General features: G+C 45.3%; 3 protein-coding genes and 1 long non-coding RNA gene across 4 annotated transcripts in view; 3 read left to right on the forward strand and 1 right to left on the reverse strand.

Moving 5' to 3' along the window:
• The first annotated feature begins 17,319 nt into the window (after window positions 1-17,319).
• On the forward strand, window positions 17,320-24,291 carry LOC137528141 (uncharacterized). Its single transcript, XR_011023284.1, has 3 exons — window positions 17,320-17,509; window positions 19,771-19,847; window positions 24,211-24,291. It is a non-coding gene; the product is annotated as an uncharacterized lncRNA (long non-coding RNA).
• Window positions 24,292-25,886: 1,595 nt separating this feature from the next.
• LOC137528142 (uncharacterized) lies at window positions 25,887-52,315 on the forward strand. Its single transcript, XM_068249416.1, has 7 exons — window positions 25,887-25,964; window positions 39,334-39,435; window positions 43,238-43,546; window positions 47,537-47,675; window positions 49,968-49,999; window positions 51,681-51,754; window positions 51,846-52,315. Exons 2-7 carry the CDS (start codon window positions 39,384-39,386, stop codon window positions 51,939-51,941), a joined length of 702 nt encoding a protein of 233 aa, XP_068105517.1. The 5' UTR covers window positions 25,887-25,964; window positions 39,334-39,383; the 3' UTR covers window positions 51,942-52,315.
• Window positions 52,316-55,647: 3,332 nt separating this feature from the next.
• LOC137528795 (N(G),N(G)-dimethylarginine dimethylaminohydrolase 1-like) lies at window positions 55,648-108,050 on the reverse strand. The gene is made up of 7 exons (XM_068250389.1): window positions 107,937-108,050; window positions 87,930-88,416; window positions 84,589-84,688; window positions 80,823-80,896; window positions 70,564-70,683; window positions 65,731-65,874; window positions 55,648-62,451 (listed from the first exon to the last, which is right to left on the reverse strand). The coding sequence occupies exons 2-7, from the start codon at window positions 88,191-88,193 to the stop codon at window positions 62,335-62,337; spliced, it is 819 nt and encodes a 272-aa protein (XP_068106490.1). The 5' UTR covers window positions 88,194-88,416; window positions 107,937-108,050; the 3' UTR covers window positions 55,648-62,334.
• Window positions 108,051-143,980: 35,930 nt separating this feature from the next.
• Window positions 143,981-144,179, forward strand: part of LOC137528143 (CCN family member 3-like) — a 9,966-nt gene continuing 9,767 nt past the window's right edge. Inside the window, exon 1 of the mRNA XM_068249417.1 lies at window positions 143,981-144,084. Within this exon, the coding sequence (XP_068105518.1) occupies window positions 144,019-144,084 (66 nt within the window). The 5' untranslated portion in view covers window positions 143,981-144,018. The remainder of the gene's footprint in view (window positions 144,085-144,179) is intronic.

Consider the following 144,179-nt stretch of genomic DNA (forward strand, 5'->3'; position numbering starts at 1 on the left):
ACAGGGGGTGATTGATGGGTGATAGGTGATTGGCAGGTGATTGACATGTGATCAGTGGGTTATTACAGGGAAGAACAGATGTAATTAATGCACTGGCGAATTGATAAGGGGGGTCTGAGGGCAATCTGAGCGTGTGGGCAGGTGATTGGGTGCCCACAAGGGGCAGATTAGGGTCTGATCTGATAGGTAACAGTGACAGGTGGTGATAGGGGGTGATTGATGGGTGATTGATGGGTAATTAGTGGGTGTTTAGAGAAGAGAACAGATGTAAACAATACACTTGGGAGGTGATCTGACGGCGGGTTTGCGGGCGATCTAATGGTGTGGGTAGGTGATCAGATTGCCCGCAAGGGGCAGGTTAGGGGCTGATTGTTGGGTGGCAGTGACAGCGGGTGATTGATGGGTGATTGATGGGTGATTGACGGGTGATTGACAGGTGATTGACAGGTGATCAGGGGGGATAGATGCATACAGTACACAGGGGGGGGAATTCAATTTTTTAAAAAAATGACGCGAACGCTCCCCCAGCATGCCGAAAGGACGCAACGCCCTTGGGCGTATTGCGGTCCTTTCGGCGTCCACTTTGCCGCCGCCCATTGGCTGTGGGCGGTCGGCAAGTGGTTAATATTCAGGAAAGTGGGTGGAGCCTACAACAGCCAATAAAAATTCACCTATTAATTTTCAAGGGGAATATTTACATTGCTGCCATTCTTACACTCTTAATGGCAGAGGCCTCAAATGTGCTACAGTCAGTCACTGGGTCGGGCCACAAACAGCCAATCAGATTTGTTTAATTTCAGTGGGAAAATGCAACTTATTGATGTCAAGGATCCCAAAGCTCATAAACGTGGTCATTGTGTGACTGTATGGCAAGGTTAGAAATAGTGGGCGGAGCCAAAAACAACTCACTTTTTACATGAGAAAATATAAACTGCAGCCATTCTTACACTGTTAATGGCAGGGTTCTCAAACTTGACACAGTTGGTCACTGGGTAACTGGCATTAAAATTCAGAAAAGTGGGTGGAGCCTACAACAGCAAATCAAAATGCACCTATTGACTTTCAAGGGGAATATTGAAACTGCTGCCATTCTTACACTCTTAATGGCAGAGGCCTCAAACCTCGGTCATTAAGTGACTAGGGTTCAAATTCACTAAAGGGGTGGAGCCATAAACAGCCAATCAGATTTCTTTGCTGGATAAACTGCTTCCATTCACACAATTTTGATGCCAGGAACCCGAAAGCTTACAAACTTGGTCATTGAGTGACTGTGTGTCAAGGTTACAAAAAGTGGATGGAGTCAAAAACAGATTTCCCTTGGAAAATGTAAACTGCATCCCTTCTCACTGTTAATGGCAGGGTTCTCAACTTTGCACAGTTGGTCACTGGTTGACTGGGATTAATATTCATAAAAGTGGGTGGAGCCTAAAAAAGCTAATCAAAATTCACCTGTTGATTTTCAAGTGGAATATTAAAATTGCTGCCATTCTTGCACTGTTAATGGCATACGCCTCAAACCTGGTACAGTTGGTCATCGGGTCACTGGGGTTTAAATTTAGAAAAGGGGTGGAGCCGCAAACAGCCAATCAGATGTGTTTCATTTCACTGGGAAAATACAAATTATTGATACCAAAGACCCCAAAACTCACAAATTTGGTCAGATGGTCACTGGGTGACTGAGAATAAGATTTAAGGAAGTGGGTGGAGCCTATAATAGCCAGTCAAAATTCACCTTTGGATTTTCAAGGGGAATATTTAAATTGCTGCCATTTTTACACTGTTAATAGCAGATGCCTCAAACCTGCTATAGTTGGTCATTGGGTGACTGGGGTTCAAATGCTGGAGAGGGGTGAAGCCACAAACAGCCAATCTGATTTATTTAATTTCTATGGAAATATACAAATTATTGATGCCAAAGACCCCAAAGCTCACAAACGTGGTCATTGAGTTTTTCTGTTTAAGGGTTAGAAAAAGTGTGCTGAACCAACACCAGCCAAATACATACCTGGGCAACGCCGGGCAATCAGCTAGTATTTCAATAAATGTTAGACAGTTTTATGCTATGTGAGGCATTTTCTTTGAGGTTACTATGATCTGGAATCTTGTGGCTTAAGGACTAAGTCCATATGGGCTTGATGTATGATCCTAACATATGAGTTGTGGGCGGGCCCAAAGTGTACCAAAGCGCTACGAGTCCTGAGTGGAGGTCTTACAGTCCAGTGAGTGTCAGCTCACAGGGTGCGATGGTGGTGCTATTTGAGATCATCTAATGTGAAATCATTTCAAGTGGAAATCTTTAGTGGACTATTGTCATCAGAAAACCACAGAGTACACTGGGGGGCTCTTATGATAAACTGCGACCATATTGGACCTCACGTTTATTGTTGTGTATATGAGATACCTTCTAGGAGGATTGATGCAAAATTGTATGTGCCCAACTCCCTTTAGAACACAACCCTGACATAATATGAGAAATCCCAGTGTGACTAAAACACACGCAAGGTGCGCAATACAGTACCACGTAATGCATAGATTTCTATTGTACTGTAACAAGGTCTTATAGGGGTCATTACTAGGAAAACAAAGCTTATCACCGTAGCAGAGGACTAATAGCATTTACGTTGAAAAGCCTCCCCCGCATAAAGTTATATGATAAAAAGTCAGTCCGGCTCGTTCCTTGTGATACTGAGACATTCTGGAGGTGACGGCGTGGGCCAAGGACTGAAGCATGGACCGCAGGCTGGCAAGCTTCCTCCTGCTGACTTTATTGGCACTGGGTAAGATACAATGGCATTGCATTAAAAAAAAACTATAGCCTAAAGGACCACTTTCATGGAAATTTAAAAAATTCTCCTTATTTTAGTTCTTTTTATGAATGTGCTCATTATTCTGAATGTAATGCTTTTTTACAGTAACCCCTATTATAGTGTGCTCCCTGTCATACACGCAACCCCCACGATGGGGAAAAAATGCCAAGGAACCCCTGCAGAGTACAGAACGAACCTTGGGGTGCCAAGGAATCCCTGGTTGAGAAAGCCTGCAACAGGCAGTAAAAATCTAACAGATCTGACAGGTTTTGGACTATCATATGTCCACAAGGGGGATTTTCAGTGTTTTCTTTAGTCTTTTTAAAAGCATTCCATGGAAAAAAAGACCTTTACCATGGTGCTGGAAAGCCAGTCTCCTCCAGTGTATACGATTCTGACAGTTGCAGTGTTGCACTGCTATCCAGGGAGTGCTTTTTAAAATGAAGGAATTCCTGAGATTCCCCCGTGAGATGGATTTGTCCAAAATCTGTCAGATCTCTCACATTTCTACTGCATACTGTAAGTGACAGGAATATAGGAAAAAAAGTAATTTATAGTGCATTTTACTCTGGGAAGAATGCATGACTAAAACCCGTGTATTTTAAATTTTACAAATTTTAGCTATAGTGGTGCTTTAAGGAACAATTTATTTTAATTTATACTAGGGTTAGGGTACTTTCATACTGCATCTGTTATGTTGCACCACAGCGGACAATATAATCGCACTGCAAGGTGTTACATTCATATTGTAATGGTACGTTCACATCTGCATGTCGGTAGCGTGGTGAGACAGTTACCGTCTGAATAACACGCAGCAGGCTGTGCATCTACCGGAAGACTTGCACATTTACAGTTTAAGTGAAGCACACTTCTATGTACTGTATGCCTAACTGTATGCGTCGCATTCCATTCATAACTCGCAATGCGACTTTTCATCATTTTAAGATCCTGGTTTTCAGGATGCGCAATGCAACGTGCATCGTGTGAAAGTAACCTTTTTGTGAACCTCCGGACTAAACATCTACTCAGCAGAACTGAAAAGGCTTGGTGTTTCTTTAACCGGTTGCCAACCGCGTCACACCAATGGGCGTGGCCACAGCGGCAGCCCCAGAACCGCCTAACGCCGATTGGCGTAAAGTCCTGGGGCTTACAATTGAAGGAGATCGCGCGCAGGCTGTGCGCGCATCTCCTGCTTGGTGGGCGGAGTGTAGCTCTGCCTTCAGTCTCCGAGCGGCGATCGCCGCTCAGGAGACTGTAACGCTTAATTGCACTGTACAGCGCTGCGATCTGCAGCAGTGCTGTACTTGGGACAGCCGTGTGACCTGGCTGTCCCCCTGGGGAAAAGAGAGCGATCGCCTCTCATTGGTTGAAGCCTATGACAGCCGATCGCCATTATTGGCTGCCTAGGGGGTGGGAGGGACGTAGGGGGAAAAAAATACACACATTTAATAAAAAAAAATAAAAATAACAAAACTTTATATAAAAACAAAACAAACACTGCAGGGGCGATCAGACCCCACCAATAGAGAGCTCTGTTGGTGGGGACAAAAGGAGGGGGGAATCACTTATGTGCTGTGTTGGCCTTAAAGCTGCAGCGACCAATTTTTAACAAAATAGCTTGGTCACTAGGGGGGTTTAAGCCCATGGTCCTCAAGAGGTTAACAGTTTCACAGCATCAGAACTTTGTTTTTCTTACCCAAGCCTCATTTTTAGCTGTATTTTTAGCTAAGCTCCACCCATCCAAGAAAACTGCCCAGGCTTTTTTTACCTGATGCTGTGCAAAGCATGATGGGCTTTCCTATGTTGTTGTTCATGTTGCTTAGCAAATGGGTGGGGTGATCAACACACAGGACAGTTGGAACTGTGTCTCATGCTCCCTGTCACCTCCTTTCAACCAAAGAGATGGCTGCCCTTGTGAAATCAAACATTTGCCTGTTCTTTTAAAACAGGGTGGGTAAGAGATTATATGGTATTACCAATCTATTTTAATCAACATAACTAATGTAACTTAAAGCGGAATATAACCCTGCATTTCAACTTTGCTCTAAAATATTATTTACAGCATATTATATGCAAAAAGCATTTTTTTTTACTAGACCAGCATTGGAAGGGTTAAACACAGAGGTTTAAAGTACCGTGGAGAGATATGCAGAAGTTCAGATAGATACATTCTATTTAGTTGAATGTATATATTGATAAATGACACACACTTTTTGGCTGTCCTCCAAGCTCCTTCTCAGTGAGAGTGAGTCACATTCAACACTTAGATACATTTATGTAAACAAAATGTATCTATTTCAGCTTCAGATGCGTCTGCAGAAATCTCCAGGAACTTTAAAGCCCTGTGTAACCCTTCCAATGCTGGTCTAGTAAAAACAAAAATGCTGGTTGCATATAATATACTGTAAATAATGTTTTAGAGCAAAGTTGAAATGCAGGGTTATATTCCGCTTTAATGACGGTATGTTTGTTTAGGCTGAAGTTCCTCTTTAACCACTTCCCGACCGCCGTATAGACAAATGGTGGCCGGGAAGTGCACCCCGCAAGGAGCGCCGTATAGACAAATGGCGGCGGTCCTTGTAGGGGCATGGGCGGAGCGATCGCGTCATCCGTGACGCGATCCTCCGCCTCCGCCTGTCGCCACTCACCCGGCCATACGGAAGCGCCGGCGGGATGTTAACCCGACGATCGCTGCATACAAAGTGTATAATACACTTTATAATGTTTACAAAGTGTATTATACAGGCTGCCTCCTGCCCTGGTGGTCCCAGTGTCCGAGGGACCACCAGGGCAGGCTGCAGCCACCCTATGTCGCACCCAAGCACACTGATTTCTCCCCCCCCCTGCCCTAGATCGCCCACAGCACCCCTCAGACCCCCCCTGCCCACCCCCCAGACCCCTGTTTGCACCCAATCACCCCCCTAATCACCCATCAATCACTCTCTGTCACTATCTGTCAACGCTATTTTTTTTTTACCCCCCCCCCCCCCGCTGCCCCCTGCTCCCTCCTGATCACCCCCCCACCCCTCAGATTCTCCCCAGACCCCCCCCCCCTGTGTACTGTATGCATCTATCCCCCCTGATCACCTGTCAATCACCTGTCAATCACCCATCAATCACCCCCTGTCACTGCCACCCATCAATCAGCCTCTAACCTGCCCCTTGCGGGCAATCTGATCACCCACCCACACCGATAGATCGCCCGCAGATCCGACATCAGATCACCACCCAAGCGCAGTGTTTACATCTATTCTCTCCTCTAAACACCCACTAATTACCCATCAATCACCCATCAATCACCCCCTATCACCACCTGTCACTGTTACACATCAGATCAGACCCTAATCTGCCCCTTGCGGGCACCCAATCACCCGCCTACACGCTCAGATTGCCCTCAGACCCCCCCTTATCAATTCGCCAGGGCATTATTTACATCTGTCCTTCCCTGTAATAACCCACTGATCACCTGTCAATCACCTGTCAATCACCCATCAATCACCCCCTGTCACTGCCACCCATCAATCACCCCCTGTCACTGCCACCCATCAATCAGCCCCTAACCTGCCCCTTGCGGGCAATCTGATCACCCACCCACACCAATAGATCGCCCGCAGATCCGACATCAGATCAGCACCCAAGCGCAGTGTTTACATCTATTCTCTCCTCTAAACACCCACTAATTACCCATCATTTACCCATCAATCACCCCCTATCACCACCTGTCACTGTTACCCATCAGATCAGACCCTAATCTGCCCCTTGCGGGCACCCAATCACCCGCCTACACGCTCAGATTGCCCTCAGACCCCCCCCCTTATCAATTCGCCAGTGCAATATTTACATCTGTGCTTCCCTGTAATAACCCACTGATCACCTGTCAATCACCCATCAATCACCCCCTGTCACTGCCACCCATCAATCACCCCCTGTTACTGCCACCCATCAATCAGCCACTAACCTGCCCCTTGCGGGCAATCTGATCACCCACCCACACCAATAGATCGCCCGCAGATCCGACATCAGATCACCACCCAAGCGCAGTGTTTACATCTATTGTCTCCTCTAAACACCCACTAATTACCCATCAATCACCCCCTATCACCACCTGTCACTGTTACCCATCAGATCAGACCCTAATCTGCCCCTTGTGGGCACCCAATCACCCGCCTACATGCTCAGATTGCCCTCAGACCCCCCCTTATCAATTCGCCAGGGCATTATTTACATCTGTCCTTCCCTGTAATAAACCACTGATCACCCTTCAATCACCCCCTGTCACTGCCACCCATCAATCACCCCCTGTCACTGCCACTCATCAATCAGCCCCTAACCTGCCCCTTGCGGGCAATCTGATCACCCACCCACACCAATAGTTCGCCCGCAGATCCGACGTCAGATCACCTCCCAAGTGCAGTGTTTATATCTGTTATCTACCCTAAACACCCACTAATTACCCATCAATCACCCCCTGTCACTGCTACCTATCAGATTAGACCCCTATCTGCCCCTAGGGCACTCAATCACCCGCCCACACCCTCAGAATGCCCTCATGACCCAGCCCTGATCACCTCGCCAGTGCATTGCTTGCATCTATTCCCCCCTCTAATCACACCTTGAGACACCCATCAATCACCTCCTGTCACCCCCTAGCACACCTACCCATCAGATCAGGCCCCAATTTGCCCCGTGTGGGCTCCTGATCACTCTGCCAAACCCTCAGATCCCCCTCAGACCCCCTTCCAATCACCTCCCCAGTGCATTGATTGCATCTATTTTCCCCTCTAACCACCCCCTGAGACACCCATCAATCACCTCCTGTCACCCCCTAGCACTCCTATCCATCAGATCAGGCCCAATACAACCTGTCATCTAAAAGGCCACCCTGCTTATGACCGGTTCCACAAAATTCGCCCCCTCATAGACCACCTGTCATCAAAATTTTCAGATGCTTATACCCCTGAACAGTCATTTTGAGACATTTGGTTTCCAGACTACTCACAGTTTTGGGCCCGTAAAATGCCAGGGCGGTATAGAAACCCCACAAACTGACCCCATTTTAGAAAAAAAGACACCCCAATGTATTCTGTTAGGTGTATGACGAGTTCATAGAAGATTTTATTTTTTGTCAAAAGTTAGCGGAAATTGATTTTTATTGTTTTTTTTTCACAAAGTGTCATTTTTCACTAACTTGTGACAAAAAATAAAATCTTCTATGAACTCGCCATACACCTAACGGAATACCTTGGGGTGTCTTCTTTCTAAAATGGGGTCACTTGTGGGGTTCCTATACTGCCCTGGCATTTTAGGGGCCCTAAACCGTGAGGAGTAGTCTAGAAAACAAATGCCTCAAAATGACCTGTGATTAGGACGTTGGGCCCCTTAGCGCACCTAGGCTGCAAAAAAGTGTCACACATGTGGTATCGCCGTACTCAGGAGAAGTAGTATAATGTGTTTTGGGGTGTATTTTTACACATACCCATGCTGGGTGGGAGAAATCTCTCTGTAAATGGACAATTGTGTGTAAAAAAAATCAAACAATTGTCATTTACAGAGATATTTCTCCCACCCAGCATGGGTATGTGTAAAAATACACCCCAAAACAAATTATACTACTTCTCCTGAGTACGGCGGTACCACATATGTGGCACTTTTTTGCACCCTAAGTACGCTAAGGGGCCCAAAGTCCAATGAGTACCTTTAGGATTTCACAGGTCATTTTGCGACATTGTTGGTTTCAAGACTACTCCTCACGGTTTAGGGCCCCTAAAATGCCAGGGCAGTATAGGAACCCCACAAATGACCCCATTCTAGAAAGAAGACACCCAAAGGTATTCCGTTAGGAGTGTGGTGAGTTCATAGAAGATTTTATTTTTTGTCACAAGTTAGCGGAAAATGACACTTTGTGAAAAAAAACAATTAAAATCAATTTCCGCTAACTTGTGACAAAAAAATAAAAACTTCTATGAACTCACCGTACTCCTAACGGAATACCTTGGGGTGTCTTCTTTCTAAAATGGGGTCATTAGTGGGGTTCCTATACTGCCCTGGCATTTTAGGGGCCCTAAACCGTGAGGAGTAGTCTTGAAACAAAAATGACCTGTGAAATCCTAAAGGTACTCATTGGACTTTGGGCCCCTTAGCGCAGTTAGGGTGCAAAAAAGTGCCACACATGTGGTATCGCCGTACTCGGGAGAAGTAGTATAATGTGTTTTGGGGTGTATTTTTACACATACCCATGCTGGGTGGGAGAAATACCTCTGTAAATGACAATCTTGATTTTTTTACACACAATTGTCCATTTACAGAGTTATTTCTCCCACCCAGCATGGGTATGTGTAAAAATACACCCCAAAACACATTGTACTACTTCTCCCGAGTACGGCGATACCACATGTGTGGCACTTTTTTGCACCCTAACTGCGCTAATGGGCCCAAAGTCCAATGAGTACCTTTAGGATTTCACAGGTCATTTTGAGAAATTTTGTTTCAAGACTACTCCTCACGGTTTAGGGCCCCTAAAATGCCAGGACAGTATAGAAACCCCACAAATGACTCCATTTTAGAAAGAAGACACCCCAAGGTATTCTGTTAGTAGTACGGTGAGTTCATAGAAGATTTTATTTTTTGTCACAAGTTAGCGGAAATTGATTTTTATTGGTTTTTTTCACAAAGTGTCATTTTCCGCTAACTTGTGACAAAAAATAAAATCTTCTATGAACTCACCGTACTACTAACGGAATACCTTGGGGTGTCTTCTTTCTAAAATTGGGTCATTTGTGGGGTTCCTATACTGTCCTGGCATTTTAGGGGCCCTAAACCGTGAGGAGTAGTCTTGAAACGAAATTTCTCAAAATGACCTGTGAAATCCTAAAGGTACTCATTGGACTTTGGGCCCCTTAGCGCAGTTAGGGTGCAAAAAAGTGCCACACATGTGGTATCGCCGTACTCGGGAGAAGTAGTACAATGTGTTTTGGGGTGTATTTTTACACATACCCATGCTGGGTGGGAGAAATAACTCTGTAAATGGACAATTGTGTGTAAAAAAAATCAAAAGATTGTCATTTACAGAGGTATTTCTCCCACCCAGCATGGGTATGTGTAAACATACACCCCAAAACACAACATACTACTTCTCCTGAGTACGGCAATACCACATGTGTGGCACTTTTTTGCAGCCTAACTGCGCTAAGGGGCCCAATGTACAATGAGCACCTTTAGGCTTTACAGGGGTGCTTACAAATTAGCACCCCCCAAAATGTGAGGACAGTAAACACCCCACAAATGACCCCATTTTGGAAAGTAGACACTTCAAGGTATTCAGAGAGGGGCATGGTGAGTCCGTGGCAGATTTCATTTTTTTTTTTGTCGCTAGTTAGAAGAAATGGAAACTTTTTTTTTTTTTTTTTTGTCACAAAGTGTCATTTTCCGCTTACTTGTGAAAAAAATTAATAGCTTCTATGAACTCACTATGCCTCTCAGTAAATACTTTGGGATGTCTTATTTCCAAAATGGGGTCATTTTGGGGGTATTTATACTATCCTGGAATTCTAGCCCCTCATGAAACATGTCAGGTGGTCAGAAAAGTCATAGATGCTTGAAAATGGGAAAATTCACTTTTTGCACCATAGTTTGTAAACGCTATAACTTTTACCCAAACCAATAAATATACACTGAATGGGGTTTTTTTTAATCAAAAACATGTTTGTCCACATTTTTCGCGCTGCATGTATACAGAAATTTTACTTTATTTGAAAGATATCAGCACAGAAAGTTAAAAAAATCATTTTTTTGCCAAAATTCATGTCTTTTTTGATGAATATAATAAAAAGTAAAAATCGCAGGAGCAATCAAATAGCACCAAAAGAAAGCTTTATTAGTGACAAGAAAAGGAGCCAAAATTCCACAATTTAGGTGGTAGGTTGTATGAGCGAGCAATAAACCGTGAAAGCTGCAGTGGTCTGAATGGAAAAAAGTGGCTGGTCCTTAAAGAGTAACTGTTAGCCCCCAAATTGAAATTTAAAACACTATTGCAATGTTTTATTTATTATATAAGTGAGCCTAAAAGCCAATGTAGAAGTTAAAAATCAATCTAATTTTGTTACTATGTAACCTTTTCCCCCAGCTCCGGACGCAAGCCGCATATCAGATACTGTAGCATGCAGAGCATGCCTATGTCTGGCCGACCCCCCTCTCCCCCCCAGGACCAGGTGCCAATATATTCTCCCCACCGCAGCTGACCGCTCTGACACGGAGAGAGAGCGGCAGCACTTCCAGAGCAGCACCGCAGAGCAGCCGCCGCCGAGTCACATGTGAGAGAATCACATGTGAGAGAGATGCACGGCGCCGGCTGCTCTGCGGTGCTGCTCTGGAAGTGCTGCCGCTCTCTCTCCCTGTCAGAGCGGTCAGCTGTTTGTGGTGCGAATAGATCGGCTTCTACATTGGCTTTTTGGCTCACTTATATAATAAATAAAACATTGCAATAGTGTTTTAAATTTCAATTTGGGGGCTAACAGTTACTCTTTAAGTGGTAGAAAGCCCTAGGTCCTCAAGTGGTTAATGTACAGAATTTAGAAAAAGGTCCAGGTTTTCAGTGTAATAACTGTCAAGTAAAATGGATTCAAGCAAAGGGACTAAACCACTGACAGCTCAGTTTATTGATGCTGAAATGTATATAAGCTGTGTCAGCATACAGGAAGAGTCTGAAGAAGGCTTATCAGCCAAAAGTTAACTTTTTTTTTCTTTTATGTTAGCCAATAATCATCTTGATTCAAAGCCTTCTATGCTCACTACAAAACTATGTAACTTTATGTCTTAAAACAATTAAAAACAAACCAGAAGTGAAAATAAAATTATGATATAATGATTAGTATGTGTAGTAGAGCTAAGAAATAGATCATTAGTAGCAAAGATACGAGTCTCCTATTGTTTCCAGTACAGGAAGAAAATCGCTAGTGTAATTGCAAACATTAGCGATTTTTGAAGTGATTTTGCTAAGCGATTTCAGGCATTTGCCTAGTGATTTTAGGAGCGTTTTGGTGTACAGATTTTTTTAAAAAAAATTGACACTTTGACCTGAAAGTGACCTGCTTTTGCTAAAAAACGCTTCGAAAATCACTCTGTTCTAGCGTTATTTAGAGCGATTTTCCACTTGTCCTATACTTAACATCGAGGGCCCTTTCACACTGGGGCGGTGCGTCAAATTGCGCACTATCGATTGACATGTTTTTTTCAATTGAGATAGGAAATGTTTGGGAAGTGCTGCTAAGTGTTGGTGTATACTTCTGAATCCTTATCTCTCTGTTTACTGTTATCTAATCCCTTTCACACTTTTCTGAGGGCAGTTTGCTGAAATTCTGATGGCAGACTCAGCCATGAGGGAAGGGGGGATTCCCTTCACAGTGCATTATTCACTTTATGGGCTTGATTTACAAATGTTCACGTTTGCGCGCGATCACGAATTTAAAGGTTTCACGCACAAACGCGAATTTTTACGCTAAATAGTTATTGTTTTCACGTGAAAACGATAACGATTTTGCGCACAAAATTCTATTCGCGCGAAAACGGCCGTGCTAACAATTAGCACTCTTTTGTGAATCAAGCCCTATATGTGCAGAGAGCTCAGTCAGAGACAGGCAGAGATTTCTCTGACAGAGAGCAGAGGAAATGTATCTTATGTGCAACATAAACATCTGTAATTGTGTGTGTGTAACCTGATATAGAAAAACAAAAGCCTGTCAGTTAATCTGTTTCAATATAAACTGTTCTTAGCATGTCAGGTTTCAAAGATTCTTACAGATTCAAATGAGACATTCCAAACGTAGCTAAAATCTACACACAATGAATTACAGCTTTTGCCTCTGATATTTAACATGAAAAGTAGGAAAATGGTTACACAGCTACTTAGACATTATTTGCACATTGTCATTTTAGAACACATGGTTTGATAGAGTTCCTTTAACATCAAGGGCCCTTTCACAGAGGCGCTACTTGGGTTCCTGACAAATTACTGTCTGTACCCCTATTTATATTGCCTGATGAAGGGGGCTATGCCTGCGAAACATGTTTTTTGGGGAGTATACAATAAAGTTATTTGTGTGAACTGACAGCCATTGTGTCTGCTTCTTGGAGGTAAGTCCACTGCTGCCTCCAAAGCATTTTTAAAGTTTTTAGATCTTTTTATCCTGCTGGCCCCTCTGTTCTACTAGCAATTATATTGTGTTCACCCCTGGTGGAGGGGTGACCTACCCCTTTCTTTCTGATCTACAGAGACCGACTTCTTAAAGTGATCCTTAAGCCAACTGAAAAAAATTAGATTTAATCACCTGGGGCTTCCCTCAACCCCCAGCAGCCGATCGGTGCCCTCGCAGCTCCGCTCCGATGTCCCAGGACCCGCCGGCGACGACTTCCGGTTTTGCCATCACCGGCCGACAGGCATGAGAACGCGAGTGATTGTTCGCGTTCCCATGCCTGTCGGCCGGTGACGGCCAAACCGGAAGTGTTCGCCGGCGGGTCCTGGGACATCGGAGCGGAGCTGCGAGGGCACCGATCGGCTCCTGGGGGCTGAGGGAAGCCCCAGGTGAGTAAATCTCATTTTTTTCAGTTGGCTTAAGGATCACTTTAATCCTGAGTGGGGACAGGTCTAATCTCCTCACCTGCATGTACTGTGGTTGCCTGGAAGGTAACCCTGGTTTGTGAGTATGTAATTCTCACGCATTAACTTTTCCACGTACTTCAATACATACTACACTATATTGGGCTCTCGGTGTCCTCTGCTTTACTTATGTGCAACATAAACATCTGTAATTGTGTGTGTGAAACCTGATATATGAAAACAAAAGACTGTCAGGTAATCTGTTTCAATATTTCACTGTTCTTAGCATGTCAGGTTGCATAGATTCTTACAGATTCATACCTCTGCAAATGAATTACAGTTTTTGCCTCTGATATTTAACATGAAAAGTAGGAAAATGATTACACAGCTTCTTAGACATTATTTGATCATTGTAATTTTAGAACACTTGGTTTGATAGAGTTCCTTTAACTTTTATTAATGTTAAGCACTATTAGCTAGTGCTAAAACGCTGCATCCTGGTGGCAAAACGAGGGGTTTATACCCCCCAAATCCCCTGTGCAAAATCCACGACTTTCTTGGTCGTGGATTTTGCTGCCCATGGAGGCAGAGCTTTGAGCTGCAGCTCTGCCTCTATTCGCGTCAATTTGCCTGCGGATCTCCGCCTCTCCCCTGCCCCTCTCAGTGAAGGAAGATTGAGAGGGGCAGGGAGAGGTGTTAATCAGCGGGGATTGACGCGCGAAGAGGCAGAGCTACAGCCCTAGGCTCTGCCTCATTCAGGAAGTTCTCCCTGCAGTTAGCACTGGGGATTTAGGGGTTTAAACCCCTCGTTTTGCCGCAGGGATGTGGCATTTTTGAACTAGCAATAGTGCTTAACATTAATAAAAGTTAAAAGCATTGATTTTATTTGGCTTCAGAGTCTCTTTAAGGACCACCATGACGAACAACTATAAAATTTAAAATGCAAATGCAAACATGTATATTTGCAGCAGTAGAGTATTGCAAATTTGCCAACTGTACCTTTTTTGGAGGGACAGTCCCGCTTTGGGAACCAAATCCCTCTGTCCCTCTTTCTCCCTCGTATGTCCCTTTTTCAGGACTTGTATACAGATCTATGTAAATATATGTATTTTTCCACTGCAAAAAAAAAATTTGTTTTATCGGCTCCAAACTTTATTTCCACCCTTTAAATTGATATATTTCTTAATTTCAAATGTTAATATGATAGAAAGTAGTGAAGACAGAAAGGACAAGTGTGGTTTAAAGTTCAAAATGACATCTTTCAGGCCTCGTTCACACTAGAGGCATTTTTGGCCAAATTTAAGTGCTGACTTTTTAAAAAAACGCCCTGAAAGCGGCTACACCATGCTTCTCTATGGGAAGAGTTCACATCTGAGTGGTTCATTCCTGATCCCCTTTAGAGAAGCGGTGCATGGGCCATTTTTGAGGCGATTTTGCCTCAATGGAAGGTATAGGAAACACGCAAACGCTCACAAAAACGCTTTGTGCAGCGATTGCGTTCGCATTTTTAAGGATAAATACATTGTATTTATTCTTTTCCGGATCAAAGAGTTCACTTTCTGACTGATGTCAGGAAGTGAAAAAACGCAATCGCTAGGCAAAACTGCTTAGAAAAGTAGCCCAGAAAAAAAAAACATCACGCAGGTAATCGCTGGGAACCAAAAAAAAAAAAAAACGCTTAAAAAATCGGCAGACGGATACTCAAACGGAACGCAATGTGAACAAGGCCTCACTTATGAATTTTGGCACGAAGGCTGGCTGGTGGAGCCCATTTGGGTGATCAAAATCAATGGTTGTATGGTGAGCTTTAGATATTGTTTGCCTAACTCAGGTGATAAAATTAGCTACTCGGCTAGTTGGCAGGCATGCTTTAATCTTTACTTGCTCTTTACAAGCTGCTCCTGTGGGGACGGATCCCAGACAACTCATTCCAGCCCCCAGCCTCTGTCTCATGACTCTGCATGACATCCCACTGCAGAGATTTGTATGAGTGTCTAACTGAATGACAGAGCAAGGTGATGCTATAGTGAGATCTGTAACAATGCCTGAGCAGGGTGGCATGATCTAACTACACAGTAGACAGCTGTGAGGCACTGAAGGAGTTGTCGTTTTCTGAGCCTCCCCCCTACAATAGATCTTCCAATACTTTGGGAACTATTCTGAGCACCAGTCAGCTGAGAGAGGATGTCATGGCTAATGTTAACTAAACCATTACACTTTGTTGATCCCCATAGCCCACTCTCTCCCACAATGCTTTCTAGGATGAGCCGGGACCCATGCTGTCACTTACCATCCCTCCCATTGTTCACTATAGAAGAGATTGTGATAAAGCCTTCCACACACCAGCCATCCTGCAATACAGCCAAGCATCTTGGAAGTATGTGGACTCAACATTCCTACAGTACTGGCCAGGCCCGGATTTACATCACAGGAGCCTATAGGCATAGACGTCCTGGCACCCTAGACTTCCCTTTCATGAACCTACAAACCCCCACGGAACCGCACTGCAAGTGTCCTGGCTTGCCCAGCTGTCACTTCTCCCTTGCTTCCCTTGCCCGTCATAGGTAGATACAGGTGTCCCTTATTATTAGGTAGTTCGAGGAACTTCAGTATTAAGTAGCTAGAGGTGCCCCTGACTGAAGGGAGATCTCGTCAGTGGAATGCTGAGAGGTAAGTAACCACTAATTTACACTCTCATCAGAACTCTGCATATGGAAGGAGGGAGGCAGTTGGGAAGGGGAGTGAGCCACCTTTCCATCATCAGGCGTCTGTAGGCACATGCCTACAGTGCCTTATGGTAGATCTAGCCCTGGTACTGGCTAATGCATGGAGGCTCGGCTCGAGGCTGGTAGGGTGGTGTTCTGCCAGTCGTTCATTCAGGCTTTGAATATAGTGCGCACATGAAGGGTGGGGTGAGGGTTGTAAAATGTATGTATTGCAGGAAATTTTTGTTCCTGAAAATGAACTTTGAGGCTTGCTTCTATAGATGTGTTGCGTTGAGTTGTGTCATACTTGCATTGCAGCATTTTTTTTTATTTTTTTTTTTTATGGGATGCAATACAACTCAACACAACTCATGGCAACGCATCTAAGTGTGAATCCAGCCTAAATCTTTCAATGAGAGATTTAAAAGTACAACTCTCCTTGTACAGTAAAATATGAAATAATGGCTCTTTTTACCTTTTCCCAGCAGTAACATCTGCAGACCCTAAAGCACCATCAGAACAAGAGTTAGCGGCAACCGAGAAGACAACAAGAGCCAATGAGCCATCCCTCAAGTATAAGTACACAGCACTGACTGTTACTGTCTGGATACCAACCCAACTGAACAAAAACACTGGAACGCTTACAAGTTCTTTGGCAACGTCAGAAAACTCAACAATGTTTTTAATATCAACCCAACGGTATGGAAAAGAAACGCCATGCACCAACCCCTCCTGCACAGAAGAACCAGAGCTGGCCGTGAGTGTCTACCAAGGAGAAGAGCTTATCAGCTCCTCCAACGTCACAGATGAAAATTTCTTCCTGACGATAGCTTCCAATTCTAGCAAGATTACCGTATCTCACTATACGACTGCAGGGGTACCAAACAAGGCATCAGTGACTGTACATGTCATAGGTCGTATGAATTCTTTAGCATATGTTATAAGTACTCTTACAATGATCAAATTTCAGATTGAAGTTGAGCAAATCTTGATTCCCACCACCCCAAGTGTTGCGACCACTGCCACCCGGGTTAGTACCACAGCCAAAAAAACTGTAACCACTGCCACCAGCATTGCCACTACAACAGCCAAAAAACTTAGAACCTCTGCCACCAGTATTGCCACTACAAAAGCCAAAAAACTTGAAACTACTGCCACCAGTATTGCCACTACAAAAGCCAAAAAACTTGAAACTACTGCCACCAGCATTGCCACCACAACAGCCAAAAAACGTGTAACCTCTGCCACCAGGATTGCAAGTACTAGAGGCAAAAAACTTGGAACCCCTGCCTCTAGTGTTGCTCCTGCTACAACCAAGAAAAATATGACCACCACCACACCTTTTGTTGCCAGTACAACAACCAAAACAACAACAACAACAACCACGAATAAAGCAGCCACAATGAGTAAGTTGAAAACTGTTCCTGATCTAAGGCAGAAAATATATGTGTAACCTTAGAGAAATCTTACAGGCTGCAACTTAGTGTTCTTTTACTCCACATTGTTGCATTTGTAAAAAAAAAAATCATATTTGCTTGCTTTATCTGTGGTATAGGGATTCCCATAGCAGCTGGATACGTATACTGGGGCCCCATTTCTGGTTACCTAATGCTGGGGGCTCCTCTGGCTACCTATACTGGGGGCTTACTTCTGGTTGCCTATACAAATGGGATCTCTGACTACCTATACTGGGGAGCTACCTATACTGGAAGCCCCTCTGGCAACCCAAACTGAGGCATGCTACCTATACTCGGGGACAACCTTTGACTACCTATACCTCAGAGATGCTACCCAATACTGGGGGCCCTTTTGGCTATCCATATTGGGGGGCACAACTGGCTACCTAATACTGGTGGCCCCTCTGACTACCTAGCTGCCCATATCGGCTACCTGGGGCTTCCTAATAATGGGGGGTACTTCTGGTTACTTATACCTGGGGGCTACTTGGGGCTGAATAATACTGTGGACGGGGCACTTCTGGCTACCAAGCTGAAAGGCTGCTAAAACTGGTGTGTGCTGGGAGAAACGTGCCTTCTAATTTTTTTTTTTTTTGGGGGGGGGGGAGGGGGGGGGGGAGCAACTGTTGGGCCAATGATTTCTAGCTACATTCATGTGCTGTGTATTCTTCCATGCCCATATGCTTTTCCGTGTATTTCCAGGTAGGGGTGTGTGTGTGTTTGTGTATGGGGCAAGCATTATTGGCTACAAAAATCATTTAGCAGCAAATTTAGAAAACACAATTCAACACATAAGCCTGTATTTAAAAAATGCATACAAATGTATATAATGTGAAAGAGCCCATACTGTGCCTCCAAGCTTACTCCCAGAACTCACATACCTTCAGTAGGCCTCCGCACCCCCCTCCGCCCTGTTAGGAGGCACTCTGTGCCAATTTATTCTTACCTTGAGCCAATGTTTTTTTGACCTGAGGAAGCTGATATATGCCCGCGAAACATGTTGTCCAATGTTTAATACATTTTTGTATCTTATATTAGTCTTGGGGTACGTTTTTCTTGCCTTTTAAACTGTTTAATCATTTTACATATCTTTTGGGCGTCTCCTTCCCAGATTTCGGTCCAGAAGGTTAAACAATACTGCCAGACACCCGCATGCTTGATTTATTATACGTGTGTGCCATGCCACTGGCATAATTATCAATTAATTGAATTGGTCACAACAAATTGTGTCATCGCTGCACACATTGTGCCACTGATGAAATGGTCGCATCATTCCATTACTGTCAATCAAATCATAATAATAAGTGCACATCAGGATTTTAATTATGCTTCTGCAGTTTTACATTTTGATGGATATTCAATTCATCAAAACTAGAGATGTCGGCGAATGGTTCACGAACCGTTCGCCGGCAAACCTCTCACACTGACTCCTTCCGGGTTGCTATGACCTGTAGTAGTACGGCTGCGCTGGCCTGGCGGTGCGAGTTCTTGATTGCGCGCCTGTTGACGGGCACTTTCTGCGTATGTGCGTGATGTCACTTATGACATCACGCTCATGCGCAGAGAGTGTGCACCGCCGGCCCAGCCAGCTGTACTACTACGGGTCATAGCGACCCGGAAGTCGTACAGCCCCATAGAGATTCTTCCAATCAAAAATCCTCAAATTCCAGTGTCCAATTGGGCATTTTGTCTTGTATACTTCTTAAAAAGTAACTATACATACAAGTTTAAATTGGAGTATCCATCTAATCCCATCGCTAACATTTATGCATGATCGAGAACTGTACTTACGGTTGTAAGTACAGTTATCCTTTAAGCCTTCTATATCCCAGTTCAGGCATGGGCAAACTTGGCCCTCCAGCTGTTAAGGAACTACAAGTCCAACAATGCATTGCAGGAGTCTGACAGCCACAGTCATGACTCAAAGGCAAATGCATTGTAGGACTTGTAGTTCAGTAGCAGCTGGAGGGCCGAGTTTGCCCATACCTGTCCTAGTTTCTACCTTGCTGGCCAAGAACCACTAGTATATAAATAGAGCACAGTGCTTACTACTGTAACTGGACCAGAGAGTGCACGCTTCCCACACTTTGTTGACTCCTGCAGGACCACACCCTCCTCTTAGAGCATCATCAACACATACATTTACTTCAGCATTAGTAGGACTGTACAAATCTAAGAACTAACAACTTTTTTGTATGATTTCTCTCTAGCTTGTGAAGCATTGTGGGGAATATTTTTGCTGGCTGTGATCCAAACCCTTCTCAGCTGATTGTCCAGCGTCAGATCTGTAAGTTCTACAAGGTGACATTTTGAGGAAAGGGTTTATATACGTACTGAATATTTTGATTATAGGATATATTATCAGGGTGGGTTGTGTTTACTGTATAACCTAGATCAGAATCAGAAGGGGTCTCAAACTCAATTTATCTGGGGGCCGCAGGAGGCAAAGTCAGGATGAGGCTGGGCCGCATAAGGAATTTCACAAGCGCGGCGCATCGCCGCCTCTGCCCGCCCCTCCTACTCTTCCTTCACAGAGAGGGGCGGGGAGAGGCGGCGATCCGTGTGGCGATTGACGTCAGGAGGGGCAGAGCTGAAGTTGAAAGCTCTGCCCCTTCCAGGAAATGCTGGCGGATTGCCCCCCGGGCGATTTGGGGGCTCTGCAGCCCTCGTTTAGCGGCGGGGATGCGGTGGATTACTTGGGAGCACTGAATCGAACTACATGGAAGCTTTTGCAGGCGAGGGCCACAAAATATTGTATCGAGGGCCGCAAATGGCCCGCGGACCCGCGAGTTTGAGACCCCTGATCTACAGATAACTTAATCTCAAAGACAGTTGTAATTATTAAAGAGTACCTCAGATAAAATCTAAAAAAAAAATGACATACAACTTAATTTGTTTGCCGGGGGGTCTCAGGCTTAAAGGACAACTGTAATGAGAAGGATATGGAGGCTGTCGTATTTATTACCTTTTAAACAATACCCGTTTCCTGGATATCCTGCTGATCCTCTGCCTCTAATGATTTTAGCCATGGACCCTGAACAAGCATGCAGCAGATCAGGTGTTTCTGACATTATTGTCAGATCTGACTGAATTATCTGCATGCTTGTTTCTGGTGTTATTCAGACACTACTGCAGCCAAATAGATCAGCAGCACTGACAGGCAACAGGTATTGTTTAATAGGAAATAAATATGGCAGCCTCCACATGCCTCTTGCTATAGTTGACCTTTAAATATATACATCATCTAACATGTTCAGGTTACAGGAGGTGATGCTCAACACTCCCTATCCTCCCTCGGCAGTGCAGTTGCAGCCATGTTTACAAAAGACTGCCGAAGCTCTTCAGAGCCTCAGTGGAAAATTAAAAAAAAGATTGCCAATGATGCAATATTGAGGGGACGGAACAATCACCTGGAGGAATGACGCCAGAACAGGAAAGTGTTTAACCTTGACCCCCCCCCCCCCCCCCCCCCCCCCCCCATACATCATTCATCATGACAAGCTCTGCCTTTTTTTTTACCAGAGGTACTCTTTAAGTGCAGTTGGACAAATTACCCATTCCCTTTAAAGGACAACTGAACTGAGAGGTATATGAAGGCTGCCATATTTATTTCATATTAAGCAATACCAGTTGCCTGGCTATCCTGCTGATCCTCTGCCTAAAATACTTTTAGCCATAGACCCTGAACAAGGATGCAGCAACAAGTGTTTCTGACATTATTGTCAGATCTGACAAGATTAGCTGCATGCTTGTTTCTGGTGTTATTCAGACATTACTACTTGTACAGCCAAATAGATAAGCAGGGCTGCCAGGCAACTGGTATTGCTTAAAAGGAAATAAATATGGCATCCTCCAAATTCTTCTCACTTCAGTTGCCTTCCTTTTTCCCCACAAAGGCCCTCAGTATGTGCTCCTACTGTGTTTCCTCCAAAATAAGACAGGGTGTTACTTTCATTTTTGCTCCAAAATATGCATTAGGGCTTATTTTCAGGGGATGTTTTATTTTTTCATGGACAATCTACTTTTATTCTTGATGTAAAATATAGTTCAAGTTCATTTATTGAAATACAGTCATGTCATCACATTGTAGATCATTATAACTGTCCAAACTCTGAATCCCATTCACAGCGTTCACAATGGTGGTTTGTGGTGTGGCATAACGGCAGCATTGGCATTACTGTGCCTTTTCGGCCAGAATATGCACAGCTGATGTCCCTGCGGATCGCGTCGCATCAGGTTCCCGAAAAAAGTTGGTAAGAAGCCTTAAAGTAAACCTGAGACTGGGCTTATTCCAGCCCCTTGTAGTCCGTCAGCTACCTCGGCGTCCTCCCGCTCCTATCCGATAAGCTTCTGCAGCTAAGTCCATAATCCCCAGGGCTACTGCGCATGTGCTGCTCCAGGCCACGCGCCTCCTCGATTGCAAACCTTTGGCCATGGGATCGCGGCGGGGCAAGTGTGCGGCTGGGCCACGCAAGCATGACTGAGCGCGAATGAACAAATATACCGGGACAGCCAGCGTAGGATCGGAAGGGCCCAGGAAGACGGCGAGGGAGCCCACAGCCTGGAGGGGGGGCTGGAGGAAAACCCAGGTAAGTATAAATGCTTTCATTTTATTCATCTCAGGTGTCCTTCAAAGAAAATCCAAAGGATTGGTTCGCACACCAGCTTCTCAATGAGCAAAGCGTAGTTGAGTTGAGTGCACTTTTCTGAAGAAGGGGACCCTATGTGGCCCCGAAACAATTGTCATGTATAATGTTTAACACATCATGGAAAAATAAACGACGCTTTTCTCTTTGAGAAGCTGGTGTGCGGACCAATCCTTTGGACTTTCTGGACAGATACAGGGTGGTGCCTTGGTTCTGCACCCGGATTTATACAGCAAGGTGTGCCACTCCTTACCTTTGTAGGTTTCCTTCAAAGGTATCCTGTGGTGGACACAAGTACTGTATGTCAATGCACTACTATATCTTGAAAAAGAAGGGTTTAGTAAAAGAACTGTTGCCGTTTTTAATTCTGTGATTTTTTTTTCTCCTCCTAATCCGGCCAGCTGAAAACCGTGTTGAAGTTTGACCAAAGCATAGTCAGATCTGCAGCTCTGCCTAGTCTCTCTGCTAACTCCCTCCTCACACAACTCCTTTGTGATGAGTCATACTGTCTGCTCTGGGAGTGGAGTATCCTGCTGTCCTCAGGCTTGCTGAACACACAATGCAACTGTCTTGTGTCTTCACATAAAAAGCAGACGGCATGAGAAGGATGGAGAGAGTTAGCCGGTAGACTTGCCAATGTGGAATATACAGGATCTTCTCAAAAAATTAGCATATTGTGATAAAGTTCATTATTTTCTGTAATGCACTGATAAACATTAGACTTTCATATATTTTAGATTCAAATACACACAACTGAAGTAGTTCAAGCCTTTTATTGTTTTAATATTGATGATTTTGGCATACAGCTCATGAAAATTCAAATGTCCTATCTCAAAAAATTAGCATATTTCATTCGACCAATAAAAGAAAAGTGTTTTTAAAACAAAAAAAAGTTAACCTTTAAATAATTATGTTCAGTTATGCACTCAATACTTGGTCAGGAATCCTTTTGCAGAAATGACTGCTTCAATGCGGCGTGGCATGGAGGCAATCAGCCTGTGGCACTGCTCAGGTGTTATGGAGGCCCAGGATGCTTCGATAGCGGCCTTAAGCTCATCCAGAGTGTTGGGTCTTGCGTCTCTCAACTTTCTCTTCACAATATCCCACAGATTCTCTATGGGGTTCAGGTCAGGAGAGTTGGCAGGCCAATTGAGCACAGTAATACCATGGTCAGTAAACCATTTACCAGTGGTTTTGGCACTGTGAGCAGATGCCAGGTCGTGCTGAAAAATGAAATCTTCATCTCCATACAGCTTTGAGATAGGAAATTTGGGTTTTCATGAGCTGTATGCCAAAATCATCAATATTAAAACAATTAAAGCCTTGAACTACTTCAGTTGTGTGTATTTGAATCTAAAATATATAAAAGTCTAATGTTTATCAGTACATTACAGAAAATAATGAACTTTATCAAAATATGCAAATTTTTTGAGAAGATCCTGTATATCATAATTCTCAAAGCATGTTTTTGATAACCTGGCTGGCTGGGTTTGTAAAACTGAGTCCCTTGGCAAGTGTCAGATGCAGCTTGGTTAAGTTAAATAGTAGCCTGTGAACTGTCCAAGCTCCTCCCCCATCCCATCACTTAAATGAAGTAGTCAGGGAGGAAGTTAAAAGGGCACAGATGAACATTGCAGAGAGAGCAAGGGTTAGGAGAGATACAAGTTGATTTGATAAAGACACTACAGAAATTATAGGAAGAGATACATGCAGTGCTGGCCACAAAGAGTGCAGTGGGAGGAGCTGGGCTGGGTCAGGTGGTCTGCTCTTTTCTGGGGAAGAAAGTACCATTCTCCTTGCAATAAAGAGCTACTGGATGGAGCCTGCAAGAAGTCACACAGTCAGAAACTTTAAGTACACAAATTGTAAAAAGAACAGATGTGTCGTGTGCAAAACTTTGTGCAAGTTTACCATAATAGGCATAGAATTCTTGATCACAATATATATATATAAGTTCTAGCCAGGGCAGCACATGAAAATACTCTCTCCTTTTTCTATTTACAGATCGTTCACAAGAACTGGTGATGACAGCAACTTGCTATACTGTGAACCAACCCAACAGGCCTCCGGCTGGTCCTCTCCTCCTACAGCTGTAAACATTGCTCAATGTTCTCAATAAAGATAAAATATTCTGATATCTTGTGTTCTTTCCTTTCTTATGACAATACATTGTATTATTGACATTTGGTTGATGAGATATAGATTGGGCGGTGTATATTTTTTTTTTAATTGTAATCTTTTGTTCAGGGCTGGGCCAAGGCAGAGGCGAAAGAGGCTCCAGCCTCAGGGCGCAATGTAGGAGGGGGCACACAACTCACTCAGCTATCATTCTTTTATTGTACAATTTGGGTAAAGAGGCACCCCAGTGTGAATAAAATTGGATTAAAACAAGATAAAATCGAAAAAAATTAGGTGGCTTACCTTTTGCTTACCCTTGAGAGGCTCCCGTTGCTGTTCGGCTATTTGCAATTGGCACTGTTATTGTCCTGAGGAAGCGGGCTTAGACCCATGAAATGCATTGCCTGTGCTAAATAAATCTTTGTTTATACAAAGATCTCATCATTGAGGTAAGCTACCTCATTTTTTTTTAATTTTATCTAGTTTTTAATCCAATTTTATTCACACTGGGGCGCCTCTTTACCCAAATTGTGCTTTACATACCCCCCAAAACACACTGTTGAGGGTTTAGACAGAGCACACATGGTTTAAACCATAGCGATAATCTGTCACTTTTACCAAGGAGAGCGACCACACCCTGGCCCGGCTGGACCACCCCGAGTGGAGTCGGGTTTGTTGTCTCCACCTGCTTCTTGTGGTCTGTTGCCCCTCTGCAACCCGCCTTTGTGAGTAGTACAATTACCTTACAAGTTGATATCCTGTATATGAAAACATATTGCGCTATTGGACTTCCATTTTTTTGTCTCCTGTGTCTTTTTTTTTCTCTAGGGTGCTGAGACACCCCTACTACCACCAAGACAGAGCAAACCTGTGACAAACGTAGGGGACAAATTTAGATACTTACCTTAGTAGACAGAAGCCTCTGAATCTTAATGACCCTGTGATCACTTAGAGCCGATTGGCTCACGGGGTCAGTAGCCAATGAAATCGGCTCCTCGTCGGCTCACAGAGCTCTGCTGTCAGAGACGGCAGAGCGAGTGGTGTGCAGTGACGGGAGAGTGGCGTGATCGGCAGTGGCGGCGGTAGAAGCGAAAGCAGTGGGCGCGTATGGAGCGGTCATTGAAATCTACACCTTAGCAGAGACAACAGGTCCCAAACAGGGTATAGATTTCAATCTGCTATGTCCGGAAGCAGTTAAACAATACTGAATCAGTATTTACCCACCAGTACTACTGTAAAATGATGAACAAAGTAATTTGCAACTTACTTTTATATCAAAATACAAAACACTTTATTTAGCAATTACACAACACAAGACGTAAAAAAATAAATAAAAAGTTCTTACGGATCACTACATTATGTATTGTGTAACCAGGAAAACTGCTTTAAAAATATCCAAAATTATTTCCCCTGCTTTACAATGCTTCCATCTACACACACCAGATAGCCACCTCTGGAAATAGAGCCTCTAGAAGTGTGTGTGTCACTGATAAAGCTGCAGCTCAGTTACCTCTTCCTGTTGCTGAAATATCCAACAGGAAGAACAAGGGGAACAGAGCTACAGAAACAGTGAGAAGAGGAGACGACTGATGGCCAGAGAGGCATCCTGTTGACCTTGTGATCTAACGATACCATGACAGGTAAATGGGATTAAATCATATAGGCAAAGGTGGGAGGAGCTACAGAGGAACAGGTGAAAGGAATGGAAAAACAAATATCAGAATGAAGGAGTTCATATAAATAGAAGGTGGCAGCACACTGGCTTAAAGTGATACTTAAGTGAAAACAAAGTGAAGAGAAACAATTGCATCTTTCCTCCTACCACTAAAAATGGCTTTCCAGTTAGTCACAATCCCCAAAGGCTGAGGGAATTGGACGTACGCTGCTGTGCAAAAAAAAAAAAAAAAAGTAGTTCCTGGAACTCTACAGGTATTAAAGTAATGAAAAAAGGTAAGTACTAGAAAAACATGTGAAATCAGACCCTGCTTCAAATTCAATAGAAAACTTTATTCAAAAATAGTGGACAACACTGTATTGACACCAAGTGCCGCTTTAAAACCATAAAAACCCTCACTGCAGATGATAATCGCACAGCCGGCTGGGCTCACACGTACAGCAGACTTATCACACCAAACACAACTGGGATCCCGCCACACACCTGCTAAACAGTAGAAGCTGATTGCTTGATGAAGCAAACTGAGCGCAAGCAAAGTCCCAGAGCTAACTCTCCGCGAAAGCACATAAAAGTCACAAAGGGCAAAAGCTTTAACACAGATCCGCAGAGCTTAATGCATATGCACATGCAGTTAGTATAAACGGACTGCCTCACTGAGGCTCTCACCACGCAGTAGACCAGTTCATAGCCATCACTTGTCCAGTTGCTATAGGATAAAGCATTGCTTAAACGGATAGCTTCCCCTACTGAAAACAGTTCACATGCCCAGGACAGTGGATTGAGTCCCTCTGATGTCTACTGTTTAGCAGGTGTGTGGCGGGATCCCAGGTGTGTTTGGTGTGATAAGTCTGCTGTACGTGTGAGCATCATCTGCAGTGAGTGTTTTAATGGTTTTAAAGTGGCACTTAGTGTCAATTCCGTGTTGTCCACTATTTTTGAATAAAGTTTTCTATTGAATTTGAAGCAGGGTCTGATTTCACATGTTTTTCTAGTACGCTGCTGTGCATGAATACATACAAAGAGTGGCCACTGGCCAGGCTCGTGGACCGCGGACCCTGGGTTGGGCACCCCGGCTTTAAAGGACAGCTGAAGTGAGAGTGATATGTAGGCTGCCATATTTATTCCCTTTTAAGTAATACCTTGTGCCTGGCTGGTCCTGCTGATCCTCTGTCTCTAATTATTTCAGCCAGAGACCCTGAACAAGCATGCAGCAGATCAGGTGTTTCTACCAATATTGTCAGAACTGACAAGATTAGCTTCATGCTTGTTTCTGGTGTTATTCAGACACTACTGCAGCCAAATAGATCAGCAGGGCTGCCAGGCAACTGGTATTGTTGAAAAGGAAATAAATATGGCCGCCTCCATATTCTTCTCACTTCAGTTATCCTTTGAAGGGAACCTAAACTGAAAAGGATATGGATGTTTCCTTTTAAACAATAGCAGTTGCCTGGCAGTCACCGGTGTAACAATAGGGGATGCAACCCCTGCCCTCTAGGGGACTTTTTGGGGGCAGGAGGGGTCGCAACAGTGGACGGCGGCAGGCTGAATACACACCTCCATCGCGCCGGAGATTCCCATCAGTAAATACTTCATGTTACTTCCTGTGTAAACATAAAGTAGCATGAAGCTCTAAGGCCTAGTGCACACCGGAACGTTTCCGCTGCTGTTTGCGATCTGCATGCGGGAGCGGATACCGCTAGGGTAATGTATTTCAATGGGCTGGTGCACACCAGAGCGGGAGGCGTTTTACAGAAACGCATACTCCCGGGCTGCTGCAGATTTTGGATTGCGGATGCGTTTCTGCCTCAATGTTAAGTATAGGAAAACCGCAAACCGCTCTGAAAAACGGCACTTCAGAGCGGTTTGCCAGGCGTTTGTTACAGTAGCTGTTCAGTTACAGCTTTACTGTAACAATACATGAAATCTACTACACCAAAAACGCTTCCCAAAACCGCAAAATGCTAGCTGAAACGCTACAGAAAAAGAAGAAAAAGCGTTTCAAAATCTGCTAGCATTTTGCGGATCTGCTAGCGGGTTTTGGTGTGCACCAGGCCTTAGAGATCGGAGACCTCCGGCGCGATGGAGGTATGTATTCAGCCTGCCACCACCCGCTGCCACTAATGATTCCAGGAGGGGGGAGCTTATGTTGCAACCTCTCCTGCCCCCAAAAAGGGGGGTGGATTTTTTTCTTGCAATGGGCCCGGGGATTTCTAGTTACGTCCCTGCTGGCAGTCCTGCTGATCTCTTTGACTGCAGTAGTGGCTGAATCACAGACCTGAAAACAAGCATGCAGCTAATCCAGTCTGTCTTCAGTCAGAGCACCTGATCTGCATGCTTGTTCAGGGGCTGCGGCTGAAAGTATTAGAGACAGGATCAGCAGGACAGTCAGACAACTGGTATTTTAATTGTGAAAAGAGGAACAGAGAATGTCTGGCACTGTAGCTTTAATGCAAAACAGCAGGTGTACAATGGATATTGCATACAACACACACAGAGACAGTGTCCGTGGGGATGGTGGTACTTATCGTGCTCTGCTGAAGGTGGAGAGGCGACTGTGGGCGCCAGTGGGTGCACGGCCTTACAGCCGTTTCGCAATGGGGTGAGCCCTGCCTCCTCGGAGGAGGCAGGGCTCACCCCATTGCGAAACGGCTGTAAGGCGGTGCACCCACTGGCGCCCACAGTCGCCTCTCCACCTTCAGCAGAGCACGATAAGTACCACCATCCCCACGGACACTGTCCCTGTGTGTGTTGTATGCAATATCCATTGTACACCTGCTGTTTTGCATTAAAGCTACAGTGCCAGACATTCTCTGTTCCTCTTTTCACAATTAATGGTCACAAAGCTTGAACTTTTCCTGTCGTGAGCACGTAGCTTTTGCTGAAGTTTCTGCACTGCCCTTCAGCGGGACATTCCCCATCTGTAGTTTGTACTGAGTGCCTACCTACCCTCTTCTAAGTCAACTGGTATTTTAAAAGGAAAAATCCATATCCTTCTCAGTTTAGGTTTCCTTTAAGGTGAAAACAAGTCACAGGCTTAAGTGGTTAATGTAGTGCTCCCAATGCCTGTGCAATTTTAAACTGGCCTGACATGTTAAACTAATCACAGGCCATCTGGAGTCAAACAGCGTGGAGCTCTGCCATCTGAATAATACCAGCCAAGAAGGGGATTCTGCTGAAGACTCTGCCATCCAGGGCCAGGCCGAGGAAAAGGCAAGAGAGGCTTCAGCCTCAGGGCGCAGTGTAGGAGGGGGTGCACTACCCACTCAGCTATCATTCCCCTATTGTGTTTGAAGCAGAGAGAAATAAGAAAAGGGAATACATGACAGTGACTGCAAGCCAGATACCTAGAGATGAAGGCAGGCTCGGACTGATCCACCGAACCACCGATGGTCCCATCGGTGGGCCCCGACTGCCCCGCCTTCTGGGGGCCCCAGAGCTAAGAGGGAGGGGGGCACAGCTTAGAAGGGGGGAAATTGGGCACAGAGCGGCAGGGAGGGGAAGCCTCTCCCCACTCCCTCACCTAGGGGCCCCCCTTCCGCGCACCCCCCTCCCCCAGAAATGCAGCCAGCAGCGAGCGGAGAATAGCTACAGAGCTTCAGATGATGCTATCTCCGCTCCGCATGCCGCTGCCCTGCTGGTCTCTGTCTCCTGTAGTGACGCTGTCCAATCACGCTCTCGCAGTACTTCCTGCAAGAGCGTGATTGGACAGCGTCACTACAGGAGACAGAGACCTGCAGGGCGGCAGCAGCATGCGAAGGAGCGGAGCGGAGATAGCATCATCTGAAGCTCGGTAAGCTATTCTCCGCTTGCTGCTAGCTGCACTTCTGGAGGAGGGGGGTGCGCGGAAGGGGGTGCCCTTATGTGAGGGAGGGGGGGAGGAGGCTTCCCCACTGATCTGTGCCCACTGACCCCCCCTTCCAAGCTGGGGGGGGACTTGCATTTTGTGGGGGTATCTGCCACCAACCCGATTGCATTGTGTGGGGGTATCTGCCGCCAACCCGATTGCATTTTGTGGGGGTATCTGCCGCCAACCCGATTGCATTTTGTGGGGGTATCTGCCGCCAACCCGATTGCATTGTGTGGGGGTATCTGCCGCCAACCCGATTGCATTGTGTGGGGGTATCTGCCGCCAACCCGATTGCATTGTGTGGGGGTATCTGCCGCCAACCCGATTGCATTGTGTGGGGGCATCTGCCGCCAACCCGATTGCATTGTGTGGGGGCATCTGCCGCCAACCCGATTGCATTGTGTGGGGACATCTGCCGCCAACCCGATTGCATTGTGTGGGGACATCTGCCGCCAACCCGATTGCATTGTGTGGGGGTATCTGCCGCCAACCCGATTGCATTGTGTGGGGGTATCTGCAGCCAACCTGATTGCATTGTGTGGGGGTATCTGCAGCCAACCTGTTTGCATTGTGTGGGGGTATCTGCAGCCAACCTAGTGCTGGGCCGAAATTACGCATTAGCATAATTACGCATCGTAATTCACTACAAATGCACCGTAAGCGTTACGTGTAAGGTTACGGTATTACACGTAATTAATTACGCGTAGACCGTAAGTTACGTTATTACGTGTAACAAATTACGCGTAAGACCGTAAACTCCTATTGAAATTACACAGTCTGCCGTAATCGCGTAATATTACGCTCCCGTACAATATAAAAAAGCAGCCGACTTTAAGGGTTAATAACAAAGCCCCCTTAAATGCTAGGAGCCTCAAATTTGGAGAATATATTAAGGAGATCAGAAGGAATAAGAGGAAAAACAATTTTTTCAAAAAGACCTTATAGTTTTTCAGAAAATCGATTTTAAAGTTTCAAAGGAAAAAAGTATACATTTAAAAACCCGCTGACTTTAACGGTTAATAGCAAAGCCTGCTTAAAATTTAGGAACACCAAATTCCCAGGGTATATTAAGGGGATCAGTGGGGATAAGAGGAACATTTTTTTTTTCAAAAAGACCTTATAGTTTTTGAGAAAATCGATTTTTAACCCATTCAGGTTCCGTCGTTTTCACGTGAGAAATGTTCACCTCCCATTCATTAGCCTATAACTTTATCACTACTTATCACAATGCACTGATCTATATCTTGTTTTTTCCGCCACCAATTAGGCTTTCTTTGGGGGGTACATTTTGCTAAGAGCCACTTTACTGTAAATGTATTTTAACAGGAAGAATAAGAAAAAAATGGAAAAATTCATTATTTCCCAGTTTCAGCCATTATAGTTTTAAAATAATACATACCTCCATAATTAAAACTCGCGTATTGTATTTGTCCATATGTCACGGTTATTACACCGTTAAAATTATGTCCCTATCACAATGTATGGCGACAATATTTTATTTGGAAATAAAGGTGCATTTTTTCCATTTTGCATCTATCACTATTTACAAGTTTAAAATAAAAAAAATATAGGAATATTTCATCTTTACATTGATATTTAAAAAGTTTAGACCCTTAGGTAAATATTTACATGTTTTTTTTTTTATACTAAACATTTTATTTGGGTACTTTTGGGAGGGTGGGAGGTAAACAATAGATTTATAATGTAAATGTGTGTTAATTTTTTTTTTTTTTTTTCAGGTGTAGTATTACTTTTTGGCCACAAGATGGCGGCCATGAGTTTGTTTACATGACGTCACTCTAAGCACGCGCTTAGAGTGACGTCATGTAAACAAACTCATGGCCGGACGGCCAGAAAAAGCTCAGCTTCCGAGAGAAGCTGTCGCTTTTTCAGCGGGGGAGAGGAATCAATGATTGGGCTCCATAGCCCGATACATTGATTCCTTGGCTACCGAATCCGCGGCCGGGAGTGCGCGTGCACGATCGGCCGCGGGGGCGCGCGGTAGCGCGCATGGTTCCTGGACGTAGAAACTACGTCCAGGAACCAAAATAGGTTAAGTTTCAAGGGGAAAAATGTCTTTTAAATGCGGAAAATGTCAGGTTTTTTTTGCACAGGTAAGTCCCGCTGGTGGACAGCGGGAGCCGGCGGGGACTTAGCATCCTGCAAGGACGCGCAAGTGTATGCGGCGGCTGAGCGGCGAGTGACGTGGGGTGCGGTGTAGTTACAACGTAACAAAGTTGTTACATTGTAATAACTTTGTTACATTGTAACTGATAGAACATTTCCGAGGCTATTGCGAGGGATCATTTATTTAAAGGGACAGTTAAGTATTAATGGTTAATTAAGAATATTAAAGGAGTTTTTTCGTGGTTATGTTTTTTGTTCAAGTAAAATACTTTTTCTAAGTGTTTGTGTGTTTATTTACTTTTAACTCTTAAAGGAAATGGGTAAGGGGTAGGCATCTGGGGGACCCCTTTTTAAAGGGGACTCCCAGATGCCACCATGAAACCCCCCCCCCCCCCCCCCCCAGGAAATCGCGTCCTCCACCTCCACCGCCCATCGGAGGTGGAGAAGAGCCCCTTGTCCTTGGATTGGACAAGGGCTCAAAAGGGGAGGGGAAAGCTTGGCTGCCCCTCCCCTTCCGAGACCCCCCAATCCATGGACCATGTGGGCTGGTATAGTCAGGGTGCGGAGCCCCACGCGGCCGGTTCTCCGCATTCTGGCTATACCAGCCTGCATGGGGGACAAGGGGTTAAAGAGGTCTGGGAGGGGGGACCCCACGTCGTTTTTTTTAATAATTCCCACACTCAGAACGAAGTAAGTAAAACTCTTTCCACTTGGGGGAATCTATGAAAATACACTATTGTTACCTGTGCAAAAAAACTGACATTTTCCGCATTTGAAAGACATTTTTTCCCTTGAAACTTAAAAATCGATTTTCTCAAAAACTATAAGGTCTTTTTGAAAAAAAAAAAAAAATTTTCCTCTTATTCCCACTGATCCCCTTAATATACCCTGGGAATTTGGTGTTCCTAAATTTTAAGCAGGCTTTGCTATTAACCGTTAAAGTTGGCGGGTTTTTAAATGTATACATTTTTCCTTTGAAACGTTAAAATCGATTTTCTGAAAAACTATAAGGTCTTTTTGAAAAAAAAAAAATTTCCTCTTATTCCTTCTGATCTCCTTAATATATTCTCCAAATTTGAGGCTCTTAGCAATTAAGGGGGCTTTGCTATTAACCCTTAAAGTCGGCGGCTACCTAACATTGATCCATGCGTCAACTTTTCCGCTTGGGAGCATGGCCTTACGCATTAATTGCTATTAGGAAATTACGCGTAAGAACATACCGTAACAACCTGCATTACGGTATTCTTACGTGTAATTGCGCAAGGACCATGCGTAATTACAGACATGAAACGTAGATAAATGTCTATGTCGTAACCGTAATTCCGTAAAATTACGCGTAATGATCCGTAAGCGTAGTTTTTTCCATTACGCCCAGCACTAAGCCAACCTGATTGCATTTTGTGGGGGTATCTGCAGCCAACCTGATTGCATTTTGTGGGGGTATCTGCCGCCAACCTGATTGCATTTTGTGGGGACATCTGCCGTCAACCTAATTGCATTTTGTGGGGGCATCTGTCGGCAACCTGATTGCATTTTGTGGGGGCATCTGCTGCCATTTGACTATTTTATGAATTATCATGAGCAGGGGCTTAACTAGAAATCACTGGGCCCCCCTGCGAATATTTGGATGCCCCCCCCCCCCCCCCCATAGGTGCCAAATAATCGTAATGGGGCAGCGTTTCACTGTAAATTAATTGTAAAGTGGGCAGCATTTTACCAGACAATCGTAATGTGGGCCAGAAAATCATAATGTGGGCAGAGTTCACCAGAAAATCGTAATGTGGGCACCAGTCACCAGAAAATTGTAACGTGGACAGCATTCACCAGACAATCGTAATGTGGGCAGCGTTCACCAGAAAATCATAATGTGGGCAGAGTTCACCAGAAAATCGTAATGTGGGCACCAGTCACCAGAAAATCGTAACGTGAGCAGCAGTCTCCAGAAAATTGTAACGTGGACAGCATTCACCAGACAGTCGTAATGTGGGCAGCGTTCACCAGAATATCGTAATGTGGGACAGAAAATCGTAATGTGGGCAGAGTTCACCAGAAAATCGCAATGTGGGCAGCAGTCACCAGAAAATCGCCATGTGGGCAGCAGTCACCAGAAAATCGCCATGTGGGCAGCAGTCACCAGAATATCGTAATGTGGGCAGCAGTCACCAGAAAATCCTAATGTGGGCAGCAGTCAGTCACCAGAATATCATAATGTGGGCAGCACACACCAGAAAATCCTAATGTGGGCAGCAGTCACCAGAAAATCCTTATGTGGGCAGCAGTCACCAGAAAATCGCAATGTGGGCAGCAGTCACCAGAAAATCGCAATGTGGGCAGCAGTCACCAGAAAATCGCAATGTGGGCAGCAGTCACCAGAAAATCCTAATGTGGGCAGCATACACCAGAAAATCGTAATGTGGGCAGCAGACACCAGAAAATCGCAATGTGGGCAGCAGACACCTGAAAATCGTAATGTGGGCAGCAGTCACCAGAAAATCCTAATGTGGGCAGCATACACCAGAAAATCGTAATGTGGGCAGCAGACACCAGAAAATCGCAATGTGGGCAGCAGACACCTGAAAATCGTAATGTGGGCAGCAGACACCAGAAAATCATAATATGGGCAGCAGACACCTGAAAATCATAATGTGGGCAGCAGACACCTGAAAATCGTAATGTGGGCAGCAGACACCTGAAAATCGTAATGTGGGCAGCAGACACCTGAAAATCGTAATGTGGGCAGCAGGCACCTGAAAATTGTAATGTGGGCAGCAGACACCTGAAAATCGCAATGTGGGCAGCAGACACCTGAAAATCGTAATGTGGGCAGCAGACACCAGAAAATCGCAATGTGGGCAGCAGTGACCAGAAAATCGTAATGTGGGCAGCAGACAGCAGAAAATCCTAATGTGGGCAGCAGTCACCAGAAAATCCTTATGTGGGCAGCAGTCACCAGAAAATCGCAATGTGGGCAGCAGTCACCAGAAAATCGCAATGTGGGCAGCAGTCACCAGAAAATCGCAATGTGGGCAGCAGTCACCAGAAAATCCTAATGTGGGCAGCATACACCAGAAAATCGTAATGTGGGCAGCAGACACCAGAAAATCGCAATGTGGGCAGCAGACACCTGAAAATCGTAATGTGGGCAGCAGTCACCAGAAAATCCTAATGTGGGCAGCATACACCAGAAAATCGTAATGTGGGCAGCAGACACCAGAAAATCGCAATGTGGGCAGCAGACACCTGAAAATCGTAATGTGGGCAGCAGACACCAGAAAATCATAATATGGGCAGCAGACACCTGAAAATCATAATGTGGGCAGCAGACACCTGAAAATCGTAATGTGGGCAGCAGACACCTGAAAATCGTAATGTGGGCAGCAGACACCTGAAAATCGTAATGTGGGCAGCAGGCACCTGAAAATCGTAATGTGGGCAGCAGACACCTGAAAATCGTAATGTGGGCAGCAGGCACCTGAAAATCGTAATGTGGGCAGCAGACACCTGAAAATCGCAATGTGGGCAGCAGACACCTGAAAATCGTAATGTGGGCAGCAGACACCAGAAAATCGCAATGTGGGCAGCAGTGACCAGAAAATCGTAATGTGGGCAGCAGACACCAGAAAATCCTAATGTGGGCAGCAGTCACCAGAAAATCGCAATGTGGGCAGCAGTGACCAGAAAATCGTAATGTGGGCAGCAGACACCAGAAAATCGCAATGTGGGCAGCAGACACCTGAAAATCGCAATGTGGGCAGCAGACACCTGAAAATCGTAATGTGGGCAGCAGACACCTGAAAATCACAATGTGGGCAGCAGACACCTGAAAATCGTAATGTGGGCAGCAGACACCTGAAAATCGTAATGTGGGCAGCAGACACCTGAAAATCGCAATGTGGGCAGCAGTGACCAGAAAATCGTAATGTGGGCAGCAGACACCTGAAAATCGCAATGTGGGCAGCAGACACCAGAAAATCGTAATGTGGGCAGCAGACACCAGAAAATCGCAATGTGGGCAGCAGACACCAGAAAATCATAATGTGGGCAGCAGACACCAGAAAATCGTAATGTGGGCAGCAGGCACCTGAAAATCGTAATGTGGGCAGCAGACACCAGAAAATCATAATATGGGCAGCAGACACCTGAAAATCGTAATGTGGGCAGCAGACACCTGAAAATCGTAATGTGGGCAGCAGACACCTGAAAATCCCCCTGCAGAATTTCAGAGCGCCCCCCCCCCCCCCGGGGCTCGCTCGTGGCCGGTTTTTGGGGGCTGGAGGGGTGGCAGCATGAGGGGAAAGCTTTGCCCACAGTCGGCGGGGAGAGGGGAAGTTCCCCCCTCTCCCTCACCTCAGGGCTCTCCCCTCTGCGCCCCCCTCCAGCTAGTGAATGTGTGTGGGCAGCGGGCAGCAGCGGCGGCGGGATACATACCTTCTTCCTTGCGTTCCATCGCCGCCTTCTCGCTCTAGCGGCTGACGTCACTTCCGGCGGAAGTGACGTCAGCCGCTAGAGCGAGAAGGCGGCGATGGAACGCAAGGAAGAAGGTATGTATCCCGCCGCCGCTGCTGCCCGCTGCCCACACACATTCACTAGCTGGAGGGGGGCGCAGAGGGGAGAGCCCCGAGGTGAGGGAGAGGGGGGGAACTTCCCCTCTCCCCGCCGACTGTGGGCAAGGCTTTCCCCTCATGCTGCCACCCCTCCAGCCCCCAAAAAACGGCCCCGAGCGGGCCCCAGGGGGGGGGGGCCGGGCCCCCCCGCGGACGCAGGCGCTGCAGGGCCTATTGTTACGCCCCTGATCATGAGGCATTTAACTACTTGAATATTTTATCTAAAATGTATCTGGTCAAACCTAATCTCTGTGAATAACACCGCTACTTATTTTGTGTTTTGTATTAATTTTTTTTTAAGTCTGCCCATGACTCATCATGACCACGCCAATGTTTCAGTGCGTGGTGACACCCATTTAGTTTCGATGTGCGCGCCGCATTTAGACATATCCCTATTGGAGACTGTCCTCAGAATTGCTCAAAATCTATTCCCTACCATAAAGTCATGCAAAATTTTATAGAGTACATGTGTATGTGAGCCCAAAATGGGGGGGGCGGGCCCCAGGCTGAAACTTCCTTGGTGGGCCCTTGGTGTCCCAGTCCGGCCCTGGATGAAGGTGTTGGGGGCCCTGGGGCACCTCTTAGTCTAATAGCAATCAGTGTGTGACAGCTGGAGTGGGAGGGATGGAGGGGCACACTTTGATGTCTCAGCCTTGGGTGCTGGAGGACCTTGTCCCAGCTCTACTGCCATCCCACGTCTGTGCTTGGGGAGGTGGGGGGTAACAACCCCACACATGTAGTGGTAGGTTCTGACAGGGGCTTATACGATTTCTAAGGGGCTCATTTTAACCACTTTACCCCAAAGTGGTTTTTACCATAACGGACAGCAGCGATTTTCACCTTTCACTGCTCATCCCTTTCATTTGCCAATAGCTTAATCACTACTTATCACAATGAAATTACTGTATCCATCTTGTTTTTTTCACCACCAATTTTGGGATTGATATTTGTTTTCAGTAATTACTTTATTTTCTATGCATTTTAAAAGGGAAAAACAAGGAAAAAATGAACCATTTCTCCAATTTCATCCCATATGGTTTTAATATAAACACTGCTACTGTACATAACACCCATACATTTTATCTGCCTACTTGTCCTAGTTATCACAAGATTTGAATTATGTCCCTAGTACAAAGTATGGTGACAATATATTATTTGGAAATAAAGGTGTATTTTTCTATGGAGTTTTTTTTCCCCCACTATTTTCACATGCACGCTTGCGGGAACGCACGTGCACACTCGCGGGAACGCACGTGCACACGCACATAGGCAGCAGCACTGTTTGAATTATAAAAACGTGCTGGAGCCGTTAAGAGGCTCTAGCAGGATGTTTTTATAAGCCCACTTGTCATTAAGTGGTTAATATTAAAGGATACCCGAGGTAACATATGACATGATAAGATAGAAATGTGTATGTACAGTGCCTGGTGCACAAATAACTATGCTGAGTTCCTTTTTTTTTCTCTGCCTGAAAGAGTTAATCATCAAGTATATAAGTGTCAGTTACTGTCTGAGTCAGGACTGGGTCATACTACAACTATAAAACACTATATAACACTTTCCTAGCAGAAAATGACTTCTGAGAGCAGGAAAGAGATAAAATGGGTCTATAGTTCATAGATTTTAGCTTTGGCATATTTTAAAGAGAATCTGTATCGTTAAAATCGCACAAAAGTAAACATACCAGTGCGTTAGGGGACATCTCCTATTACCCTCTGTCACAATTTCGCCGCTCCTCGCCGCATTAAAAGTGGTTAAAAACAGTTTTAAAAAGTTTGTTTATAAACAAACAAAATGGCCACCAAAACAGGAAGTAGGTTGATGTACAGTATGTCCACACATAGAAAATACATCCATACACAAGCAGGCTGTATACAGCCTTACTTCTGAATCTCAAGAGATCATTTGTGTGTTTCTTTCCCCCTGCAGCTATCTTCCACTGAAGTGTCAGGCTGTTTCTTCCTGCAGAGTGCAGACCGCTGTGCCTGTATGTAATTCCTCAGTATGTTAAAGCCCAGCCAGCTCAGAGGAGGATTTATCCAGCTTGTAAAAGATAATAGAACAGAGAGAAGCTGCACTAATCTAAATATCACACAGGCAGTGTGCAGAGAGGGGCCTGGATGGGGGAGTTCATAGCAGAACCACAACACTGAAGAACTTGGCAGCCTTCCAGACACAGGCCTGACAAGTCTGACAAGAGAGAGATAAGTTGATTTATTACAGAGATGGTGATAGTAGAACGTGCTGCAGTAAGCCAGAACACATTAGAATAGCTTTTTGAACTTGTAGGATGATAAAAAACAGGATGCAATTTTTGTTACGGAGTCTCTTTAATGAATGCGTCATTGAGCAAAAACAATAAACCAGTAAAAACTTAAAAAGTAGATTTACATATAAAACAAAACTGTGGAATATCTGACTCATTTTTAGGACAAGGGGGATAGATACAATTGTTTATTTCATTAGTATATTTTCACCTCGCGTGTCCTTTAAGGGGACCCCCAGATGTCTGTGCCATCCCAGGTAAAGGGGTCTTTTTTCTGTTTCTGCATTGGAAGGAGGGAAGGTAAGAAGCCGAGGCTCCCTTAGCCCTGGGCCCTCTACAGCTGCAGGGGCTGCTGACTTGTAGCTATGACTCTGCTGGGAAAGGCAGGTACATAATAAGTGCATATAAACTGTGCCTGCACTAACTTCATTTAAAAAAAAAAAAGGAAGAAGGAAAAAAAAAAAAAAAGTATAAATGGATCTCATTGCAGGAAGAACCACCCAAAGAACACCAGGAAAGGCAGTCAAAGGACATTAGGAAATGATGAAGATCTGGGTGACATTAATTCTGCTGACACTCTGTGGTATTGAAGGTAACACTGAGTATATAGGATTGTGGTTTGTGTTACATGCAAGGGCAGCAGGAAAAACAACTGTAAATAACATCACTGTATACAGTATCTCACTAATATTACAAGTGTAAAAGTTTCGATGTTTGTTAATCACGCAACAATGGCTGAACGGATTTGAAGGTAATTTGACACACACACAGTGTGTGTATTACCTGGAATAACATATAGGATACTTTTTATCCCCATAACCAAAAAGTGGGCGGACCTGCAGTCATTCTTACACGGTTAATGGCAGGGTTCTTAAACTTTCCACAGTAGGTCACTGGGTGACTGGGATTAATATTCAGAAAAGTGGGTGGAGCCTAAAAAGCCAATCAAAATTCACCTATTGATTTTCAAGGGTTATATTTAATTGCTGCCATTCTTGCACTGTTAATGGCACAAGCCTCAAACCTGCTACAGTTTGTCATTGGGTGACTGGGGTTAAAATCCAGAAAAGGGGGTGGAGCCACAAACAGACAATCTGATTTGTTTGATTTCAACGCAAATTATTGATGCCAAAGACTGCAAAGCTCACAAACTTGGTCATTGAGTAATTGTGTGTTAGAGTTAGGAAAGTGGGCGCAGCCAACACCAGCCAAATACATACCCGGGCAACCACAGGTCATCAGTGGGCGGAGACAAATACAAATTTCACTGGGAAAATGTAAACTGCAGCTATTTTTAAGGTGGCCACTAACGATACAATCTTTCATCCAAGCTTACCATTTCTATGTAATATAAGGTAACTGCCTAAATTATCCATACAATATATTCACTCAGTTTACCCTTATACTACATAGATTTTGTCAAATTGGATGAAAAAGATTGTATCGTTAGTGGCTACCTTGACACTGTTAATGGCAGGGTTCTCAAACTTTGCAGAGTTGACCATTGGGTGACTGAGATTAATATTCAGAAAAGTGGGTGGAGTCTACAAAAGCCAATCTAAATTCAACATTTGCTTGTTCAGGGTCTATGGCTGAAAATATTAGAGGCAGAGGATCAGCAGGATAGCCAGGCAATGGGTATTGCTTAAAAGAAAAAAAAATATGGCAGCCTCCATATCCTTCTCACTTCAGTTGACCTTTAACCATGAACCTTATTAACATACTTCTAAATCTACAAATTATTTTCTCCCTAAAGGTGGCCACACCATACAATTTTTTAAATTTCTATTCAATTGAATTGCTGTAAAATCGGATCATTTAATTGTATGGTGTATGGCCACCTTAAAGGATACCCGAGGTGTCATGTGACATGATGAGATAGACATGGGTATGTATAGTGACTAGCACACAAATAACTAGGCTGTATTCCTTTTTTTTCTTTCTCTGCCTGAAAAAGTTAAACATCAGGTACTTAAGTGGCTGACTCAGTCCTGACTCAGACAGGAAGTGACTACAGTGTGACCCTCACTGATAAGAAATTCCAGCTATAAAACACTTTCCTAGCAGAAAATGGCTCCTGAGAGCAAGAAAGAGATCAAAAGGTAAATTTCTTATCAGTCAGGACTGAGTCAGCCACTTACATACCTGATATTTAACTCTTTCAGGCAGAGAAAGAAAAAAAGGAACACAGCATAGTTATTTGTGTGCTAGGCACTGTACATACCCATGTCTATCTCATCATGTCACATGTCACCTCGGGTATCCTTTAAGAGTTCTTATTCACAATACTTTATGGTTTGTTTGTTTTTGCCCCACTTTAACAACATATGGTGCATAGACTTCAGTGCTAACATTCACATATTTCAGTGTTGCAACATTCACACATCTGTCGAACGTTCAAAATACCTGTCTACAGGTGCTCATTATTTTTCAGAAAAAATGATTGGTATAGGGAGCACTAAGGCTAGTTACAAAATTACAAAATTTATTGGTTAAATTAGAGAAAGCTGCAAACAACAATCTTCATTCACACATTCCCCCTTAAAAACAAATCCTGGCCATGAATCTAATGAGGTAACCCACAGTTCCACCAGGAGTGCACTCCTATCAAAAAAAGCAAAACTGACATGTCAAATGGGTATTCTTCGGGCCCCAATAGCAGCTGGCCAGGTAAGTAGGCAAATCCTGGAAGCAAGCAAAAAGGAAGAAAAGGTTGTTCTGCACCAGCCTCTGTTAATGCTCATCCCGTGTGCTGTACATTGAGGTAGCACGCCTCTATGCTATTGGCATATACGCCCTCATTACAGACACACATTAACTGATGTCTAACCTCCACTCCATGTGCATAGAGCTTTTGCTGAAGCCCCAAAGAAAATGCACGTGACCCCAGGATGGCTAGGATGCGTGCATCTTTTGGCCAGAGGAACCAAGCCTCTATTGTGCGATGTAGCCTTGTTTCTGGAGTCGGCTGTTAGATCCAATGATGTGGCCAAGTCCGTGTTAGTACATGCAACAGGAGGAGGAAGAGTGGCGGAGGCACGGGGAACGCTGGTGCGGTGCTGGTGCGAGCATGCTTCCGGGTTACGCCCCTTCACGTGACGGGTTTCGTCACTATCCCGTGACTTCCTCAGACGTGACGTCACCAGCGTGGCTGCGCGCTTATATAGCCATGGCAACCGCGCTGGGGCTGGGATGGAAGGGAGTCTAAAATCCAACCGCTGATGTGCTTCATCTATGGTAATTTCAATGTGGAGCCAGGAGATGCACAGCGCAAAAAAGGTAAACAAACTGTCACAAAACCGCTTTCAAATTCAAGTCTCTGTTTAAGCCCTGCAGAAACAGGCTGCCACAATCAAATATAAATTTAGATTCCTTGCGTAAAAGCTGCCTATCATAGTCACCCCGACGGACACTAATATTCAGTTTAAAGATCCCCATAAATCGAAGTCCAGAGACATTGCCATTGTGTACAGTTCTAAAATGCTGAGCCAGGGGATTAAGCCTTTTTTTTATCAATTGTGGTGCTTTTTCTATTTGAGATATGTTCCCCAATACGCACATTAAGAGGTCTATATGTTTTCCCAATATATATCAGATCACAAGGACATCTGATCTGGTAAACTACTTTCGTAGAGGAACAGGTAATATAATCATTAATTGCAAAAGATTTTAATCGATCATGGTTAAAGAAACGATTACCTAATTGAACATGCCTACACACATCACAGTCCAGACACTTATGCATACCTCTATTAGATTTCTTTTTGGGGGACTTATTCCAACCAAACTCACTGGAGACCAACATGTCACTCAGATTGGTACATCTTTTGGCAGCCATATGTGGGTAGTCACCCACAATCCCTGCCACTGCTGGATCCCTTTGTAAGAGATGCCAGTATTTTTGCAAAATTTGTCTGATCTCACCAAAGTGAGCTCCATAGGTCGTAACGATGCGGGAAACCTCCAGTGGTTTGGGTACCCCACTAGTGGGGGGGCCATGCCCCTCTTTTCGTCTTTTAGCTAATAGGTCACTTCTATCACGGGCCAACGCCCTGTGGTATGCAGTTATAATCACACGATTGGGGTACCCCCTTGCCAGGAGCCTACCCCTCAAATCCCCGGCCTCCTTTTTAAAATCAACTAAAGTATTGCAGTTTCTCCGTAATCGGAGAAACTGTCCTGTGGGAACCGCCCACTTTTGAGCCGGGAGATGGGAGCTGGCAGCCGATAGGAGGGTATTCCCAGCCGTGGGCTTCCTGTACGTGCGGGTAACCAGGGAGTTTCCCTCCTTTCTAATAGAGAGATCTAGGAAGGAGATCTCATTGGGGTCACTAGTATATGTTAGGAAGATATTTCTGTTGTTGGTGTTCATTATTTTTCCCATCTCCCCACAGGCTGCAGCGTGACCCCCAGCCTCTCCCTCTCATTACACACAAGACCCCCAGAGCTAAAGGCCAGTACCCTAATATGCAAGCTGTGCCCGGGCCAGACGCTCCACCCCATATATACATTCTCCTTTTATCTGAATGGGGAATTTCAGTATCCCGTCAGAAAGAAGAACACCAAAGCTCTCTTCTCTTTGCAAGACATGAAGAATATCAGTGGACACTGGATGTGTAAAGTGGAGGAATATCCTCATCTTGTCGCTCTTTACTACCTAGGACCCCGGAAACCTGCCCCACCAGCCACAGAGCAAGATGCAGGTAAGTGCTGTGCCACCAAACATGTGATCAACCTGTCCTCTGTCTGCAGGGTGACACAGACAGCAGATACTGTCTGCAAGACGAAGGCCCAGTGCACACCAAAACCCTCTAGCAGATCTGCAAAACGCAGGAGGTTTTTGAAGCAGATTTTCAGAGCAATTCTAGGCATGTTTAGGGCCCATTCACACTTGCTAATCGCAAAACGCTAGCGATTTTGCTAGAGTTTGCTCTGGCGTTTTCTGGCGATCAACGGCAAAAACACCATTCACACCTGGCGATTTTTTTTAGCGATCGCGTTTTGCACTTCTATAGCACTAAAACGCGATTCCTGGGAAATCGCCTGAAAATGGTGCAGGCTACGCTTTTGCGTTTAGCATTTTTGAGCGACTTGCGGCGATTACCGCAAATTGCCCAAGTAAGAACAGCCCCATAGGGTTTCATTGCACTAGAACTTTTAAAAAGCGCTAGCGTTTGAGCGTTTTGCCAAAATCGCGGCAAAACGCTCAAGTGTGAATGGGCCCTGTAGCAGAATTCATATATTGTTACAGTAAAAGCTGTTACTGAACAGCTTCTGTAACAAAAACGCCTGGAAAACCGCTCTGATCTAGCGTTTTTCAGAGCACTTTTTTCCACTTTCCTATACATTGAGGCAGAAACGCCTCAGAAATCTAAAAAAAGCCCCCGAGTTTGCATTTGTGGAAAAAACGAGCCACTCTGGTGTGCACCAGCCCATTCACTTTCATTAGCCAAGTGGTTTTTCCCCTGCAAGCGTTTTAAAAAACGCTCCAGACCCGCTCTGGTGTGCACCAGCCCTAAGGCCCCTTTCACACTGGTGCGGTGGTGCATTGGCCTGTTTTTACCGCAGTCCAACGCTACGCCAGAAAAAGTCTACGGGGCCTTTCACACTAACCCAATGCAGCGTGACGTAATCACCGCAACCCTGACGCGAGCGCATACTTACGTTACCAGTCAACTTGTGGGGCAACGTGTGTTAGATTGGAAATCATGTAAGTCTATGGTGACGCGTATATTGTATTAAAAAGTTTGCGCGGCAGCGTTGCTGTTTGCCGTTGCTTTTCTCAGTACACTTTTGTGCAATTCATTTCTTTGGCCACAGGAAGTGAGCGCTAGAGAGCCTCACTTCCTGCTTGGCCTACTGCCCGATGGGGGATTACTGCATATTAATTCGGAAATCCCCAAAAGTTATTTTTGTCATTGCGGTGTGATGCAACACTCGCATCGCACCGCAAAGAAAACGCAGTTTAGTAGTGTGAAACCAGCCTGAAGGTGTAAAGTGTTACTTAAATTGGAACTTTAGCAAAAAAGAGGGGGGGGGGAATAAATAAATCAATACGTTGCAATGTGAGAAGTTAAAAAAAAATAGAAGAAAGATCAAGAAATGATTGAAATTCACCATGTAATTTGTTTGATATTGTTTGATCCACAATCAGCCTAATCACCTTTACTACTGGCAAACATGAAAAAAAAAAGTCATTTTTTTCACATGGCAAAAATCAAAAATCAGACAGCACCAACTGTCATTATCTCTAACCACACCCCTAACAATGCGATAGGCTAAAGGCTGTTTTTGTTATATAGATATACATATGCACAGAGGGAGATACCGGTTGCTTGGCAGTTGGAAACAGCTGTTATTTCCCACAATGCAACAAAACTCCCACAATGCGAGGTCCTGACATATAGATTTCTTGTGGGAAAAGGGGGGGGGGGGGGGGGGGGTATCAGCTACTGATTGGGACAAAGATCAATCTTTGGTTATGCTTTGTTCACATCTAAAATCGAAATAGATGACGGCCGCGTTTTGGGATTTTGTGAGGTTTTTTCCCCCCTCCTGGCGGTTACCTGAGCGCTACGATTTTTTGTAAAGCACTTTTCAAGGCGCTTTTGCAGAGCCATTTGTTTTTTCACTTCCTGACGCAAGTCAGGAAATTAACACTTTGACCCGGAAATTAATAAATACAATGTATTTATTCTTAAAGGGACTCCGAGCTCATCTAAAAAATAAAAGTTGTACTCACCCGGGGCTTTTTCCAGCCCAGTGCTGGTCGGGAGGTCCCACGTCGGCGTCCTGGCTCCTCTCCTACTCCCCGCTCCAGAATGGCTGACCGGCCGCAGCCCGGGCGACACTTTAATCGCGCATGCGCAGTACTTTCACGCCGGCCGCCGTGATGACGCGAGGCGGCCGGCGTGTGACGTCAGCCGCGTCATGCGCGGAAGGAGCAGCCCGACACTCGGCCGAGTGTCGCCCGGGCTGCGGCCGGTCAGATATTCCGGAGCGGGGAGTAGGAGAGGAGCCAGGACGCCGTCGTGGGACCTCCCGACCAGCACTGGGCTGGAAAAAGCCCCGGGTGAGTACAACTTTTATTTTTTAGATGAGCTCGGAGTCCCTTTAAAAGCGCGAATGCCGCATAGCGCGATTTTGTAAGCGTTTTGCGCTTTTCCTATACCTTCCATTGGAGCAAAATCGCCCTAAAAATGGTACAGGCAGCGCTTTGGTCTGCGGAAAACAGACGAAATGCACGTATATGAACTATCCCATAAGGATTCACTGCACTAGCGATTTTAGGGTGTTTTTAAAATCGCCGGCACTCAAAAAAAACAAAACCAAAAAAAAAAACCAACCGCAAAACGCCCTAGATGTGAACGATCCCTTACAGTTTCTCTTTAAGCCTTAAAAAATAAACAGTTTAATTTCCCTGGGGCTTCTTGCAGCCCCTGCAGTCATCCTGTGCCTGCTCCATCCTTTCGCAACCCTCCGGCAAGCAGTGGCGGCCCCCTGAAAGCTGGCTGGTTGTGGCGAGTCGGAGGCTACTGCGCATGCACTGACCCAAGCCACACGCTCCCTGTTGCTGGGAACGTACTGTCCATGTGCAGTAGGAGTTTACCCGTACTGCACATGCACAGAATGCTGCAATGCGTAGGAATGGGACAAGGAAGTGTGTGGCCAGCTTTCAGGGGGTCAGCGCTACTAGCTGGCGGGTCTCAGAAGGATGCCGCGGGGACAAGTTGACTGCAGGGGGAATGCAAGAAGCCCCAGGTAAGTTAAACTTTTTTTTTAACTTTAGGATTTCCTTTAAAGCGGTATTGTCACCATAAAAATCAAATTTCAACAGCAACTGGTCTGAGTGTATTAAGTGATAAAGATGCTAATCCTGCATTCAAAACTTTCAAAACTTTTTCTGCTGTTATGGTTTGTAGTTATCACATACTTTAGGAGCACTGGCCCTAGTGCCAAACAGTGCCAAAGAGTTGAATGCTGGGAGTTCTTTTTATCTATAATATATTCCTCATCTTCCATTTATTTCCCTGCCTAGCTGCTTATCAGAAAAACCCTCCGATTACTTGTGTTTACAAGCAAGGCTGAGGTGACTCAGTGATTGGTTGTGTAAATAAAAAAGACAGTGCAGTTGTTAGTATACACCTCAGTGGGAGTGTCTGAAGACTCTGGGAGGAGGGCAGCTAATGAATACATAATGAGCAAAAGAAGGGAGATGGGAAAACAAGAGTCAGGGAGGATATGAGGTCATTGTTAGCTTGGCAAGATGGCAACTGCCTAGAATAGGATTTTCTGCTTTTCCTTTATAAAATTCACAGGAATCATTACGTGGATAGCACAATACATCTGTTATGTAAGTAGAAGTAGTATTTATCTACTTATGAGTTTTTTATTTCTAAGTTAGCATGAGTGTTGCTTGTTCTTTAAGAAAAAGCTACAATTATGCACTTCAACCTTCAGGCTGATAGAACTGAGCTACCACCAGACTAGGAAAATTCTGCATAATAAACAGCCTAGGCTAAGAGTCACTGGGATGGAGGCACTGCATACAGATCTAGAGTGGTATATAGATACAGTATAGTGTTTCTGATGCTGAAATCAGGATATTTAACCTAAAAGTGGGTATCCTGAATAATTCATGCATTCTACTATATGTCATCATGGTTTCTATACAGTTTGTTTTTATTTTACAGGACAAACAGAAACATCCACCCCATCATCTGCAGACACATTGATGCTCATCGTTGGTTTTATAACAGTGGCCGTCTTACTGATCATCGTGTGTATTGTGACATCAGTCGCCTTAGGCTGGCATCTGGCAAGACATTGCAGGTAGCCGCTCCCGGTCACAGTGTGCACAGGAACTTTACATTTCACTCACCACTAGGGGTAGCCACAAGCTCCTAATCATTTCAACAGTCATGTACGTTTATTGCAAATGATATACAGCTCAGAATTGGGCAAATCAAATTCAGCAGAAATGTCATCTGATTGTCACTATCCCAAGCTTGATAGAAAGCAGTCACTCATTAACCTGACTGGCGTTCTGATTCACTCGGCCCTGGGCACGTTTTTTGCAACAAAAATTTTTTTAATCTATCATGTAGCTAGCCGAGCGCTAGCTACATGATTCCCCCTCCCTGCGGCGTCCCTCCCACCCCTCCGGCGCAATCACCCATCCGGAAATCCCGTTCTGAACGGGATTTCCAGGAGGGCTATCTCCGTCGCCATGGTGACGATAGTCGTGACGTCATCGCGTCACAGAGAGTCCCGATCCACCCCTCAGCGCTGCCTGGCACTGATTGGCCAGGCAGCGCACGGGGTCTGGGGGAGGAGGCTGCATCGCGGCGGATTGGCGGCCGGCGATCAGGCACAACACGCAGCAAGCAAAGTGCTTGCTGCATGTTTTAAAAAAAAAAATTATTCAAATCGGCCCAGCGGGGCCTGAGCGGCGACCTCCAGCGCCTAGCTCGTCCTGAACGCCAGGGAGGTTAACCACTTCAGGACCCCCCCCCCCCCAAAAAAAAACAGGTTATTTTTAACAAAAAATGGCCACTGCAGCTTTAAGGCCAAGCTGCAGGGCCGCACAACTCAGCACACAAGTGATTCTCTCTCTCCCCCCCCCCCCCCCCCGCCCCTCCCCTTTTCTCCCCACCAACCTCTTTGTTGGTGGAAGCAGGTGTTTGTTTATCAAATAATTCTTTATTTTCATGATATTTTTTACTATTTTTTTTCCCCTTCCCCACTCCCTCCCTCCCTCCTCCTGCCAGCCAATCAGCGCGATCGGCTGTGATAGGCTTCAGCGAACCCGAGGTGAAAATAAACTGATGAGATAATCCATTATATTTATCCTCTTACTCCTAAAAATTATTATTTTTTTAGATATCCAATGGTTTTATTTTATATATAAACATTTACAAAATAGATTGGAATGTTTTGTTGTCTCTGCACAGTGGCAGCCTATTCCTTAAGTGACTCAATAGATGTACAGAGGCGCCAAAAGAGTAAAAGTGCATAAAATGGTTAAAATATTTTGGTGGCGGTGGTGGACCAACCACTCAAAAAAGGACTTGAAACTGTCGCTTGAGGTACAAACAGTTTATTCACATACTCCACGAACAATATTGCAACGCGTTTCACGGGCAAAATCCCGCTTCATCAGGCATTCAAACACGGGAGTAATACACCAGCGTAGGTCCGCTATATGCTTGGCACCTCTGTCTTCACCCAGAATAAACAAGGAAGGCCGCAATGAGCAGCCTTCCTTGTTTTGCTTACATCGTCGCCATAGCGACGAGCGGAGTGACGTCATCGACGTCAGCCGACGTCCTGACGTCAGCCGCCTCCGATCCAGCCCTTAGCGTTGGGCGGAACTTTTTGTTCCGGCTACGCTGGGCTCAGGCGGCTGGGGGGGACCCTCTTTCGCCGCTGCTCGCGGCGGATCGCCGCAGAGCGGCGGCAATCAGGCAGCACACGCAGCTGGCAAAGTGCCGGCTGCGTGTGCTGCTTTTTATTTGAGCCAAATCGGCCCAGCAGGGCCTGAGCGGCAGGCTCCGGCGGTACTGGACAAGCTGAGCTCGTCCAGACCGCCCAGCAGGTTAACTGTGCGTGTCCGCTGCTTCACCCTTGTGCACTGCAATCCCTAGGGGCACCTATGCCTGGCTTCCTAAACTGTGGGGCACCTATATCTGGCTACCTATACTGAGGGTCCCTATACCTGGCTACCTATACTGGGGACACCTATACCTGGCTACCTATACTGGGGGCACCTATAGCGGTCTACCTATATTGGGGCACCTATGCCTGGCTACCTATATTGGGGCACCTATGCCTGGCTACCTATACTGGGGTCACCTATAGCTGGCTACCTATATTGGGGCACCTATGCCTGGCTACCTATACTGGGGTCACCTATAGCTGGCTACCTATATTGGAGGCAACTATGTCTGGCTGCCTATATTGGTAGGCACATAGAGGAAAGCATGGTAAGAAAAGGCTCTTACTCCCCTACCCACTCCATTTTAGGTTTGTTAGACATCTGGTATCCTATGTTATTGCCATAGAAAGATTAACAATACATTTTTTAAACTACAACGGTGGATTTTTCTTTCTTCTTCTGTTTAGGGAAACTGTGTCGGTACATCAACCAGCCAGAGGTAAGAGTCTAAAGCGAACGTAATAAATAAAATTGCTTTTTTTTTTTTACAATCTTTCTTTATGTAGTCAGTGGTTGACTATTGTGAAATCTTTCCTCTCCCCGAATTACATTAAGAAATTTATCAGAGGCAACATCTTTAGCTTTTCTGATGCTGAAAACAGGATAACTAAAGTAAACATTTCAGTGCTCCTCCCATTCCTTCACTAATAACTTTTTATCACACCGAAGTGATCTTCAGGTTGGGGGGGTTCCCACAATTAGGCTTTCTGTGGGTAGTAATGTTTGTTAAAGAAAAAAAAATGTCCCAGTTTTCAGCTATGATAGTTTTGAAATATTAAAATGTGTGGGTTTTATCCACAGTTGCACTGATTTGTCCAGGCTATTACAATGTTTAAATTATGTCCCTAGTACATGTTTCTTTTTCCATTTGCAAACCGCAAGGACACTAGCAACAAAACGTAAATTGCCGTAAGATTCCAATTAGTGTGATGTGATTCTGGTCCTAGCACAAAGGCCAGGAAAGCTGGATTTTTGTGTGTTTTTGCTAAGGGGGTAAAAAGATAGGAACCATCCAAGAACATCCTATAACAAAACAAGGTTCTTTTCTATTTTTTTACAATTTCCCTTCTAACAAAATAAGTCACAACTGCACCATGAAGAACACTCGCAACAACCACATCAAAACTCATAGCAAAAACAGTGTACATAAAAAAAAAAAACACCCTGGGTACATCATAGTGCACTTCTCGTCACAATTTGCAGTGGAAAAGAGGCCTCAAAGAATAGAGCCTCAGGCCCAGTGCACACCAAAAACCTCTAGCAGATCTGAAAGACGCTAGCTGTTTTTGAAGCAGATTTCAGACCGATTCTAGGCATACAGAGAGGTTTTCTAAACATGCCTAGCGGTTTTTGCAGCGTTTTTGTGTAGCAGATTTCATATATTGTTGCAGTAAAGTTGTTACTGAACAGCTTCTGTAACAAAAACGCCTGGAAAACTGCTCTGATCTAGCGTTTTTCTGAGCAGTTTTCCACTTTCCTATACTTTAACATTGAAGCAGAAATGCCTCATAAATCTAAAAAATGCTGCAGCCCGGGAGTTTGCGCTTGTGGAAAAAAACGAACCGCTCTGGTGTGCACCATCTTATTCACTTTCATTAGCCAAGCGGTTCTCCCCCTGCAAGAGTTTTAAAAAAGGTTCCAGAACCACTCTGGTGTGCACCAGCCCTCACACAGAGATGCCAAGTCTAGCTGCATAAGGCCTAATCTCTAGTCAAGAAATCGTCAGCACTAATAGCAGCTTCGGTGGAGTTATCTGTTTAAGATAAATGCACTGCTTTTACCTCTGTCAGCAGAACTCCTTGTGCTGTAAATTCTCAGAATGCTTTGATCTCTCTCTACTAGCAGAAAATATAGAAACAAAGCAGAAGTCCTCTGATATTGTGTCACACTGCCTCAAAGTGACAAGTGGTCATGAATACACATTACAGCAATACTAATTAGAAGCATGGAAATAGAACAAATGAATAAAAAAATGTGCCAACATCAATTGGCCTCGAGCACTTGCAAGCCTCTAAATAAATTAGCTGTAAAAGGGTTAAAGAATGACGCATTACCATCTGTAGAGCTGCTGCTTTCAGCCATTTCCTTAAATTATAAAATGTCTACTTTTCATTTTGCAGAAAGACACAGATCAGACATCTACCCCCTGACAGGGAACAGAGGGTCAGACCCACCTAACGTACATCAGGATATGGTAGGTTTACAAGAGATGTGGCTCTGCCTTGTGGTATTAAAGCAACCTTTACATGAACTATGGATATTAATAATGTTCTGTTATTTGCAAGGATGAAGAAGTGTCCTACGCAGAGCTGGATATTCCTCGGAAACCGCTGTCTCAAAAACATGCAACGCATTCTACCATCTATACTACAATCATGTGACCATTCTACTATCTATACTACAATCATGTGACCATTCTACCATCTATATCATGTGCCCATTCTTCGCTGTCTCAAAAACATGCAACGCATTCTACCATCTATACTACAATCATGTGACCATTCTACTATCTATACTGCTCTCATGTGCTCATTTTACCATCATATTATTAAATCTACTATCAAGTGATGATCCAGCAGTCTACAGTCAAAAAGTATGGAAACCCCTCTCAGCCTGCATGATGATTTACTATCAACAAAAATTAGATAACAGTGGTAGGTCTTTTCCTAGGAACATCTGTGTACCATTGTGTTTTCTGAACCAAGATTTTTAGTGAAGCATTAAGCTGTATGAAATAAAATTTTATGTTAAACTGTTGTGCAAAAATGTGTGTACCCTTGTAATTTTGCTGATTTAAAAGCATGTAACTGCTCAATACTGATTATGTGGTACACCAAATCGTTTGGATTTGTTTGTTAAGCCTTAAAGAGAGACTGAAGCGAGTGAGCTAGGGTTTAATTCGTGTAAAGCACCTTACATAGTGCTAAAATGCAGCTATCCCGCGGCAAAACGAGGGGTCTTTACCCCCCAAATCCCCTCTTCTAGGTCCTGGGAGCGCTTCCTGCTGAAGGCAGAGCTATGAGATGCAGCTCTGCCTCTCAGCGTGTCAATCCCCAGGGATCGCCGCCTCTCCCCGCCCCTCTCTTCCTTCACAGAGAGGGGCGGGCGAGATGCGGAGATCCACCGGCAGATTGACGCGCATGGAGGCAGAGCTGCAGCTCATAGCTCTGCCTCCATGAGCAGCAAAATCCATGACCAAGAAATTAGTGGATTTTGCAGTGGGAATTTGGGGGGTAAAGACCCCTCGTTTTGCCGCGGGATAGCGGCGTTATGGCATTATGTAAGGTGCTTTACACAAATCAAATCCTAGCTCACTCGCTTCAGAGTCTTAAACTCCATAGACAGGTGTGTCCAGCCATAAGAAAAAGTATTTAAAGTGTCCAATTGCGAGTTGTGCTTCTTTTAAGCCTCCTCTGAAGAGTGACAGCCTAGGATCCTCAAAGCAGCTCTCCAAAGATCTGAAAACAAAGACTGTTCAGTATCATACTTTAGGGGAAAGCTGCAGAAAGCTATTTTAGAGACTTCAAATTTCAACATTAATGTAATCAGGAAATGGAAGGCCAGAGGCACTGTTGTAGTTAAAATATACCTGAAATGGAATATACACACCTCTACACCCACATACCATTACATACACACACACACATACAAACTGGGATTCCTCCAGGCAGATTGCTTCCTTGCGGTCCCCTCCTAGGCTGCCTCAATCTTCTAGGCAGCCCGGTAAATCCGCGAGTCAGGGCGAGTTGGTGCATGCGTGTGCTCACTCCCATTGTGCTCCCATCGCCAGGTGGGGCACACATGGCCAGGTGCTGGGCCGTGCATCCGCAGTATGCCCCGACTGAGGGAATTTACAAGCCAGCTAGCGAAGTATCGAGGCGGCCCGGGAGGACAGCAAGGGAACGAACAGCCTGAAGGGGGCTAAAGTAAGCCCCAGGCATGTATAATTCTCTCCCCCCCCCCCCCCCCCAATCTTAGGTTCCCTTTAAAATCAGGTCTGGCAGGATTATGAGACGGATTACAGACAACCCATTGATCACCTCCAAAGACCTGAAAACATCCTGCTGCGGATGGCGCATCTGCACATTGTTCTACATTTCAGCCTAACTCACACAAAGAACAGCTGTATAGCAGGGTGATGAGAAATAAGTCCTTACTTACTGTCAAATGTGTTGGTGGTACCATTACGCTGTAAGCTGTATTAGCGGGTTCAGGGATTGGATCTCTGGCTAAAGATGAGGGTCTGATGAATTCAACCCAAGACCAACACAATTTGAAGGATAATATTCATGTATCAGTCACAAAGCTTTAAAGCAGGGGTCTCAAACTCAATTTACCTGGGGGGCCGCAGGAGGCAAAGTCAGGATGAGGCTGGGCCGCATAAGGGATTTCACAATCGCGGCGCATCACCGCCTCTGCCCGCCCCTCTCACTCTTTCTTCACAGAGGGGCGGGGAGAGGCGGAGTTCCGTGCGGCGATTGACGTCAGGAGAGGCAGAGCTGAAGCTGAAAGCTCTGCCCCTTCCAGGAAATGCTGGCGGATTGCCCCCCAGGCGATTTGGGGGCTCTGCAGCCCTCGTTTAGCGGCGGGGATGCGGGGGATTACTTGGGAGCACTGAAGCAAACTATAAGGAAGCTTTTGCCGGCGAGGGCCACAAAATATAGTATAGAGGGCCGCAAATGGCCCGCGGGCCGCGAGTTTGAGACCCCTGCTTTAAAGGGATACTGTAGGGGGGGGGTCGGGGGGAAATGAGTTGAACTTACCCGTGACTTCTATTGTTCCCCCGCAGACATCCTGTGCCCACGCAGCCACTCCCCAATGCTCCGGCCCCGCCTCCAGGTCACTTCTGGAATTTCTGACTTTAAAGTCTGAAAACCACTGTGCCTGCGTTGCCGTGTTTTCGTTCCCGCTGATGTCACCAGGAGCATACTGCGCAGGCACAGATCATACTGGGCCTGTGCAGTACGCTCCTGGTGACGTCAGCGGGAGCTAGGACACGGCAACGCAGGCGCAGTGGTTTTCAGACTTTAAAGTCTGAATTTCCAGAAGTGAACTGGAGGCGGGGCCCGGAGCATCGGTGAGTGGCTGCGCGGGCACAGGATGTCTGCAGGGGACCATTGGAAGCCCCGGGTAAGTTCAACTCATTTCCCCCCGACCCCCCTACAGTATTCATTTAAGTGTACTCAAGACTAGAGAGAACAAAAATGTATACATACATGGGGCTTCTTCCAGCCCCCTCCAGGCTGATCGCTTGCTTGTCATCCTCTTCCGCCTCCTGGATCCTCAAACTCGCCCCAAAGTCCTTCAGGAGTCACAATAGTTGAGTACAGGTGCAGAACGCTCCCGGCCACAGAAGCGCGTGGCCAGGCCACGCATGCACAGCGCGGCGTGGACCGGAGGACTTCCTGTGGCCAATTTGAGAAGATCCAGGATGCAGAGAAAGGCGATGAGGGAGCGATCTGCATGGAAGGGCTGTAGGAAACTCCAGGTATGTATAATACTTTTTTTCCCCTCCATTTCAGGTTCTCCTTAAAGCGGAATATAACCCTGCATTTCAACTTTGCTCTAAAACATTATTTACAGTATATTATATGCAACCAGCATTTTTTTTTTTACTAGACCAGCATTGGAAGGGTTACACATGGCTTTAAAGTCCCTAGAGATTTCTGCAACCGAATCCGAACTTGAGTTAGATACTTTTTGTTTACAAATATGTGTTTATTATGACTCATCTCTCTCACTGAGAAGGAGCTTGGAGGACAGCCAAAGAGATGTATCTATTGATAAACAGTTACACACTAACTAAATAGAATGTAACCATCTGAATGTCTGCACGGAACTTAAAACCTCTGTGTTTAACCCTTCCAATGCTGGTCTAGTAAAAAAAAAAATGCTTTTTGCATATAATATGCTGTAAATAATGTTTTAGAGCAAAGTTGAAATGCAGGGTTATATTCCGCTTTAAGTTACGCTGGGGTTGGATATTAGAATAAGCCAATAACCACCCAACATGGTTAAAATCTACAAAGGCATTCATGCAGCATTGTTCTTAGTGTTGTATCCTATAAGTAAATAAAATACAACCACTCAACTAGCTTAAAGCATTTTATTTATAAAGTCAGAGGGTAATAAAACAAATTTCCAGCATTTAATAGATGAGAGAGCTAAACGAATCGTTTACAAACAACTTGCACACCAATCTTCTCAATTTCTGGTCGGTCTTGCCAACATCAGTGCTGTGTAAGCCTGAACTGGACATAAAAACGAACGATTTTATAATATTGGTTTGTGTATAATGTTATCTAAACAATGAGGAACCCTTTTTTACTGGGATCAAGCGCAGGACAGTACCATCTTCCCCCTCAGGCGAGACGCATGCGAAGTACAGTGGACCCGATCAGGCTCGGCTATTTACACCAGAGCCGGGGGGGGGGGGGGGGGGGGGGGGGTGGGGGGGTGGAAGTTGGTAATGGGCTGGGTCGCAAAAGGTAAATATTGCCAGCTGCTGCTGTCCGGGGTCCCAGCGATGGACCTGTGCTGCTCAGGAGGATGGGGGAAGCCTCATTAGAATCCAGAGACTTTCCCCTCCAGAGCCAAGTAACCCCCAGGGGCTTTTTCCCCTTATAGGTTCTCTATAATATACTCTTTGGGCCCATTCCTCTTTTTAGGGCCCATTCTCACTACGGTGATTAGCGGGCGATTCCCGCTAATCGCCGAAGGGCTAGGGCTTTTTAAAGCGCTAGTGCTATTCTAACTATGGTAGTGATCTCACAGCTGCGATTGGCGCCAAACGCGTTAAATGCAGCATTTTGCTGCGAGTCTGGAGTGATCACGGTACAGGGCTTAATAAAGCGCTGATCACAATCGCTCTGAAATGCGGAAATGTAAGCAGTGATTTTACAACTCTAATCACGGTAAAATCACCCACGTAAAACAGTTTTGCTATTTATAGTGTGAATGGGCCCTTACAGCTGTGAAGGAGGAAGCATCGGAGAGCTGGAACGCGACAGAAAGCAGCGGAAGCCAATTGGAAAGCAGTGGGCAGAGGTGGAGACAAGGGCAAGTTAACCCCCTGCTATGGCTCACCCATGTAAAGATTTAGGTTCCGAAAGGTTTCGTGGGTCTGCAACCACTTCCTAAGGCCAAAGTGCCAGAGCTGTATAAGAGCCAGGTACGGAGCGCACCTCTAGAGGCTCTGATACAACTCTGGCACTTTATATGGCCTGAGGAAGTTGGCACAGACCCATGAAACGTGTTGCCTGGGCTTATTAAAATTCATATTTAGATGAACTTTACGTTATTGAATTAAGCCACCTATTTTTCTATTTGTAGCCGTTTTTAACTTCGTTTTATTTAGTTCTGGGCACCTCTTACTCCCTTTGTGCAATTAATGATAAAGCAAATTCATCATGAGCCCCAACTGATTTAGCTTTTAATACTAAACAACAGTTGAAGTCAAACTATACCAAAACCTGCCTGTTGGCAATCGCAACAGTCACAGCGTGTTGCGTACTATTAATTACCCAGAAATTGTTCAGATTGCCATGTAAGTAGTAAGCGTAAGGGATGCTCGATGTTAACCTTGGAGAGTGACAATGGTGTTGAAAGAGGTTCTTGGTTGAACGAAGACAGATTAACAAAACCATGTTGAAAATTAATGAGATATTAAACAGCATCAAAAGCCCATGTGGCAAAAATGGCTGCTGAGGTATTGCCGACAGCAAGTATTCTGAACAATCGAGATTGCTACATTCAAATTAAGGCAACAAAGGAGGAGTTCGAAAATAAGGGATAACAATGAACCAGCTCTATGAATGAAAAGTCTGACCCAACTGTGGACAACAAAACTGGAAAGCTTGGCTTCAGACAATGTTGGCCCACTGGATTTGGAATTGTTCCCATTTAGTCAAACCAGTCCCAGGCAGGCCTTCCTCAGATGTTTTTGTGAAAAAGTGACAATGGTCTAACAGTAACCAATTTCAAAGGATTTGACACCGGGCCCAAAGGTTTATTTCTACTTTAGGTTGCCCCAAGTATAATTATTCTTGAGATGGAAGATGTCCTTGAACCTTTGGGTTTTCTACTAGTTCCACCATCAGAGATGGTAAAGCTTAGCTGAAGATCCAACTAATATTGCACCCGATGAGGTCACTTATTGAAGCTTAGCTGAAAGTCCAACTAATATACCATCTGTGATGTCACGAAGCTTAGCTGAAGGCCCCACTAACACATCTGTGATGTCACTCAGTGAAGATCAGCTGAAGCCCTTACCTACACCAAGTCTTTAGGGTAGTAGGACTCCTTTAAGAGCATGGTGTAGATAACAGTCAGCCCAATTTAAAAGTTTTCATTTACAAACAAGTACTAATCCTGGCAGCCAAGGTGTTTATCTAGAGCAGGCATGGGCAAACTCGGCCCTCCAGCTGTTACGGAACTACAAGTCCCACAATGAATTTGCCTTTATGAGTCATGACTGTGGCTGTCAGACTCCTGCAATGCATTGTAGGACTTGTAGTTCCGTAACAGCTGGAGAGCCAAGTTTGCCCATGCCTGATCTAGAGCAAGAGGCAAGCAGTTATTGGTTCTGCCTATTTTAATAATTGTGCATGTTGTTCCATTGGGATGTTCATAATAAGAGATGGATAGAATGGTTTAAAGGTAATTTTATAAGTGCTAGAGGTAGAGACGGGGTGAGGTAGAGAAAAGAAAAGGAGGCATTAAAAAGGTGAAGTAGTCAAACGTTCATGAAGACAAGGAAGCCATTTTGCGAGCTACAGCAACATTAAATCTGTTGTCCCATCAGGGTTTGGTAATGTTGGGGTAGAGCGGCTGAGGTCATCACTCAGATAGCCACCTTGTCATGATGGATATGTGCCTTTAGTAGACACCTTGAAGACCAACTCCAATCACATTTTTGTTTCAAGAAGGCCACTGGTGGTCAGAGCTACCACTGCCTTCAGGTGTGAAGATCCCACTGCCGAGTCTTCTCCTGAAGTATCTGCCTGCATGCCCTCCACCAGACCTCATCAAAAGCTGTCCACCCAAACACCGAGTCTCCCAAATACTAGCCTGGACAGTACAGTGGATAATACAATGAGAAGGGTCAATGCCATGAGTTGCTTCATATAAAACAAAGAAAAGTTATGGTGACCCTGCAGTGCCCAATAAGTATGAGGAGCTAGGATGGGCTTCCAATGCCTAATCACCAATATATTTGTTTTGCCTGAAGAAGAGGCTTTGTCAGAAGTCAATCTCTTATTGGCCTGAGGAAGAAGGGTCCTCCCACGAAACACATTGGGCATGATTCACAAAGCTTTCTTCATCTTATCTAGGTTACATTTTTAAGCTCCCAAAGAGCAAAAACAATCTAAATTAAGGTGAGAAAAGTAATGAAATGAAGTTAATCTGGACCAACTTTTAGTGATTATTTTTGTTGTAAATGTGCTGAAAGGTTATTTTTATCAATGAAGTGATAAATGAGCCATTTATGAGATGTTTTGTGAATAGAGCTCATTGTCTTAACTGCAATAAAAGCCTAACTAGTTGATGTACAACTGGCTTGGTCACTTGGAAAGGTAAGCCAACCTCTTCCTCTCACGTTTTTAATGTATTTTATTTTTTGGGGCACCTCTACCCACCAAGTCACAGTTTACAGTTTTGTTGGAAGGTCTAGGCTCTCTCCCTACATCAAAGGAGTCTTCTACTTACCTGGAGAGCGACCACAAGGGGTGGACAACCCAACCAGAGTGGAAGCTAGATTCTTCCATCTACTTTGAAATTGGTTGCAGTCATTAGCAACCAGAAAATGAAATGAAATGTACAGCATCTAAACATTTTGAAGGTGTACGAATCACACTTCATACTATTGGCTCCTGGTATGTTCTATTTTGGCTTACTGGAATCTGATTACCTACCAAACCTCACCGTGATAACTAATATTTTATAGCAAAGCATACAAATAAAAGTGTAAGGGGTAGGGATTAGATATTCTAAAGAAAACATACAATATTTTTAAAATTGGGAGATTTCACAAGAGCCAGAAGTAACAGACTAGTATTTTTGCAATTGAAAAACAAACCCTTGTTTATAGGTCACTGTCTAACAAACCTCTCTGGAGCATACCATTTGTCTCCAGAATAGGAGTACAAGGACCTACAGACCAAGCCCCACTGCCCTCCACCAGAACAGCTCTATGCAATGGAAATTCCCAGTTATATGGTGTTGGTACATTACTAGGGATGGTCAATGATGTGCAGAAAAGTTGAGCTGAAGCAGAATTGTGCACTTTTTTAAAGCAAATTTACACAGCTTGAAAAATGGACCAATCGATGAGCCATCCTTGGCTTCAATTGGTCCAATTTCAAGTTGCATAATTTATCGACTTGGAATTATTTGCATCTCATTGACCCTACCTATACACTACATCCCTTAGGACATTTCCATATAAACTTGCTCTAATCATGGTGAATTGGAAACCTCGGGTTTAGCTTTGATGTATAGGCTAAAAAGTTACAAGGCCCCATATCCGGCTTTTCTGTACAGGAGCCGTACATCTATCGATTTTGCAGCCTGATCAACCATACCATATGATCATTTTATCAAATCTGAAGAAAACCGGCACGGCAAGAAGCATGTCGGATCAACGAACCAACAGCCAGCATAGTCAATCGGACACGTTGCGGTAACGGTGTAATATTGTGATGACCTGCGAATAAGACAGGCACCCAGCCACCGTCCCACCAAATGTGTACGTGCCTCCCCTCCCCCCTGGTGCCCATGCATGTAAATCTCACCTGCTACGACTGTCCATCTGCTACCGGTCTCGTTCGTGGCATTTTCCAAGCGCTGCCAGGCATGTGTGATGTTTCACACACCCCATGCTACACACCGCCACCATGTGGGGGCTGCGTGCGACGGCAGTGTTCATGGGGAAGCAACAGACGAGACAGACTGGAGCAGGTGAAATTTTAATACACAGGCCCCGGACGGCAGGCATATTAACAACATTTGTGGGACAGTGGTCAGGCAGTGGAGGTGGAGTCACAAGGCCGATTCCCAAGAGATTTCATGCTAAAAGTGAATGGGAATCAGCCTGCGGTGTGTGGGCAGCCTACAGATCTCTCTGTGATCAAACCGAGATCTGTCTCTTGGTTGATCTACCCATACATTATTAGTAGGGATCAATAAAATGAAAATATTTCCGAATTCATGCAGGATTATGTAAATTTTTATGCAAATATATACAGCTTGAAAATGGACCAATCAAGTCCCACCCAGGTTTAGATTGATTGGTCCATTTTGAAGCTGCAATAATTGATTATACTTAAAGCGGATCCGAGATGAAAAACTAACTAACAAGTAACTTTTCTATATATCTTATCTAAAGTTTAGATCATTTAAACAGCAAATCTAGTGCCCAACAGTATAGGATTATTTCTTCCTGTGATACAATGAGAGCAGCCATGTTCTGTTTGTGATCATTACACATAGGCAAGCTGATCTGCATCTCCAGCCCTCAGCCTGTGAAAACTTCACTCCCTTCTCCTCCTCCCCTCTGCCTCTGAAATCTCTGGCTAGTAACCTCCTCCTCCTGGCCAGACTGAGCTCCCATAAGCCCTTGCTACCTGGGACTCAGTGCCAAGGCACTGGAGAAGCTGTGGGTGAGGCTTGTTTAGTTTATATATAGGGAATTAGAGTATTAAAAAAAAAATAAAAAAAGTATTTGGCTTGAGGAATGCCCTATAAAAACTATATGAAAGGAACAATTATGCAATGAGTAAAAGTTTATCTCGGATCCACTTTAATCACTAGCTGTATGGGCACCTTGACTTTTCAAGAGCCTGTAGAAGCAGAATAAGAAGAAATAATAAATGCAATTTCCATGTAGATTTCTGCCCTGTATTACTAGATCAACATTGCTGGACAGTCGTGCTTCAAACAGACAAAGGGAAATGTGAGGGAAAAAGACAAAGGATGTTATAGCACCAGAAAGCATAGCAGTCAAGCATCAATATTCGTTCCCCTTAAATATAGAACGTATGGTAAATGGCGAGGACCAGACAGATGTAAATGACAAAATATTGCATTTTCTAGGTACATTTCAGCACCCTCTAGTGGCCATTTTGTACATGACAGCAACAGTCAAACAGGAATTAGGACAAACTTCTGAAAAATAAGCTAACTTTCTGTGAACCACAGCTCAGTCTATCCCTCCACGAACGGCAACTATCTGGCTACTAGTCTGCCGCGAGGTTACTTACAAAACGACTACATTTTTTTTTAACTGCAGGTTGTTTACAGCACTTGGTAACGGACTGTTATCCCACCGTAACAGAGATCTGCACTATTTTCCACCTACGATATGGAAGAGAAAAAGAAAGTCCAGACTACTATTGAAGTCTACTGGCAGCCTCAGACAGGTCCTACAGAGATGGAAATACACACTATTAGAAGCATCCTACACATAAAGGAAGGACTCTGTGCCATAAGAACCAATCAGACTTTCAGGCTTGCTTTACTAGAAAAAAGAACGGCAACTGCAATCTGATTGGTTGCTACGGAAAGCCCATTCATTTTTCAAGGCCTCGGTTTTAGAATACCTATGTGCTACACGTTGGTGTGTATTGGATTATAGACGATGTAGGCAGTCCTGCAGGTTGAAGTGAATGCCGTAGAAAGATATGTGAAGAGAGAGGAGAGGCAGCCTCCAAGCCAATGATCTTGTGTCAGCCTGGCTGATCCACCACAATCAGGCGCAGTGGGAGGGGCCAGACGTCAGATCTCCACCTTATTGTTTATGAATATGGTGCAAGCGGTTAGACATCCTCCAAGTTTAGCTACCTCCGTGCAGGATGCTGGGACCAGGGTGTAATCCGTCAGCTTCTGAAAGACCTGGAGAGAGACCAACAAGGCTCATAATAATGGTGGTCAGCTTTTAAGTAGAAATATAATGAAAAACAAAAAAAAATGTGCATTAGCTTCCTGTGCGGTTAAAGATGAGCTGTCAGCCATACTATCTCAGAAAAAAAAAAACACCACATATATAAGTGGATAAATACTTGCTCTACTTACATAATGTACGTATTGCACTGCCCACATTTTGATTTTAGTGATTTTTCTATAGTAAAAAAAATTGAAAATCCTTAGGATTTTCCATTTTGACTGTATCTTGAAGCCAATCCTGACATCATTTCCTCCCTTACTCTGTATCATTGCCCGCCCTCCTCCCTGTCTTCAGACACTCCCACCCAGCTTTGCAGTAGAAAGTGCATTGTCTCAGCATGAGAAATATTGGCCAGAGAGGAACAGAGGTGTGAGAGGTGGAAAACAGGAGGGAAAGAGGCTTCAGCCAATCAGGCTGCATTAGTTAAGTGAGGGGAAGTAAAGAAGAAAAATCATCTTTTTATTAGACATTTAACTTTAGCAATGTCAGCACTGCTAAAACGCTGCATTCCTGCAGCAAAACGCTGTCATTGAAACCCCAAATACCGGGGCAAAATGCCATGGCTTTCAAAGTCGTGGATTTTGATGCATGGAGAGGCAGAGCTTACAGCTGTAGCTCTGCCTCCATTAGCGTCAATCCCCGACTCTCCCAGGCCCCTCTCAGTGAAAGAAGACAGAGGGGCGGGGAGAGGCGGCGATCGGCGGGTATTGAGGAGAGTAGAGGCAGAGCTACAGCACAAAGATCTGCCTCCACAAGGAAGCGTTCCCCGTATTTTGCCCCGGGGGTTTAAAGTGAACCTCCGCACTAAAAATCTAGTCAGCAGAACTGAAAAGGCTTGGTGTTTCTTTAACAGTTTCACAGCATCAGAAGTTTTTCTTACCAAAGCATCATTTTTATCTGCATTTTTAGCATTTCTGCATTTAAAGGAAAAAAGACCGGGCTTTTTTTCCCTGATGCAGTGCAGAGCATGATGGGATTTCCCATGTTATTCACATTGCCTAGCAACTGGGAGGGGTGCTCAGGACACAGGACAGTTGGAACTGTGTCTCATGCTCCCTGTCACCTCCTTTCAACCAAAAAGATGGCTGCCGTCATGAAATCAAACATTTGTCTGTTCTTTTAAAACAGTGTGGATAAGATATTATATTACCTATTTTAATTAACATAACTAATGTAACTTAACCTCCTTGCAGGTTATCCCGAGCTCAGCTCGGGGTAACCTGCGTAGAAGGATTTCTAAGGCCCCGCTGGGCCGATTTTCACAATTTTACTAGCTGCGTGCAGTTTCTGATCGCCGCCGCTCGCCGCCCCACCCCCCCTCCAGACCCCTTGCGCAACCTGGCCAATCAGTGCCAGGCAGCGCTGAGGGGTGGATCGGGATTCCCTCTGACGTCCATGACGTTGGTGACGTCATCCCGCCCGGTTGCCATGGCGACCGGGGAGGCCCAGCAGGACATCCCATTCTGAACTGAGTGGATAGGGGGATGCCGCTTGTCAGCGGCTATCATGTAGCAAGCCCTCGGCTCGCTACATGAGAGGGCTCGCTACATGATTTAAAAAGAAAAAAAAAATTTTTTTAAAAGTGCTGCGCTGCCCCCTTGCCGCCAGAATTGAAACGGCAAGGGGGTTAATGACAGTATGTTTGTTAAGGCTGGAGTTCCTCTTTAATGATAATTGTTTTGCTGCGGGAGTGCTGCGTTTTAGCACTTCTGATATTGCTAAAGATAAAGGCCTAATAATGTGATTTTTTTTAAAAAGGCTTTAGACTTAAGTTAGAAGTATATGAAGGCTTCCATATTTATTGCCTTTTAACCACTTAATGGTTTTAGTACAGTATATCTACTCCCCTAAAAACTTCATCTAAGCCTCAGGGGAGGAAATATACGTACTCTGTCAAAATCGCCTCTTTGCGCTCTCCTGCTCGCCCATGCGTGCGATCCTGTGCTTGTTATCACCACCACCCGTTAGCCCGGAAATCAATGAATGGTAACGCAGTTCCCATTCATTGTTATAGGTCCCCGTGTCAAGGATCGCAGCATCAATGTGATGCCTGTGGTCATTTGTAAACACTGTAATTACCCTTACACTCATTGCTTCCTGTTTTGCTTACTAAAAGCACACGCAGTAAGCTAATGATTGAGGACTTTTTGTGGCCAAACATTAAAATAATTGGGTGTAGGTGTAATTTTACTAAGGAGAGCTACACATAATTTATAAATAACCCCTTACCTCCAACACTCTCCCATTAAAAAAAAAATCGTTACCTTAGGGACTAAACTTTTTTTAATATGTATGTCAAGAGGGTATATTACTATTATTTTTAAAATTATGGGCTTGTAAATAGTGATGGACGCAAAACTGAGAAAATATACCTTTATTTACAAATAAAATATTGGCACCATACATTGTGATAGGGACATAATTTAAACAGTGTAATAACCGGGACAAATGGGCAAATAAAATGTGGGTTTTAATTATGGTAGCATATATTATTTTAAAACTATAATGGCCAAAAAATTTTAAATTTTTTTCTTAATATTCCCATTAAAATGCATTTCGATAAAATAATTCTTAGCATAATGTACCACCCAAAGAAAGCCTACATGGTGGCGGAAAAAACAAGATAGATCATTTTGTTGTGATAGGTAGTGATAAAGTTATTGGCGAAAGAATGGGAGGAGCGCTGAAATGTGAAAATTGCTCGGATGCATAAGGTGAAAATACGCTGAAGGCTGAAGTGGTTAAGCAATACCATTTGCCTGGCTGTCCTGCTGATCCTCTGCCTCTAATACGTTCAGCCATAGACCCTTAACAAGCATGCAGCAGATCAGGTTTCTGACATGATTATCAGATCTGACAAGATTAGCAGCATGCTCGTTTCTGGTGTGATTCAGACAGTACTGCAGCCAAATAGATCAGCAGGGTTGCCAGGAAACTGGTATGGTTTAAAAGGAAATAAATATGGCAGCCTCCATATCCCTCTCCCTTTAGTTGTCTTTTAAGGCCAAAAGAGAGGGACCCTATTAACTTTTCAGCAGGTTTGTGGGATGGGGTAGGAAACCTATGCAAACTTCAGAAGAAAATACAAACTCCATAAAAATAGCGTCCTGATCCCAGATATCAACCAGAGACCTGCTGGGTGAGAGCGCTATCCACTACTCGCAAAGGATTCTGGGAGTTTCTCAGAAGAGACGAGACATTTTGCAGAGAATCGGAGTACAGCTCACCTGAGCACTGTTTGGGAATTCTTCTGCACTTCGATGTATTAATACATTGGTTTTGGGGCCCACTCGGGCATAGATGCAGTTGGCAGCAGCATCATCAGGCACAGTTACGGTCTCATAGTGATGATCTGTCAGTTGCTCCATCGTCTGAGACATAAAAAGCACAACTAAAGTCAAAGGAGAGCAACACAGCATACAGTTACAGTACCAAAGCTTAGCATCCTACCATCCCACAGTTCTGTTCAATGTATCCATAAAAGCCTGGTGATCATGCCCATTATATTTATTGTCCCGCTCCCCAGGGAGCTTTCTAGCAGGCTGGCTCTGCCCCTTAGTGAACTCCAGAATAAAGTTACATCGAGCTGACATGGTTGTCAGCAATCTCTGGGCTTCATTCTGCAATGCAAGTTTCTCTAACGAAGGGAACGTTTTTTTCACACGCTTTTAGAACCTAAAACCGGGAGAAAGATCTGCAGCAGCCCTGCACTTACCTCCCTGGGATCCAGTGCTGCAATTCTCCCTCCGTCTTCCGGGTGGCACTGTAACCCTATAGTGAGATCGCCGGCTGTCACGATGAAGAACTGTGCCCTCACCCGAGTGATACAGAGCCTACGAGGACTGGAAGAAGAATGGCTGCCAGCGTCTGGATCCCAGAGGTGAGTTGAAATGCCCCCTGCTCTGCACAAACCTCCTGGTGGCTACCCTGACAGCTGTAAATCTATCAGTGTATGGCCATTACTCTACTTAAAACGGTTTGTTATCAGTTCGCTACAGTGAAAGGTATTTTTGCCTTCTAATGACGTTAGAACCGTATTACACAGTTTCACTTTTTATGGTGTTTAATGTTTTAGCGCAAACATTTTGAGTTTCATCTCACTTTAAGCACTGAAGCGAGAATAAAAGTATGAAGCACAGGGTCAAGGTAACCGCTCCACTGTGCTGTGATAGACCATGCTGGATCACAGGCAGCCAGGCCCAGCCAATAGAGAGCAAAAAGGACCCGCAACAATGTCTTCACGAATAAACTTTATTTTGGACCTATCCTATTACAGCCAGAACCTAATAGCTGACATGTTTCGTACTGAGGTCCTTAATCATAGCTGAGCTGTGGACCTCAGTCCGAAACATGTCAGCTATTAGGTTCTGGCTTTATTAGGATAGGTCCTAAATAAAGATTATTCGTGAAGACATCGTTGCGGATCCTTTTTGCCCGAGAATAAAAGTATGATGTAATGAATTGTATGTGTAGCACGGATAATTAATAAAACATTAGTAGCAAACCACACTGCATTTTAAGCTGTAAAACAGAGCAGAGCTAATGACCCTTTGAACTTTCCTGCAGTAAGGGCTTGTTCACACTACAAGAGCTTCTTAAGCGCTAGTGATTTTGAAAAGCTCTTGCTAATGCAATGCTATGGGAGATTTTTACAAAATCACATCACACCAGTGTGAACACACATAGGATAATATTAGCAAGAGCTTTTAAAATCTCAAACAGTCTCTCACGGTTTCTTGGCTGATTAAGCCATTTAAAACACAGGACTGAGTTCGACCAAGTTAGTTGAAATAGCTGAAGCTCTCTTGTACTACACATACAATTCATTATCTCGAGTTTTTTTTTCCAGATTTGCTTTAACCACTTTACCACAAGTGTTTTTTTTCCCTTCTGTACCAGAGCAATTTTCACATGCTCCTCCCATTAATTGCCCAAAAACTTTAGCGCTACTTATCACACCGAAATGATCTATATATTATTTTTTTGCGGGACAAGCTAGTCTTTCTTTGGGCAGTACTTTTTGCTAAGAATTATTTTATTTTGTTTGCATTTTACAGGGAAGAAAAAAAAATTGAAAACAAACATTTCTCAGCTTTCAGCCATTACAGTTTTAAAATAAAAAAGTGCTGCAATAGATAAAACGGACAGGTTTTATTTGCCCCAGTTATTACTGCGTTTAAATTGTGTTTCTAGTACAATGTACGGAAATAAGATTTTGTACAATGTATGGAAACATTCTATACATTGTACTAGGAACTCAATTTAAAACGCAGTAATAACTGGGACAAATGGGCAAATAAAACCTGTCCATTTTATCGATTGCAGCACATTTTATTTTAAAACTATAATGGCGGAAAGCTGAGAAATGTTTATTTTAAATTTTTTCTCTTCCCAGTAAGATGCAAATAAAAAATAAATATTATAACTATGGGGTAGGAGTGACAGGGGTAAAAAAATATATATATTTTTTCTATGTAATTGTGTATAGTGGTGTATTTGGGTGTAGTTTACTTTATAGTTTAAGTTATATACTTTAAGATTGCACTACACGGTTCCCGATTACTGTAAACAGTAAAAGAGAAGTAGTGCTTGCATCTGTTTATTTTCAGTTTCGAATGAGAGGCTGCGTCTTACTGCTGCAAGCTCTCATTCATCACAGGCATGGTGATCGGGTTTGGGAACCGCTATTTCCCATTCCCCAATCATGTAAGGACGGCATTGCAGTGAAAGCAAACAGGAGCAATGCAGCAATCATGAATGGTGGCAGTAAGTAAACAGTGCATAAATATACACCCCTGATCTGCAAGTGAAGTACACACGGGCGTATGTATACGTACCGGCGGTACAGAAGTGGTTAAAGTGTACCAGAGCCAAAGCTTGGTACAAATTGAGATATTTCCCTAAAGAGAGGGAAACTTCCTGATCCTATTGAGGCTTCTCCTCTGTGCTGATGTCCCCTGCAGTGGTGGGCCGAAATTTCGCATTGAAGTTCGCAATTTTGCATCGTAATTGTAATGCGAAATTTCAGAGAATAGCATAATAAATTTAGTACAATAGTAATATTTCGTCATTTCACAATTTTTGCGTCATTTTGTGCCCCATACATGCTATTGCTACCAAAATTGCTACATATGTTAAAGGAATACTATCGATACCCAAGTGTTCTAAAATGACAATGTACAAATAATGTCTAAGCAGCTGTGTAAACATTTTCCTACTTTTCATGTTAAATATCAGAGACAAAAGCTGTAATTTATTGAGAGTAGGATTTAGCTACATTGGGACAAATCAATTGCAGAAGGGGTGTCTGCTTCAATGCACAGCTTGTGTTGCATATCAGACTACAGAGTGTTTTTCTCTGAAAGCAAAAACAGTATCAAAAGCTGTGACAATTAGAAATATTAAGTTACATTTCCTCTGCTCTCTTTACACACTTCAGTCAGAAACACAGGACACAGGAGCTGCAGCTGTTGGGAGCTCTCTCTCTCACATAGTTACACACAGGGTTAACTGATCAAGTTTGAGCTGAATTTCCCCTCTCCTCATGGCTCATTCTGCCGTCAGTTTTGGAGTTGTTATAATTTAAGTATTATATGTAGGCCTCAGTTATTTGAACTGAGTTAGTTGAAAGGCTTGATTTGCACAGGGTCTCTAAGCATAATTTATCAGAGATATTATGAAGACTTTTACCAGAAGCAGATTGTCCTCGTACGAAGGACAGGGACACTATCTGTTCAAATGTACAGACTTTCAGACTGCAAAGGGGAAAACAGAGGCCAATATTTAATAAACAGAACATTCCTGTATGTAGGGAAAAGGGATCATAGAATATTAATTGAGTAGGTGTGTATCATGACATCACAAGGGATCTGAACCAATCATACATGGTTCAGATGATGACAGTTAACTCTTTCCTGGTCAGTATTAAGGTTCATGATTTGCCAACGATTGGCACTCTTACTTTCACGCTCTCTATCTACTGACTGAAACCCTAATTACTTTCCTTTATTTATGTAATCTGATATAATGTATGCTGTACATAGGTAGTCTAGATGTAACGTAGCATAGACATAAGATGACCTGATTACCTTCAGCAGGAAGGTAATCACGAAGCTGTAACGCAACGCAAGAATCTGCTTTGCTAGGATGTAACGAACTGTATCTGTATATCTGTTTACTGAACAAACAACTTGGAACTTGTAAGCCTACAGAAGTTCTATCTCCTATGCGGTTTGCTGTGACGAGAGCCGTGTTTGCAGCTCTTATGCTGAATACACACGGTTCGTTCCCGTATCAAATGCGCCGCTCGATTCCCGACGAATCGATTATTCCCAAACATTTCCGAGCGCATTTCAGTGATTTTTAGGTCGATTGCCATGTAAAGTATGGCAAATCGACCTAACAATCCATCGAACCGCGAATCGGACATGTCGGAAATAAACGAATCGAGGGTAATCGAGCGGCGCATCGACGGGAATCGAGTGCGGGAACGAACCGTGTGTATCCAGCATTACTAAAGAGTTGCTGGTGCCGGAAGAAAGGTAATTTCTAACAGGCATCAGTAAAGTTTGAAAGTATTTTGATAACAGTAAACAAAGAGGTTGCCAGTGAAATGTATACACCAGTACTTAGCAGCACTTCCCAAACAATTCCTATATCAATTGAAAAAAATATGTAGATCGATAGTGTTCCTTTAAGGAGCATAGTGGGTACAAGTTTAAAAAAAAAATTCAAAAAGAACCTTGATGAATGGCTATGCGAAATCAATTGAATTTACAAATCGTAATTATGTATAGATGTAATTGCAAAAATTTACACAAAATTTTGCGTTATCTGATCACCACTAGTCCCGTCGCTGAGCGCGGCCCCCCAGAAGATTAGCGACTAGGCATTATCGCCAATCATATCGGGGCCACGCAGACGCAGCTCCTTGCAACATTCCGGTGATATGTGACAGTGGAGACTTGGAGGAACAGTATAGCACAATCAATGTGCTGTAATGCTACAATCTACATTCCAAAAACATGGCGGTTCCCTGGTATACAGTGACATTCTCTTACCTTCAGTGCCTTCCTTGCCGTGTCGCTGCTTCCAATGATCAGAGTATCTGGCCCACCCATACTACAGAAACTTTTCAAATGGTAATCTTCAGAAATTTTAACAGTAGAAACGGCATAATCCTGAAGGAAAAATACAGCAACAATTCAATATACAGTATAAAAACATCACCAAGTACGAGCATCATGTTAAAGTGAACTCGAGGTGAAAATATACGGATGAGATACCTGTATATTCTGGCATATAAGACGTTTTAACCCTTAAAAATGTTCTAAAAAGTCAGGGGTCGTCTTATACGCCGAGTGTCATTGATGCCGGGCGATACGCCTTATCCTGTTACCGCCTCTCAGATCTCGCTGCTGAGGACTGTAGTGAATCGGCGCAGGCGCACATGTGCAAGATCTGAGAGGCAGTGAAGGAGGTAACTAGGACACAAGGGTGGCCCAGAAGGGTGAAAGAGACATGTTTTATGGGCACAGCGCAATCGAATAGATCCGCTCTGATAAACAGGGAAAGCAGACCATTCCCCTTAGAGGTAGATTTGACCAATACAACCAGTCAATCACCTGCATGCTGTTATACACTGGGTACCACATACAGTAGAGCACCAGTATCTGTTCATACATAGCACCAGAATATGATTTTTTTTACATTTTTATTTGGTGTGAGTTGGAAGAGGGGTAGTCTTATTCAGCGAGTATATCCCAAACTCTTTATTTTAACAGGAAACGTTAGGGGGTCATCTTATACACCTAGTCTTATATGCTGGAATATACGGTAATTATAATTTATCCTCCTACTCCTAAAAATGACTAAATTTATATTAAAAGGAATACTATCAATACCCAAGTGTTCTAAAATGACAATGTACAAATAATGTATTAGTAGGCGCGTAAACCTCTTCCTACTTTTCATGTTAAATATCAGAGGCAAAAGCTGTAAATTGCGTGCATGAAAAAGGGCGCCGTGAAAAATAGGGCCCAGCTGGATAACAAAATGGCGCTGGTGGATAACGAAATCTGATAACGATACAAATAGTTGTCAAATTTGGTTAACGATAAATACCGTTGTAAAAACAGACAGGAAATAATAACGAAAATATATTAAAGTTAAATATCGTTATGTAATTCAACAACACCGCTCAACTCAACCCTACTCTCACACAGAACCCTCCCCTGGTGTTGCCTAAAACTAACCACCCCCCTGGTAGCACCTAACCCTAACCACCCCCCTGGTGGTCCTAACCCTAACCACCCCCCTGGTGGTCTTAACCCTAACCACCCCCCTGGTGGTGCCTAACCCTAACCACCCCCCTGGTGGTGCCTAACCCTAACCACCCCCCTGGTGGTGCCTAACCCTAACCACCCCCCGGGTGGTGCCTAACCCTAACCACCCCCCGGGTGGTGCCTAACCCTAACCACCCCCCGGGTGGTGCCTAACCCTAACCACCCCCCGGGTGGTGCCTAACCCTAACCACCCCCCGGGTGGTGCCTAACCCTAACCACCCCCCGGGTGGTGCCTAACCCTAACCACCCCCCGGGTGGTGCCTAACCCTAACCACCCCCCGGGTGGTGCCTAACCCTAACCACCCCCCGGGTGGTGCCTAACCCTAACCACCCCCCGGGTGGTGCCTAACCCTAACCACCCCCCGGGTGGTGCCTAACCCTAACCACCCCCCGGGTGGTGCCTAACCCTAACCACCCCCCGGGTGGTGCCTAACCCTAACCACCCCCCTGGTGGTGCCTAACCCTCACCACCCCCCTGGTGGTGCCTAACCCTCACCACCCCCCTGGTGGTGCCTAACCCTCACCACCCCCCTGGTGGTGCCTAACCCTCACCACCACCCCAAGTGTTGCTTAACCCTAACCACCCCCCCCCCCGGTGGTGCCTAACCCTAACCCCCCCCACCTGGTGTTTCCTAAAACTAACTGCCGCTTGGGTGGTGCCTAACCCTAACCATTCCCCTGGTGGTGCCTATCTATAACCACTCCCTCTGCAGAAACACCCATTTACTCATACAAACAATAAGATCTTTGATAACGTAAAATATGTACATACAAACAAAATAATATGATAACTATAACGTTGCAAGCTTCTAAAACTATAACATACTTCAAAAACTTAAAGGTTGTTAACTATATTTATCGCGGTGCCCTTTTTTCTGCTTTTTTCTCCATATTAACGATAATTGCATTAGAGTCTATGGCGGCACCCTTTTTGTCCACCCTCAGCCAGCGCCCATTTTTCCTGCGACCCTGTAATTCATTATGCGTAGATTTTAGCTATGTTTGGAATGTCTTATTTGCAAAGGTATGAATCTCTGCAGTCAGACATGCTAAGAACCGTGTAATATTGAAGCAGTTATATTAAAAGCATGTCAGGTATCAGGTCCTACACACAAAATTACAAATGTTTATGTAGCACATAAGATACATTTGCTCTGCTCTATGTGAGAGAAAGCTCTGCCTGTCTCTGACTGAGCTCTCTGCACACACAGAGTTAACAGATGCAGAGTGCAATTCCCCCTCCCCTCAGTCTGCCTTCAGAAAAATTGAAAGTAATAAGATAACAGTAAACAAACATAATATATAAGAATTCAAATGTATTCACAAGTACTTCGCAGCACTTCCCAAACATTTCCAATCTCAGTTTGAAAAAAAAAAACAAAAAAAAAAAAACATGTTAATCGATCATGTTCCTTTAAACATTTACAAAAGTAGGTTGAATGTTTTACAGTCTTTAATCAGTGGCAGCCTATTAAGTGCACCAGAGTTAGAACAAGGTCAATAGTTCATGTATTTTATCTCTCTCTGTCGCCCCTCAGAAGTTGTTATCTGCCAGGAAAACTTATATGGCTGTAATGTGCTTATCAGTGAGGTTTAGTATATTGCCGACAAGGTACCGACAAGACAGAAGCTGTCAATTCCATGCTTAGACATTAACTCTTTCAGGCAGCAAAATAACACAAGTGAAACAACCTGGTTGCACTGTACATACACGTTTATCTCATGTCACCTATCGCCTCGGGTATTCTTTAACCACTTCAGCCTTCAGTCGTTTTTCACCTTATGCATCTGAGCAATTTTCACCTCCCATTCATTCACCAATAACTTTATCACTACTTATTCACAATGAATTGATCTATATCTTGGGTTTTTTTCCGCCACCAATTAGTCTTTCTTTGGGTGGTACATTTTGCTAAGAGTTTTCAGCCATTATAGCTTTAACACAATACATGCTACCATAATTAAAACTCACATTTGCCCATTTGTCCCGGTTATTATACCATATAAATTATGTCCCCATCACAATGTAGGGCGCCAATATTTTATTTGGAAATAAAGGTGCATTTTTGCAGTTTTGCACATATCACTATTTACAAGCTTATAATTTAAAAAAATAGTAAAATACCATCTTGACATGCATATTAAAAAAAGTTCAGACCCTTCGGTAAGTATAGGTTTTGAATTTTTTATTGTATTTTTTTTTTTAAATATAGTTACAAATTTTATTTGGGCATTTTGGGAATTTGGAAGGTAAACCGTTAATTTTAAATGTAATTTATTGTGTACTTAAAAAAAATGTAGATGTAGTTTTACTATTTGGCCACAAGATGGCCTCAGTCAATTTTTTTTCTTCCTGTAAGCGAACGATCACACTTACAGGAAGTGAAGGGAGGGTGTGAAAATTCTTTAGAAGGATCGCAGCCTCTCATAGAAGAAGAAGTCGGTCTTTCTAACGAGGGCTTAGATTAATGGATGGGAACTGTGTTCCCATTTATTGATCTCCAGGCTAACTGGCGGCGGCATGGGAGCGTGTGGGCGCATGATCGCCCGCGGGAGTTCACAGCAGCCGCCTTTTGAACGTAGCATATACGTCCAAAAGGCTTAAATGGTAAAAGCAAATGTGAAGCCACCTGAAAAAAAAAAAAGTTATGATACTCACCCATGGAGAGGAAAGGCTTTGGATGTCGGTGCCTTCCCAGTCCTCTCTTTGTGCCCTTGTTCCACCATTGTGCCTCCATAAAAGTCCACGCCTTTAGGACTCCCCCCTGAAGACTCTGGAAGCACCCACGTCCTATAGTGTCTCTAAAAGATGGGCGCATCCGTCAGGATCCACTCGTCTTCAGAAGTACTCCGGGACACAAGTGCTTTCCTGAAACCTTCTGAGGAAGTTTCCTGAAACCTTCTGAGGAACTCACGAATGGGCAGACTTTCACGGGGGGACCTAAGTGAACTGAAGGCACAGAGAAGAGCAGAAAGGCTCCATGGGTTCCAAAGCCTTCCCTCTCCATAGGCAAGTATAACTTTTTTTTCAGGTTGGCTTTAGTTTTACTTTAAAGCATACATGTCAAACTCCGGCCCACGGGCCAAATCTGGCCCTCAGAGACATTCAATTTGGCCCTCAAGTGGTTTCCCAACTTTGCATTATGTTTGGCCCACTCTAGACCACCAGGGAAGCTATATTGGAGATAAAGCCCTAGATCCCCAGGGAAGCCATATCTATGATGGAGGTAGGGGGAAAGCCCTAAACACTAGGGAACTGTTTAGGGGAGGGTGGGGGCCTCTAGACACCGGGTACCTGTATAGGAATTGAAGGTGTGGGCATTAGACATCTGGGAACTTTTTAGGTCCCAGTGTACAATTTTGTTCCATTTTGTATTTGAGTTTGACACCCCTGCTTTAAAGGGAACCAGAAATGGAGGCTGACATGTTTATTTCCCTTTAAATCATGCACATTTCCTGGTTGTCCTGCTGATCCTATGCCTCTAATAGTGCAATTTAAAGTGAACCTCCAGACTAAAAATCGACTCAGCAGCACTGAAAAGGCTTGGCGTTTCTTTAACAGTTTCACAGAATCAGAACTTTGTTTCTCTTATACAAGACTCATTTTTAGCTGCACAGAAGAAAACTGCCCGGGCAGATTTCCCCTTATGCTGTGCAAAGCATGATGGGATTTCTGATGTTGTTCTCGTTCTGCTGTTTTGGTGCAATTTTTTTTTTTTACATTTTGAATTTCACATTTGAAGCCTAGTGTGTGCAGCTGGGAGGGGTTATCAGGACACAGGACAGTTGGAACTGTGTCTCATGCTCCCTGTCACCTCCTTTCAACCAAAAAGATGGCTGCCCCCATGACAAAGATGGCAGCCCCCATGAATCACAAACATTTGCCTGTTCTTTTAAAACCGGGTGGGTAAAAGATTATATTACCTATCTATTCTAATTAACATAACTAATGTAACTTAATAACAGTATGTTTGTTTAGGCTGAAGTTCCCCTTTAAGCCACATACCTTGAATAAGCATGCAGAACAGATGCATCTGACCAATCTGAAGACTGGCTGCATGTTTGTTTCAGGTGTGTGATTCAGACCCCACAGACCAGAAAGATCAGCAGGACTGTCAGACAACTGGTATTGTTTCAAAATATAATAAATATGGCAGCCTCCATAGGTCTCTCACCTTTTTAAGGTTCCTTTAAAATACTTTGGTATTTAATTTAAACCCAATTCAAGCAAAAAATAAATAAAATAAAAATGTAATCTAGTTTTGGACAGTGTGGCATTTGAAATGTGTGCTTTAAATGGTGGGGAGAGGGTGTGAGTTGCATCTGAGGAGGAATGATACATCTAGACAGTATTATATTGCTGCCACCAGGGCCGTTTTTAGGTGTAGAACACAAGGCAGATGCCTGGGATGGCAACTGCTAAGGGGAGCTCCACAGAGCAGTTTTCAACACATTGGCTATTATTCATAAAAGCATGTGCAATTAAAAAAAATCTGGTCGTGAGAATACCGGTATTTTAGACTTTTGTGTGCCAATTCATAAACATTCTTACAGCTGCAATAGAAATGCAGGGATTTACCGAACTAAACACTCGGTATGAGAAGATTAGCTGGTAAAGAGGAGTTGATGCATTAATGAGTAGCTGGCCGAGTTGTTACATTGCTGTTCTCAGAGACAACATCACAATAAAAGAGGCATCCCCAACCTCTTTAGATGTGCATGTTTTGTTATACTATACTGTTTTGTTATACTGCCTCTGTTTGCCCTGAATCTGTGCTGAATCTATTAGTCTTTCTAAACAATCTATTTAATTGCCACAGCTTAGAAGAACTTCATCAGAAAGCCTGCATGTGTAAAGTTTCTTGAAGTAACATCTGAAAACAAGTACCCAAGAGGTTAAAAAAAAAACAGCATGTGGTATTCAGGGAAGCCTTGTTTGTTCATATTGCTCTGCTGGTGGCTTTTACACAGTCCCTCACTCCCTTATCACCTCTTCAAAGCAAACTGTGTTTGCCCTGTCATTACCACCTGCTCTAATCTTAATGAATTGACATTTAGGGCTGGTGCACACCAAAACCCGCTAGCAGATCCGCAAAACGCTAGCAGATTTTTAAACGCTTTTTTTTATTTTTATGAGTCGGTTTGCTAGCGTTTTGCGGATTGTTGCTGCGGTTTTCAGTATAGTAGATTTCATATATTGTTACAGTAAAGCGGTTACTGAACAGCTTCTGTAACAAGAACGCCTGCAAAACCGCTCTGAACAGGCGTTTTTCAGAGCGGTTTGCGTTTTTCCTATACTTAACATTGGGGCAGAAACGCATCCGAAATCCAAAAAATGCCTCACCCAGGCATTTTTCGTTTCTGCAAAACGCCTGCCGCTCTGGTGTGCACCACCCCATTGAGATACATTGACCAAGCAGATCCGCAGCCGCAAGCGGTTCTGAAAACGCCCAAAAAGCCGCTCGGTGTGCACCAGCCCTTACTGATGTGCTGGAGGTGTTCACACAAGGCAGTAATTTACCTCACTGCTCGGGAATTTCAGCTTTTCATGAGGTAACAGCCTTTATGAATGGACATTTTGCTAGGTGCACGGTAAAGTCAGCTGTTTTCAGCATCACCACACGGGGTAATGCTTAATGAATCAAGGCCATTGTGCATTATGGAATTATTGTAGACATTTGCTAGTTCCATTAAAGGGAAGGTTCAGGGAGGGTGGGTAAAAAATAAAAATCAATTTCCACTTACCTGGGGCTTCCTCCAGCCCGTGGCAGGCAGGAGGAACCTTCCCCTTTAACCACTTTGCATTCAGACCTGGTTTCCCCCTTATGGACCAGAGCAGTTTTGACATTTTAGCTAGGTCCCCATTTAATCAGCAACAACATTATCCCTACTTATGACAAACAAACAAAATATATATCTTTTTTTCAAGACAAACTAGGTTTTCATTGCATGGCATTTTTTCCCTCGAAAATTTTGTTTTCTATGCATTTTAATAGGAAATAAAGAGGAAAAAAAACAACATTTCTCAGTTTTACTAATTCCAGTTTAAAAATAAAAAGAGCTACTGTAGATAAAAGCACACATTTTGTTCGGCTATTTAGCCCCAATCACACCTAAAACTGTTCTGCGGGAGTGATTTTTCCGCGATTAACGCAGAAAAATCACTGGACACTGCAGCGTTTTGAGAGCGATAGAGATTAGCGGTGCTATGCATGCGAATCGCCGAGGAAAAAAACTGCATGTCACGCGTTTGCGGTTAACGCTAACCGCAAACATGGCAGTGAGAAAACTGCCATAGGCTTACACGGGCTAGCGTTTTTTAAAAATCGCTAGCGTTTTGCGCTGAGCGGGAATTGCGCGATTCCTGCTCAAGTGTGAACGAGCCCTTTCTGCTCTTTATCACAAAACTTAGATTAGGTTACTGTCACAATTTATGGTGAGGATATTTGATTCAGAAATAATGCTATGGTGTGCATTTTTCACTAGGAACTGAGAAATTAAAAGTATTTTTAATGGTAAAAAAATCAATCTCTACAAGACTTATATCTACGTCCTCGTGGCTTAGATGAAGTCACAGACGACGTAGATACACTATAGTGGTGGATAAAGTGGTTAAGAATGGGACAGATGGTAATTTTAAAGAGTAACTGTCAGGCTGTAAAAGCTAATTTAAACCTCTGTTCTCCTGTGTTCAACAGTTTAGAAGGAAGCCAAAAAGGCAATACTGAAGTTAAAAATCTCTCTACTTTTGATGTGTGCTGAACAGCAAGGATGTTAGACCCAAGCTCTTAAAGAGACACTGAAGCGAAAAAAAAATGATATTATGATTTGTATGTGTAGCACAGCTAAGAAATAAAACATTAAGATCAGATACATCAGTGTAATTGTTTCCAGTACAGGAAGAGTTGAGAAACTCCAGTTGTTATCTCTATGCAAACAAGCCATTAAGCTCTCTGACAGTTTGTCATGGAGAGGGCTGTTATCTGACTTTTATTATCTCAACTGTTCCTGGACTATTTACTTTTCCTCTGCTAGAGGAGAGGTCATTACTTCACAGACTGCTCTGAAAGACTAAAGGTGGCCATACACTGGTCGATTTGCCATCAGATTCGACCAACAGATAGATCCCTCTCTGATCGAATCTGATCAGAGAGGGATCGTATGGCTGCCTTTACTGCAAACAGATTGTGAACCGATTTCAGCCTGAAACCGTTCACAATCTGTTGTGGTGGTGCTGCTGCCCCCGCCCGCCCGCATACATTACCTGCTCCGCCGGCGCGACTCCAGTCCCCCGGTCACCGCTGCTCTGTCTGCGCTCTGGTCTCCAGGTCCGGCATGCCTCACTTCTTCTAGCCCGGCAGGAAGTTTAAACAGTAGAGGGCGCTCTACTGTTTAAACTTCCTGCCGGGCTAGAAGAAGTGAGGCATGCCGGACCTGGAGACCAGAGCGCAGACAGAGCAGCGGTGACCGGGAGACTGCAGTCGCGCCGGCGGAGCAGGTAATGTATGCGGGCTCTATTGCGTCGGTCGTCGGGCACTCGAACGCCGCTAGCGATGCGCTCTTTACCCGCGGGCGATCGACGGTTATTTTCCGCACGGCACGATCGACGGGATCGGACGAAATGGATCGAAATTCGGCGTGTAGCGTGAACGATTGGCAGCAGATTCGATCCCAGTGATCGAATCTGCTGTCGAAACGGGCGCAAATCGGGCCAGTGTATGGCCTGCTTTATTTTGAATGCTGAGTGTTGTGTAATCTGCACATATTATAGAATGATGCAGTGTTAGAAAAAACACTATATACCTGAAAATAAAAGTATGAGAATATTTTCTTTGCTGCTAATCTTCTAGTAATTATTCATAGTACACAACCAATTCATTATATCATTTTTTTCGCTTCAGTGTCTCTTTAAGAGGCCAAGAGGCCGCATACCATACTGCAAAGCATTCTGGGGCTGCTTTTTCCCACCTTGGGTCCTCCCCTCTGCTGCTAGTGAGAAGTTACAGGCTCATGTTACAACAGTGTGTAACGCAGTCCAGCTCACAGCACTGAAAAATCACAGGGCAGAGTATACTGCACCAGTCCGCTATTGTTCCTAGCCACATGGCTAATTAATATTCACTGCACAGTAGTGTTGTCTTTTTTCTGAGTCCAATCATCAGGAAGCAGGGAGGACATGACGACACATTTGGCTTCATAGGAGACAGACAAACATGGAACCTGCCATGAGCTGTCAGGAGCATCATTCTCTGCAAATACTATATAAAAATTCTGTGAAATCCAAACGTGGACAGTGAAGTGCATATGTAATGTAAGCATAGGCAAACGCAGGGGGGAGGGGGGGGGGGGGATTACAGCTGCCCAGAATCCCCCCTCAGACCAGGGCCGGTGCAGTGTCCAGGGACAGGGACAAGGAGACACCAGCATATCTGCAGGCCTCCTGCAGCTCATAGCACTGCCCCCTTTCTTTCCCTGCTACAGATGACTTTGGATGGAGCCGCAGCATGTGTTCAGAGCATGGAGCAGGGGAACTTGAGTCAGGTATGAGCACAGCCCTGTTCCCTGCTGTGAGAATACTTCACTTTCCCCTTCATTAGCAATGTTTGCTGTCATTATTATATGTATCCAAAATGCTGATTGATCCCATTGTCGGTTGGTCAATTGCATTATGTGTACCCAGCATGATGTCCTACCATATTATTATACTGTATTGCGCGTGGCTGAGGGACACCTTTCAGGAATCCCCCGCTTGAAAATCCTGGGTTTGCCCCTGGTAAGTACAGCCAATCTTTAGCTACTGATATATGTGTTTTTTTTCCTCTGAGACCTTATACCTAACCGCTACTCTAACTATGACTTGATTGTGCCCCTTCCAAGTTTCCAGTCCTTGGAACTGCCACACAACACCTCCAGTGAAGTCCTGGTTTAGACCTGTGGGAGGTCCAGTCACATGATAGAATATTAAATGGAAATACCTGGTACGTGTTTGCCAATATTTCTGCTCCTCTCATATTTGTCCATGGGGTCAAGCCAACAAAGATTTCCGTTCCTAGAACACAACATGGCAGGTAAGAATCGGACAATGAGGGAAGCTATGGTATTGAGTACATTCTACAGAAGACTATTCAGCAGAACACCACAAATACAGCATGCAGAACTGAAGGCACAATCTAACCAGGTATCTAAAGACCAGTTTCCTCCTCTCAAGCAACAGTCAAAGTTGTAAGCTTATAATCACATGCCGCGTCCAACCACCACGAAGGAGGAGCCAAGATGTTATCTGCAGTGACACTCACTTTTCATTGGCAGGATAGAATAGCCATGGCCCCTTAGTTGGTCCTGAAGTAGTGGTGTAGAAGAATGACTGAACGGAATTCAAGTACACATACAGCTCTCGATCTGCCACCAGATTGACCATCAGATAGATCCCTCCCTGATCGAAACTGATCACAGAGAGATCTATTGCCTGCCCGCACACTGCAGACAGATATCCACCATTGCCATCTGCCAGGGCACCCCTCCCATGTAATATGTGTGTGTACGGTGAGTGTTGTGTACTGTGTGTGTGGTGTGTGTGTGTGGTGTGTGTGTGGGGTGTGTGTGTGGGGTGTGTGTGTGGGGTGTGTGTGTGGGGTGTGTGTGTGGGGTGTGTGTGTGGGGTGTGTGTGTGGGGTGTGTGTGTGGGGTGTGTGTGTGGGGTGTGTGTGTGGGGTGTGGGGGGGGGGGGGGGAGGGGGGAGGGAGTAGTGTGTGTGGGGGGAGTGGTGTGTGTGGTGTTAGTGTAGGTGGGTGGTTTGTGTCTACATGTGGCAGAGTCACGTAATACAGGGGCTGGGCGGGAATGGAGAAAGACCCCACACACTGGAGGAGAGGAGTTGTGCCAGCATTACAGGTGAGCCTGCAACACTCACCACGGGCCCGGTAGATACACATACACTTGGGGGGGAGACCAGCCAGGGGTCTGTTGGTTTTTGGGAATTAAACGCTGTTAACGCTACCAATCGAGCCCTCGTGACTTACATTTTCCAGCATTTTTCTCAGCTGGAAATTGATTAAAATGATCAGTCCTGTCAGGACAGTGATATCTGCCAGCTTTGCAGATCAGTTCAACCCCACCTCCAACCTCCTCCCTCTCAGCCACTGACCTATCAAACTACTTTATCAACAAAATTCCAACCATCCGAAGGGATATTTCCTCCACTCCATCGACCCCCTCTTTCTCACCACATCCTACTCCTGCCTCTCCAGCCTTCCCCCCTTACCTACTTCACTCCTGTGACTATGGAGGAAGTCAAGCAAGTGCTGGCAACTTCACCTGACACTTCCTGCCCCCTTGATCCGGTCCCATCTGATTCTCTCCGCCCACATTTTCCTGATCTGGCCCCTGTCCTCACCCATGTCTTCAACCTCTTCACCAGCATCTTCCCCTCCATATTCAAACATGTGGTTCCCCAGCTGAAGAAAACCTTCACTTGACCCTGCACTGCCCTCACCAAAGTGGTCAATGACCTTGCCCTTTGCCAAAGCCGAAGGTAAATACTCCATCCTGCTCCTCCTGGACCTCTCCTCGGCATTTGACACTGTCGACCACTCCCTCATTCTCCACTCCCTGCAGTCAATGTGCATTCAGGACCTAGCCTTAGCCTGGATCTCCTATCTCTCCAACCGCTCCTTCACAACATTCTTCAATGGCTCCTCATCTACTCCTACACCCCCTCAGTTGGTGTTCCTCAGGGTTCTGTCCTAGGACCACTACTGTTCTCTCTCTACACTGCCTCAATTGGCAAAATCATCTCCTCCATGGGCTTCAATTACCAATTGTATGCCAATGAAACCCAGATATACCTCCACACCCCAGATCTCTCCTCCTCCGTCATGGGCAAAGTCTCCACCTGCCTCACATCCATTTTCTCCTGGATAGACGCCAGGTTCCTGAAGCTTAATCTGGACAAGACTGAGCTGATATTCCCACACCGCACAGCTGCACCCCTCCCAGATTTACACATCACTATCGAAAATACTACAATCCGCCCTACCTCCCAAGCCTGCTGTCTAGGTATTACCCTGGACTCTACACTTTCCTTTACACCCCACATCCAAAGTATTGCCTGATCCTGGAACATCTCCAGGATACGCTCCAACCTGTCCCCCGACACCACTAAACTCCTCATCCATGCTCTTATCGCCGGCAATTCTCTTTTGTCTGGTCTCCCCTCTAACCGTATTGCCCCACTTCAATCAGTAATGAATGCGGCAGCCAGACTGATGCATTCTTCTCATCGCAGCGCCTCTATGACTCCGCTCTGTAAAGCCCTACACTAGCTTCCCATCAGCTTTTTAGGATCAATTTCATAATCCTGTGCTTGGCCTACAAATCAGTGCACAAGACCTGCCCGACCTACATCTCTGATCTGGCTTACAGGCACATACCAGCCCGCCCCCTCCGATCCTCCAATGACCTGCGACTAGTTGCACCACGCATATCTCACTCCCATGCATGATTGCAGGACTTCACTAGGGCTGCCCCCATTCTTTGGAACTCACTCCCACCAGCCATCAGACTCGCCCCCACCTTTAATACCTTCAAACAAGCCCTCACCTTTTCATGCTCACATACCCCCCCTACACCAGCACTAGAATACTTTCTGTTGGACACCCTCTCAACAGATGCACCCATTATCTCCACCCCTACCCTTTAGATTGTAAGCCTCTGGCAGGGCCCTCCTCTCTTGTTCCCAGCTTGATTATGCAAGCTTACTGTCAACGCCCCTCTTGTGGACTACAATAGTCCATTTTGACCTATGACACTGTACTGTTATGATCTTGTTTTTGTTGTTAGTTTCCTGTATGGCCTACTTTGTATGTTAACCCATTTATCTATTGTGCAGCGTTGCGTAGGTTGGCGCAGCTTTGATTCCTGGGAGTCTAGTTGAAAGGGACACTGAATTACTGGATCCAACTGCCTATGGGTGGAGAAGTCTGCGTCCTATAGGCATACTTGATAGGTGTTTTTGCAACTATGTACAGGCCAGACACATCCAGGCAACCAGAGCCAACGAGCTGCTCTTCACATCCATATGGATTCTTTGAGATCACCAAGGAGATGCTAATCATTATGACTTGCATGAAAATTTACTGGAGACTGCATGCGTGTTAAAATAAGGGCTGGGGAGTCGGTACAAAAATCATCAGACTCCAACTCAGACTTCCTCAGTTTATGAAACCACGACTCCACCTCCAGGTAACAAAAATTGCTCATACTGCACAACTCTTGCAAAGCAATGGAGTGGGTTCCCAAAACAATCTGACTCAGTTTACATAACAGACTCAAGGTACTCAAAAATTGCCCAGACTCCGACTCCACAGCCCTGTTTAAAATTGGGCAAAACTGAAAATAAATTGCATATAACTAGCATCTCATATTCAGGAACTGACAGTAGTCTTCCAAGACCTAGCACAGGCCTTGGGGTTCCACGCCTCTCCATTTCTCCCTCCCATCATGTACAGCGCATGTACAATAAGCAACTCCCCCAATCACACTCTCCAGGCCGATATCCATGGCAATGGTGGCGTCATGTGACCTGCCGTCAATTTGTACCAGTGGGTCACATGATCCCGCCATGGAGATTGCCGCTTGAAAGTGCATTTGGGTGAGTTTTCTCCGGAGGGAGGGGGACAAAGCCTGATCCCTCTAGAATGCGGCACAATCAAACCTAGCACAACCTCTCAGCCATTCACCCACCTGTAAAGAGGATGTCACTGGCATCTATTGTGGCTTCTTCATCTGTCACTTCACAAACTCTGAACTTCAGCTCTTCAAGCAACTTGTGCAGGCCTTCTGTCTAAGAGGAGAGACAAAGAGGCATCGAGTGAGGAGCAACCCGAGGAGAGGAGGACCACATTGCAAGGGATGGAGACCGTGTGGGCAGTAGTGATGGTCATGTCTAGAAATGTGTGTTTACAGTAACCAGGGAGATGCAATAAAGAACCAGGCCTCAATCAATAACTGTCATACCAATCTTCATTTCTTTTTGCGGCAGAATACACATCAAACACCAGCATGACGTTGTGAGCCAATTTGACCTTTCCCAAATGCCTTTGAGAAAGGGGGCATCAGGGGCACCTGAGAAAGGGCGAATCACCCCGAAATGCTGTGTCAGTGCTTGTATTTCCAGTCACAGAAATAAATGAAGATTGATATAATATAGCTATTCGTTGGCTGAGCCCTGATTCTTTGTCGCCTCTTCCTGGATTGTTTGGGGAGTGGTGGTCTCATTGCTTCCAGTGACACCGTACTATGTGGTGGGTCTGTATGGTTATCTATATACAATCCCCTAATTCTGGATACACACGATGCATTTTTTCGGTCAATTCTACGTCCGACTGATTCCACTATCTTTTCTAATCTATGTCCATTCACTTCTATAAGAAAGCGATCAGAAAAACGATCGAAAATCAGATCGGACACATTGGAAATTATCTATCGAACCATCTAACACAAAATTGTATGGAGTGTACCCAGCATAAAGGATTATTAGGAACGCCTGTGCAATTTCTCATTAATGCAATTATCTAATCAACCAATCACATAGTTGCTTCAATGCATTTAGGGGCGTGGTCCTGGTCAAGACAATCTCCTGAACTCCAAACTGAATGTCAGAATGGGAAAGAAAGGTGATTTAAGCAATTTTGAGCGTGGCATGGTTGTGGGTGCCAGATGGGCCGGTCTGAGTATTTCACAGTCTGCTCAGTGACTGGGATTTTCACACACAACCATTTCTAGGGTTTACAAAGAATGGTGCGAAAAGGGAAGAACATCTAGTATGCAGCAGTCCTGTGGGTGAAAATGCCTTGTTGATGCTAGAAGTCAGAGGAGAATGGGCCGACTGATTCAAGCTGATAGAAGGGCAATATTGACTGAAATAACCACTCTTTACAACAGAGCTATGTAGCAAAGCATTTCTGAACCACAACACGCACAACCTTGAGGCGGATGGGCTACAACCGCAGAAGACCCTTCCGGGTACCACTCATCTCCACTGCAAATAGGAAAAAAAGAGGATACAACTTGCAAGAGCTCACCAAAATTGGACAGTTGAAGACTGGAAAAATGTTGCCAGGTCTGAAGAGTCTCGATAAGAGAATTTGGCATAAACAGAATGAGAACATGCATCCATAATGCCTTGTTACCACTGTGCAGGCTGCTGGCGGTGGTGTAACGGTGTGGGGGATGTTTTCTTGGCACACTTTAGACCCTTTAGTGCCAATTGGGCATCGTTTAAATGCCACGGGCTACCTGAGCATTGTTTGACCATGTCCATCTCTTCATGACCATCATGTACCAATCCTCTGATAATGCACATTGTCACAAAGCCCGAATCATTTCAAATTGGTTTCTTGTACATGACAATGAGTTAACTGTACTAAAATGGCCCCCACAGTCACCAGATCTCAACCCAATAGAGCATCTTTGGGATTTGATGGAATGGGGAGCTTTGTGCCCTGGATGTGCATCCCACAAATCTCCATCAACTGCAAGATGCTATCCTATCAACACGGGCCAACATTACTAAAGAATGCTTTCAGCACCTTGTTTGAATCAATGCCATGTAGAATTCGTTCTGAACATGAAAGGGGTCAAACACCGTATTAGTATGGTGTTCCTAATAATCCTTTAGGTGAGTGTACAGTTCACTGTAACTCCAACGAACTATCAATGTACCTTCCTCTTCATCATTCTCAATACTAAGGTCTCACATCTCTCTCTATACTAAACACCTAGGCTGGCCATAATGGTCAAATAAGACCCCCGTTCACCACTAGGGATGGCCCTGCTTAGAAGAACTCATGGAGAAGCATGTGATCAGTTTGATCAGCTGATACATTTGTAAGGTCCTGATTTGCTGGTCCTGATCAAGTGTTAAACCAGGAAGTCATCCCTGAAATTTAGGACCTTACAAATCTATGCTTCTCCATTAGTTCTAATCAGGGCCATCCCTATTCACCACTGAAAGGTAATCCACAGTGTGTAGCAAGCACCCAAGGGGGGGGGGGGGGGGGTTGGGATATAAGATGTGCTATGACTCCCAGTATCTCTGCACACTCAGATACTCCAATAATTCTTTCAAAGTCAAGTCAGCACCTCCGTAGGTAATCAAAACTCTTATTGTATCAAAAATAGCATGATATTTGCTGTAACAGCGACAGCCCCGTTGTTTCGCTGAGACATGCCTTTCTCAACATCTACAGTTGAATTATACAGCTGAAAGGTACACGTTCTCTCCACTCATGCACCCTCGTTGTGCGCAGTCCCCACGGCTGTGTACAGGAGCCATTCTGCACATGCGCAAATACAACTGTTTCTAAACCACACATACCCAAAACAAACCTATCCAAAGTACCCTTCTACTACATAGATGTGGTAAGATTGTACAATCAAGATTTTATTATTAGTGGGCACCTTCACACAGTAAAGTGAATTCTGGAAGCCTTTAAAGAGAACCTGAGGTGGATTATTAAAAATCTCAATAGGACCCAGAGGCATGTCATGTGCATAATGACATGCCTCTGTGTCGTTATATCGCCTCCGCCGCTGTCCCCCCCTAAAAAGATTGCCAGGCTAGCGACAATCTGCTTGTCGCCAGCCTGCTTTGTTTACATGAGGTTTGTCAATCAGCCTCCTCTGCATCGCCGCCTCTATACAAACTCTCCCCGCCTCTACTAGCTTCCTCCAATCGGAAGCAAAGCCGCGACAGAGGAGTACTTCCTGGGTTGCGGGTTGGCTTCCGATTAGAGGAGGCTAGTAGAGGCGGAGAGAGTTTGTAAAGAGGTGGAGGCTAGTAGAGGCGGGGAGAGTTTGTATAGAGGCGGCGATGCGGAGGAGGCTGATTGACAAGCCTCATGTAAACAAAGCAGGCTAGCAACAAGCAGATTGGCGGCGATATAACGGCGATATATTGGAGGCGATATAACGACACAGAGGCATGTCATTATGCACATGACATGCCTCTGGGTCCTATTAAGATTGAATAATCCCCTTCGGGTACTCTTTAAAAGGGCAGAAACAGACAAACCTGGACTCACCTCTTTTCTCCTGGCTGGACACCAGGGCCGTGTGATCCGAGCTGTATCCGCTATCACTACTGCCATGTCACCGATCAGTTGTCCTCTAGGCAGGTCCTCATTAGGTGGCAGCTCCATCACTTGAAGGCCCAGTTTCTGTCTCAAGATACCACAGAACACTCCACTCTCCCGCTGCGCCCTCGCCAGGTCGATTTTGCCATCCACTTCCTGCGCCAGAGAGCAGGGGACCCCTCTCACCACTGCATGGGTATACCTGCCAGTCATTTTACGCAGCCCTCACAGAGGGGTGACAGTACAACAGAGGAGAACGTGAGGCAGATATGACAGGCGGCTGGGAGGTGTGCTTCTGCTGCCTTGTTACGGTTTGTGTCACAGACTGGCTGTCAGCGTGCTTCACTCTACTCCCCCCCCAAAGCTCCCCTTCAGTTCCCGGGACCCCTGCTTGGATGGATTCCTCTCTCTCCAGCTTCCTTCCTGACTTCACATCCTGCAAGAGAAGGAATGACAAGTATCCTCAGAACATACATATTCAATGTAAACATGCAGAAATGTCAAACAGCTCCAAGCAAACTAGCTGTTCATTATAACCTGCAGCGTCAATGTCGCCTGTTCTCACTTCGACTACCAGTGGCAAGAAAGTTGCTGGTCTACCACAGGACATACCTTAAAGTGGACCCGAGGTGAGAGTTATATTGAGGCTTCCATGCTTATTTCCTAAACAATACCAGCTGCCTGGCAGCCCTGCTAATCTATTTGGCTGCAGTAGTGTCTGAATCACACCAGAAACCAGCATGCAGCTAACCTTGTCAGTTCTGACACTGTCAAAAACACCTGATCTGTTGCATGATTGTTCAGGGTCTATGGCTAAAAGTATTAGAGGCAGAAGATCAGCAGGACAGCCAGGCAACTAGTATTGATGTTGGCGCTATATAAATAAAATAATAATAATAATAATAATAATAATAATAATAATAATAATAATAATAATAATAATAATAATAATAATAATTGCTTAAAAGGAAATATGGCCACCTACTAGGCCTGAAAGATAAATCCAATTTAAACCGAAATCGCAATCACCAAGATCACAATTTTGGAATCGTCAAAGTCGCAATTATAGCGATCACGTCATTTCCACATGGGGGAAGTTTGAAGAAGAAGAAGTGGCTTCAAACTTCCCCAAAGTCCCGGCGTGCGCGGGACTTTGACATACAGGAAGTATTCCGTGCATTAGAGCCTGCAGGAGGCAAAGTGGATAGACGGGCATTGCTGGACTCGTTCTTGAAGCTATGTACAGAACTGATGCGGCTTGGGGGACAGAGGAGGCACAGAGAGAGACAGAGTGAGCACGGAGAGAGACACAGGAGACACAGAGGGGGCACAAAGACACAGAGAAACAGAGTGGGCACAGAGACACAAAGTGGACAAGAGAGACCCAGAGGAGGCATACAGAGGCAAAGGGGGCACAAAGGCAGTGGGACAGAGGGGGAACAAACCTTGATTTCAAGGAACTCGTGAATCGAAATCAATTTCAGACAGAAATCGTTCAATTCAATTTTTTCCTAAAATCGTGCAGGCTTTCCACCTACCGGTACTTATTACACTCACTTCAGGTGTCCTTTAAACATTGCATCCTGAGAGAGGGGAAGATGCAGCAGAGGCTAACAAGGCTACAGCACCACACAGTGGCATTTTTATAACATACAAAAGATAAACCAAATGCCTGTACCCAGACTATGAGCAGTGCAATCCAGCAAACTTTTGTTAGTGGTTAGGTCTCTTACAGAAGGGCACATCAACTACTGAACAATCTGCATGCAAAATGTTTTTGGAAGCTAACGTCCTCCATTTGCTGCATCTGTTTTGAATGCAAGTTGTGTAATCTGCCCTGTTTTGGGCTCTGCACATCTATGTGGCTGGCCAGCTCGGGTGCAGCCTGCATTTGGAAGTGCTGCCAATTTCTCCTGTTGTACAATCTAGCAAGCCATTTATTGCTCCCTGATCAATGGGGTAAGTGTGTTGGTTTTACCGCCTTCCACCATGCAATTCCAACTCCACAGAAATCCATTCAAAAGTTAACTTCTTGCCGACCGCTCCACGCCGATTGTCGTCAAGTCCTGGGGCGTGGTTTTGCAGAAGATCACGCACGCCGTTGCGGGCATCTCCGCATTAATGACATAGCTCCGCTCCACCATCAGTCTCCCAGCGGTGATCACCGCAAGGAGACTGTTAGATGGCTCCATACAGCCGTGTGTCGATGTAGTCCCGCTGGGCGGCAAATAAGCGCTCCGATCGTGCTGAATGGCTGGCGGGGGGAGGGAGGGTTAAAAAAAAAAAAAATAGGGAAATTTATTGTTAAATAAAAGAAATAAATATTTGTAAATAAAAAAAAAAAATAGACATTGGGGGAGCGATCACAGCCCACCAACAGAAAGCTCTGTTGGTGGGCAGAAAAGGGAGGAAATCACTTGTGTGCTGAGTTGTACAGCTCTGCAGCTAGCCCTTAAACTAATTTGTAAAAAAAATGGCCTGTCACTAGGGGATTTAAGCCTGCGGTCCTTAAAGTGGTTAAAGTGGATCCGAGGTGAACTTTTACACATTTCATAATTGTGTTCCTTTCCTATTGTTTATAGGGCATTCCTCAAGCCAAATACTTTTTTGTTTTAATACTCTAATTCCCTATAAACTAAAAAAGCCACGCCCACAGGTTTTCAGAAAGCCAAGCTAGTAGCAAGGGCTCATGGGAGCTCAGTCTGGGCAGGAGGAGGGGGAGGTGTTACTAGCCAGAGATTTCAGAGGCAGAGGGGAGGAGGGGATTAGGCTGATAGCTCAAGATACAGATAAGTCTGCCTCTGTGTAATGTTTACAAACAACATGGCTGCTGTCATTGTATCACAGGAATAAATCATTTTCTATTAAAACTGTTTGCAGCTAGATTTGCTGTGTAAACCAACTAAACTTTACATAAGATATATAGACAAGTTACTTGTTATAGTTAGTTTTTAATCTCGGATCCGCTTTAAACTGCTTCTAATAAAAATTAAAAAAAACACTATGCTGCCAATACAGCCTCTCCCCCGCCCCCCAATCTGTACCTATGCTGATAATCAGCACAGCCTCACAGTTTAACCATATCAGTTACTTGATTTTGCTTTTGTCAGCTCCACAAACAACAGTTTGTTGGCATACACCACTGCAGTATTCCAGCTATAGACTAGGCCCCAAATGTGGACATATAGAGAGCTGTTCTCATATTAAACATCCAGATGTGCAGAAATCATCTGACACAACATGATCCTAAAAGCCAATATAGTCCCCAGAGATGGAACAGTAGACATTCCTGAAAGCACATTGGACAGTGTCCATTTAACTCAATGATTTCAAATATTTTGGCAGGAGACGTACTCTAAGCCGTTCCCAAACTCCGAATCTCCTTTCTGGGCCGTGAATCATTTTTTCTCTGGAAACTGGTGTATTTTGAATCCATCTGTTGAGTCTACTATTGGATCATCACCGTGTCATTATATCCACCACTCTTTTACTTCTCATGGTTTTCAATCAAAATTATACTTGTGATTAAAGCACACTTGAAGTTAGAGGGATATGGAGGCTGTCATATTGGTATCCATGCATGGAGTGGTTAGGAGGAGGTCATTGAAGCAGAGTGGGCAACCTGGTCTGCTAACTAGGCCAGAGATATAGGTTGGGCAGTGGCTGGACAGGAGACCTGGCTTCAAATCTCTGCTCTTCCTGTTCAGTAAGACAGCACATTTTTCAGTAAGGAATCCTTGGGCTAGACTCCCTAAGGGCTTTTCCTAAGCAGTTGATATTTTAAAAGCTCTTGCTAATGTATTGCTATGTGTGTTCTCACTTGAGCAATGCAATTTTATAAAAATCCCCCATAGCATTGCATTGGCAAGAGCTTTTAAAAATCACTAGTGCTTATAGAGGAGCTGCAGGGGGCTGGTAGAAGCCCCAGGTGAGTAAAACTGTTTTTTCCTCCCTAACTTAAGTATCCCTTTAAAGTGTACCCAAGCCGAAGCAAGGGTAAACAAAATTAAATGCTTACCTAAAGCAAGGAAAGACTGAATTCTACTGAGGCTTCCCTCGGTTGTCTATTGTCCCCAGTCACTGAGTGCTTCCCCCCCCCCCCCCCCCATAAAAAAAATTAACAAAGCATAGCCGATAATCCTATAGGGGCCGCGTGGTTCCTCCTCCCCACACATGGCCGTGCAGTAGATGCTCGAGCCTGCTGCACATGGGCAGTAGCACGGAGCTGTGGGCTCCATGCTACTATACATGTGTGGGCTCGCTCGAGCTTCTCATGCGTGGCCATGAATGCGGAAGAGGAGCCACGTAGCCAAGATGTGGAGAGATGGGGGGGGGGGTCGCACTCAGCAACGGGGGCTTCTGACAACAGAGGGAAGCCTCAATAGGACCCTAAGGCTTCCCTCTGTTCATGGTAAGTATGTTTTTGAACTTGAGCGTCAGCTTGGGTTCGCTTTAAAAAGCTCTTGCAATGTGAACCAGCCCATACACTGCTACTGCCCATAGAGCGCACCATAGTGGGTGCAACTAAAACGCTTTGAGCCCGCCAGAAGGAAAAGGCACAATGTTATTTGTCTTGTCTTTGTAGGCCGGCCAGGCATAGGATCTGGAAGCTGATACACTGCAAATGGCCTGGCTGTCCTGCTGTTTGAGTGGCTGCGTGCCTGCTGAATAGGTTCATACAGCCATGTTCCTGTCCGTGTACAAACACACCCACACTGAGGCCAAACTCCTGCATGGACAGGCGAAGTAATGAGTGTAGGACACTGGGAAAAAACACAGACAACGGGAGCCCAAATGGTGCAGTACGTCACAGGTTGATAAGTACTTTAGAAATTACTAAGTGGGAATACTCACAAAGGTGAGTTGCATGAGTGGCAACATGGACAGCAGCATGGCCATGCGAACATATTCAGCAAGCCCAGGGCCGGTTGTAGACTTTTTGCTGCCGAGGCAAACTAGTGAAGATGCCCCGGATTGAAATGATTGCACAACACTCGACAATTTGCACCACACGTTATAGCTGCGATGAGCCCCCAAAAATAGGTAGATGGCCAGTTATAGGAGCCTCCAGTGTTGGTAGCTAGGTCCAGTTGCCCCCAGTATAGGTTGGTCAGGCACTCTCACTCTTCACTTCCTGTTTCTGCCTGGTACTGCATTGGAAACTGCAAACTGGAGCAGGAGGATGGACCTAATCCAGAGGCTTCCTTCAACCAAGGTATCTTAACTTTCTCCAAATTTGCCTTCAGGATACGCTAAGGGCATTTTACGAATCCAAACTGTTTTACAGTAGAAAACTACCTGTAAAAAGGACGCACGGTCCGTGCACAATAAGCCATGAACATGACATAACAGGTGTGGCATCAGACAAGTAAATGAGTGATACTGAAAAGCAGTCATCAGTCTGCACAGATATTCTGGCAGCACCTCAAATATTTGGCCTATGCATGTGTCAGAAAGGTCAGTGCCAATGAATGGAGGCTGGCATTCCCTGCCCCCCACACTGATCAGCGACTGGAGAGGACTAGGGAGGTGGTCAGAGCTGCCAGGGAGACAGTGCCAGGGAAAGGATTACCGTTTCTGCAAGTGTGTCAAAGCTGCACATATAAATGGGAACTGTAGTACTGACAATAATGAATAAAATTGCTTTTTTACAATATTCGTTTAGGGCTCTTACACAGCGGGACGTTGCGTTGCAGGGGACGTTAAGGTCGCATAACGTTCCAACGCAACACAAGGTGGTGCTAAAAGGTGGACGCTACATAGAGCCGCGTTATGCGGCTCTTTGTGCGCCGTTTTCGTTTGATAGAACCGGCAATGGTTCATGTGAATCATTGCTAGCAGGCAGAGAATGGTTCATGTGAATCATTGCTAGCAGGCAGAGAATGGTTCATGTGAATCATTGCTAGCAGGCAGAGAATGATTCATGTGAATCATTGCTAGCAGGCAGAGAATGATTCATGTGAATCATTGCTAGCAGGCAGAGAATGATTCATGTGAATCATTGCTAGCAGGCAGAGAATGATTCATATGAATCATTGCTAGCAGGCAGAGAACCGAGAATGATTCATATGACTCATTGCTAGCAGGCAAAGAAACCGAGAATGATTCATATGACTCATTGCTAGCAGGCAGAGAACCGAGAATGATTCATGTGAATCATTGCTAGCAGGCAGAGAATGATTCATGTGAATCATTGCTAGCAGGCAGAGAACCGAGAATGATTCATGTGAATCATTGCTAGCAGGCAGAGAATGATTCATGTGAATCATTGCTAGCAGGCAGGGAATGATTCATGTGAATCATTGCTAGCAGGCAGAGAATGATTCATGTGAATCATTGCAAGCAGGCAGAGAATGATTCATATGAATCATTGCTAGCAGGCAGAGAACCGAGAATGATTCATATGAATCATTGCTAGCAGGCAGAGAACCGAGAATGATTCATGTGAATCATTGCTAGCAGGCAGAGAACCGAGAATGATTCATATGAATCATTGCTAGCAGGCAGAGAACCGAGAATGATTCATATGAATCATTGCTAGCAGGCAGAGAACCGAGAATGATTCATATGAATCATTGCTAGCAGGAAGAGAATCGGCGTTGCAGTGCAGTGAATATTAATTAGCCAGGTGGCTAGGCAAAATAGCTGACTCTCCCCTCCTCCTCTCCTGCACACAAAAAACAAAACATTACTGAGCATGTGCAAACAGTCAAACGCAGCTAAAACCGCGTATAACGCACAGCATGCTGCACTTTCAGAGAACGTGCAGCGTTACAATATAACGCAACGTGGGCACTGTGAACAGCCCATTGATTTTTCATTACTGTGAGTTGGGCTGCGCTACAGGCTGCTCTAACATGCGCCTGTAACGTCTAACTGTGAAAGCAGCCTTATAGATTATTTAATCACTGTTGGTGACATATTTAGTCCTGCCAAGCGGTCTGTACTGAATGTTCGTTACTGAGAGTTCTATGCACAGAGAGAGATATTGCTTGCCAGTTAGAAACAGCTGATATTTCCCACAATGCACCAAGGTTCACAGACAGCAAACTGTCAGGAGCATGGTCATGACATCACACAGTGGGAGGGGTTTCACCACAATTTCAGCAGCACAGAATACCCTGATGATCTATTTGAAAAAAAAAGAGGTAAAGATTTCTCATGGGAAAGGGGGTATCAGCTACTGATTGGAATAGAGTTCAATTATTGGTTACAGTTCCTCTATAACCACTTTCACCTTCAGTGTTTTTTCACCTTATGCATCCTAGCAATGTTCACCTCCCATTCATTCACCAATAACTTTATCACTACTTATCACAATGAACTGATCTATATCTTGTTTTTTCCACCATCAATTAGGTTTTCTTTGGGTGATACATTTTGCTAAGAATGATTTTTTCTAAATGCATTTAAATGGAAATAAGAAAAAAAAAGGAAAACATTCATCATTTCTCAGTTTTCGGCCATTATAGCTTTAAAATAATACATGCTACCATAATTAAAACCTACATTTTATTTGCCCATTTGTCACGGTTATTACACCATTTAAATTATGTCCCTATCACAATGTATGGCGCCAATATCTTATTTAGAAATAAAGGTGCATTTTTTCAGTTTTGCGTCCATCACTATTTACAAGCTTGTAATTAAAAAATATAATAGCAATATACCCTCTTGATTAAAAAAGTTCAGCCCCTTAGGTAACCGTTTTGTTTTCGTTTGTTTTTTATTGTATTTTTTATCAAAAAATGTATTTGGGTATTTTTTGGAGAGCGTGGGAGGTAAACAGTTAATTTATAAATGTAATTGTATGTCTGTATTAAAATATTGTATGTAGACGTAGTTTTACTATTTGACCACAAGACGGCCTCAGATTTTTTTTCATCCTGTAAGCGAGCAATCACACTTACAGGAAGTGAAAGGAGGACATGATTTTTTTAAAACTTTTTTTTTTTACTTCAGAAAGATTGCGGCTTCTCATAGAAGCTGTCAGTCTAACGGAGACTTATGCTGCGTACACACTTGCGATAACTATCGTTTGCAAGAAACGATAGTTACCAGACGAACGATATTGGAAAGATTGGAATGCAACGATGGGATGCAGCGATCATCATACACATTTTAACGATCGTTCTCGCAGAAAAGAACGACCAGAAGGATATGTTGCGTACATATTTATATACAATAAAAAACCACTGACATGGAGTTACAATAGATACAAATATATGATTGTTAACTTGAGCACAAAGTTTAATTGAAATGAGCAATGTAACAATCTTTACGGCCGTGCTACAAAGGAAGTACTGAAGCTGGGCAGAATTCAACGCAGGCGCATTGGCCCTTGTAACGATCGTTCTCGGCCGATGTCTGTACACACTATAGTTTTGTAACGATTGTCGGTAGATACGATCCGTCAGGTTGGATATTTCCATCTTCCCGATGTCGTTCTTTTGTCGTTCGTGTTAATGATCGTTTGGTAAAGTTCTTTCCCCAATTGTCGGCGGAACGATCGTTAATCAGCTGTTTCAAACGACCGTAGTAGCCAGTGTGTACGCAGCATTAGATCAATAATTGGGAACTGTGTTTTGATCCAACCCATTCAAAAACATTAGTCAAGTGCTTTTCAAAGCGCTGGCGTTTTTAAGAGTGCTCTTGGTGTGCACCAGTCCTGAATCACACACCTGAAACAAGCATGCAGCTAATCTTGTCAGATTTGTCACAAACATGATCTGCATGCTTGTTCAAAGTCTATGGCTAAAAATATTAGGAGGCAGAAGATCAGCAGGACAGCCAAGAAACTGGTATTGTTTAAATAACTATGTCTGCCTCCATATCCCTCTCGGTTCAGCAATCAGGTGCGCTTTAACTACTAGCCAGCCGCGTCACGCCAATGGGCGTGGCCGCAGCGGCAGCCCCAGGATGCCTAACGCCAATCGGCGTAAAGTCCTGGGGCTCAGTTTTGCAGGAGATCTTGCACAGGCAGCACGGGCATCTCCTGCTTGGTGGTGGAGCTCCACCTTCAGTCTCCAAGCGGCGATCGCCGCTCGGGAGACTGTTAGACGATGAAACTGCCGTCTATTTAGCCGTACAGCGCTGCGATCTACAGCAGCGCTGTACTGGGGACAGCCGTGTGACACGGCTGTCCCCCTGTGGAACACAGGAGCGATCCGCTGTGATAGGCTGGCTGGGGGAGGGAGCGAAAGTGAATTAAAGAACACTGTTTTTAATTAAAAAAAAAAAAAACCCACACAAATGTTTATTATAAAATAAACAAACATGCTATGGGCGATCAGACCCCACCAACAGAGATCTCTGTTGGTGGGGCAAAAGGGTGTGGGGGGGGGGGGGGGGGGAATCACTTGTTTGCTGTACTGTGCGGCCCTGCAGCTAGGCCTTAAAACTGCAGTGGCCTATTTTACAAAAAAAGGTCTGGTCTTTGGGGGGTTTAACACTTATGGTGTTGTACACAGTTGAAAGATAAATGAAAGATATCAGACCAATTTTACCCCCTTCCATGTAGTATGAGAGCCACACCTACACAGTCTATTCTATGGAGCTGAACTCCCCATCAGACAGAAATCTTTGCAAGATGCTGCACACAGATGCTGTACACAATTAAAAAGATCTGTCCCTGCAAAAGATCTGTCCCTGCAAAAGATCTGTCCCTGCAAAAGATCTGTCCCTGCAAAAGATCTGTCCCTGCAAAAGATCTGTCCCTGCAAAAGATCTGTCCCTGCAAAAGATCTGTCCCTGCAAAAGATCTGTCCCTGCAAAAGATCTGTCCCTGCAAAAGATCTGTCCCTGCAAAAGATCTTTTGCAGGAACAGATCTTTTGAATGTGTACAGCATCTTTGTGTGCAGCATCTTGCAAATATTTCTATCTGATGGGGAGTTCAGCTCCATAGAATAGACTGTGTAGGTATGGCTCTCATACTACATGGAAGGGGGTAAAATTGGTCTGATATCTTTCATTTATCTTTCAAGTGTGTATGTAGCATAAGGCTCTGGATCCTAATAAGGGCCTGTACACACTGAAAAACGCAAGCAAAATCGCAAGCGCATGCGTTTTTAAAATCGCAAGTGCATGTAGTTTTAAAAACGCATCGTATGCGTTTTTGATGCGTTTTTCTTGTAATTGCTGATTGGCTAAAGAATCCTTTGTTTTTTTTCTAGTTTACATTTCAACAGGAATCAGGAAATTTCAGAGTCTTCTGGGATACTGACTTTTGAAAAACGCAGGCAAAAACGCAAGCGCGTTTTTAATGTGTTTTTCAAGCGCTGCACTTAAAAAAGCGCAGCAAGCACTGCGATTGCGTTTTTCTAAAAACGCATCGCACCAGTGTGTACAAGTCATCACGATTTTCATTCTTTTTCAAAAGACCTTGCGATTTCAAAAACGCATGCGTTTTTAAAAACGCAGCGCAAGCGCAGCAGTGTGTACAGGCCCTTGGCCTTCCCCCTCCTCTCGCGGTACCCGACCCGTTCCAGCACAGGATCCCCGTAGCATGCTGCCATCTCTGCCACCGAAGGAAGGCTTCAGGGAGTCTTCAGGAGCAAAGTCCTGCCGAAGACAAGCCACTCCATACTGCGCACGCGTGAGCGCCCTCTATCGGGTAATCATGCGTGCGCAGTATGCAGCTGCCTTTCTTCGGGATGACTCAGCTCCCGAAGACTTCTGAAATCCCCCATGGCGGGGGATTCCGAGGGAGCGCTACACGGAGGGCACCGGGGAAGTGGACCCAGAGCCTTCTCTCTCTCCTTAGGCAAGAATCTGGCTTTTCTTTTTAGCATTCAGTTCCCATTTCCGTTAATGGAAGTTATGGAATAAATTCTAGTGATAGGGTACATTCTCTAGATCTGTGTAAGAAAGTGGAGTCACTCTAGAACACATCTGTTGCACTGGGGATTACTTTCACAAATGGAATGAGCAGCTAGACGGACGGCAGTAATGAGCTGATGATTGACAGACGTGAAGCAGCCAAAAGCCACACAGCATCTACAACAGATGGCATTCTGGGAGGCCTGGATGTGTCACCATACAAGCACAGCGTTGCCAAATGCTCCCAATTAGCTGCATGTAGTATCAGCAGAAAGGAGCTTGTGGACGGGAGGTTGGACTGCTCCACAAACGAGGCCTTCATGCACAATTTACTGCACATGCTGGCCGTGATATTGCATACATGTGACACGAGGAAACTGGGACAGTGTGCAGTCAAGCAAGTTAAGCCAAACATGCGTACAGGGCAATCTGTAACGCTGGGTGTTTCAAGTCCTACCCCCATAGAGCCACATTATTCCTCGCCAGGCACCGATGAGGATCGACCAATCCAAAAGTCTGAATGCAATTTGGAATAGTTTGGCCTCTGGATATTAAGAAGCTGACACATCATTGCATTCCAGGAGTTCTGGAGGTGTGGCTAGCTTACAGGGACAACAAGGGATAATTTGAATATTCAGCAGTGATGCATTGTGGGAGACATCATATGGTCACTCCAACCTGAAATATCACAAATTCCCTCAGTTTTAAAGCGGTATGGTCACCATAAAAATCAAATTTCAACAGCAACTGGTCTGAGTGTATTAAGTGATAAAGATGCTAATCCTGCTTTCAAAACTTTTTTTCTGCTGTTATGGTTTGGAGTTATTACATACTATAGGAGCACTGGCCCTAGTGCCAAACAGTGCCAAAAAGTTGAATGCTGGGAATTCTTTTGAATGCTGGGAGTTCTTTTTATCTATAATATATTCCTCCTCTTCCATTTATTTCCCTGCCTAGCTGATCACTTGTGTTTACAAGCAAGGCTGAGGTGACTCAGTGATTGGATGTGTAATTAAAAAAAAAAAAAAAGACTCTGGGAGGAGGGCAGCTAATGAATACATAATGAGCAAGAGAAGGGAGGGGGGAAAACAAGAGTCAGGGAGGATATGATGTCAGCATTAGCTTGGCAAGATGGCCACTGCCTAGAATAGGATTTTCTGCTTTTCCTTTAATAAAGTTCACAGGAATCATTACGTGGATAGCACAATACATCTGTTATGTAAGTAGAAGTAGTATTTATCTACTTGTATATGTAGTTTTTATTTCTAGGTTAGCATGGGTGTTGCTTGTTCTTTAAGAAGGCAAACTTTTGTTTTGCTTAACATTTTAGTAAGAGGGCTTTTTGGTCCATTGTAGCGCCTTACACACTCCTGGGAGTTCTGGTTCACCATGAGCCACATTAATCCATGCCATGCACTGAGGAGGATAAACCAATCCAATACAGTCTGTATGCATGTTGGATTACTGTGGCTCTGTAATATTAACAAGCTGACACATTGCATTCCTGCGGATCTGGAGGTGTGTTTAGCTTTCAGAGGCAATAAAGGGATGATTTGCATATTCAGTAGTGCTGCATCATGGTAGAGATCATATGCTCACTCCAGCCTGAATTATCGCAAATACCTTCTGTTGTAAGAAGGCAAATTTCTTATTTGGTATTGGGATTACTGTGAGTGATGAATCATCAGCATCTGCTTACATGCGATTAAGTTGTCCAGGCTTTCTAACACTCAGACAGTAAATAATGAGGAGGCAGGAAGCTCCGGACACTCCCAGTCTGAGTCACACCATTTGAGATGATTCAAACGGCAATTTTGAAGGACACTATTTAGGCAACACATCGTCTGTTTCTAAAATGAACGGGGCACTTGTGCTGATGTGAATGTGCACCCATATCACTTTGCAGCGCAACGCACTACGGGGATTCAGACACGTGCTACAAAAAACTCCAGCATGCATTTTTTTTCGTGTGCGGGAAAAAGGCCACGATTCGCTGCTGGCGGAAATAGGCCCTTAAAGAGAGTCTGAAGCGAATTTTTTTTGCTAGGTTTACCTTTTAATTAGCTTCAGAACTCAGCCGCAAACTGCGGCATCCCGGCTGAAAAACTAGGGCTGCAGCCCCCCAAATCCCTGGGGTGAATCTGGCTGGTGCTTCCTGAAGAGGCAGAGCTCTCTACTGTAGCTCTGCCTCTTCTGATGTCAATCGCGGCGGATCGCCACCTCTCCCCGCCCCTCTCACTCTTCCTTTACAGAGAAGGGCGGGGGAGAGGCAGAGATCCGTGCGGCGATTGACATCAGTAGAGGCAGAGCTACAGCAGATAGCTATGTCTCAGCGTAGCAAAATCCACGACCATGTTGGATTTGGGGGGTTTGCAGCACTCATTTTTTCAGCGGGGATGCGACGGTTTACGGCTAATGAGACTTCTGAAGCGAATTAATAGGTAAATATAGCAAAAGAATTTCACTTCAGAGTCCCTTTAAAGTACAGGTCCGAGGGGAATAATAATAATAAAAGAAAAAAATCTACTTACCTGGGGCTTCCCTCCAGCCCATGGCAGCCATCCTGAGCCCTCGCCGCAGCTCCGCTCACCGCCGGTGTCCCGGGGTTCCCGCCATTGCAGATGCAGACCTCACCAGGTCGGCATCTTCTACACCTGCGCAGAACATTCCCAGCCACGGGAGCGTGACCACAAGCTCAGCGGCCATGCCCTCGCTCAGATGCAGAAGATGCCGACCTGCAACGGAGTGGACCCCTGGCCACCGGCTTGTAGCGGAGCTGCTGGCGAGGGCACAGGACGGCTGCCAGGGGCTGGAGGGAGCCTGGGGTAAGTAGATTTCTTTTCCCTCTGATGTGTCCTTTAATTGTGTTCACAGTGATCAGTTGCGCTGCAGAATAATTCTGCATGTCAACTCAATGCGCATGCAATCCTATGGGGCTGTTCACAGTACTGTGTTGTAACAGATTGTGTTATTCCGACTTGCTGCATGCAGGCTTTGTAGAAGGCCCCTTTCAAACTTGCATTGCTAGTTTGCATGGCATTATCCTGTTTTGCCACAGGGTAATGCCACCACAATGCAAGGCAAGTGTCGGAAGTTCCCAATCGGCCGCCGACCCACCACAAAGCCAGCAGCGCGTTACTGTCAGACTTCCACGGTGATGAAGTCATGCAAGTCAATGGGCCACACAGGGATTTTACATTTCCTGGTGGGAGCACTGCGGCGCGGAACATGAATACGTCGGGGTAACCCGGGAATCCCAGTGATGTACTTTCTGTCCAGCAGAGAGTACGTCACTGGGCGAGGGGTGGTGCTATGCATATGACCCTGTCGGCGCACTCTGCTGCAGGGTCATATGACGTTTGTTGCGTTGCAATGGGGCGGAGCACAACGCCATGCCAGGTGTAAAACAGGCCTTAAAGAGAAAATCTGACCAAGAGTTTAACTTTATCCCAATCAGTAGCTGATACCCCCTTTTACATAAGAAATCATTCCTTTTCACAAACAGACCATCAGGGGACGCTGTACGACTGATATTGTGTTGAAACCCCTCCCACAAGAAACTGAGGACTGTGGTACTCCTGGCAGTTTCTGGTCTGTGACCCTTGTTGCATTGTGGGAAATAGCTGTTTACAGCTGTTTCCAACTGCCAAAAAAGCATGCAGCAGCTACATCACCTGCCAACAGTAAAAATGTCACCATGTAATAAATGTCAGAATGTAAATCAGGGATTTAAAAGATTTTACAATGGGCAAACACTGACTAAAGAATGTACACATAATTGTAAAAATGAAGCACTTTTTTATTACATTATTTTCACTGGAGTTCCTCTTTAAGGTCTCTGTCCAGTCTCTGCTGCAGTTCATACTCATAACACATGAGTTATGCAACGGACCACTGTGAATCTAACCTCAATGAATTCTTACCTCTGATCTTTTCTACTGACATTATTCAGGCTAGAAGGATGGGAAAGTGTCCATACAAAAGATATGCACCAGACGTAGTTCTGTTATTTCTTTGAAAGGATGTCATTTGTATTTATAAAGACAGAAAATCACCAGGTATGACCACCATGTTTACAATTAGATTTATCTGAGGGCACTTTTGAGGACAGACTTGACTTCCACTTTACAAAGACCCACAGAGGTAGTTATCACTAACATAAGCGATCTTCACAGGAAATTGGTTCATTGCCATAAAGGAAGTCAATGGGCCGTGTGTAACAGCCTTTAAAAGCCTGGCCACTGGGAAACTAAATCTGTTAATTACTACCTTAAAGTGAACCTGAGATGGTTCACTAGTCCCTATTTATACTTACCTGGTGCTTCCTCCGCCTTATAGCAATCCTGAAGAGATTTACTCTTTACTTTATATATAAAAAAAATTAACTAAAAAAAAAGCAGCTGGGGAAAGGGGGGGGGGGGGGGTGTTACCTCTGGATGCTATAGAGCCTCCCTGTTCCTTTCAATGTCCCTTCGTTACAGCGCTGCTAGCAGTCTTTGACCAATGGGTCTGTGCTGCCATGGGACGCTTCAGGAGCCCGAGTGCCCCTAAAGATGGGCGGCTTCGTACTGCACTTGCATGAGCGGCTGCTCCTGTGCATGCGAAATACTGAGAAATATTTTTTACATTTGAAAGCCTCATTGCCACTTGAAAGTGTACCTGAGATGGTACACTGGCCCTTATTGTACTTACATGGGGATTCCTGCAGCCCCATGAGTAGCAGGCTTCCCTTGCCGTCCTCTTCAGTCCCTCCATTCTGGTGCTACGACTCCCAGTAATCCGGTCAGTCACTGCCAGCCGTGGGCTTCTGCCCATGCGTGGCTCAACCACGCCCGTGCCTATCCTGTGGAGCATTGTGCACTGCGCAATGCTACTTCGGAGGAACAGAACGCTCTGGGTCGTGCGGCCGAGCCGGAGGGGCATAGTGGCAGAATGGAGGGACCAAAGAGGACGACGAGGGAAGCCACGCTGCTAATGGGGCTGGAGGAAGCCCCAGGTAAGTATAAATAGGGACTAGTGAACCATCTCAGGATTGCTTTAAGGCCTGGTCACACGTTGCTAAGCTAATTCAAGCAAGTGCATCAGTTTGTGATGTGCAGACATCAGACAATCAGTGCAATAGGCACAATTGTGCATGGCCTCACACTGCGTTGCATAGCACTGTATTCTGAACCCCCACTGCCTAACTTAAAGGGAACCTTAAAGTCATTGGGAACCGCTTAAAATAAAAACCAGATACCTAAGGAGAGGGAAGGATCTGGGTCCTAATGAGCACCTCCCTCTCCTCTCCCGTAGCCTTGGTGCAGAGCCGGCTCCCCCATTTAAATCCCCCATCACAGGGGACTTCGGAAGTCTTCGGGAACCCGAGTCCTCCCGAAAACAGGCGGCTCCATACTGCGCACGCGCGAGTGCATGAGAGAGGGTGCTTGCACAGTATGGAGCGGTCCGTCTTTGTGAGGACTCGGCTCCTGAAGACTCCCTTCGGCAGCAGGGAGAGCAGCATTAGACTAATTTAGTCAAATACTGCTATGGGAGATCCTGCGCTGGAATGAGGGCACCGGGACAGGAGAGGGGAGGCTCATTAGGACCCAGCGCCTTCCCTCTCCTTAGGTAAGTATCTGGCTTCTATTTTAAGCAGCAGTTCCCAATAATTAAAGGGAAGGTTCAGGGAGGGGATTAAAAAAATAAAAATAAATTTCCACTTACCTGGGGCTTCCTCCAGCCCGTGGCAGGCAGGAGGTGCCCTTGCCGCCGCTCCGCAGGCTCCCGGGGGTCTCCGGTGCCCGACCCGACCAGCTGCCAGGTCGGGCTCTTCTGCGCTCCATTTCCTGGGACTTCTGCGTCCCACGCCGGCGCGCTGACGTCATCGGACGTCCACCGGGCTGTACTGCGCATGCGCAGAACTACTGCGCATGCGCAGTACAGCCCGGCGGACGTCCGATGACGTCAGCGCGCCGGCGTGGGACGCAGAAGTCCCAGGAAATGGAGCGCAGAAGAGCCCGACCTGGCAGCCGGCCTGGCCAGGTCGGGCACCGGAGACCACCGGGAGCGGCGGCGAGGGCACCTCCTGCCTGCCACGGGCTGGAGGAAGCCCCAGGTAAGTGGAAATTTATTTTTATTTTTTTAATCCCCTCCCTGAACCTTTCCTTTAATAGAGGGATATGGATGTTTTTGAGTAATTCCAGAAACACCTGATCTGCTGCATGCTTGTTCAGGGTTTATGGCTAAAAGTATTAGAGGCAGAGGTTCAGCAGGACAGCCAGGCAACTGGTATTGCTTAAAAGGAAATAAATATGGCAGCCTCCATATCCTCACTTCAGTTGCCCTTTAAGCAATACCAGTTGCCTGGCTGTCCTGATGATCCCAAGCCTTCTTTACTTTTAACCATGGCCCCTGAACAAGCATGCAGCAGATCAGGTATTTCGGACATTGTCAGATCTGACAAGATTAGCTACATGCTTGGTTATGGTGTGTGATGCAGACACTAGTGCAGCCACATGGATCAGCAGGGCTGCCAGGCAACTAGCATGGTTTAAAAGGAAATAAATATGGCAGCCTCCATATTCCTCTTACTTCAGTTGTCCATTAAAGAGAAACTCCAACCAAGAATTGAACTTTATCCCAATCAGTAGCTGATACCCCCTTTACATGAGAAATAGAATGATTTTCACAAACAGACCATCAGGGGGCGCTGTGTGACTAATTTTGTGCTGAAACCCCTCCTACAAGAGGCTCTGAATACCGCGGTACTCCTGGCAAACTGCCACAATGTAACAATGTTCACAGACAGGAAATGGCTGATTACAGCTGTCTAACAGCTATAAACAGCTAAATAACCTGCCCACAGTAACAATATCACCATGTAATAAATGTCAGAATGTGAATCTGGGAGAGGAAAGATTTTACAATGAGCAAACACTGACTAAATCATGTATACATAATTATTGTAAAAATGAAGCACTTTTTTTATTAAATTATTTTCACTGGAGTTCCTCTTTAAGTCCTTGAAACAGGTTTAAAAGACCATTGCCAGTCACAGCATGCTCACTATCAAAGTACTACAAATCTCACATGGTTGTTGCACAAATTTAAAAACGAACCTGAGTGAAGAAGCGTCTCTGGTACATTACTTGCCTGGGGCTTCCATAAAGGGAAGGTTCAGGGAGGGTGGGTAAAAAATAATCAAATTCCACTTACCTGGGGCTTCCTCCAGCCCGTGGCAGGCAGGAGGTGCCCTCGCCGCCGCTCCGCAGGCTCCCGGTGGTCTCCGGTGGCCGACCCGACCTGGCCAGGCCGGCTGCCAGGTCGGGCTCTTCTGCGCTCCAAGGCCCGGAACTTCTGCGTCCCACGCCGGCGCTCTGACGTCATCGGACGTCCTCCGGGCTCTACTGCGCAGGCGCAGAACTACTGCGCCTGCGCAGTAGAGCCCGGAGGACGTCCGATGACGTCAGAGCGCCGGCGTGGGATGCAGAAGTTACTGGCCTTGGAGCGCAGAAGAGCCCGACCTGGCAGCCGGCCTGGCCAGGTCGGCCACCGGGAGCCTGCGGAGCGGCGGCGAGGGCACCTCCTGCCTGCCACGGGCTGGAGGAAGCCCCAGGTAAGTGGAATTTGATTTTTATTTTTTACCCACCCTCCCTGAACCTTTCCTTTAAGCCCCCTTGAGGCCACTCCTCCCTCGCAGTCTCCCTGGGTGGCTCCTGTCGCTTGCAATTCAGCCGAACTGAAAGTTTGGCTGAGTCGTGCATCATGCATACATGGCCAGGCACGCTCCCCTGTAGCGTTCCCATCCTTGGGAGCATTCTGTACCTGCGCAGTAGTACTACACAAGCGCAGAACACTCCCAGCCATGGAAGCACAATGAGGGAGTGAACACTGCCGGCTCACAAATGCGCGACTGCCAGGCTCCCGGGCCGTTCTGCGGGTGACAGGAGCCACGCAGAGACGGCGAGGGACGAGCGACCTCAAGGGGGCTTAAAGGGACCCTGAGCAGTGCCAGAAATTAAAAGATTACACTTACCTGGGGCTTTTTCCAGCCCACCGTAGGCGGCAAGGTCCCCGGCATCCTCCTGGCTCCTCTCCGTGTGCCTACGCCGGTCCCCGTTACCGGCGACCCCCGGGCCAGGTGTCGTGCCGGTGTCACACCGGTTCTTCCTGGCTCCTGACACTCGTCACCGCGGCGGCCGGCATGACAGGTCTGTGTATGCGCGGTTCAGCGGTAGAAAACTGTGCATGCGTAGACCTGTCACACCGGCGTGATGACGACAAGTGTCAGGAGCCAGGAAGAACCGGCCCATGTGTCGCCGGTAACGGGGGCCGGCAGAGGCACACAGAGGAGCCAGGACGATGTCGGGGTACCTTGCCACCTACGGTGAGCTGGAAAAAGCGCCAGGTAAGTGTAATCTTTTAATTTTCGGCACTGCTCAGGGTCCCTTTAATGAAGCCCCAGGTAAGTATGGTACCTGACACTCATTCATGTCTCAGGTACACTTTATCTCTTTAATACCTTCTTGGACAGTAACTGTCCATATCAGGACATTATTCCTGGCATCTGCTGCTATTGAAGTGCAGCCAGGACATGCTGTGACTTGTAGTACGAGAAAAGCCAGAGAAGTATGTTGGCGCTTTATAAGTACAATAAATAAGTAAGTGAGGGCAGGGCATGCTGGGATTTTTAGTTCCTATAAGACCAGGGTATAGTTAGTTCTGTAGTGTGGTCTCCATGCAGAGGAGGGGTCATTTATCTCAGCCTAGGACTTGTAAAGCTCAGATGCATCATCGTGCTATGTAACCAGGGTAATAGTACTGCTGATTCAGAACAAACTGCAGCTGAAGTCCTGTGCAGAGAAGCTTACACTCTACTGCATGGCCTCCTGGGTTCCCAGGGCTCCCCCAGATCAGGCCTGTGTATTGATGACACACAGATAGGGTAGTATTGAGGAATGTAGGGGGCCTGAAAGCTGCAGAGTGTCACAGGGTGGGGGGCAGACTGGAGGGGACACAGCAGCATCACACACAGTAGGGGGGCATAGGGGGGACACACAATAATGGAGGCAGCACTCACTGATACACACTGACACACAGACAGGAGGAATGTGACAGCAGGGCGAGGCAGCCCAGCCCAGACACAATGCACTCACCACACAGGGAGGACAGGGCTCCAAGCACGTGATAAATCCGTATGTCCCTTGTCCCCAAACCGCAGAACACGGGGGTCATCCAGTCCAGACCGTCCCTGCTGCCTCCCCCCTATCCCTCCCCTCTCTCTACATCTCCCCCTATTATCCCTCCCCTCCATCCCTCCCTCCCCACAGCAGCAGCTCCATGCTCTCCTCCTACAGAGACTCTGCCTATTCACAAGCACAGGATGGGGGGGAACACAGAGGAGGGAACCAGCAACTCATATACAGGATGGGGGAACAAGCAACTCATATACAGGATGGGGGAACAAGCAACTCATATACAGGATGGGGGGGAACAAGCAACTCATATACAGGATGGGGGAGCACAGAGGAGGGAACTAACAACTCATACAGGATGGGGGAGCACAGAGGAGGGAACTAACAGCTCATACAGGATGGGGGGGAGCACAGAGGAGGGAACCAGCCTCTCATATACAGGATGGGGAGCACAGAGGAGGGAACCAGCAACTCATATACCGGATGGGGGGACACAGGAGGGAACCAGCCACTCATATACAGGATGGGGGGACACAGGAGGGAACCAGCAACTCATATACCGGATGGGGGAGCACAGAGGAGGGAACCAGCAACTCATATACAGGATGGGGGAGCACAGAGGAGGGAACCAGCAACTAATATACAGGATGGGGGAGCACAGGAGGGAACCAGCAACTCATATACAGGATGGGGAGCACAGAGGAGGGAACCAGCAACTCATATACAGGATGGGGAGCACAGAGGAGGGAACCAGCAACTCATATACAGGATGGGGAGCACAGAGGAGGGAACCAGCAACTCATATACAGGATGGGGGGAGCACAGAGGAGGGAACCAGTCCCTCATATACAGGATGGGGGAGCACAGAGGAGGGAACACAGCCCCTCATACAGGATTGGGGAGCACAGAGGAGGAACCAGCCTCTCATATACTGGATAGGGGAGCACAGAGGAGGGAACCAGCAACTCATATACAGGATGGGGGAGCACAGAGGAGGGAACCAGCCTCTCATATACAGGATAGGGGAGCACAGAGGAGGGAACCAGCAACTAATATACAGGATGGGGGAGCACAGAGGAGGGAACCAGCCCCTCATATACAGGATCGGGGAGCACAGACCTGAGACCACTCATGCATAGAGCGCGGGGACCACTCACCTAATGCAGATGTCAGGTATGGACCACTAATCTACATAGGAAACAAGACCACTCCTCTCCATGCACAGATCACAATCTACAGATAATGCGAGGCATGACCACTAGTCTCCTACTACACTGGATACAGGAGGACCACTCACCTGATGCACAGTCCAGAGACCATCCATCTCATGCATTGGATACAGGCACACGTAATATGGACGTTGCCAGACAGACCACCCAGCATTTACTACACAAAGAAGGAGCACCACTTCCCAATACATATAGCAGAGGCCACTTTCCTCATACAGCACAGTGGCATAGTGGATAGTACTCTCGCCTTGCAGCGCTGGGTCCCCAGTTCAAATTCCAGCCAGGGCACTATCTGCACAGAGTTTGTATGCTCTTCTGTGTCTAGATTGGTTCCTCCAGACACTCCAGTTGCTTCCGTCAAAAACATACAGATTAGTTAACTGGCTTCCATTGGCCCTAGACTATGATGGATATAGGACTATGGTAGGGATTAGATTGTGAGCTCCTCTGAGAGACAGCTAATGACACGACTAAGTACTCTCCTGAAACAAGCAGGACCACTCCCCTCCATATACACTGCACAGTGACCACTTCTATCATACAGAGGCCAGAGTGACCACTTCTATCATACAGAGGCCACAGTGACCACTTCTATCATACAGAGGCCAGAGTGACCACTTCTATCATACAGAGGCCAGAGTGACCACTTCTATCATACAGAGGCCACAGTGACCACTTCTATCATACAGAGGCCACAGTGACCACTTCTATCATACAGAGGCCACAGTGACCACTTCTATCATACAGAGGCCACAGTGACCACTTCTATCATACAGAGGCCACAGTGACCACTTCTATCATACAGAGGCCACAGTGACCACTTCTATCATACAGAGGACACAGTGACCACTTCTATCATACAGAGGACACAGTGACCACTTCTATCATACAGAGGACACAGTGACCACTTCTATCATACAGAGGACACAGTGACCACTTCTATCATACAGAGGACACAGTGACCACTTCTATCATACAGAGGACACAGTGACCACTTCTATCATACAGAGGACACAGTGACCACTTCTATCATACAGAGGACACAGTGACCACTCGCCTCCTAATAATGGAGGGTGCCAGATTTGGACCACCCAAAGCACACAGGACCAATATTCTAATACACCGCAACAGTCTACACTCCAATAGGTTTTTGGACATAGTGCAACTATATCTCCTAACACACAGGGAGGGACCACTAAACCTAATACTGGCATGGATCACCACCCTCCTAAAGTACAGGATTCAGGGAAAACTTGTGTAATGCTCAGGATGCCAGGCATGGGGTAGATTTCAGGGTTTTTTTTGCAATTTTTAGAAGTGAAATATATTTAGAATCTTTAATATTTGAGATTGAAGCGATTCTTTTGAAAAAAAAAAATTACCGCACAATTTATAAAGCAGAATCGCCTGCTATATTATTTAGTACTAGTTTAAAAACGGGCTCCAGGTCTCTGTGACACAGTCGTCTCCGACACGTTAGTGCGCATGCGAGCACATCCATCCGCCGCACACTCTCTGGCCCCGTCCGCCTGTCCCAACAGCTATCCCTGCGCATGTGCAGTAGCGCAAATGCACGGACACAGGGACAGGATGACGCAGGGACAGTTAGGTTTTATTATATAGGATTTATATAGTGCCAACATCTTCGGCAGCGCTGTACACAGTATATATTGCCTTGTCACTTAGCTGTCCCTCAGAGGAGCTCACAATCTAAACCCTACCGTAGTCATAGCCATGTCACTAATCATTTTATTAGGTACATCTTGCTAGTACGGAGTATGACCTTTTTTGCCATCAGAACAGTCTTAATGGCATTCTTCAGAGAGTTTTGATAGCATGTAGTTGGCTCCAGCCACATGTCAAGGCCACGCCCTATCAGAGGAAGCGCAGTTATGATACAGAATGCCTAGGAGGAAGGACATGCGGAGCGTGCATCCCGGGAGGTGTGAGTCAACTACTGCTGCGCACTCCCCCACTGCTGCGCCCTCCTCCCTAAACCCCCGCCGATGCACCCTGAGCATTGCCCCGCCCCTAGAAATGGGCATGAGCCATAGACTCTGAACAAGCATACAGACATATTCCTGAAGTCTAACTGGATTTGCATATGCTTGTTTCAGGCATGTGATTCAGACACTACTGGTGCCAGAAAGATTGCCAAACAACTGGTATTGCTAAAAGGAAATAAATATTGCAGCTTCCAGGTCTCACCCAGGTCCTATAACCTTTGAAATTGTTAGCAAGTTACTCCCATGTATATTTAGTGGAAATACTGCTCTGAGCAAGGCAGTGAAAGGATCATTGTTTCTTTATAAGCTGCCATTATTCCTGAGGCAGTAAATTATAAATGGGTGATCTTGGCATGCAGGGCATTGCCACGCGCTCCACCCACAATCAGTTTAGCTCCTTCCATTCTGTACATAGTTACACACCATACCTGTTCCCCTGAGCCCTGCAGCTCTCCTGCCAAACACAGAACAATCCTATAGCGAGTATTCATTCTGGCTATGAAAATGCACTGCTGAAGTTTCCTGGCACAGCGGCAGCAAATTATGCAGGAGCCTCAGCCAGATCAGTCAGGTGTTGCCTCATATGTCTCCTGTTCAGCCAGAGTCCTGCCCAAGCCGGCCACATACACCCCCATGCAAAGACTTCACTGTTAGGCCCGTACAGACGCTCAGATAGGCCTGGTTCACACTGGGGGATTTTGCAGTGCTCCTGCCCATAGTACAGTGCCACAGTGAGGGTGTTCTCACAGCGGCGTTTGTTTTTAGAAAATCAAAATCTGCTGTTCTATTTTGCAGTGTGATTAAATTTAAAGCAAACCTGTAACAAAAAAAATACCCCTCTGGGGGATACTTACCTCATGAGGTTCCCAACGAGGCTTCCCAGTCATCCTCCGTCCCGGCAATCCAGCCCTGCGACCCCCCAAACAGTGGTAAGCAGTTGTGTAGCTAGAAATGACTGGGCCCCATAGCAAATTTAATGGGCCTCCTACCCCCACGACCTTCCAACCCCATGCGCCCCTTCGACCTCCCACCCAAACATTCCACCAGGACCCTCCACGATGCCACTGCCCGCCCCCCCAGTATATAGGTTAGCCAGGTATGGGTCCCCTCTCCACAGCGTAGGGATGGGAAGGATGCTCCCCCTCTTTGATGAAGGTTCAGGCGATTCAGACAAAATCCATCCATATCCGCCCAGTCACAGCTGCGATGCGGTCCTCATCCTCTCTCCCCGTCAGCCGCACGTCAGGACGCCACTCCTCCTTCCTCAGCCGGAAGCACAGAGTAATTGTTGGGTCCGGCGACCAGGGAGGTATCAACCGCCGAAAATAGCTCCCCCTCTCACCTGCTATACGCGGGGACTCGAAGAGGGAGGGGGCGGCACCCGGCTTTGTTAATTGTTTTTATTTTATTTCCTCTCAGCTGCGGGCCTTCCCTGTGGCGTAGGGCCGGGCCCCATAGCAATCGCTATGGCGAACGCTACGCCACTGGTGCTAAGGTAATATACCTACCTTTTTTCCCCTTCAGAGTCACGTTGAAGGAAAGTGCAGAAACATGAAGAAAAAAAACGAATCGCACTGAAAATTACATTGCAAAGTAGAAATGACAGAGCACTTCACAATTGCGTTTTGCAGTGTGAACTAAGCATGACTCTTACATAAAATGATCATTAATGATACTGTAGGCAGTCCTGGACAAAGCAGGATAATCCACCAGGCAACCTAGGCAGGTGCTTGGGGCCTAGAGGATGTCAAGGGGCCCCACCTGCTAGCTACCGTTCCCTCTCTCCACTTTAGCTTACTAAAAGCACCACAAAGGGGCCCCAAATCAACCTTGCCTAGGCCCCCGTTACATCTTAATGCATCTCTGGTCCTGGATTTACATCCCACGGCCACGCAGGTCCGGCTGTCCCACGGCCACGCAGGTCCTGGTGTCCCACGGCCACGCAGGTCCTGGTGTCCCACGGCCACGCAGGTCCTGGTGTCCCACGGCCACGCAGGTCCTGGTGTCCCACGGCCACGCAGGTCCTGGTGTCCCACGGCCACGCAGGTCCTGGTGTCCCACGGCCACGCAGGTCCTGGTGTCCCACGGCCACGCAGGTCCTGGTGTCCCACGGCCACGCAGGTCCTGGTGTCCCACGGCCACGCAGGTCCTGGTGTCCCACGGCCACGCAGGTCCTGGTGTCCCACGGCCACGCAGGTCCTGGTGTCCCACGGCCACGCAGGTCCTGGTGTCCCACGGCCACGCAGGTCCTGGTGTCCCACGGCCACGCAGGTCCTGGTGTCCCACGGCCACGCAGGTCCTGGTGTCCCACGGCCACAGAGGTCCTGGTGTCCCACGGCCACAGAGGTCCTGGTGTCCCACGGCCACAGAGGTCCTGGTGTCCCACGGCCACAGAGGTCCTGGTGTCCCACGGCCACAGAGGTCCTGGTGTCCCACGGCCACAGAGGTCCTGGTGTCCCACGGCCACAGAGGTCCTGGTGTCCCACGGCCACAGAGGTCCTGGTGTCCCACGGCCACAGAGGTCCTGGTGTCCCACGGCCACAGAGGTTCTGGTGTCCCACGGCCACAGAGGTTCAGATGAGCAGAATTCATGCTAGTCAGACGGGAAGAAATAGTCCCACTCCTTTAGCAAAATGGGGCAAACTGTCTTGTAACAATTCACAATTACAATCAAGTATAACAGCAGGAAGGCCTTCAGGGAATTCCTGTCTATAAATTGAGCACTGTTGACATAGTGGAAGATGACTTGGGTGGCACCCACCGTAGCTGTAACTGTAGAAAATAAAAGCTACTTTAAGGCTGCTTTCACAGTGCGACGTTACAGCAGCCCCAAACACAGAACAACTCACAGTAATGAAAAATCAATGGGCTGTTCACAGTGCCCACGTTGCGTTGGAGTATAACGCTGCACGTTCTGTGAAAGTGCAGCATGCTATGCGTTATACTCGTATTTAGCTGAGTTACAATGTTTGCACATGCTCAGTAATGTTTTGTTTTTTTAATTTGACGCATACGCCGTTTTCGTTCGATCACTATGCGTCAAAAAGTATGCATCAGGTTCGCATCAAGAGACGCATAATGCAGTTCAATATAACGCCTAACTTCAATACTAACATGCGTTGCGTTAGGGGCACGTTATGCGACCTTAATGACGCATCAAACGCAACGTCTTAGTGTGAAAGAGCCCTAAAAGTATTTCTGAAAAAAAAATGGTAACATTTAAAATACATACGTGTGTGCGCGCGTGTGTGCGTGTGCGTGTACACATCAGGGGTGCCCAAGAATGAATGCACTATAAATACTTTTTTGTTGTGGTCTCCTCACGGTACGTAGCAAAAATTGGATATGGGATGAATCCCAAATTTCCTCTAATCCAAAAAGATTCTCGAATCTAATGACTCCTGTCCATAAGAATTGTGTGATCCGTGTAAGAAAATTAGACTAATGCTGTCCATACACTGTACAATTAAAATGTTCTGGTTTATTTAACCAAAACTATGGAATAGAGTAAAAATTGAAAGGATCTTTTTTTCGATCGAGAAAAAAACGAATTTTTTTTTTTTTTTATAAAAATCTGATCCGACACGTTGGAAAAATCTGGATCATCTTCTGAATATCCGAGAAAAACTATTGAATATGAAGAAAACGTTGGTTTTATCTAATATTTTCTTATACAACCTACAGTACCACACACTATACAATCTCACAAACCATCACCCAGATTTTTCCAACATGTCCAATCAGATTTTTATAAAAACAACTGAATGTTTGTTCTCTTTCTTGATCGAAAAGAAGATTATTTCTGATTTTCACTATTCGATCATTTTGGTCAAATAAACCGGGAAATTCAAATGTTTTAATTGTACCGTGTATGGACACCATTACACAGATCACAAAATTCTTCTGTACAGGATTGGTTAGATTCGAGACTTGAAGGGTTCGAGAATCTTTTTGGACTTGGATTTGTGGAAATTCGGGATTCGTCCCATCTCTAGTGAAAATCTACCCGGGTTTGGACTAGTCCAGCTCCTTGTGGGGGATTCTCAGCATTTCCTTTAGGCTATGTTCACAGTGCGATTTGCATTGCAATCCCTGAAACACGAATGGAAAAGTTGCTCTGCACATTATTATTATTACTATTGATTTATAAAGTGGCAACATATTCCGTGGCGTTCAAATGTTCTCTGCATGTTGCATCCCATACAGCAAAGCATACAGGCAAAAAGTATGCCTCAGTCATGGTTAACACAGAGGGCCGGAATTACCATAAGGCACTGTAGGCACCTGCTTACAGGCGCCTGATGATGGAAAGGCGGCTCACTCCCCTCTCAGAGTGCCTCCCTCCTTCCCTATGCAGAGTCCTGATGAGAGTGTAAATGAGAGGTTACTCGCCCTGCTCTCTGCATTCCACTAATGAGATCTCCCTTCAGTCAGGGGCACCACTAGCAACTTAATACTGAGGTTACTCTAGTTACCTAATACTTGGAGGCATCTCTAGCTACTTTCTGCAGAGGATTAAAAGCATATCCCCTGAATAAGTTTTTAAAACAAGTGTGAACCACCCCATATTCTGCAACACAAGTGATCGCTGAACTAGGCCTTATAGTCTCTCTAAAATGACGGTGCAGACTAAAAGACATACTTTTGGAGGAGATCATTGAATATCGTATGTACATGTGCCCCGCAGCTGTGTTGTGTAACACCGTGTTATTGGCGGGATAAGGAGGCAGCCGTCTGTAGTTAATTAGTAACAGGAAGTCGGCGTGCGTACGGAAATATTCCCAGTCAGCGACAAGTTTACTGGCTTCTACAAGGCTGGATTGTAAGTTGAGAAATGCTCGGAGTGATTTATAACCAATTTGTTTTAATTTGATTCCACTCAGTAATGGCTATCTGTATCCACTCTGCACAAGCTTTCCATTCCTATTTTAATCTAGAGAGGAATTTCCAAGACGGACTAAATAGCACCCTGCTAGCAGGCTTGGCATCTGTGCTCTAGAGTGCGGAATGGCCAGAATTCCCATCTTCCTGTGCGAGGAACAGTACAGGAATCCTTGGTGCTCATTTTCAGCAGGGAATAATGGGAGGCCATGAACTCACTGCCTGTCGTTGCTCCCGTACACCGGCAAAGTGCATGGTAGCGCTCTGCATGGTCAGCGGCTGGAGAGACAGCTATCAAATTGAGTCGCATGTGAGTGGGGCTATGCTCAGACAGGACAATACTATGTTTGCTGCCTGATAAGCCCACCACACATCAAACGCTGACAAGCAGCGTTTGTAAACACTGCCAGGAGGCGCTCAGGGGCCGGCAGAAAAGGAACCGGTACTTATCCGTTAGCCGGGCGCATCCTCTAGGTGGCGACAAAACTCCACCAGAGTTACATCTTTCCCTACTATCCATGGTGGCCTGGAGGGGGAATAGTAATTAGCGCCACCTGCCGGATGCGCCCGGCTAACGGATAAGTACCAAGGAACCTTAGGGCTTGTTTACATAAGCGTTTTCACTTATTTTTAAGCACTGACGATTTTAAAAATCGACTTAAAAGTGCTTGTGCAATGTTAGCCAAGGACAACTGTAATGAGGTGGGTATGGAGGCTGTCATATTTATTTCTTTTTAAGCAATACCAGTTGCCTGGCAGCCAAGCTATCTATTTGGCTGCAGTAGTGTCTGAATCACACCAGAAAAACCTGCAGCTGACCTTGTCAGATCTGACAATGTCAGAAACACCTGATCTGCTGCATGCTTGTTCAGGGTCTATGGCTAAAAGTATTAGACGCAGATCAGCAGTGTTGCCAAATCATCCCTTTAAATATTGACATAAGATATGCAGGTTCCAGGGCTACTTACACATAATCCTTGCCTAAACTGCATCTAACTAGTCACAAGACCTGTATAATTTACGTGTGTACGTATTTAAAGGGATGAGTTGGCAATACTGGTTGCCAGGCAACTGGTATTGTTCAAAAGGAAGTAAATATGGCAGCCTTCATGTACTTCTCGCTTTAAGTTTTGACCTAAGGACCACTTTGGGTTCCTGGAAATAGAAAGTAATGTGTACTTCGTTCAACCATCAATCATATTTCCTGTTAAGATGACCATACATTACTCGATTGTCCTGTTTGACTTTTCGGTTATCCTGTCGGATCTGGGGAAAATCGATTATGGTCCGTTATGCTCGATTGATGGAAATTGGATGATATTTGGCCGTATTGACCAATTTACTCAGTTGGGCAGGAAAATATTATTATTATTATTATTATGTATCTATATCGCACCGACATATTACACAGTGCTGTACAATGTGTGTGTGTATGTGTGTGTGTATATATATATATATATATATATATATATATATATATATATATATATATATATATATATATATATATATATATATATATATATATCTTGTCACTAACTGTCCCTCAAAGGAGCTCAGAATCTAATCCCTACCATTACCATATGTCTATATTATGTAGTGTAAGTACTGTAGTCTAGGGCCAATTTTTAGGGGGAGCCAATTGACTTATCTGTTTGTTTTTGGGATGTGGGAGGAAACCGGAGTGCCCGGAGGAAACCCACACAGACACAGAGAGAACATACGAACTCTTTGCAGATAGTGCCCTGGCTGGGATTCCAACCAGGGACCCAGCGCTGCAAGGCAAGAGAGCTAACCACTACGCCACCGTGCTGCCCAAAAAATATCGGTCGATCGTAAAGGAACCTGCTAACGTGATTTCGTTCAACACAGAATCAATTTTTGGCTTCAGAGCATTGGCGGCACAACATCGGTCAGCTTGATTAGCACAGGGGAATCACAGAGGATCTTGCATGCAGTGTGTGGGCCACTAGTCAATCAACCACACTGTTGTCTGCCCAATAAAGACGATTCCTTAATGTTGGATAATCAAATAATGTAGGGGCTCCTTCCTTTCACGTTGCACTTCTCAAAAACGTTAGCAAACCAAAGAAAACAAAAGTTTGCATAAATAAAGAAATGCAGAGCCAGTCTTACCACAACCAACACATTTACCTAGGAAGCAATGGAGATCAGCTTGGCTCACACAATGAGGTTAATTAGACTTTTAACACCTTTGCTTGCAGGTGATTAGGGGAGGCGGCTCTTATTTAAAGAGGAACTCTAACCTAGGATTAAACCTCATCCCAATAAGAAGGAGATACCTCCTTTGGGCCTGTACACACCGGCTGCGTTGCGTTTTTTTCAATCGCAAAGTCTTTTTTTTTACAAATAATGACAACCGTAATAAACTGTATACAGTGCTGCAATGCGATTTTATAAAATCGCAATTGCAGTGACAGCAGTGCTTTTTGAGGGCTTTGAAAATGTGGATACAAAAAGCAATGGTTCAATCCCAGGAGACTTTGCAACTTCCTGTTGAAAGACTTTTAGCCAATCACCAATCACAAGAAAAATGCAAGCAGAAATGCAAACGCATCACAAAAACGCAAGCATGAGATTTTAAAATCTCATTGTAATTGCACTTTTTCAAGGTGTGCAGGTCCTTTTCCATGAGAAATATTTACCTTTTCTTGACTAGATCATCAGGGGGGTCTGTGTGGCTGATATTGGCTTCCATTCACAATACATGTGCGGTAAAGAAATTCTTAACAAAATTTACAAACAGCGGTAATTACCGTTTTTTTCCACGTTCACATTGAGTGACATAGAGAGAGTGCGAGTAAAGATCGGTAAAAAAAAGTGCGGTAATAAGGCGGTGATAGTAAAAAAGTTCTTAAACTGTCATTAAATGTGTGCAATAAGTGCGTAAAATGTAATTTCTGCCAGAAAAAAATGTGAATGTTATAATAGTCATGCTTTGGTCAGTAAAAAACAGCGAAAAAAGCCTGCATGCACCGTGTTCGTGTTTAATGCGAATCGCCGGCGATCGTGGAAGTGAGATCACTGCCATATACTTAACAGTACACTAGCGCTTTTGCGATCATTGGCAATTCGGCGATTAGCAGTAAACAGCCAAGTGTGAATGGGCCCTTACTGCTAAACACACGTTAAGGCTACTTTCACACCAAGACGTTGCGTTTTAGGGGACGTTATGGTTGCATAATGTGCCCCTAACGCAACGTATGGTGGTGTTGAAGTTGGACGTCAGATTGAGCTGTGTTATGCAGCTCTCAAAGCAGCCGCTCCAGGATAGTGATGTGAAGTCCGGATCTTTTTAAGGATGTGGATCATTTGAATCGGATGATTGAAAAGATCCGGATGTTTGAACCGAATCATTTGAATTATTTTCCTAGGGAAGCAGACTGGGTGAAATGACTAGCAGGACAGGACATTCCCTGCACTGTACATTCTGTATGTTCCTGTTTCTTCCAGACAGACATCCACTGTGAACCGAATCTTTCATTGTGATGATCCGGATGATTCGACTCACAAAAAAGATCTGGATCAAATGAACGATTCGTTCATGATCCGGACAACACTACAGTCCTACCAGGAGTCTCTGCAGTGCAGTGAATATTAATTAGCCATGTGGCTGGCTGCGGAGGAGGAGGAGGTGGAGGAGGAGGGGAGACCGCCTCCTCCAGCATTACTGAGCATGTGCAAACAGTCTAACGTGGCTTAGCCCAGTATAACGTACAGCATGCAGAACTTTGTTTAACCACTTAAGCCCAACTGGACGAGATTTCTCGTCCAGTTGGGCTGCGCGCATTCCCGCGGGTCGCGCGCGCTCCCACGGGCCCCCCCGTGCGCGCCCCCGCTTCTGGCCGCTAGCCCACCAATCAGTGAAAGGGATTATAAATCCCTTTCGCTGATCGGACCCCCCCCCCCCCCCCGGAGAAAAGCCGACAGCGTCTCTTCAGACGCTGCGGCTTTTCTGAGCTCTGGTCTCCTTTCTTCAGCCTGGGAGCGAGATTGATCGCTCCCAGGACTTTTTGATTCTGGCCATCTTGTGGCCAAATAGCAAATTACACCTAAAAAAAAAAGTTTTAAAAATAAACATATAAATATATAAAAAAAAAAACCTGTTTACCTCCCACACCAAAAAATACCCACATACAAGTTTAAATTAAAAAAAAAAAATTACAATAATAAAAAAAAAAAAAAACATAAATAGTTACCTAAGAGTCTGAACTTTTTAAATATGCATGTCAAAGGAGTATATCAATATGATTTAATAAATTATGGGCTTCTAAACAGTGATGGACGCAAAACGGAAAAAATGCACCTTTATTTCCAAATAAAATATTGTCGCCATACATTGTGATAGGGACATAATTTTAACGGTGAAATACCCGGGGCATATGGGCAAATACAATACGTGAGTTTTAATTATGGAGGCATGTATTATTTTAAAACTATAATGGCTGAAAACTGAGAAATAATGAATTTTTTCCATTTTTTTCTTATTCTTCCTGTTAAAATGCATTTACAGTAAAGTGGCTCTTAGCAAAATGTACCACCCACATAAAGCCTAATTGGTGGCGGAAAAAACAAGATATAGATCAATTAATTGTGATGAGTAGTGATAAAGTTATTGGCAAATGAATGGGGGGTGAAAGTTGCTCGGATGTAAAAAAATTTCAACCCTTCGGGCTTAAGTGGTTAAACGTGCTGCGTTACAATGAGATGCAACGTGTGCACTGTGAACAGCACATTGATTTTACAGTGCTGTGAGTTAGGCTGCATTACTGGGTGCTGTAACGTGGGACTTTAACGTCCCACTGGGAAACCGGCCTAACAGTAAGGCTGCTTTCACAGTGGGACGTTACAGGCGCAGGTTAGAGCATCCTGTAACGCACCCCAACGCACAGCAATGAAAAATCAATGGGCTGTTCACAGTGCCCACGTTGCGTTACATTGTAACGCAGCACGTCTACATAACGTACTGCATGCAGTACTTTACACACGGCTAAGCCGCGTTAGACTGTTTGCACATGCTCAGTAGGTTGGGGTTTTTTTTCATTTTATGGGCGGAGAGGAGGCGGGGAGAGGCCGCTACGTAGCCAGGCACATGGCTACTTATTATTCACTGCACTTGCAGTGTTTACATCCTGGAGCGGCCGCGGATTGGCTGGCGGGACCACGTGATGCGGAGAGCTCCGCTCACGTGGTCTCCGCAGTGCCTCCGACAGAGCAGGCGCACCAAGAGCTGCTTGTGACGCGGCTCTTGGTAGCGTCCTGCTCCAACACCACCAGGTGTTGCATTAGGGGCACGTTATGTGCCCTATAACATCCCCTAAACGCAACGTCCTGGTCTGTAAGTAGCCTAAGGCTACTTACACACTAAGACGTTGCGTTTTAGGGGACGTTATGGTCGCATAATGTGCCCCTAGCGCAACGCATGGTGGTGCGGGAGAGGACGTTAGAGTGAGCCGCGTTAGGCGGCTCTATCCGCATAAGGTCTCCCAGAGTGGCGCTGATTGGCCAGCGGGACCACGTGATGCGGATCGAGACACTCCGCATCACGTGGTCCCGTCGGCCAATCAGTGTCCACCAGTGCAGTGCATATTAACCATTTCAGCCTGCGGGGATTTTTCACCTTATGCATCAGAGCAATTTTCACCTCCCATTCATTCGCTAATAACTTTATCACTACTTATCACAATTTATTGATCTATATCTTGTTTTTTCCCCCACTAATTAGGCTTTCTGTGGGTGGTACATTTTGCTAAGAGCCACTTTACCGTAAATGCATTTTAACAGGATTAATAAGAAAAAAATGGAAAAAATTCATTATTTCTCAGTTTTCGGCCATTATAGCTTTAAAATATTCCATGCTACCATAATTAAAACCTGTGTATTTATTTGCCCGTATGTCTCGGTTATTATACCATTTAAATTTTGTCCCTATCACAATGTATGGCGCCAATATTTTATTTGGAAATAAAGGTGCATTGTTTCCGTTTTGCGCCCATCACTATTTACAAGCTTATAATTTAAAAAATATTTGTAGTATACCCTGCTTCAAAAGCATATTTAAAAAGTTCAGACCCTTAGGTAACTATTTATGTCTTTTTTTTTTTTTTTATTGTAATTTTTTTTTTCCATTAAAAATTTTATTTGGGAAATATTTTGGTGTGGGACATAAATATCTAATTTTTAATGTTAGTAATAGTATGTGTGTATATTGTAATATAAAAAATGTGTAGATGTAGTTTTACTATTTGGCCACAAGATGGCCACCTTCGTTTTTGGTTTCCCTCCTTGTACTTCTCGCTAAGCGGAAGTATAAGGCTCAACACACACCATACAATCTTGGTTGTTCAATCTTACCACTTTCATGTAGTATAAGAGCTTATCTACTCAATCATACTAGGTATTTTCAATCTGTTGGCCCTTATACTACATAGATTTGGTAAATCTGTACAACCAAGATTGTATGGTGTGTGTTGAGCTTAAGGGGGATGCGGGTGAGCGCTTCGGTTTATCTGCAGGGGAAAGGGATCGGTGATCGGGAACCATGTTCCCTTTCACTGATTCCAGGGCTACCGGGGGACACCAGGGGGAGGCGGGGGCGCGGCTGCGATCGCGGGCGGGAGCGCGCCGAAGCTTGACACCGCATCAGCGCAGCCGCCCGGACGTGAGCTTCACGTCCGGGCGGCAGAAATGGTTAAGTAGCCATGTGCGCGGCTACTGTAGCGGCATCTCCCTGCCTCCTCTCCGCCCCCCAATGAGCATGTGCAAACAGTCTAACGCGGCTAAATGCTGCACTTTCACTACAACTTGCAGCGTTACATGTAACGCAACGTGGGCACTGTGATCAGCCCACTTGTGTTACATTGCTGTGCGTTGGGGGAGCGTTACAGGCTGTACTAATGTGCACCTGTAACGTCCCACTGTGAAAGCAGCCTTAAGGTGAAGCATTGCTTTTAATTGACTGTATGCTTCACTGTACCTGACACAACGTGCGGATAACGTGCCATCTCGAACCGTTGCATTGCGATCCTGCTGTCACAGGGAATGCAACCGCCACTGTGAATGTGGCCTAAGTATTTCTTTTCTTTTTTTTCTTTCTTTTTTTTTTTTTACATTTTTACACCTCGTGTACAATGGAAACGCACAAAATCACATTTGTTTTGAAAAAAATTGCTTCAGTTTTTGAAGGTAGTCAGATACAGTCTCTTGTTAATCAACTTCACAATTTAAAAAAAGGCATAAATAATACAAAAAAACGCAGAGTGAAAATCAAAGGACAAAACCCGAAAAATCGCATAAACACAGAATCAGACATGTGGAAGATCCCATGTGGAATTTGCATGGATAAGTGTGATCACTGCCTATGATGGTAAGCAGTGTTCAGAGCTGTGATTGCTGCCTATGACAGTAAGGGCTCGGTCACACTAGGGGCGTTTTCAGCCTTTTTTCAAGTGCAGGCGATTTTTTAAATTGCCCACAAAACGCTTGTGCAATGAATCTCTATGAGAAAGTTCATATCAGCGATGTCCGTGCGCTGTGCGTTCAGCAAAGCGCTGCCTGTACCATTTTTGGGGCGTTTTTGCTATAATGGAAGGTATAGGAAGAGCACTAAACGCTCACAACACCGCTTTATGCGGCGATTGCGTTTGCATCTTTTATAATAAATACATTGTGTTTATTATTTTCCGGGTCAAAGAGTTCAGTTCCTGACTTGTGTCAGGGAGTGAATGACAAAATCGCTCTGGAAAAGCGCTTTTACCAAAAATGCAGCGCTCAGGGGAGCGCCGGGAGGGAGAAAAGAAAGAGCACACAAAAATGCAAAACGCTTGCATTTGCGTTTTCATTTTTAGGTGTCAATGAAGCCTTAGTAAGCAGTGTTCAGAGCTGTGTGCTCTCTCTGCTCAGTATCACCAGCGGCAGGCTGCCTGCACAGAAAAACAACACTAATGTTGTGGCTTTGTGGTTTATTTTGGGCTGGAGGCTGTTATTAGCAAAGTCATATATGGTGGTTGGTGGGTTATAAATTTGAGGAGTGTTTGTATGTAGTGTTGCCCTGCGGTGACTTTATACATGATGCGGTAAACGTGTCACTGTGTTTTGTACACGGTGCTACAAGTCTTTGAGGCTCCACTTAGTGGCTGAGGAAATAGACTGCGATCCAGTAATTGTGTTCCTGCCTTGTGCTGAAGGTTTAGGGGGAGAGCGCATCTGGTCAGGGCCAGATTTACAGCTCAGGAGCCTATAGGCACAACAGCTCTGGTGCCCTAAGCACCACCCCTTAACACAGGCCACACCTCCTCAAGCCACACCCTTTGGCCAACCTGATGTGCCCCATTAAACAGTCCCCCCAACCAGATGTGTCCCCCTTTCCCCCTTCCCTAATAGATAGCCAGATGTGCCCTTCTTTCTCCATCCACTCAACCAGTACAATTAGCCTCCCCTCCCCTCTACAGTGGCAGTGAGTCTCTTCATATACGTTCCACTCGCACTCTGCAGAGGGAGGGGAGCACTTGGGGTGGCGAATGAGCCGCCTTTCACACATGGGCCGCCTGTAGACACTAGCCTACAGTGCCTATTAATAAATCCGCCCTGCATCTAGTAATTCAAGCCAGGTTCACTGCTCGAAGCAAGTATGCAATATCAGTGCAATGGGAGTACAGGAGCGATCATATAGTGCAGCAGTGAGGCTGGGCACATGCTCAGACCAGTCGTGGTTATTTTGTCGAGATCGTTGAACGCAGAGCGACGTACTTGCAATAATTTTCTATGGGCCACAGAACATTACACAATTGTTCTGCGGTTGCGGTTTTATTGTTGTATCTGCTTCACGTAAAAAAAAAAAAAACTGACTGCATGCATCTGCATGCCACAATCGTAAAATAAACTGCTGTTTATTGCCACAATTTTTTAAAATAGCAGGAAAATCGCATTTCCAAAATCAAAAATCACATAGACCAGCATGAGCATAGGTAGCTCTATGCAACGTATCTACAAACCACTAACATTATTGTCTACCTTTTATCTGCCTGTCCCTGTTCTGCCTCAGAGGTGTCGCTAGCCCCAAAGATCAGTAGCACGTGCCCCAGATGTCCCCCAGGCAGACGGTGTCAGTATTCACCTCCGGCCGCTTGGAGGATGTCTCCAGACTTGTAGAGCGGATGGAGGAGATGAGTTGTTCCGCCCAGGGCTGTGGTGTCGGAGTCGTGGAGTCGGAGTTGTGGAGTCGGGCAATTTTGGGTGCCTGGAGTCGGAGTCGGGTAAAAATGCACCGACTCCGACTCCTAATGAATTTGTAACTGTAATTAAAATAGAAAATATGATAAAATGTTCTATTTCTCAGATAATAGTCATTAAAAATAATGTATATATACACAGTATATATACAGTAATAGCTGTGCTTAGTCCACAAAAATGAAATAAACCAATCAAAATTAGTTACTTGTGCTGCTTCAAAAAAAGCAGTCCCCGTATTTTTAAGGTCAGATATACATATCTGATTGTGACTGTACAGTATATATGATGTGTACACAGGAACCTCTTATATATACTAAATAACATCTATGCTGTAAGAATAAAGCCTGATGTGTAGCTGTGTCACTAATAGAGATGGTCAACGAGATGGAAATAATTCTGCATTGATGCTGATTTATGCAAATGTATGCACTCCCTTTGCTGATGAAATCAAATAATTTGATATGTTATTAAAATTTTGGTTTGGTGACTACAAATTAAAGGGTAACTGAGACGGATGAAAAGTAAAGTTTTATACATACCTGGGGCTTCCTCCAGCCCCATTCAGGCTAATCAGTCCCTCACTGTCCTCCACCACCCGGATCTTCTGCTATGAGTCCTGGTAATTCAGCCAGTCAGCGCTGTCCGGCCGCATGCCGCTCCCACGGCCAGGAACATTCTGCACCTGCGCAATACTGCTGCACAGGTGTAGTATGCTCCTGGCGGCGGAGTGTGTGCATGCACACTACGCCGGACTGGCTCAAGTACCTGGACTCATAGCAGAAGATCCAGGTGGTGGAGGAGGACAACGAGGGACTGATTATCCTGAAGGTGGCTGGAGGAAGACCCAGGTATGTATAAAACTTTAATTTCATCTGTCTCAGGTTTACTTTGTTACACAGTAGTACTATACTCTACATATGCACTCCCCACAGAGCTGCAGGGAATCCACTGAGAATGCTGTGCACATTGAACACAGAGGTGTTGTCTGTCACCCAGAATCTCCTCATTCCCCTGCAGAGTACCTGCACATCACTCTTACATGTAACCCACACTTACATTGCCTAGGGCCTGATAGATGTTCTTTGTTCCGGTTTGTACCTTTTACAAGTACTCTTACCAAGGACTAGTTTTAGTCTAAAGGGAATAAATATAGTAGTCTACATATCCTTCTCACTTCAGTTGTTTTGTAAAATTCCTAAGCGTTGGCAGTTAAGAGACGAATTTCATGTTACATACTTTTATTCAACAAAATTGTAATATGCAAATTAGAGGAGTCGGAGTCGTGGAGTCGGAGTCGGTGGAATCCTAAACTGAGGAATCGGAGTCGGAGTCGGTGGATTTTTGGACCGACTCCACAGCCCTGGTTCCGCCTGCTGTGCTACTCTGCTGGGAGGGTCAGGGGGAGTAACAGTGAGGACACACACAACGATGCATGCTCCCTATGGAGGCACCACAGCTACCAGAATGTCACCACAACACCCAGCATGCCCCATAGAGATACCACAGCGTCCAGCATGGTACCACACATCTCCCAGAATACCCTATATGTTTAAGTGACTTTGCCTATTTATGTGATATGCTGCATTTTATCTTTGTTCTGTATTAATGGAGAAGGGGCTTCATCCAATATTTTGCTGTGCAAGCCTACTTAGACCGCTACTACGTTTGTGTACATTTGGCCACACCTTTCACCACACCCACATTCTGTTGCATGGCCACACCCATTTTCCAGCTGGCATGCCCAAAAGTGCCCCGGATCTCTTAGGATCCTAGCGAAGCTCCTGTTCTGCCTGCTACTTATCTACTAGACCACCAGGGCCTATTGAAAGGGAACCCGAGGTGAGAGGGATATGGAGGCTGACATGTTTATTACCTTTTAAATAATGCACATTGCCTGGTTATCCTGCTGCAGCAGATCAGATGTCTGACAAATCTGACCAGATTAGCTGCATGCTTTTTCAGGTGTGTGTTTTAGACCCTACTGACCAGAAAGATCAGCAGGACTGCCAGGCAACTGGTTGTCATGCTCTGCTTCTGCTGGTGACATCCTTGTGAATGTGGTGCTTGGACTTCCTCTCTTCACCAGCAGATGGCCTCATGAACTTTGCATTGAATCATGTTGTTTCTCTGCCTGCCAGCAGAGGGCTCACTCCTCCAGAACTTGTATTATGCTTCAGACTGTTAGGAGGAGATCTGAACGGTCACTTGATCTCTCAGCACAAGGATATGAACCAAGCCTGAACTCTAGTCCAGTGCTAGTTCATTGTACCAGTGTTCTGGCCCTCCTAGCCTTTGTTACCAGCCCTTGTTACCCCTGTCCTGGTTATCCTGTATTCTTGATCCTTGTTGCTATCCTGTGTATGACCTATTGCTCATCTCTTCATGATTCTTTGCCAAAGTGATTACATTGTATGGTTTGACCTCTTGGTTTATGACTTGCCTGTATCACTACCCGTTAGCAGTTAGCCTGTTCCTTGTGTCCTGTAAATTGTCTTGTGTGTATATATATATATATATATATATATATCTGTAAAAATCTATTGTATATAGTAACCAGGTTCCGGGGCTTTGTGTGCACACTATTGCATATACACTGGGTTGCTCTGCATTACTCCTTATGCAGGGAGATCTATTGTATATACTCTGGTTGGCATCTGTATGTCTATTTGAATACACCTGCATACCTTTCAACTTTTTGAGATGAGAAAGAGGGACACTTAAGCCCCGCCCCACCACACCTCTGACCACGCCCCGACACACCCCTAATTGCTCATGCCATAAAGATTTCATAAGAAAAATATGTTGTTTTATAATTCAAACCACACTGGTCCTTTCTATCCTGGTTCATCTTCCTTCATATTAACATTTTAAAATTAGTAATATATCAATTTAAAGGATGGGAAGAAAGTTTAGAGTCAATTACACAAACAAACATTTTTAGTAGAGAAATATATAAATTTACATAGAAAGAGGGACAAAATCCTGAAAAAGGGACACATGAGGGAGAAAGAGGGACAGAGGGGCAGGGCTCCCAAAGAGGGACAATTGGGAGCTATGCACCTGCCTGCAGGGTTATTACCTTGTGTTTACACCTGGATATTATTGCATTGATTTCTACTGCCGTATATGGGCTTAATGTATGCTACTGATTACGTTTCTTTATGTTCTTTTGCCTTTGTTAATAAACTCTTACTCATTTTTTTCTGGCTTTGGCATTTCAGTTATTTCCTGAACAGTGACATTTCCATTTGGTTGCAGCTTTAATCCATTGCTCATAAAGTGCTATGCAGGATGTGCAATGCATGATTCGTATGCAGCCCTTACACTGGTATTGTTTATAAGGAAATAAATATGGCAGCTTCCATAGGTCTCACACCTCGGGTGCCTCGGGGGAGGGTGGACCAGTAGAACACCAGGGAAGCTATATTAGGATGGTGGGATCACTAGGTCACCAGGGAATACTGTGAGGGGGATGGGGGGACCATAAGATCACCAGGGACTACTGTAAAGCCCCATCTACACGGAGCTACATCGGAGCGATCCAGCGGCTCGATTAGCCGCCGGATCGCCTCTTCCGCATCCCCGCGCGTACCCGCCACGTCACCGCTCGCCCGCGCGTGCGTCGCATTCGATCCGCCCTCGTCCCCGCCCGGCGCCGCTTATCTTCCGCTTCATTCCCTGCCATTGTCCCCTCGTGGGGAGCGAGCAGGGAATCGGCGGTGGAGAGATCCGACCTCGATTGATAAGGCACATTGGAGCCTCATCTACGCGTGTAGATGAGGCTTTAGGGCCGTTTCACACAGGTGTCTGCCGGCGTGTCACCCAAATGCTTTTCTGCAGGCGTGCAGAAAAGCATGTGACATCTTCCTGCAACTTTCAGCGGTTTTCCTCCAGGCAGGGGGACAAGGAGACGCGGCAGTAAGCATTGAAATGATGGGAAAAATCAAGATCGGCACGTGGCAAGCGGCGGCAGACTTCGGTACAGGCGCTGCCCATTTACTTGAATTGGCATCGCTTTAAAGACGAGCGCTTTGTCTTGCGGTAAACGACCCACAATTGCCCGTGTGAACCAGGCCTAAGGAAGAGACATCCAGGGAAGCTACTGTTTATGGGGATGACAGGACCACTAGACTACCAGGGAATACTGTGAGGGGGATGGGTAACCACTAGATCACCAGGACTTTTCATGAGGGGGAAAGGGGACCACCTAACACTGGCAGCGCGTTTCGTAGGTCTATGCCCACTTCCTCTGGTCAATTGAAATGGCAATCACTGTAAGATAGCCTAGCACGAAACGCGTTGCCAGTGCATAATAAATATCATTTTTATTATCCAGTGTCATCTAGAAGTAAGCCATCTCTTAATTTCTGTTTTAGTTGATTTTAAAGAGGAACTCCAGTGAAAATAATATAATAAAAAGTGCTTCATTTTTACAATAATTATGTATAAATGGTTCAGTCAGTGTTTGCCCATTGTAAAATATTTCCTCTCCCTGATTTACATTCTGACGCTTATCACATGGTGACATTTTTGCTGCTGGCAGGTGATGTCAGTGGAAGGAGATGCTGCTTGCTTTTTGACAGTTGGAAACAGCTGTACACAACTATTTCCCACAATGCAATGAGGTTCACAGACAGGAAACTTTCAGGACCATGGTCCTGACATCACACTGTGGGAGGGGTTTCACCACAATATCAGCCATACAGAGCCCCCTGATGATCCCTTTGAGAAAAGGAATAGATTTCTTGAGGGAAAGGGGGTGTCAGCTACTGATTGGGATTAAGTTCAATTCTTGGTTACGGTTTCTCTTTAACTACTTTGGGCGCCTCTTCCCCCCAACCCATTAAGCTTTTTAAAAAGTTTTGTTAAAGTTGGTTGTTAATGATGATGCATGTCTCCTTACAGAACAATTATGGGTGTCAGTTTTTAGTAGGGAGAACCAGCTTCAGCTGATAGATTGGTAGGTCCCTCCTGCTGCATGCCCATGTGACTAAAGGGGGAGTGGTGCAGACCGACTGGAGGGGAACAGCAATGAGTAGGTCAGGGGAGGTCGCTGAGAAGGATGAGAGGAGGAGCGAGGAACATGATAGCAGCAGGTAGCAGTGATTTTTACAAAACCTTTTTTTTTTAGTATGTATATTATTACATTCTAAAACGGTGCAGGCAGAGACCTTTCAGTAAATAACGTTCTATTAAATGATTAAATGCATATAAAAACTGTGCCTGAAAGTGTGCTTTAAGAACCTGAATTGAGTTGTCAGAGCTGTTATTCATTTTTATAAACGTATATAAAAATGACGGTACATTGTCTCCTCTCGCCTCAAATGTCTGGAATTTATTTTATACTGCAACATTAATAGTGTGTTCTTAGCACTTCAGTACAGTAAATCCCTCAATCTAAATGTTTCTAAAAGGTATATTCTACATCAAGATAATAATCTTAAAGAGAACCAGAGAGGATAACATAAAGGCTTTTATACATACCTGGGGCTTCCTCCAGCCCCATACGCATGGATCGCTCCCACGCCGCCATTCTAAGCTGCCTGGATCCGCCTGTACCGGGTCCTGTCATTACCGCCAGTCGGCCTGCGGACGCGGCCAATTCTCCGCATCACAGGGGCTTCCCTTCATATACCTACGCGTGCGGCTGCCTACTGCGCAGCCGCATGCATAAGGGTATGGAGGGAGCCCCTGTGATGCGGCCAATTGGCCGCGTCCGCCGGAAATGACGAAACCCGGTAGCGGCGATAGAGGAAGCGGAGGATGGCGGTGTGGGAGCGATCCAGGCTTATGGGGCTGGAAGAAGCCAGGTATGTATAAAAGCTTTTTCTATTTTCAGGCTCCATTCCTCTCTGGTTCCCTTTAATCACAACATTAACTTCTGCGAACCTATAAATCTCTCATTAAGAGACAATTGTTTGGTATTATTTAATTGTACCAGGAGATTACTAGCCTAATGCTTGATACAATTTTTCTGACAGATTTACTGTCAGATCGACTATTTCCAATATGTCCGATCTGGTGGCCACACATTGATAGATGTCCACCATATTTGACCATCAGATAGATCAAATCTGACAGTAATCTATCTGATGTCTGCCCCACATTAGGGACAGATTTTTAATAGATTTCAGAATGAGAACCCATGTGACTACCGAAATATAACACGTGAGGTGCCTGTGAGATGCCACACTCGGCCCACGTGCTATAACGCCGGTAACCACGTGGGGACACAAATACTGAAGGATGCCGGCAAACTGACAGTGGCAGGTAAAGTATAACTGCACAGGCACCGGAGGGGGGGAGGGGCACATAAAATATTAGGGGTGCAGCAGACGGAAGTGGTGAGGCAGCATTATAAAGCCAGTTCCCGCAAGATTTCATGCTGAAATCTATTCCTCCTGCAGTGTGTGGGCAGCTAACAGATCTCTCTCCGATCAGATTTGATCAGAGAGAGATTAGTCTCTTGGTCCATCAGCCACCAATATCCAGACCACATGGAGATGATTGACAGGGGCGCTCACACAGGCGCAGTAGAGGACGACCTGGAGGTCGTCCTGCATGCCGTCGAGGAGCGGGGGACGGCGGAGCTGCAGCGAGGGACATAGCGGCTGCCAGGGGTTGGAGGAAGCCCCCGGGTAAGTAGTACTATGGTTAGCAGGAGTTGATTGAGCACTCCTTTAACCTCTTGAGGACCACAGTGTTAAACCCCCTAAAGACCAGGGCATTTTCTGTAACATAGGCCACTGCAGCTTTAAGGCCTAGCAGGGCTGCACAACTCAGCACACAAGTGATTCTCCCCACCAACAGAGCTCTCTGCTGGTGGGGTCTGATCACTCCCCCAGTGTTTGTTTGTTTTTTTAATAAATATTTATCTTAATATTTTTTAAATAAATGTGTCTTTTTTTATTTTTAAAAGTACTACCGTAGACTCCATACTGCGCACACGTGAGTGCCCTCTATTGCGCAATTGCGCATGCACAGTATGGAACCGCCTGTCTTTGGAAGGACTCGGCTCCCGAAGACTTCCGAAGTCCCCGCGGTGGGGGATTTGAATGGGGGAACCAGCGAAGCACCGCGGGCATCGGCAGAGGAGAAGGGAGGCTCATTAGGACCCAGAGCCTTCCCTCTCCTTAGGTAAGTATCTGGTTTCTTTTTTTATTACAGAAAAAACATTTGTTACATCTGATACAAATCCTGCAATAAATCTACAGTGTGTCTAAATCCTGTTTTCATGGAAGCAGACATAGGGTTAACATCCTGTGTTTACAAATTAGCTCTTTGCCGTGGCAGTCAGCTGACACAGCTGAGAGATCAAATTACAGTGGTAATTAGTCAAGATGAGGGGGGATTAGACAGGCTAAACTCTCTAAATACACACAGGGTGCGTTTCTCTATGTTTTCCTTCTGTCCTGTGCAAGAGTTCAGGTCCTAAAATAAAACATTTTGAATTTTTACATACAGTTTGGTGCAAAGGTTTGTTTGCTGTAATGATGGTGTCGTGATTCGGTTTTGGTTGCTTATTCCAGTTCTTTTAATGACATGTGATTTTCACAGTCATTGGCTATAAATGAAGCGTAAGCTAAGCCTTTATCTTTATACCGAGTACATGAGAGATTTATAGGCGCTGTCACGTTAGGAGGTGAATGCTGCTGTGACTACGACTGTTATTTTGATATACAAAATTCCTTTGGTGAGAATCTAGAAGGAAGGATTTACTGTACCGGAGCTCTAAGAACACGTTTGTATCGTATTCTAGTTAGTATCCTCTGAAATAGGCCAGTAATAATAGCAGCCAGTGCATATTATGGGCGTGCCACCGACACCAAAGGACTATTGTATGACATGGGCGCTGATTCACAAAACTTTTTTTGTTGAATTATCTCACCTTACTTATTAAAGGACAACTGAAGTGAGAATTATATGGAGGCTGCCATATTTTTTTTCCTGTTAAACAATACCGGTTGCCTGGCAACCCTGCTGATCTATTTGGCTGAATCTCACCAGAAACATGGTTTATCTCTCCTCATTTGATTTGATTCAGGATTTGACTTTCCTTTTCTGTTTTTTTTTCTCATGAATTCTCTCTCCTTATTTGTTTATCTCATGCATAAGCTCTCCTTAACCTCCCTGGCGGTTAATTTTTTTTGCCAAATTGGCAAAAAAAACTTTTTTTTAAATTTTTTTTTTTTTGTTTCATGTAAAGCTACCAGAGTGGTAGCTACATGAAACACCACTAGAGGGCGCATGTGTCCCTCTAGTGCGATCGTCGCCGGCATCTATAGCAAACAGGGGAACGCGTATACAACGTGTTCCCCTGTTTGGCTTCTCCTGTCGCCATGGCGACGATCGGGATGACGTCATGGACGTCAGCCGACGTCCTGACGTCAGACACCTCCGATCCAGCCCATAGCGCTGCCCGGAACTCATTGGTCCGGGCAGCGCAGGGCTCTGGCGGGGGGGGGGGGCCCTCTTTCGCCGCTGCGTGCGGCCGATCGCCGCAGAGCGGCGCCGATCAAGCTGTGCGCGCGGCTAGCAAAGTGCTGGCTGCGCGCACAGCAATTTACAGATTAAAAATCGCCCCACCAGGGGCTGAGATCTCCCCCTGCGCGGCATAGCCCGAGCTCAGCTCGGGCTTACCGCCAGGGAGGTTAAAGGGGTTCTGTGGCATGCGTAAAAGAACATAAGCTACCTGGGGCTTCTATTGCCCCCTGCAGCTGTAATGTCCCATGCCGTCCTCCTACGATCCTCCTTTCCCCGCCGCCGGTTACCGTCCAATTTTCACTGTAACAACACGGTGGCGAGCTTACTGCGCAGGCGCAGTACAAGAAAACTTCGTACTGCGCCTGCACAGTAGGCTTTCGATGACGGGTGGGAGAGCAAGTATTATTCATCTATTTAGACAAATATTAGACCGGGAACGGCAGCGGGGAACCGAGGATCGTAGGAGGACAGCGCGGGACATTACAGCTGCAGGGGGCCGATAGAAGCTCCAGGTAAGTGTCTGTTTATGTTCTTTTATGCATGCCACAGAACCCCTTTAAAGGAACACTATTAAACCAGGTGTTCTAAAATGACAATGTACAAATAATGTCACAGTCACTGTGTAAACATTTTCCTACTTTTCATGTTAAATATCAGAGGCAAAATCTGTAATTCATTGTGTGTAGATTTTAGCTACATTTGGAATGTGTCATTTGCGAAGGTGAATCTCTGCAGTCTGACATGCTAAGAACAGTGTGATATTGAAGCAGCGTTATAGGAAAAGCCTGTCAGGTGTCATGTTTCACACACACAATTACAAAAGTTTATGTTGCACATACTGTAAGTTACATTTCCTCTGCTCTCTGCAGAGAGCTCAGTCAGAGATAGGCAGAGCTTTCTTACACACACAGGTATAAAGAGAAATCAATGTACTATTAGCATGAGATAAGGATCTGTTGTTACCATACCATGGAGGGTATGTTTTGCTTTTTAAATGTTTTTAATTTTTTCTATTAAAATGATATATATTGAATAAAATTGCTACAAATTGTTTATAATCTATCTAGTGTGGTGCTGTTTCTATGAGCTATTTTCTCTACTTGTATATTACACATACAGGTGTTACAGATGAAGTGTGAGGGAATTCCCCCCTCCCCTCATGGTTTACTCTGCCGTCAGATTTGCCATCAGATCAGAAAAGTGTGAAAGGAATTTGATAACAGTAAACAAAGAGATAAGAATTAAAATGTATACACCAGTACTTAGCAGCACTTCCCAAACATTTCCTATCTCATTTGAAAAAAACATGTTAATTAATAGTGTTCCTTTAAGGTGGCCATACATCTAGCAATGATGGGCAAATTCAACCAAGAGAAAGATCTCTCCCTCGGATCTGATCGAATCTCATCGGAGAGAGATCTGTCAGCTGCCTATATATACTGCAGGCGGATTCCTGATCGATTTGATCAACCCATATTGTGGTGTTCATACACGTGGCCACTAGATGGCTCTGTGATACTGCATGACTGTATAAGATTATCTAGACTGTTGTGGATTGTTGGTTCCTGTTTTCTGCCTGGCTAGGGACACGGAGAAAGCTATTTATGTAGAGAGTTGGTGAGTCCTGTAAATAAACCTAGTTTCAGTTATACTGCTTCCGTGACTACTGAACACATGGCTAGCTTCAGGCACACCAACATGCTCATCTGACAACTGCTCAATACACATGAAAAGCAAGAATCTGATTGGTTGGCACTAGGCTACAGTGTCTTTCGAATTTTTAGGAGTGACATCATTTCCTCCTCCGAAAGGCTGATGGTGCAGCTGTGTAATGCTGATAACACATGGATCCATCCCACATCTGTCTGTAGCAGGCTTCCAGTCAGCTCCATCTGAGGGAGGATGCTGGGTTTTTCGAGGCCTCATCCGGAGGGGTTTTCTTAACCATAAATAATCCGAAAGGTTGATATATAGAGCTATTGTTAGTTTTTGTTCAGCAACATGGTCTTATTTGTGAGGTTTAGTTTCCACTGAAGCTGATTCGCAGCATTCCCCCGCATGCAAATTTGGAAGGCGGAATCGGAGCCTATTTAGGGCCAGATTTACAACTCAGAGGCCTGTAGGCACAGGTGTTCTGGTGCCCTAAACTCCGCCTCTTAACACAGGCCGCACCCCCAAGTAAACGAACACAGTGAATCCGGCGCAGGAGACTTGGGGTCACAGGGAGTAACTTCGGTGCCGTCAGAAGACGGAGCTGAAGTTACTTATAAAACACAATAATTCAGCTTTTCAGCAATTGTTGGAAGCCGAATTATATCATTCCCCACCATCCATGGCGGCCTGGAGGGGGAATAGTATATAACGTCGCCGGGAACTTGTGCAGCAGCAGGATCAGCCATACCGGCTGTATCCTGCGCCCAAGTCTCCCACGCCGATTCCTCTCGTACGCCAAGTAAAATATCTTAACTCTAAGGCTGCTTTCACAGTGGGACATTACAGGCGCACGTTAGAGCAGCCTGTAACACACCCCCACCGCACAGTAATGAAAAATCAATGGGCTGTTCACAGTGCCCACATTGCTTTACACAGTAACGCTTGACGTCAAGATCAACATACTGCATGCAGTACTTTATACGTGGCTAAGCCGCGTTAGACTGTTTGCACATGCTCAGTACGGGTGTTTTTTTATTTTAGGGGCGGAGAGGAGGCGGGGAGAGGCCGCTACGTAGCCAGGCACATGGCTACTTATTATTCACTGCACATGCAGTGTTTACCTTTTGGAGCGGCCGCTGATTGGCTGGCGGGACCACGTGATGCGGAGAGCTCCGCTCACGTGGTCTCCGCAGCGCCTCCGACAGAGCAGGCGCACCAAGAGCTGCTTGTAACGCGGCTCTTGGTAGCGTCCTGCTCCAACACCGCCAGGCGTTGCGTTAGGGGCACGTTATGCGACCTATAACATCCCCTAAACGCAACGTCCTGGTGTGTAAGTAGCCTTATACATGCCTTACTAACTGTCCTTAGTCTCATATCATCCTTAGTGACATGAGACAAGAATTAGGGTGTAAGTGCCTGAGATCAGTGATATGAGGCAGGGATTAGACTGTAAGCTCCTGAGGTCAGTGATCTGAGAAAGAGGGGCTGCCTCTCTCACATAAGTCTCCTATAGGCAACTGCCTACAGTGCCTTATGGTAAACCCAGCCCTGAGCTTATTGAAATCAATTGTCTGATTTTGATCCGTGTGTGCGGGGAAACAATATAGTGCCGTCACTTTAGGGATGGCCAATGAGATGCAAATGATTTCAAGTTGATGCAGGATTATGCAAATGTTGTATGCAAATATATGAAGCTTGAAAATGGACCAATCGAATTTTATCCCAGCAGGATTAAATTGGTTCATGTTAAAGCTGCATACATTTGCGTACAAAATTTGCATAATACTGCATCAACTCAAAATTATTTGCTTCTCATTGACTATCTCTAATCGGCAGCATCTTTTCGGTGTTGCATTTTATAGGGATAAGTATAGTTAGCACGGCCGGGGGATTTGGATGCGGTTTTGCAGCAGTACGGGTGCCGCGACCGTTTCAGACGAAGCTCTCAAGTGAAACAACAGCCTTACTATAACCAACAGCCAAAGTCAAAAGTTTACATACACTTTGGGAGAATTTTTTTTAAAAATATCTCACTTTATATCCATTCCACAGATTTTATGCCAACCAGAGCTGGCACTACCATAGAGGCAAGGGTGTAACTAGAGAGGAGCAGGGGGGCCCCGAGCTGTGAAGGGCCCAACTACTAACCTTCCCTTTCTCTGATACAGGGGACTATACTTCAGATCAGGTGTTTCTGTTTCTCCACTTCTTATGGGTGTGAAGATCATGATGACCACACTTAATTTATGACCCTTGTGAGATGGGCTCCAAGGCCATGCAGGGCCGGATTTGTACTTTCCAGTGCCCTAGGCTTGCTGTCACCAAGCTCCCCGAAAAAAAAATATTTTGTCCAACACTCTGACTAGCGATCACTGGTTTGAATGGGCTCATCTCAGTTGTGCTGCTCTGCCCCCCATTCAACAAATAATTCCTGTAATTTGGACTCCTGCCCGAATGTGCACAGCAGCCGATAGTGTTCTGGGCATGCATACTTGAGAAATGATGCTGATGTATGACCGGTACTTGTCAAGAATGCATAACACTGTACCGGCCTCGGTTGCTGTGCACATCTGGGCAGGAGCGAGAAATTACAGGGAGCGGGATTGGCCAGAGCATGCGCTGCTTCTTTGTCCTCTGTGCGACTGGCTGCAGTCGGAGCCACCAACAGGTGGCAGGGCAGTGCAACGGAGAGAAGCCCATCCAAATTAGAGAACAGGTAAGTATCAAACATCCTGTCAGGACCTACTTTGGATGTTATGTTGTAATTAGAGTGGACCTGAACTCAGAACTTCCTCTCTGCTCTAAAAGATATGCAACAACATAATAACCTTTCAATAAAAACATTTCTTTTTTACAGCTGATACAAATCCTGCAATAAATCTGCTGTGTGTCTACTTCCTGCTTTTATGGAAGCAGACATATTTTTAACATACTGTGCTTTCAAATGAGCTTAGATGCCGTGGCAGTCATGTGACACAGTGTAGAGATCAAATTACAACTTGTGATTAGACACAGAGGAGGGGGAATTAGACAGGCTCTCTAAATACATACAGGGTACATTTCTCTGTTTTCCTTCTGTCCTGTGCAAGAGTTCAGCTCCACTTTAAAGCATCTGAATGACATTTATTTATATTTGCTGAAAAATCTATGCATCTCTTTTGAATGCTGAATGTACATATGGTGGTGTGCTCTAACATATTGACAGTATACGGGAACAAAGTCTGAAGAAGGCTTATTAGCAGAAAGCGTTCTATTTCTCTTTTAAGCCAATAGACGGTCTCATCCTGATTCAAGCTAAGTTCACAGTGGGACGTTAAAGTCACGCGTTAAAACAGCAATTAATGCAGAATAACTCACTGCAATGAAAAATCAATGCCTTGTTCACAGTGCACACGTTGCGTTGGTGTCTAACACTGCACGTTAAGTAAAAGTACTGCATGCAGTGCGTTATACTCGTTATTAGCTGCGTTGGACTGTTTGCACATGCTCAGTAATGACTTGGAAGCATACTTTTCATTGCCTGTATTTTTTACTGTATCTGCTGTATGCGACGTCGCTGTATGCAACGGTTGCCACTTTTTGGGCGCATTGCGTTGTAAGCTTGCGGTGCGACTTTAACGTGGCATAAAAACGCAACGTCCCACTGTGAATCTAGCCTCAAAACTCTCTGCTTTCGCTGATGGCTAAGATGGTACAATGCTCTACTGCTACAGGAAAGTAGGATGCCAAACCAAACACGCTAGCATAGAGGTAGTAACAGCTCAGGTGTCCTTTAAAATGACAGTTTAGCAATGAAAGGGAAGCAAACAGCATTTTTATTCCTGCAATTCTCATAGATGGTAGGAGCTGAAGGACAGAAAATGAGTCAGGAAAGAGTTAACTGAAGCAGACAAGAGATCACTGCTAGCTAGGAAAACAAAAGAGACACATAAATTAGGGTTAGATAAAGTAATTAATAACTGCTGGGGTCAGTGTCAAAGCTGTAAAAGAGGTGAAGAAACTAGCAGAGCTCACTGATGTTTGTGAATGCCTGCATTAAAACTCAGCGGAACTTAGTTCTATCTGCTTTGTAATGTAAATCTCTGGTATTTCTCACATCATCTGTATGTCCATCATACAGAGGAATGGATTATCAGGTGACAGTTATGATTGATCCTGATTGTTATAACACACCAGGAAATGTGAGAGAGAGTAGCAGGGATTGGGGAACTCTGGAATTCAGCTATTAGTGCAGAGCAGGGTGCTGGCTGGCTGCGCTGTGGGACCAGAAGAGATGATTTACTTTGACATATGACCTCTTCTCTCTCCAAGTCATGCCGCCCTTCTTATCTTATCTGATGTTATCGCCCTAGGCCGTGGCCTTGCTGGCTTTCCCAGAAATCCGGCCCTGAGGCCATGAAGGGCAATAAGGGGAGGCAAGGGAAGGGGTGGGAACATTGGGGGAGCCCTATCAAAGTTTTGCTGGGGCGCCCCATGAATTGTAATTATGCCACTGCATATGGGCAACCTGGGCAGTTGCCCAAGTGACCCTAAGTGCTGCCGCCCCTCCCAAGGTATCCCCCCAACTTGTGCTCCTCGCAGGCCCATGCAAAGATGTTAGCGGTATAGCAACTCACCTGTCCCTGCTAGCAGGGCAAGGCCGAGGCAAAGGCGAGAGAGGCTCCAGCCTCAGGGCGCAGTGTAGGAGGGGCACACGACTCACTCAGCTGTCATTACCCTATTGTGTTTGAAGCAGAGAGAAATAAGAAAAGGGGATACATGGCAGTGACTGCAAGCCTGATAACTAGAGGTTAAGGTGTTGGGGTCCCTGGGGCATCTCTTAGTCTAATAGCAATTAGTGTGTAACAGCTGGGGTGGGTGCAATGGAGAGGCGCACTATGGTGTCTCAGCCTTGGGTGCTGGCGGACCTTGTCCCGGCTCTGCCTGCTAGTGTTGCTCCTCCATAAGTCCATGCTCCCCGTCTTCATCCCCACTGGCCACATCTTCTCAGTGACTTGCGCATCCGCAGTCACTTAGAAGGGGCGCCCCTGTGAGGATGAAGATGGAAGTGAACAGACTTGAGTAAAGAACAGCTTCTGAGTGCAAGGGATAGATAAAAAAAGGTCAATAGTTCATATATTTTAGCTCTGGGACACTTAGAAGACCGTGTCATTTAACAGAGACAGGAAAATCTGTAATGAAAAAAACTCCCGTGGGGGGTACTCACCTTGGGTGGGGGAAGCCTCCGGATCCTATTGAGGCTTCCCACGTCGGCGGAGAAAATCCTCCCGGAGCGGCGGCGATGTAAATATTTACCTCCGTGGCTCCAGCACAGACGCAGTATCCGCTCTTCCCACGGAGATAGGCGAAAATAGCCGATCGCCATCGGGCCGCTTTACTGCGCAGTAGAGCGGATCCGACGGAGAACGGCTATTTTCGCCTATCTCTGTCAGAAGAGCCGCAACAGCGCCCCCGCTGGAGCCCGAAAAGGTAAATATTGCACAGGCTGTCGGATTCATCGCCTGTGCGTTCCGGGGCTGCAGCGAGACTGCCGTGGGACGCAGGAGGACGGGGGAAGCCTCGATAGGGTCCAGAGGCTTCCCCTACTGAGGTGAGTACCCCCAGGGGAACTTTTTTTCAGTACAGGTTTTCTTTAAGACAGGGAACACACTTGTTTTCTGCGCGCGTTCTTCTACTTACTTTTTATGCACACCAAGTGTGTTTCCATACAGGAAAACGCGTGTGTTTTTTTCACAGCAGCTGATGTAATTCATAGAGAAAACTGACAAAATGTGCAGTCATCATGCAGAAACAACATATTTAGTGTGGACTAGCCCATTGATTAACATGAGTTCTCAGTTTTTCTGTGCAGAAAACGCGCACGAAAACAGTCAAGTGTGTTCCCTGCCTGAAGGATAACTGTAACAAGAGGAATATGGAGGCTGCAATATTTATTTCCTTTTAAGCAATACCAGTTACCTGGTTATTCTGCTGATCCGCTGCCTCTAATACTTTTAGTCATAGCCCCTGAACAAGCATGCAGCAGATCAGGTGTTTCTGACATTATTGTCAGATCTGACAAGATTAGCTGCATGCTTGTTTCTGGTGTTATTCAGACACTACTGCAGCCAAATAGATCAGCAGGGCTGCCAGGCAACTGGTATTGTTTAAAAGGAAATAAATATGGCAGCCTCCATATCCCTCTCAGTTCAGTTGTCCTTTAAATCTTTTTAGGCTAACCTGATGTAGAAAAGGAGATATTGGGCCTGATCCAATTTATTTTTTCTCCTGAGTTTTCGCCTTGGTAATATTTTCACATCTTATACATAAAATGCAAGCAAGTAAATACTCAGAATAATGTTGACAGTATGTTTTCACCTTTTTGGGACTGTTTCAATTGCAGAGTGCTAAAAAGTTAAACAGAAGATAAAAAATGATCTTCTTGGGGGAAGAGTAAATTGGATTTTGCCCATTTTTACTTTATTTCCACTTTAAGGCCTTGTTGACATCGCGTTCCGATCGCGTTAGCGGTTGCGTTGGGCGTTTGTTGACACAATTTTTTTGCGATTCCCGGTGATTTCTGTGCGTTGGGCGTTTTTGTAAGTGCTTTTTTGGGGTGTTTTTGTGATTTCTAAGTGTCCTTGGCCTTATTTTTAAAGAAAACGGAACTAAACAGGGAAAAAAATGCCCAGGAAATCGCTGGCAAAAGTGCTTTTTCTAGCACTTTGCCATTTTCCTATACCTGCCATTATCGCAAAATCGCCCCGAAAATGGTCCATGCAGCGCTTTTCAGATTGGAAAGAGAACGGAATGCCCCGATCTGAACTAGCGCATAGGAAAACATGGTGTAAGCGCTTTCAGGGTGATTTAGAAAAATCGCCATCGCTTAAAAAAATGAAAAAGCGCCTCTAGCGTGAATAAGCCCTGAGAGACAATGATAGAACAAGGTACTTTTATATAGAATAGCCACTCAGTGGACACTAACTTGACCTGATAAAGTTGGCTTATGTCTCTTGAAACATGTTCTCCTGCTCTGAACAAATTCTGGCCCAATAACGCGAGGCTTTTTCTTTGCAGGTAAGACCAACCCTTAAGGTGGCCACTATCGATCCAATTTCTAGCGAAAAATCGTTTGAGCGATCAGAAATTCTGAACAGAAGAAAAATCGTTCACTACACCATCAACGAACCAATCTTTGCTTCCTATCATGACCAGGGCCGGCGCTTCCATATGGGCAAAAGGGGCAACTTCCCTAGGGCCCCAGTGCCATTAAGGGCCCCAAAGTGTCCTCCTCTTCCCCCTAAAATTTGTATCCTCCAAGGCAGAGGCCCCCCCTCCCTCCCGCCGCGTTATGGAGCTGATGGCAGCAGCAGCTTCAGACCTGCGCTACGAGTTCCAAGCAGGTCTGTTGGTCTCCTCTGTAGTGCCGCTGTTCTCCACTTCCTGCTTCTGCGTTTGGGCTCTAGTGCCCGATGTAACAAGCAGGAAGTGGAGAACAGCGGCACTACAGAGGAGACCAACAGACCTGCTTGGAACTCGTAGCGCAGGTCTGTGTGTGCTGCTGCTGCTGCAGGTCTCCCATCAGCTCCATAACGCGGCGAGAGGGAGGGGGGGCCACGCGCACACGGGGGAGGGGGGATCGTTAGAAGCACATATGGCTATCATACTTGGGGAGGAGTGGTCATTAGGGGAAGATATGGCTATAATAATGGGGGGGGGGGCATTACAGGTGCATATGGCTATAATACTGGGGGGAGGGGGCCAGCACTACCATAGGGGCAACCTGGACAGGTGCTACAAAGCCCCTGAGCACTGTTTGGCCCCCTAAGTCGCCTTCTGACTTGTCTTGGGACACAGTGGGGGAGGGGGGGATATGTTGCCAGCAGTGGGTGTCAGGGGGGCACCCAGGTTACTCTTGCACCGGGGCCCCATTGTAGCTAGAACCGGCCCTGTCTATAACAACCAATCAACAAAATCCAAATTTTGGTTTGACAAAAATCCAGTCATTCATAATAGATTGTGCCCATCAACTGAGATTATTTTCAACCAATCCGATCAGAATTTCTGATCGCTCGAACGATTTTTCACTAGAAATTGGACCGTTAGTGGCCACCTTTACGCTACGTTAAACAGTTTTTAACTAGCTTCGCTTCTAAAGGAAAATTCTGGGGGCTTCTCCTTCCGGTATTATGCAATACATAAACAGTGACTCATGTTATTTAGGCAACAATGTTTTCATGAACAATTTATTAGAATTTTTTTTTCTATTGAACACATATAAAAAAACTTGTGTATTTTTAACAAACGATGTAAAAGGTCATCAGTAAGAACCACAATTTCTGCAGAAAGATGCAGTAGCCTGTTCCGCAGTCTCACCCGCAGGTTTATCTCTCTGTGGCAGGCTTCCTGTTTGTGTTTACGCACGTTGCTGTGAGGTCCGCCAGCCTTTGTGTGATGATACACAGAAGTCCTCATCCAATAGGATTGCGTCTCCTAAAATGATATATATAGGATCCGTCTTGTTAGGAGCCACAAGGGTCTCTGAGGTCACTGCTGGAGATGGGATCTTATGCTGCGCTGTTCCTTATTTTATTACATGTGGCGGTGGCATTAGGAGGGAGGCGGGTAAGATGCTTTGGTCACTGTGTTATGTTTATATTCTTTGTATGATGGAGGATTCTTCCACGTGGTGGGAACCCTCGCTCTTCTCTAGGCTATAT

This window comes from Hyperolius riggenbachi, chromosome 8, assembly GCF_040937935.1.
Source record: "Hyperolius riggenbachi isolate aHypRig1 chromosome 8, aHypRig1.pri, whole genome shotgun sequence".
Lineage (NCBI taxonomy): Eukaryota > Metazoa > Chordata > Amphibia > Anura > Hyperoliidae > Hyperolius > Hyperolius riggenbachi.

Bases quoted from the DNA above. Each gene is read 5' to 3' on its own strand.
- LOC137528795 (XM_068250389.1), bottom strand. From the start codon at position 88,193: ATGACTGGCAGGTATACCCATGCAGTGGTGAGAGGGGTCCCCTGCTCT. The intron at 84,689-87,929 runs GTGAGTCCAGGT...CTCTCCTCTTAG, and splicing joins GTCCAGCCAGGAGAAAAGAG to ACAGAAGGCCTGCACAAGTT. The intron at 65,875-70,563 runs GTAAGAGAATGT...TTTATGTCTCAG, and splicing joins CGGCAAGGAAGGCACTGAAG to ACGATGGAGCAACTGACAGA.
- LOC137528142 (XM_068249416.1), top strand. From the start codon at position 39,384: ATGATGAAGATCTGGGTGACATTAATTCTGCTGACACTCTGTGGTATT. The intron at 39,436-43,237 runs GTAACACTGAGT...ATCTCCCCACAG, and splicing joins GACACTCTGTGGTATTGAAG to GCTGCAGCGTGACCCCCAGC. The intron at 51,755-51,845 runs GTAGGTTTACAA...GTTATTTGCAAG, and splicing joins CTAACGTACATCAGGATATG to GATGAAGAAGTGTCCTACGC.